This window comes from Labeo rohita, unplaced genomic scaffold (genome assembly GCF_022985175.1).
Source record: "Labeo rohita strain BAU-BD-2019 unplaced genomic scaffold, IGBB_LRoh.1.0 scaffold_30, whole genome shotgun sequence".
Lineage (NCBI taxonomy): Eukaryota > Metazoa > Chordata > Actinopteri > Cypriniformes > Cyprinidae > Labeo > Labeo rohita.
This window is the reverse complement of record NW_026129217.1, coordinates 2,744,654-2,857,679: the sequence shown is the minus strand read 5'-3', so window position 1 is coordinate 2,857,679 and position 113,026 is coordinate 2,744,654. Positions and strand designations below refer to the sequence as shown.

The following is a 113,026-nucleotide window of genomic DNA, read 5'->3' as shown; positions in this document are numbered from 1 at the left end:
TAGGTAATGTTGAACTATTCATTTACAAAACATAACTATGTGTTCAGAAATGATTAAGTGATATGTTCATATTTTTATCTATGTTTTGTAGATTAAGTTATAAATCATTTACAAGTGATTGGATAATGATTAAAGGGGTCATCGGATGCCCATTTTCCACAAGTTGATATGATTTTTTTAGGGTCTTAATGAAAAGTGTATAACATGCTTTGGTTAAAATTTCTTAATGGTAGTGTAAATAACACCTTTTTTACCTTACCAAAATCAGCTCTGCAAAAATCATCCTGTTCTGGTCGAGGTTGCTTTAAATGTTAATGAGCTCTGCTTGCCGGCCCCCTCTTCTCTTTGTGAAGTGAAGAGGGGGCGGTTTATAGAGCCTGTTTACTTTAGCCGCATTTAGCAACGTTTAGCCACTAAACTTGCTAACTAGCAGGTAGGAATGTAGGAAAGACGATCACAAAGGTTGATTAAAAAAACCCTTATACTCCCTTCTGCTGTGAGTGAAGCTGGATCATGAATGATTTGACTCCTTTAACTAATCATTTACAAAACATTGCATTGCTATGGACTGCTTTTGGGCCAGGTTTGGCAAAGATCATCATTCCACATGTGCCAGAAGTGGGCCAGATCTGGGCTTACACTATGTTGCTATCTGGGTTGTCACTTAACATACTGATCTAATATAAACATGAGATTTCTTTCCCAGCTGTTTAACTTCACAGACATACCTGACTGTTTATGTAAATTGTGTCTTAGACAGCCTTGTGTGTATTTGACAGTATGCACGATTTGTAGATTATATTTAATAGATTAGACTTTGAATAAACATTTGCAGATAGTGAAGGTAATGTTTCAGTACATGTTTGGCCTACATATTCATTGCATTTACAGTCTGACCAGCATGCATCTCCATTAGTGTGTGTGTGTGTGTGTGTATGTTGTGCAGATGCATGTATTATATTCTGCTTCAGTGTCTCATATGAGAAATGTATTTTTTATGTAAATAATAAAACCAGGGTTATAATTTAATAGATGAGTTTGCATCTCAGGCTAATATATTTTCTGTAATGACATGAATGAATGAATACTGACAGGGCTTTTCTGCAGCTGATCACAGCTGGTATCAGTCTTCCTCTTCCCTCAGCTGATGTGTTGAATTTCATAAGATCAAGCTCATCCAGCACCTCCTCTGATATCTGAAGCATGTAGGCGATTGTTGAGCAGTGAGACAGAGAGAGTTTCTCATTTGAGTGTTTGTCTGATTTCACAAAATCTTGAATCTCTCTGGACAGAGTCTGATCTTTCACTTCCAGCAGACAGAGGAACAGATTAATGGAGCTATCAGCTGAGAGTTTCATGGTATAGTCACCTCTCTTAATCTTGTCTTTAATATACAGTGTGATTGTCTTGATGCTCCTTGAGCTGTTCTCTATGTGTGTCAGTAGATCCTGTAAGAGTCTCTGATTGGACTCCAATGAGATGCCCAACAGGAACCGGAGGAACAGATCCAGCTGCCCATTTTCACTCTGGAGTGCTTTATCTACTGCTGATTTTAGCAGCTCATACAGGGAGTTTTCCTCAGATCTATACCTGTAACTCTCATGTTTATCACCCAGAAACAACTCCACTGGCTCCATGTTCTTTATTAAATAGCAGTAAAACTCATAGAAAGCAGCAAGAAACTCCTGAAAGGTCAGATGAATGAAGCTGTAGACTTTCCTCTGATGAATCACAGATTCCTCTTGAAAGATCTCAGTGCAAATCCCAGAGTACACTGAGGCATCAGTGACATCTATGCCACTCTCAATCAGGTCCTCCTCATAGAACATCACATTGCCCTCCATCAGCTGTTTGAAAGCCACTTCAGCAAGTTTCACAATCACTTCTTTGTTTAACTGCAGGAGTTTCTTTGGATCTCTCTCTTCATACTTCTGATTCCTTATGTTGATCTGAATCAGCAGAAAGTGGATGTACATTTCAGTCAGAGTTTGAGGGATTTCTGCTCTCAGATCATCCTTCAGGAGCTTCTGAAGCACAGTGGATGAGATCCAGCAGAAGACAGGGATGTGGCACATGATGTGAAGGCTTCTTGCTCTTCTGATGTGTGAGATGATTCTGCTGGCTTGATGCTGGTCACTGATTCTCTTTCTGAAATATTCCTCCTTCTGAGTCTCATTGAATCCCTGAATTTCTGTCACACGGTTGATGTATTCAGAGGGGATCTGATTGGCTGCTGCTGGTCTGGAGGTGATCCAGATGAGAGCAGAGGGAAGCAGCTCTCCTTTCATGAGGTTTGACATCAACACACCCACTGATGAAGTCTCAGTCACATCACAAACTTTCTGATCATCTGAAAACATCAGTGTGATTCTGCTTTCATCCAGACCATCAAAGATGAACACAACTTTACACTCCTCATAAATCTTTGAGTCCAGATCCTGAAGTTCAGGATGAAAGTCCACCAGAAGTCTATGAAGACTGTACCGATGATCTCGAATCAAGTTCAGCTCTCGAAATGGAAGCACAAACATGAAATCTACATCCTGATTGGCTTTTCCCTCGACCCAGTCCAGTATGAACTTCTGCACTGAAACAGTTTTTCCAATTCCAGCAATGCCTTTAGTAAGAACAGTCTTGATTTGGTCTTTCTTCTCACATCCTGGTTCAGGTGAAGCTTTAAAGATGTCATTGCAGTTGATTGGAGTGTCTTGTGAATGTTTTGTTCTGGCTGTTTTCTCCATCTGTAAAACCTCATGTTCTTTATTTATTCCTTTCTCTCCCTCTATGATGTAAAGCTGTGTGTATAGCCTGTTCAGGAGGGTTTGAGACTTGTGTAGGTTGATTCCCTCAAATAATCTCTCATACTTGTTCTTCATGCTGGTTTTGTGCTGGTCTTTAACTCTCTGTAGTTGATCATCTGGTTGGTGGGAATCCTGCTGCAGGTCTTCAATCTGATCACATCTATCCACCCAGCAGAAACAAGAACACCACAATCAATGAATGAGTTGAAACTAAAAGATTTTCTATTTTTACTTTATAATATCTGATAATAATCAGCACAAGCTTAGTTCTTCACATGACATTTAATAAAAATTCTCTCCATGTTTGTTCATCTGTCAAACATTGCATTTATAAATGAGGCTCCACAAATGAGCCCCAGATCTCAAATCTCTCCTCAATGAACAATAAGTCACAACTTCATCACTAATGTTTAAATGCTCTCTCTTGTCTCCAGTATTAGTTATTGTTTAACCTGGGGTTAAAGGTCACTGATCCAGTGCTGAAGTTAGGTGGTTCTGGCATGGATCTGTCACTCCTCATAGACACACTGCTGGCCTCTGGTGATGCTGCTCTCTTGTTCTCAGTGTCACTAGAGAAACACATTGACATTCAAATTATTTCTCTGTCTCACCAATGTTTATACTCTTATGAACCTGTCTCTTTTCCAGCACTTGGCTATCTTCTCACCTAGGGTTAAAGTCCACTGATCCAGTGCTGAAGTTAGGGGGTTCTGGCATGGATCTGTCACTCCTCATAGACACACTGCTGGCCTCTGGTGATGCTGCTCTCTTGTTCTCAGTGTCACTAGAGAAACACATTAGCATTCAAATTACTTCTCTGTCTCACTGATGTTTATATTCTTATGAAGCTGTCTCGTCTCCAGCACTTGGCTATCTCACCTGGGGTTAAAGTCCACTGATCCAGTGCTGAAGTTAAGGGGTTCTGGCATGGATCTGTCACTTCTCATAGACACACTGCTGGGCTCTGGAGATGCTACTCTCTTGTTTTGATAGTGAACGTCCTCCTTTCTCCCTTCATAGAGATTCATTTTAGAGCCAGTGATCTTCTGTCTCCTCAAATATGTTCAGTTCTGCTGATGACACACAACTCATCTGCCATCTTTAGATAAACTGAAAAATAATACATTTCCTTCAGGGATGGGCGATATGGGATTAAACATTTATCATGACAATTTCTGGTTTTATTGAGATGATAATATTATCGCATCCTGTTTCTTTAGAGAAAAATATTATCTTTCCTATTTTTACCCAAAATAGGGTAGTATTACTCAGTACACAGGCAATGTAATGACTGCTTAATTCACTGGAATGTAAATTAAATTGTTTGTACTTTTTTGTACTGGAAGCTTCTAACACCAAGACAAATTCCTTGCGTTCCTGTGTTCTTCAAGCAATCTTGGGTATTTTTATAAAGATAATATTTTTATAATACAATACTAATCAACATAACTTTTATAATATAATAAAATGGTATGCTTTCTGCCTCATTCTGTAATATGAAACCACGTCTGATCACAAAAGGTTATTTCAAACACTTGACTATGTTATGAAGTTAATTTGAAGAAAAAGTATGTCAATAAATGATAACTTTGTTGGACAACAGGTTCGTAAAAAGGCTCATACACATGCAAAACTGTATCACACACGTGCTACTGTACATTTATTCAAGGCTCAAACCATTTTTTTGTCGCACTGTAACAGTCCTGACCAAACAAGTTCCAGACTGTACAGGCAGCTCCTCGTTTAGCGATATACTACTCCTCAATTTCATGTCTGCCTTCAGCCATGTCACCATGTCAACAACTAGACTTTATCGTTATTATCGCAGGAAGACTAATTCTTATTGTGGGGAAAATTTTTACCGCTATATCACAAACGATAAGATATCGCTCATTTCTAATTTCCTTCACTGTAAAGAAAACATACAGAAGTACAGCAGTATACTTTTGCCCGTTTGGTGATCAAATAAAGTATTTGTAGACCACCACTTGAATTGAACGCAACCAGTGTGTGACTAACATATTTAGATATTTGTATTAGATAATCACACGTGTTCCAGAATAGAAGCAGTTAAACTGTGAAAGTACACAATATCCATATGTATGTAATTTCAATACTGTGGCCTTTGTGTAGATATCTAGATGGCCATATTTAGCTTTGCTGTTAATGTAATGTAACGAATTACACTACCTCTCAACAAATAGAAAAAGAAAAATAGAAATCTTATCCAATAATAGAAGTCTTTACTATCATTTTCAGTTTAACACATACTTGTTGGATAAAAAAAACCACCCACACACACACCCACACACACACACAAAAACCAATAACAAAAAAATAACTTTTTTTTTTTTATCGACGAAAGAATCCTGAAAAAGTATCACAGGTTCCAAAAAAAATAAAAATATAACAAATTAAGCAGCACAACTGTTTCTATTCTAAAATTGATAATAAATCAACATATTACAATAATTTCTAAAGGATCATGTAACACTGGAGTAATGAAAAGGCTAGAGTAATGATGCTGAAAATTCAGAAATAAATTACATTTTAAAGTACAGTGGGTACGGAAAGTATTCAGACCCCCTTAAATTTTTTTACTCTTTGTTATATTGCAGCCATTTGCTAAAATCATTTAAGTTCATTTTTTTTCCTCATTAATATACACACAGCACCCCATATTGACAGAAAAACACAGAATTGTTGACATTTTTGCAGATTTATTAAAAAAGAAAAACTGAAATATCACATGGTCCTAAGTATTCAGACCCTTTGCTGTGACACTCATATATTTAACTCAGGTGCTGTCCATTTCTTCTGATCATCCTTGAGATGGTTCTACACCTTCATTTGAGTCCAGCTGTGTTTGATTATACCGATTGGACTTGATTAGGAAAGCCACACACCTCTCTATAAAAGACCTTACAGCTCACAGTGCATGTTAGAGCAAATGAGAATCATGAGGTCAAAGGAACTGCCTGAAGAGCTCAGGGACAGAATTGTGGCAAGGCACAGATCTGGCCAAGGTTACAAAAAATTTCTGCTGCATTTAAGGTTCCTAAGAGCACAGTGGCCTCCATAATCCTTAAATGGAAGATGTTTGGGATGACCAGAACCCTTCCTAGAGCTGGCCGTCCGGGCAAACTGAGCTATCGAGGGAGAAGAGCCTTGGTGAGAGAGGTAAAGAAGAACCCAAAGATCATTGTGGCTGAGCTCCAGAGATGCAGTCGGGAGATGGGAGAAAGTTGTAGAAAATCAACCATCACTGCAGCCCTCCACCAGTCGGGGCTTTATGGCAGAGTGACCTGACAGAAGCCTCTCCTCAGTGCAAGACACATGAAAGCCTGCATGGAGTTTGCTAAAAAACACCTGAAGGACTCCAAGATGGTGAGAAATAAGATTCTCTGGTCTGATGAGACCAAGATAGAACTTTTTGGCCTTAATTCTAACTGGTGTGTGTGGAGAAAACCAGGCACTGCTCATCACCTGTCCAATACAGTCCCAACAGTGAAGCATGGTGGTGGCAGCATCATGCTGTGGGGGTGTTTTTCAGCTGCAGGGACAGGACGACTGGTTGCAATGGATGGAAAGATGAATGCGGCCAAGTACAGGGATATCCTGGACGAAAACCTTCTCCAGAGTGCTCAGGATCTCAGACTGGGCCGAAGGTTTACCTTCCAACAAGACAATGACCCCTAAGCACACCGTTAAAATAACAAAGGAGTGGCTTCACAATAACTCTATGACTGTTCTTGAATGGCCCAGCCAGAGCCCTGACTTAACCCTCTGGGGTCTGAGGTGATTTTGGGGCCCTTTAGATGTTTTGACATGCCCTGACATTTGTGCTTATTTCAGCTACTTATAACATACTACCGGCCAACATATAACTTTTTTGTATTCAGCACAAACGATGCTACAATAATATGTGAGCAGGATGGATGTACATGTTTGCATTTTTTATAAAAGATTATGCGTGGTTAGTAAGTTTTGGGAAAATAAATGTAGCTGAAATAAGGCCATAAAACTCATACTGAATAGTCCTGAGCAAGGCTTTTGAGTAATCACTCTTGTAGGCTAGAATATTTACTTCAAAATGATGTGAAAATGATCGTGCTTACTCTTTCACAGAAAACAATATATTGATGTAAATTTTCTAAGACATGTTTTGTGATAGTAAGCCGTATGCGAGGGAGGGATAACGGCCATGAATATGTAGTGATTCACACCTGAGAGACAAAAGGCCGTCCCCTAATGGCCCATCACTGTGACTGTCACTATGAGGCAGGTAACAAAGAATGAGAGGAGAGTAAGATAATGGGGGGTTTTGGTCATTTGTATTTTATTTACAACACAATATAATCAAAACATACATAATGAAGGTCAAAGATTATTACTGTACTCACTGACCTAACCACAGAAATGTGAACAGACCTTCTCTCATTCCTGTTCAGCAAGTCAAACTAGTAAACCATACCTGATATTTAGGTGTTTGCTGCTTCTTTCCATGGATTCAAGATTAAAAAAAAATAAATAAATAAACAGTCACAGAGCTTATTTTACCATAGAAAATCAGTGAAAAATAACGTCTGATGTTGGTACAGCGCACTCAGAAGGAAACTGTTTGAAGGGACTCCAGTAAAAATCAGCAAGATTCATCTGTGGTGCAGGTATCAAATCACTAAAAAACAAAAACAAAAAACATCTCTGAGCATGTTAATATCAGAAGAATCTGTATATAACGATCTTGTAGTCACAGATTCACTCATACTTTGTACTATGTAAAAAGAACGTTATATCTGAGAAACAAATTATCGTTTAGCACATTATAAAACTCTGGGAACAGAGTATTAATAATAAACATGATCTAGACATACTTCGACTCGTAGCTTTCGTTGTGTTACAGTGTACACTCATATTACTTTTATATCGTATTTTGTTTTATATTATATAGAACATGAAAACTTGGTCGCGTCATAAGAAATTTTGATACAATGAACTACATATCATTTTCAAAATGTAAATGTGCTAGTAAATGTGTTCAAGCGTATGTTAAAATAACACGTTTATTAAAGAAACATCACTTACTCGTCAGACTGATCTCTTCCTCTGGATCAGCCGTGCGTCGCGTTGTTCTTCATCTGAGGTGAACTCGGTGTTATTTCTCTCAGCGCGTTTTCTTTTTTCTGAAGGTAAACTCTGTTATTCCTCTCAGCGTGTCTTTTTCCAGAAACGAACAGTAGCCGAGATAAACTTGATGAAATGTCAAGCTTTGTTTACGATGATGTGGGCGCTAACACGCGGCGCCGCGCACGTGGCTATTTATCATATCAAAAGCAAAAGCAGCTCGTGGGCGTGATCACATTAAAAATAATTAGCTCTGAGGGAAAAACGAGGCATCACGTTGATTTCATATGGATAGAGATAGAGTAGAGATATCAAGCTTTCTATAGATATATCTCTCCTGTCTGTGTGCCGACTATTCACTGAGTTTAGGTTCATTTTATTGACGCATTTCTAAAAGCCGTTCGCGGAGACAGTGAAGACTGAGAAAGCACCCTGTTTATTTTCTTTAACTTAAAGAAGCACACAGTTCAGTTTTTATTGTGAGTGTGCACAAATAAAAGTATACACTTAATGGTTTCTAATGATGTATAACACTTATTTGTGTGACCAAAATCGACAGAGTATTTTTAGTGTCTTTCGCACTGATCTTAAAAAACGTGAGCTGATCACGCCGGTGTGATCGTCGACCCCAGGGAGTTAAACCCAGTTGAGCATCTCTGGAGAGACCTAAAAACGGCTGTCCACCAACGTTTACCATCCAACCTGACAGAACTGGAGAGGATCTGCAAGGAGGAATGGCAGAGGATCCCCAAATCCAGGTGTGAAAAACTTGTTGCATCCTTCCCAAAAAGACTCATGGCTGTATTAGATCAAAAGGGTGCTTCTACTAAATACTGAGCAAAGGGTCTGAATACTTAGGACCATGTGTTATTTCAGTTTTTCCCTTTTTAATAAATCTGCAAAAATGTCAACAATTCTGTGTTTTTCTGTCAATATGGGGTGCTGTGTGTACATTAATGAGGAAAAAAATGAACTTAAATGATTTTAGCAAATGGCTACAATATAACGAGTGAAAAATTTAAGGGGGTCTGAATACTTTCAGTACCCACTGTATATTAACCTCCTGTGGTCGGCTCCTGTGCTTTTTTCAGTATCTTAAAAACATATTCATGGATGAAGTCTGGTTACACTGTAATCAGCACAAACTGGGCCACAATAATATGTAAGCAACATGAATGTACATGTTTGTGCTTTTGAGAAAACAACATTTATGCGTGGTTAGTGAAAATATAATTTTTTTAAGTCACTGAAATAAGACCAAGAAACACATTCAGAACATTCATGCACAAGACTTTTGAGAACTGGATGTGGTAGGCTAGAGTTTTTTCTACAAAATGATGTGAAAATCATTGTTCAGTCGTTCACAAAAAACAATATACTTATTTAAATTTTCTAAGACATGTTTGGTGATCGAAAGGCAATATGCGAGGGAGTGACAATGGCCATTGAATATTTAGTGATTCACACCTGAGAGACAAAAGGCCCTCCTCTAATGGCCCATCAGTGAGACTGTGACTGTCAGGTAAGAAACAATGTGAGAAGATTCAGAAATTGGGGTTTTAGATTATCTGTATTTTATTTACAACACAGTATAATATAAACATACATTATGAAGGTCAAAGACACATTATTAAGCACACTGACCTAACCACAGAGATGTGAACAGATGGTGTGTAATTCCTGAAAACTGTTTTCTGAATTCTGTTCAACAAGTAACACAAGTAAATCATACCTGATATTTAAGTGCTTGCAAAACTCATCATCAGTAGTCAAGGAACTTGTTTTACCAATAGAAAATGAGTGCAGTTGAAGATCTGATGTTGGTACAGTGCTGTCAGAGGAAAAGTTTGCAGGATTCATCTGTTGTGCAGGTATCAGATCACAAACAACTAAAGCAAAACAAAAAATCATATGTGAGCATGTTAATATCAGGAGCAATTTAAAGCATCCTTGCTAAATAAAAGCATTAGTTCTATAATTTCTATCCCAAAAAATATTCATATAGGTATCTAGTCACTAACATAAATAAATGAATAAATCAATGTGCATGTTGATAGGCCTGGAGCAATATTGTTACATTAGCAATCACTAATATTGCCCATGTGATTTTTATAGCTATCATATGCACACATGCTTTGTATTTATTATTATACAGTATAAAAACAACATCTGAGAAACTAAATTATTATTAAGCACATTATGTACACGTTTGAGCAGATATTTTCAGACAGAGTATTCAACAGTAAAGACTGGTCTAAGCATTCTTATACATTACTTTTATATCGTCTAAACATTAGCCCTACTTTAATGTCAATTTGTTTATGAAACATAAAACATTTCTGACGCCTTACAGATACATTGAAAAGTTGCCTATTATATTTCAAAATGTTGCACTCGATTTCACATATTTTAGTCAGGAAATATAGTTTTGGAAAATGACCAACTAGTAAATGCGTTCAAGTTTTTGTCTCAACAACACATAATGCCAATAAGAAACATTACTTACACTGTATAAGATCCTCTCGTCAGCTGCTGTAGTCGCGCTCGTGTTCTGTTTGTGAGATAAACAAGCTCAGTCTGTTCCTCTCAGCGCGTCCTCATCTGGAGTAAATACAAGGCTTTTTCCTCTCAGCGCTTCCTTCCAAAAACGAAAGTATCCGACACAAACACGTTGCTGCTTTGTTTACGAGTTGATGTGGGCGGTCATTTTGCGCGTCTTTGACGTGGATGTTTGTAATAACAATAGCGCCAAACAGCGTGTGGGTGTGAACTAATTAACGGTAATGAGGTCAGATGGGAAAAACAGGACATGTTATTGGTTTCATACGGATTACTTACACACAGAATATGTGTTTTCGATTAAACTTACTTCATTTAAAAGTAGACATTCCAAGCTTTCTATAGACATATCTCTGGTGTTTGTGTGTCATGTATTCACTGAGTTTTAGTTCATTTTAGTGACGCATTTCAACTGGATATTCACAGAGACTGAGAAGACTGAAAGGACACCCTGTATATTTTCTTTATTTACAAAAACCACGAACATTTGTTGATATGTTGAGCGTACACAAATAAAAGTAAACTTTCTACAGATTCAGGTGATGTATTACTTTTATGTGTCCAATTAAAATTGAGGGAGCAATTCAAGTTCTTTTTGCTGACATCTGGAAAATATGCGAGTGCTCCCGCCTGCGGGTTAGCGGACCCCAGGACGTTAATGAGAAAATTCACAAGATCCACCAGCACCTAAGCTCTTATTTTTTGCCTTTCTCTCCCTCCGATTATTCCACACACTGTCAGTTATTCTCTAGTTTCCAACTTCCTGATGCCTCAGTAATCTCAGACCTCATTCATAAATCCAAGCCCTCTACACGTCAGCTTGACCCTCAACCTACAGCCCTGGATAAATCCTGCCTCCCTTTTCTGCTCCTTCTCATAACTGCCATCATTCACTCTTCTCCTACCACCTGAATTGTACCTTCACTCTTTAAAACTACTGCTGTTACCCCCATACTAAAAAAAATCTAGTTTAGATCCCAACAGCTATAATAGTCTTTGCCCTATTTCTAACTTCCCCTTTATTTCTCAAATACCTGAAAAAAAGTTGCTGCTCAACTACATTCCCATTTAACACAGAATAATCTCCACAAACAATTCCAGTCTGGCCACCTGCTGCCATCAGAGCAAGTGTAACGATAGTTGCTCCATTCACGCACTTCTTGGATGGTCTCATTTCCCAACAATTTGTGCTTTTAATTCGAAATGTAAAAATGGACAGTAACTACAAAGATGTCTTGGATTTGTATCATCAAAGCTTTCTGACGTTCATGTGAGTGTTCTCATTAAGAAAATATTTTTTCTGATTATTCTGACACCCCATGAATGCAGTATTTAAATTTAACTAGTGATCATCCATGTTGATGAATCAATGATTCTTACATCCGTAGCAATCGACAGTTCAGGCATTTAAGTGGCACCGAAATGAGGCACCGAAATTCATGTTCTGATTCAGCCAGGTACATACCGATCATACGGGTACCGGTGCCGTATTGGCACCGGGTTTCGGTACCCACCCCTAGTTACTACTGGTGTTCCCCAGGGTTCTGTCCTGCGGCCCCTTCTTTTCATCATCTACCTCTTCCCCCTTGGTTATATTTTAAAATATTACATCCATTTTCACTGCTTTGCCAATAACACCCAGCTCTATCTTTCTAGCAAACCTCCTCCTCTTCACTTCCATCCTCCTCCCTCACCAGCTGCCTAAATGAATAAAGTCTTGGTTTACCTTTAACTTTCTTAAGTTGAAAACTTAAGTTGGCAATAAATCTTTACTATCCAAAGTCTACAGCTTTACCCTCACAATTGATGGTTCCTCAGTTTCTCCCCTCAGGTTAAGAGTCTGGCTGTCATCCTTGATAGCTTATTATCATTTCAATCTCACATCAATAATATTACCTGATCTGGTTATTTTCATCTGCGCAATATTAATCGTCTTTGTCCCTCCCTCTCCACTCACTCCGCTTCATTCTTGTTCACAGCTTGGTTTCCTCCCTTATCGACTACTGTAATTCTATCCTCTTTGGTCTCCTTGAGGAATCCTTTTATTTAATATATAATGCAGTATATGTAAGGTAAAAATGTGCATATTAGTTTTGATTAAAAGACATAAATAAAACTAAATGTAATATATAGTATAACCACTAGATGACTGTCTAGGCCTAGACAAATAATGACACTTGAAATTGGGAATTGTATTTGGCAGTATATTTAGACATTATCAGATTACTTTTGATCAGTTTATTTCAGAGTTTTTTCAATGTTTAATCTTCTACCTCAACTAACCAGTGTAGTCTGCAACTGAGCAGCTGATCTCATTCTACCTGTGTGTGTATGTGTGTGTGTGTGTGTGTGTGAGAGAGAGAGAGAAACAGAGTCTCTCTATCGTCTGATTTGGTTTGAATGCAGATTTTCGGATAAAGACTTTGAATTAATGCCAACTAGGAGAACCATGCAATGCACACCAGGCTTTGACAACATAATGCAATGATACTGAAGATGCTAAATTGCAAACAGATTTTAGATATCATAAATGCTGTTGTCATGGTAATTTATTAGTTACAATAAAAAAGATAACAATTTTCTTATATCTTTAAAGTGCATTATCCAAACTCTTCAAAACATTTTAAAATACATTTAAAAATACTAAGGTACATACACTGTTAAAAACTGCTGTAAAAAGGCCAAATTTTGACAGTAACATGTTTTCTATTAAAACAGTGCATTCTGGGTAAGGTTTGTCATTTTCTAGAATGTAGACTGCTGCAATATATAGTGAATTAACAGCTTTCAAAGTCGACATTCAGACGCATGTTTCAAATCACACCCTACACCCTCATTCGCCATTCCCTACATGAGTTTACTAATATAGTTGATACAATATATTGGTCTATTAAAACACACTACTCCTGACATCTTGAAGATCTTATGACAGAATACACTGCTCCTGATATCTAAAAGACATTACAGAACATCTGAACATGCTATACATACAGTGTAAATGCAAGGAGTAATGGTGTAAAATAAAGTGAGTTTGCTCTTTTTTTCAGAGTAAAACATCTCATACCTGTCAACACCCTACCTTGGTTCCCACTACTGAACTTTTCTCTTTATGCCATAATCACAACTTCTCTAGTTTTGACTTTATTGTCCCCACAGTGGTCGATGAGATAATCAGGCTGTCTAATTCCTCTACTAGTCTTCTTGATCCTGCACCAACCTCTTTACTAAAGAATTGCCTGCCCGCTTTGTCACTACCCATCACTCACTTCATTAAAACGTCAATATCAACTGGAACTCTACACGCTAATCTTAAGATTGCTGCTGTCACCCCAGTTCTTAAAAAGCATGGTCTTGATCCTTCTTCTCTAAGTAGCTATAGGCCTATTTCAAACTTATCTTTTCTTTCTAAGATATTAGAAAAAGTTGTTGCCTCCCAGTTACAGACCTACTTAAAAACACACAAACTTTATGAGCCTTTCCAGTCTGGCTTTCATCCATTACACAGTACTGAAACTGCCTTGGTTAAGGTCCTTAACGATCTTCTCCTAGCTTCTGATTCTTGTGCTTTCTGCACTCTCCTTCTATTAGACCTCAGCTCAGCTCACTGTTTGTCATGAGATAACTTCTCTCATGGCTATCAGCTATTGGAATTACTGACACTACCCTTGAATGGTTCTCCTCCTATTTGACTGGGAGGCAATTTGTTATATACCACAAACACAAATAATCTGTTCTGGTTGTACCTCAAGGTTCTGTTCTGGGCCGTCTTGTTTTCACTATTTATATGCAACCAATTGGACAAATAATCAAACGTCCTGGGTTTAACTTCCACTGTTGTGTTACCTGGGAAGCTGTCCTGTTCTTTACTCCCACTCTCAATCCTCAGTGCACTCACCGGTTACCTTGCTAGTTTCTATTCTGAGTGCTGCTGAGTCTTCCTTTGAGCCTAACGAACTGACTTTGCTTTTCTATACATCTTGTTCTAATAGTTTAGATTATATTGCACCTTTTAAGTTGAAATTGCCCAAACAGAAATCCTATTATTGGCTGGACAATAACGCTCGCTCTCTTAGGCAGTCTTGTCATAAAGCTGAAAGGAAATGGAAACATAGTTCCTTAACAGTGTCAATTTCATGTGTAACCCTCAGCTGAACTTTGTGAAAAAATATTTATGTTTTTTTTTCTCATAAAGTGTTAGCTATTCACTCCTCTTTTACTTTGCAGCTATCAGATCTGTCACTGTTTTCTCTGGCTAGTCCAGCTTCATTTTCTTGTTTTCAAAATGTTTCATTAAAGGAGCTCTGTAAATTGTTCAATAAGATGAAGACAACTGCCTTTTTTCTTGATGTCATTCCTGCATAGATTATTAAGGGTTCTTTTTCTGAAATTGGTACTGCCATTCAGTCATTGATTAATTCATCCCTAGCTCCTGGGGTAGGCCCAAAATGTTTCAAACATGCTGTTGTTCAGCCTATGCTTAAGAAACAGGGTTTGGATGAAGTTTGCCTTAATAATTATCTGCCTGTCTTAGCTTTATTTTTTATCAAAACTTTTCATGACTTAGAAAAGGTCATTCATGCTTTTATTACTTCCCGCCTTAATTATTGTATGCTTAAAGATGGTACAAAATGCTGCTGCAAGGCTGCTGACCACCAATTTTGGCCTCTCTTCATTGGCTCCCTGTCCATTTTAAAATTGAATTTAAAATGTTGTTGTTTGTTTGTTTTTAAAGCTCTTAATGGTCTCTGTCTTATTTCACAGATCTTCTTATTCCTCTTTCATCTTCCAGATCTTTAAGATCATCTGACAGTTTTTTTTTTTTTTTTTAGTTATCCCTCATTCACGTTTAAAAACAAAGGGTGATAGGGCTTTTTCAGTTGCTGTCCCCGTCTTTGGAATCAACTGCCACTGGACGTCAGCCTTCTATTATAACTTTTAAAACAATGTTGAAAAAATAATGAAAATATATTATTAGTGGTTGTATTTATGATTTTTCAGCCATTTTAATGTATATCATCCTAAAATGGCTTTAATTACTCATTGCTTTAGTCAGTCTGTTGCTCCTTTGTATGCTTAACTCCTCATTCTGCCTTTTTGTGCTTGGCCCCACAATTGTGGCTTGCAGCTATATTTTATTTTATGTTTGATTGTTTTATTATTCTGTGGTGTGTCTTGCTTGTTTTATGTTTTAACCCTGATTCTGTTTAGCACTTTGGACAGCTTTGCTGAGATAAATGTGCTATATAAATAAACCTTATTAGGTTATTCTGAGGTTATTTCTGGCTCTAAAGCTGTTGTATCAAAGCTTTCTGGTCAACTGGTGGATCTGGATGGTGATCTGATTATGCCCTCCACAACAGTTCATAATGTTGGTGTTCTCATTGACTCCACTCTCTCTAAAGTAGTTAAGACAGCTTTTTTCTACCTACGTAATATCTCTCGTATTCGATCCCCTCTCAGTAAACAGGATGTGGAAACTGATATTCATGCCTTTGTCACATCTCAACTAGATTACTGTAATTACTGTATCAAAAGACTACAATATATTCAAAATTCTGCAGCTCACTTGATTACCCACACAAGAAAGAATGATCACATTACCCCAATCCTCTATTACCTTCACTGGCTTCTAGTTTCCTTGCGCAGTAACTTAATATTAATTCTCACCTATAAAGCTCTCCGTAACCCTGGTCCTACATATTTATCTAACTTACTTCTCCCCTATGTTCCTGCCCACTCTTTACGATCTTCTAGTGAAGGATTGTTAGTCACCCCTAAGTTGGTGACTCTGGGAGCTAAGGCTTTTAGTGTTGTGGCTCGCAGATTGTGGAATGCTCTTCCCCTGAACATCCGTCAAGCATCCTCCCTTCTCTCCTTCAAGTATTATTCTTCAGTTCTCAGTCTGTAAATAGTACCCTGTCATGGACATTTATCTTCATTCTCTCTGTACCACTTAATCTAACTTTGTAAGTAGTCTCTGTGTGTTACTTTCAGCTTATGGTTTGTGTTCTGTTCTCTGGTATTGATATTTGTTTCTGTTTCTTAAACTTGACTTGTAACGCGACCTTGGCTATGGAAAAGCCCTATATAAATTAAAATAACAATTATTATTATTCTTATGGTGATGATGACGATAGTTAAAACATGAGGTAAATATGAATGTGCCATAATATAAATAGTTTTTTTTAAATAATTTTTTTTATAATTGCTGGTTCACTTAAAATATCAAAATATGCTCCCCATACACTTGTAATACACTTATGCCTGTTTTCAGTGAAACAAGAAACAAATTACGATGTCATATTGTGAGATTAACACCATTTTAGGATACACACGCATTTAGACACATAGCATGAATTGACTTTCTTCAAGACCGTTTTGCGCTACGGTAGCATTTTTGACAAGGCAACACAAATCAAAATAAACTTAAATTGAATTGAAATCTTTAGAACACCGGAATTGGTCAGCAAGTAAACAGGCATCCGGCCCGAGTGAGTCTCCGTCAGGTCAGAATCTAACCGGACCTGGCCCGAGTTTATTTTGCTATTTGGTCACAGAGATGGCAAAAGTACACACATCCTTCACTCAAGTAGAAGTACAAATACTCATGCTTAAAATACTATGGTAAAAGTAGAAGTACTGACTACACTTTTTTACTTAAGTTAAAGTAAAGATGTGTGGACTCAGACATGTACTTGCAACTGGACCTCACATCATATTGACACATTGATACAAAACTAGATGAGTAAAGTTTGAGAACAAACTTTAACTTTAAGCCTAGCCTAAAAGTTTAAAGCAGTTGTAAAAGTATGAAAGATAATGTTGCTGCCATGATTTAGGACATCGCTTACATAATTTAACATGTTGTTAGCATGTTTTAGCATGATTAGCATTTTACTAGCATGTTGTTAGCATGATTCACAAGTTACTAACATGGTTCTAACATGAATAACAATCTAATAGCATATTGTTAGCAAGATTAGCAAGTTACTAATGTTTTCTAGTATGAATAACATGTTACTAGCATGTTGCTAGCACGTTTCTAACATGACCAGCATGTTAATAACATTTAGTTTGCATGATTAGCAAGTTACTAACATGTTGCCAGCATGATTAACAAGTTACTAGTATGTTGTTAGCATGACTAGCAAGTTACTAGCATGGTAACATTATAACTATGTTATTAGCATGTTTCTAGCATGATTAGCAAGTTACTAACATGCTTTTAGCATGATAAGCATGTTACTAGTGTAGTGCACATTCCAGGGCCCAGTTTATGGCAAGGGGGCCCCTCCCTGACCACCACAGTGGACAGCGGTTTGCTACATTTTGATTGAATCTTGGTGAGCTAACATAAGCAAACTGTCCAACGCCATCAGATAAAGATGCCAGGACAACAGATAAAGATGCCTTCACCCACCTTGAGACTGATTCCTAAGGGTCTGGCCTGTGACTGACCATAAAAATTCCTTAGGACCTCCAGATGCAGCAACATTGGGTGAAACAAAGAGAGATCATGGAGATCTATCCAAATCCATTCATAACTATGTTTTCAAACTTTAAAACTGATGCACACTACAACACACACATCTTATACTTATTCAGAGAAATAAGTATTCCTTGTGACAGCAATGTGTAGTGCAACATCTTACACAAACTCAGCTGTTAATGGACAAATGAATGCATGCATGACAGTTCAATCCTTTCCCATCATGTTTGGACTTAAAGCGTTCATAACATTGCCAAATGCATTCTGGTTATGGTTTGAGAAGTGAGAAATGCACCGGTAAAACTTTAGTGACACTTTTCTAACACTGTGTTTGGACTATGCGAATAAATTTCACAGGAGGAAAGAAGGGTGGGCCACCACGTGTCCCCCCACTCTGATGGAACCAGCCAATCACAGCACGGAAATGGAGATGCGTCAAATTGCGATCTCCTCCTCATTGGAAAGGGATAAAGGTACCCTTCCAAAAGACACTCCTTGTTCTGAGTCTGCGGCCTGTCAAGGAAACACACATTCTGAGTCTGCCACCCGTTAGGAAAGGATTGTAACAGAACAACAATTTTCTGAGTCTTCAGCCTGTTACAGGGAAGGCAGCAACAGAAACACCCATTCTGAGTCTGAGCCCTGCGAGGGTGAGACAATAGCAGAAACACCAGTTCTGAATCTGCGACCCACAAGGGTGAGACAACAACAAATACCAAGTCAGAGTCTCCAGCTTTTGAGGCAGCAACAGACATGTTCTCACATGCTGAGCCTCCAGCCTGTGAGGAAAGAGATAATCTATATTCAGAGTCTTCGTCCAGTGAGACAACAGCAGATGCAGCATCCTGAGTCTCCATCCTAGGGAGACAAAGCGGATTGACCAAGTTCTGAGTCTCTAGCCCAGAGAGGCAGAAGACACACAGACATTTGCAACAAGGTTAAGCTCCAACAAGCAAACCTTCACTTCAGGTACTTTTGCTTGCGTGTTCCAAGCTAAGGACCTTCAGCACCTACTCCAGGGCCACATCTGCGTGTTCCAGATCTTAGGACCCTTGGTGCTCCAGGAGATCAGCATCCTACAGCACTTCATCTTCAAGGCTGTTCGAAACAGATTCCTGCTCCTTTCCCCACTGTACTGCCACCAGCGCAACCAGTGGAAGAAGTCGCCGCCACCGGACTGCTCACTCAACCACAGCGAACGTAAATATCACTTCCAAACCTCTTCCAGAGACCTTGGCATTGTTGTATATTATCAGTATATGATTTTCTAATTTACATTAGATATTGTATAGCTGATTGCAGTTGATAACAATTCTTACACATATTTGTCTAATGCACAGTAAGTTTATTCACCGTATTTGTTTTAGAGTATGCACTTTATTCCTCTCTCATTCATGGTGTTCATTTAGTAGTTGTTGATTGCTCTTGTCTGTCTTTTGTTAATAAAATTAATTTTATTACAACTTGTCTTCCTTGTGTTGATAATACAGTAAGAGGTTCTACAAGTTAGAGATCCCACCAATCTTTATGTGATGTACTCATAACCACACATTAATTGACACGTGATCCAAGAATCATAACATCAGCTGTGACGTGAGTACCCATCACTACCCTATTTCACCTCCCTAGGTTGGCGAAAGCGAAATTCACTACGATAACATGTTGTTAACATCATTAGGAAGTTACTAGCATTTTGTTATCATGATTAACATGTTACTAACCAGTTGCTAACATGATTAGCATGTTACTAGCATGTTGTTAGCATGATCAACATGTTACTATCATGTTTCTAGCATGATTATCAAGTTACTAGCATAAGGGCTAGCATGATTAGCATACTGCTAGCATAATTTAAGTAGATTAGAAATATTAGAAATTTTAGATGTATTGGATGACTTTGAATGACTCTAAATGGATTAGAAATAATACATAGGCTGCATCCGAAAGCTCTAAAATGCTGCCTTCTTACTTGCACTCTCTGCTACCTGTGACGTTACTTGCAATCCACACAAATGGTGTGTGTTGCCAATGAAGACAAGACGCTGTGGTGGTTAAACGATTAAAACTAATTTAGCATAACGTACTGGATCCTGCAAGCCACCTGTAGGAGATAAAGACAAGACCCGCAAATCCATGGCCACAGAACAGCAGAATATGAACGAGAGAATATGAAGTCTCTCGTTAAGCTTTTTCCTCCCGTAGGAAACCATTAACACTTTATATAGCTTAATGTATTAAGATGAAATTAAAAGTGAAATCAAATTCGATAAAGTTTATTAATATAATGTATACGTAGGCTATATAGTGTTTTCCTTCGCAAAACGTGGCATAATGTGGCATAACGGTTTAAGATGATAAAGACTAAACTCAATATGCTCCTATTCATTAATAAAACAACTACACACAAGCAGGTGAGCCCAGAATAAGGTTTAAGGTTTGCGTTAAATTTATCAGAGATAGTGAAAGAAAGAATTCAGTAAATAAAAAAGAGGTGGATTTTGCTAGGGATGTGATGGTGACAGTTGCATGTTACTTTGGATTTTAGTGGCAATTTGACGTCAAGCAGTTGTTAGTTTTTAGCTCGTTTAAGTTTTCCCTCTTTTCCTCACTGTCCTTTGCTTTTAAATAGGTCTAGCTCATAAATGCACCGTGCGCATTTTACTTTCACTTTTAAATTAGCGGCAATTTGGCGTCAGTTGCTTAAATACAATTCAAGGAACAAGTTAATACAAGTTACACTAACTTAGCCTAGAAATAATCATAGAACTTTTATTAACAAAACGAATAAGAAAGAAATTACACAAAGTTTAAATAAAGTAAAAATCAGCAAACACTGTAGAACCAAATAAATAGGAAAGAAATGTTAAAAAAACTTCCAGAATCACCACAGATAAACGGTTTTTCAAAATGAAAAGCATCGCCAAACATGAGCTTTTGCGTTTCGTTTCTAAACTAAATCTTTCACCATCCTCTTGTCTGTTTCACCTGACCACACTCTTTTTACAGCAGTCATTGTAAATTCTAAATGCATTTTAATGTAGAATATATGTTATATAAATATATGAAATATACATCATTTGGGCTAAAAAACAGTGCTGCTAGTCTGCCAGTGGGTGCCCCCCGTCATGCCACACTGTCTTCCTTAGCTCGCAAATATGTGGCCACCCCTGCAACCACCGTACCATGCGAAAGACTTTTCCCACTGGCTGGCACTGTTGTGCAGAATAAAGGGGCATCTTTAAACTCAGAAAATATGAACAAGTTAGTCTGTCTTAGCAACTGGTTAAAAGAGAAATAAGAATTTAGACTATAAGGGACAGACTTATGTTCAATAACAATAATGTCATGTCCATTGCAATTTAGTTGATAGGCTTGTGTTCAGTAATAAACAAAATTGTCATGGTCGTTGTTACCTTAGACACTGGTTTATGTTAAGTAATAATTAAAACTGTCATTTGTAACCAATTGTGACATTGTAACCAATGTCATTGGAGTGTGTTCAATAAGTTACAATTGTCATACACTGTAACCTAACTCATAGGTTTGTGTTCAGTGAGTGATAAAAATGTCATGACCATTGTAGCCTAAGTTATAGGCTTGTATTCAATAATAAATGGTAAAAAAAACTGCTGCTTGTAATGTCTGTATGGATGTTCGATTAAATGCGATTAATTAGATTAATTAATCGCCACACCATGTAATTAATTAGATCAAAAATTTTAATCGCTTGACAGCACTACACATAATGCCTTTCTTATGGCGCGTTCATATCTGCTGGTATATCGTTTGACAACAGTAAGGTTTATATTGAATTTGGTCTTTATCATCTTAGTCCACTTTGCCACATTAAGCATTTGCTGGGCAAGTATAAAAGTGAAAGTTTGCGCATTGTGTTCATGGCCATATGCTTGCCTTAAAGTACATTAAACTGTATTACAAATTTGATCGTTTAATGGCACTTAATGTATCTTAAGCCATGTCAAGTGTTAATGGTTTTCTACGGGAGGAAAACGCTTAATGAGAGACTTTGCACAGTTTACAGATGACTTGCAGGACCCTGTACGTTATGCTATTAAATTAGTTTTAATTGTTTAACGACCACAGTGTCTTGTCTCTATTGGCAACACGCACCATTTGTGTGGATTGCAAGTGATGTCGCGGGTAGCAGAGAGTGCAAGTGTCGATTGCGAGTGACATTTTTAGTTTCTTTTTTCTTGTCTTCACCACCTGGCTCAATAAAATATTGAGAGATTCAATTGTAAAAAAATAATAAATAAACAAAATAAGGTAATAATAAAATAGACTGCAAGTGACGTCACTTCCGGAAGTGAAGTTGTCTGAGAGTGCAGGTGCATGTCTGCAGTCAGACCCTTCTCACAAATTCTGAAACCATGGACAACCCTATGTTTTGTATGGCCAGCACATTTAAATCAATGTTTAAAACTTTAGAAAAAGGCTCTCTTTTTCCTTTTCAATCTCTTCATTTTCCATGATATCTCTGTGCATTTTACTTTGTGTGTCTTTTTTGCTAATTTTCTTGTACCTGTCACTTTTCCCATCAGTCATTTACTGTTATGAGCAGAACTGTCTCCAACTTGTCAGCCACCTCATTATATAACATATTTGCAGTAACAAGTTTATTACTTAAATACTACAGATTTAACAAAACTGTATATTCTAAATGGCCTAAATGTCAAAATTAGTACAATAATGATTACATCATGACAATATCTTTACAGATCCTAATACTGAACATGTTATTGCATTATCATGAGTCATCTTTTTCATGTTTTTACGGATTGATTACGATCTGTTTAAACTACAACCATAGTTTTACTACACATCTCATGGTTATACTATGGTTAGTGTAGCAAAACCATGCTTCATTTGTGGTTCCCATGGTTTAACTATAGTAACCATGAATTTTGGTTTTAATTTTCATAAGGGTTGTGTTGTTATCTCCCTAAACGTATTACAAAACGATGTTTTATAACATTTGTTTGCTAAATTACTACTGTAACTTTACAGTAGATAATAATGATGAGTATTTTGAGTGATGATAGTAATTTAGTTTCGTTTCGTTTATAGTACTACTGCTGTAGTTTTGTCTTTGTTTACCTAGTTAAGCATTAAACTGCTAGCAACTCTTAGCGGCCTGTTTACAGATCAAACTGACCTGCACGTGAAGACCTGAACAGGTAAATAGTTTTGCCTCTGATCCACCCGGGCGCTTCCACTCCATTCTCGAGTCACTCGCATTGATTGCTCTTAGGGGCCGTTCAGATGTCGGGTCTTTGGCGCGCTCAAGTTCGTTATTTCAAATGTAGACGTGCGGTGCAACGCGCTCGGTTTTTCAGGCGCGTCCACACCGCGTCGAGATTTTCAGAATGCCGCAAGCGCACCGCAGGTCACGTGACAAGATTCAACCAATTAGCTTCATCTTTTCCAGTAACAACACTGAAAGCTCAGCCAAGATTGAGAAACAGCTGATCATAGCTGTACATTTTTAAATAAATTTAGTAGCAGAGCTACAGCAAGTGATTTTTAGTGCTGGAAATCCGTTTGTCCATCCGTTTGGATGAAACTTACGCGTCTTCATTGAGAGTGCGGCTCATGGTTGCTTAGCAACGGCAGACGCCACGGGAGCGCACGCTACAGAGCGCTTGGAAACGAGGAGAAATCGGCGCACCTCGCGTTTTCCCACACGTTTTTAGGCGCGATATGTGGACGGCCTCTTATAGAAACCGTTTGGCGGAGACGCGGAGCGCGCGCGAGCAGAATCGCGTTGCCAGTCAAGACAAATCAGAGTTTTCGCATTTAGAAGTAAAGTACTGATACCAGAAAAATCTACTTAAGTACAGTAACAAAGTATTTGTACTTAGTTACATCCCATCTCTGTCTGGGCAGCTTTCTGTCATTGAGTTACAGACACACTTTATCATCTGTTTGATCACGACATAAAGAGCTATAAATAAAGTCATCAAAATGACTTCAGCGCAGCATTAAAGTCTCAGAAGCACAAAGTGACCAATGAGACAAACATACATGAAAACAACAAGAGAAAGATGAAACACTCACCTCAGATTATATTTGAGACACTGCAACTTCCTGAACTGCTGTGTTGAGTGTGTGATGTTGGGATGAGTTGTTTGAAGTATAGTGTTTCTATTTTGTATAGTTTTTTTTCCCTTGTACTATTTTTCTGCCGTTGCCCCGTTTCATTTTCATTTTCTCAGCTCATGCTGACTCCTACATACCGCTGTCAATCATCATAAAGGGCTGACAATAATGAAAAAAAAAAACCTCAGAAATTCAGTCCACAGCAAACCCACACACTAAACATTAAAATAATAAACACAAGATTATGATGTTTAAATAAATAAATAGCTGGAATAGAGGAGCGTTTTTGCTATTTCTGATATACTCTATTTACTCTTCTTCTTGTGCATTCACAGTGTTTATTAAATTGCAGAAATTAGACTAATCAAAACAGGCTTTAACTTATAATTTTAAACCAGGGTTATGGATAGAGTGATAACAGATCATAAATTTGTGGGTTTGATTCATTTTCATTTGATCTGCATGCGTGCTCGTGGAATTTAAAAATTAAAGGTCTGCAACATTGTAACTAACTTTGTACTTAATGCATTTTAATTGTGTGGCAGTAGTGCTGCAGTTCAATTTGATTATGCTAAAGTGGAACTATTGCAAGTATACTTCAGGTACACTTTAAATATTTCGCATTTGAAGACCGATACTATTTTTCACTAGTGACATTATAACACATTCTAGGCTTAATATTAAGAAATGTACGTTGTGCACCAGTAGTGCTCCAAATAAAGTTTCATTATCACTTTTATATCAGTCCGGAGTGATATGTCAGTTAAATATGTTAATAGATTTGAACTTTACTTAGTATGAAATAAATGTGTTTTAAATAGATTACCTTTTTCCCTAGGGACCATATGACATATGATCTGTGTTGCTTAATTCATATGTGGAGTAAATCCAAATGAATCCAAGACAAAACTCAGCAACCAAAGGACGTTCCAGGCAGCAAACATGAAAACAGGGAGATAAAAAGCTTATCTTTAATCCCATGAGCACCGCGTCATGTGGAGACCCTCCAAATTTATAGTATCCAAGTGAAACTTTATTGAAGATTATATGGAAAAAGCAATTGCCCATCTTATTCTCACCACCACGAATACCTTTTTTTATTGTCCTTTCTTTAGAACAAAGTTAAGAAATTAGATTTCTGAAATTCTGAATCTTTTTTTTTCAAAAAGAGTCCTGGCCAAGATGATCAGCCACAGAGGTTGCCACAGTATTACAATAAAACAACAACAACATAATACTAATACTAATGTTACAGAGTGACAGAAGTGTGGCAGGCAGATCCAAATGCGAGCTTTTATTAGACAACATAGACAAAGACATGGTCGTATACAGGCTTGGAGTCAAACAATGGCACACAGGTACAGCATAGGCAAGACATAAGTGTAATCTGTGAAACAGGCGAGGGTTGATCGGCGGCGTACGTAATCCACGGAAGGAGGCAAAAGGGTATCCACTAGACAGCCCTGGTGAAAAAAACAGCATATGCTGGTCGGCATGTTTTGAAATATCTGCCACCTTACACTTAGCCTATTGCTAAAGAAAATACTGCTAGTTTAGTGTAAACACAATTTATCATTATCATTATATCACTTTCTTTACTTACACCTTTTTTTACACTTTCATGCAGATGAGGAGGGTGATGTTTTCATCACAGCTTATGAGAACTTTCCAGAGACGTACATGAGAATAGTTACAGTACACTACAGCATATGTATCTAGATTATCTAGTCTCATGCTTCTTTTAGAGCACACACTTCTTTCTGCATCAGCATGTAGTAAGTCCAATAACTACTACTTAGATGCTAAGAAACCACAGTGCAGTTTGTGAGGGAAGCACAGAAGAAAGAGAGGAGTTGTGTGCAAGTAAAGAAAAAATATACCCAAATGCCAGAATCACCAATTCTGGCAGTAATTCCTACTGTGTATACTTGTCTACTGCCTTATACATAGTGGCTTTGAGTAACTTGTTAGATCTTATTAGTCTCCACTGTCCTGATTCAACCAGTGGTGTTCCAGAAACTTCATGAAATGTCCAGTGTATTTGCTCATCCTGCCAATATTTCTATGCTAATGAAATTCCCACCCATTGTGTTTTGTGTGATGGCACCCTTGGGGACACTGAAAACTTGACCAAATCTGGATCTGTCTTTATCAAGCTATCTATTTCAGATTAATTATGAAGTACATTTCAGGATGGAGATTTGTTTTTACAGTTTGCTTTGCATGTGTGATCCCATTTATATTAGTTCCTGTCTTTTCTATTGTTCCTGGTCTGGTCTACCTTGATACTTGCATTGTACATGTGTTGGATTATGCACCTGTGTTGAATTTTCCTGAGTTTTCTTTATTAAAAACTGTTAAAGTGAAGTTTGTGACTCCTGCCTTCTTCTCTCTAATGCTGCTGACATTTTTTAACATGGTTGTTGGGTTTGAATACTTGGACTACAATAATTGGATTACATGCATGGCATATTTATGGCTGAAGAAAGAAAGACATGAACATCTTGGATGACAAGGGGGTGAGCACATTACATGTGAATCTTTATTGTGGAAGTGGACTTATCCTTTAATGGGAATATTTCCGTTTCTATCAACACAACACACAATGATAACTATCTATTCAAATAATATGGAATATCATGCTGAAACTTTTCAAATAGATAGGCTATACAAAGTAACAATTAAGAACTTTATTCCCCCTCAAAAAAAAACTTGTCTGCGCTTATACAGATCTAGAAAAAATGCTGACAGATAACAAAAGCAGTTCCAATTCAGCCTAAATGCCAGCTATGTTATATGCTTAACTTGGCCTTTTCCTTTGTACTGTGCAAAAACAGAATAGCATCTACTGTGCCAGGATTCAGACAATTCCGCCTTGCCTCTAAAAACACAGTCTGCTGCACTAAATGAGCGTTCACTTACACCGCTTGTTGCAGGAATGCAGAAGATTCTCAATCTAGTTTCTCCCAGAACGAAAGCAAATTTTCCTCTGAGAACTCATCTAACTGAAAGTTTGAAGAACAGTACTCTTCCACTTCATCCATCATTCTGGGTGTCTCATCATCCCATTCTGCAAAGTCCATCCTCTGCTTTAGAACAGAATACAGTAGTCAACATTTTAAGTGGATCAAAAAAAGTTAATCAAAGTTGGCCTAAGACAAGAAAGGGTATTGTTTTGGTTTTAGGACAACTTTTATGAAAGGTTTTGAACCACTTTAAATGTTGACTGCTGTATACCTTTATAATAAATAAATAAATAAAAGTCAGAATCCTTTTCTGAAGTCCAGGGGAACATATATTTAAAACACAAGCCACAAATAGTTACATTAGATAACTCTTGAGTGTTCAGTAAATAAAATAATAATAAAGAAATTATTAATATAACGAAAGCATAGCCAGAATTGTCAACTTTGTGTCTTTTACTGCAAAGACACAATAAACGCTAAACTGGAGTGGCAGTCTTTTTAGCTAAACATGTTCAGCATCCAAAACGCAAATTAGAACCAGCTGAAATGTTATGAAATCACTTGTATCCTACCTGATAGGATAATAACAAACAACAATATCAATTTAATACAGTATCCTGTGATGCAAGGTTTAGCAGTTATGTGATGAATTAGTACATGCCCAGGAGAAAATAACAAACCAACAGTGCAGCAAAAACCAAATAGATAAAAATAAAAGCATGTCCCATTAATATACATATGTATATTTGATATCTTATTTAATATGATCAAAAATATTGACATATTCATAAAAAAACAGCAATATATTATTAGAAACACTGTAATATGAATACTGTGTGTGTGTGTGTGTGTGTGTGTGTGTGTGCGTGTGTGTGTGTGTATGAGATTCATTTATAAAGTCAAATTTACTAATAATAACTGATTACCTGGTTATTGTTGCATTTGTTTATTTTTGTTTTTGAATAATCTGTGGCCCAAGCAAAGATTTAGTTTTATTGACAAAGCTGATATGGTTAACCGTTTTGCCTTTTAGAGAGAATAGTAGATGTGTTACAAATCTTTCATTAGCAGTTATTTTAAGCGCACAACTAGATATTAAACATGTATTTCAAAAATAGTAAAACTCTGAATACATGTTTCATTGTTTAAATTGTTTACTTTTGTTTTATGTAAGTTTTCCAGCACTTCTGACATTTGTGTTTGAACAGGACTTTTATTTTGGTGTGGTGTGTGATGTCATAAAGCTGCGCTGGTGCATCTGTTGTGATTCAGCTGAGGAAAGGTTTGTTTAACTATCAAACATTTGAGTCAACACCAATGATGTAAAATGGTTTAATTGTTGTTTAATGTAAGTCTGTAATGCCTTAAATAATGTTAATGCATGTGAGAGTAAAACGTATCAGCAAATGAGTGAAAGAAAAGCTGTCTTATTTCTCTCATTGTATTGTAAACTCTGTGAAAGAAACATAAGAGCGTTTTCATCTGAATATGAATAACAGTTGCTCTGGCTTATTTAATAAGCCAGGCTTATTTCAGTTAATCTGACTCATTGTCAAATGATTTGTTTCCATAAAGCAAATTTCACACAAATCAAGCTCAGTCACTCTGGCAACTAGCAGTTTCTAGCCATGCAGTTTTTCTCTCTGGTTTTATGACAGCTGTACCTTTATGGTTATTAGTAGGCCATTAAAACATTACAATCTAAAATTGCTCTTTAAAGCACTAAATCACAAGTTAAAATCATTAAATTAAAAAGAAAACAGATTACATTTCAACTGGTAAGAGGAACAGACATTAACTCATTTGAGCTAGAAATTAGGGCTGTATTCGCATTACATATCACTTATGTGTACATATCACATTTAATGTCCAACTACAAATATTTTAGCAAAATGTGTATATTTTTTTACTCAGATTTATTGCACTATTGTTCTATTGCATTCAGCCTGTGTAGCGCACAGCAGCACACTGTTCACTCTCATAAGCCTCGCCCACTTCTCACAGAAAAATGGATATATTTGCAAGACTTTCTAACATTTACAGATGAAGAATATAACTGTGGGTTATGCCCTGGGAAAAAAACACTACATCTCAAATGCTTTAAACGGCACAAATTTATTCACGTTTGCTGTGGTGGATTGATTTGATCCATGATTGACATTAAGGGCTTCTTAAGAATAAGTGTCCACATCAAGTTATCTTAATGCACTGAACATGGATCAAATTAGTGAGATTGTGTAAACTTAAATTGTCTTTAATAAGACCGCTTTAACCCTGAATGATTTGTTAGGTCATTTCAAGTCAGGTTTGGAGCTTTAATGCCTGCTTTTCTTAGCATCTTTAAGAAAACAACTTTAAAACATCTACCTGAAGCTTTAACTTAGCTTTGGCTACCTGAAACTAGAGATCTTATAACAATTGGTAAATCTGATAAAAGACAGATAAATTCATCCAAATGAAGAAAATAGTTCTATATATTTAAAAACACACAAATGTATTACCTCTGCTGCTAAAGCTGTGTAAATGCAACAAGAACAACAAACAGCTTTTACAAACCAAATCTATAGTAATAAAATCAATAAAGTGCAATCTAAAAAATGTAATCTATTGGTCATTCAGTACCTAAACAAATGCATAAAAAGTGTCTGTTTTTGTTTTAATATGTAGTGCTTTTTTGGATTTTTTGGAACTCTTACTCTGACTGAGCTGATCTGAATTGAGTTTTTTTTTTTTTTTTCTGTTTATTCACACTTTTATAAAGATGGCACTTATTAAAGAGGAAAGTGAAGACATGAAAATTGAAGCTATGAAGGTTGAAGAGGTGAGTGAAGACATGAAGATTGCAGAAGTATACAGTCTGAAACGAGAAGATACTGAGGAACAAACAGGTTAGTTTTCATTCTCATTTGATCCTTATTAAAATGTCAGTCTCTACAGAAATGAATAATATTTATGAAGAATGTCATGTGAGTGTCATAATATAAGTGCTTTTGTTTGACATGTTGAGATCACATGACCAGACAAATACTAATGCTGCCTTTAAGTACAGCTGAGAACATCCTACTTCCATATGTTATGCATTAAATAAAAATAAGTAACTTACTAACTTAAATGATGGTACATAGGAGCCTCACTGTTAACTGCCCAATATCAACCTCTAAACTGAAGACAACCATTCATTTTTAAAAATATCCTTAGTGTTCGCTGTATAGATTAATAATCGATTAATCTTTGTTATACCTGTTGTTTGATTAATGTTAAGAACACAGACAGCAGCAGGTTTTTATAGGCTGCTTTTATAGGCTTCCTATAGGCTGCTGTTTCACCCCTACAAGTGAGTGAAAAATGCTAACCAAGGAAGGGATTTTATTTTATTATTCAAGATGGTGATGCGTTTTGGTAGGACGACTGGAAAACACAATAGTCACGGCATGTTGGGCTAAAGTAAATGTCTGAAATTAGGACATAAACATGCCTGGAATAAGATATTAAGCAGCAGAATTTGTTGAAATATCAAAATTATAAATAATAAACAAACAACAAATGTTACTGTTTGATACAGAGGTAGAATCCACAAGAACAGGAAAACTCACGGTTCAAAGTTGTTCATACGAATATGTTTCTTATTCATTTTTCCAAAATTTAGAATTGGAATCCAAAAATGTCAGCATGGCCACATGCTTTGGGTTGAGACTGGCTCTTTTTTTTTTGTTTGCAAACTGCAGCAGAGAAAAGATGCTCAGATGGTGCTGAGGTACCTTGGATACACAAGTAGGATTTAGCTAATTTGGCAATGGTGGGGTATTTATCATTATTATCTCTCCACCAATCCAAAGGATTTTCTTCCTTGGCTAGGGGCCTCTCAACAAAGTAAGCCAGGACTTAATTTCTAATTTGAGTGCTGAAGATCCTCCTCAGCTTTCTCCTCTCTGCTCTCTTCCTTACTGTTGCCTCCAGTGCAGCGTATACTGGTACACCCATGTTTCTCCAGTAATTTTGCAGCAATCACAATGTTCGCACCACTGTCATGTCAAATAACAGAAATTTTCTCAAAAGGGATTTCAAATTTGACTGCTACTTCTTCATTCCACTCTGCAATGTAGGTTGAGGTATGTCTGTCTTTGAGTGTCATGGTGGTAAGACAGACAGACATCATCTTCCAGTCATTCCCAATGTAATACAATGTAATGCCAAGTAATGCTTCAGTGGCAACACTTGTCTATATATCAGCGGTTAAAGCTATTCTGTCTTTGGTGGTGTTTATAGAAACTTAACTTTTTCAAATGTGTCCTCATTTTCAGTTACCAACATACTCAGGATAGCATCTGTTATAGTGGCTGCTTGTTGAGGAGTGCATGGAGGATTTCTCCTTTGAAAAATTCACTCGTTCTGAAAAAAAAAAAAGAAAAAACAGCATTTGAGTATGCAAGGTGAAGAAAGTTGTGTAAATCAGCATTTGTACTGTTTTTAATAGTAATTGCAGATGGCAAGTTGACAACATGCTTAAAAAAACAATATAACATATAATACATTTTGACAATTTGTTTAAAAAAATTATAGACATTTTGTCTATAAACCACAACAGTGACTTTAATCTTTTACCGCTGCTGTTATTTGCTGCTTTTAGATTTAGTTTGACTGTTCACACCATTTTAAATTAAAGCTATTCTATGGTAACACCATTTAATCCATCACTACAGTGGGGGAAACATATTTGATCCCCTGCTGATTTTGTACGTTTGCCCACTGACAAAATAATGATCAGTATAAAATTTTAATGATAGTTTTATTTGAACAGTGAGAGACAGAATAACAAAAAAAAAAAAAAAAAAAAACAGAAAAGAGCATTTAAAAAAAAATGAATGAATTGAATTGCATTTTAATGAGTGAAATAAGCATTTGATCCCTTCACAAAACATGACTTAGTAATTGGTGGCAAAACCCTTACTGGCAATCACAGAAGTCAGACGATGCTTATAGTTGGCCATCCACGACCCATTTTTACTCACCCAAGATTTGACAGTACATGGCCCTGTTCATTGTCTCTTTGATGCAGTGCAGTTGTCCTGTCCCTTTAGCAGTAAAACACCCCCAAAGCATAATGTTTCCACCTCCATGTTTGACATTGAGGATGGTGTTTTTGGGGTCATAGGCAGCATTTCTCCTCCTCCAAACACTGTGAGTTGAGTTGATGCCGAAGAGCTTGGTTTTGGTCTCATCTGACCACAACACTTTCACCCAGTTCTCTGAATCATTCAGATGTTCATTGGCAGACTTCAGACGGTCATATACATGTGCTTTCTTGAGCAGGTGGACCTTGCAGGCGCTGCAGGATTTCAGTCCTTTCAGTCCAGCGTATTATGTTACCAACTGTTTTCTTTAAACCAATTATTTTCTTTTAAACTTAAAAAAAGAATGTTGTGGTGGAATTGATGCTGGAAAAAAAAACAGCTCTCATTTGGCAAAGCATTTGATAATTGCCAGATTGAAAGTTTGAAAGCAAAGAGTTTCTGAGATTACAGAATATGCATGTTTTCAATAGATTTTGATGCCATATCTTGGTTTTGATGTCTGTTTGTTTCTGCTATTAAACTGCTTTTGTATTTATTTTTTTACTTTAGACCTGATTGAGAAGAGCCAAGAGCTGAAGGATATGGAAGATAAAGAGCAGAATGAGAAAGATCTTGATTTCAAAATTGGAGAAAAATCCGCACAGACTGAAAAGTGCTCCTCACGAAAAAGAGACCAGAAGATTGAATCTAAGAGTTTTTTTACCTGCCATCAGTGTGGAAAAGGTTTCAGTCGAAAAGGAAACCTTGAGGTCCACATGAGGATCCACACTGGAGAAAAACCTTACACCTGCCAACAGTGTGGAAAGAGTTTCACTGTCAAAGAAACCCTAAAATTTCACATGAGAGTTCACACTGGAGAGAAGCCTTACACCTGTCAACAGTGTGGAAAGACTTTCATTCAAAAACGAAACCTTAAGGTCCACATGAGGATTCACACTGGAGAGAAACCTTACACCTGCCAACAGTGTGGAGTAAGTTTCACTCTCAAAGAAAACCTTAAAATTCACATGAGAGTTCACACTGGAGAGCAGCCTTACACTTGCCAACAGTGTGGAAAGAGTTTCACTCAAAAACAAAACCTTGAAGTCCACATGAAGATTCACACTGGAGAGAGACATTTTATATGTAATCAGTGTGGAAAGAGTTTCATTCGAAAAGACGTCCTTAAAGTCCACATGAGACTTCACTCTGGAGAGAAGCCTTACACTTGCACTCAGTGTGGGAAGAGTTTTACCCATAAAAACCGCTTTAATTATCACATGAGACGTTACACGGGATGGAAGCTGTTAACGTGATTAATGTGGAAAGAGCTTCATGACAGAACTAAGCCGTAGATACCACATGATCATTCACACCGGAGAGAAAGAGTTCATATGTGGTCAGTGTGTTAGGAGTTTCACATGTAAAGTAAGCCTTAATTACCACACGAGGACTCATTCAGGAGGGAACTGTTTTAAATGTCAACAATGTGGAAAGAGTTTTAGTCATAAATGTAACCTAGTCATAATGTGAATTTCACATGAGAGTTCACACTAGATAGAATTCCTTCACCTGCATATCTGAGTGAATGTTCACACTGCTGCTGAATGTGGGCCAAATCTGATTAAAATGCAAATCTGAAATGCCACACTGTGTAACTTAATGGCAATATTAAAAAAATTCCATATAAATAAAATGACAAGCTCCATGAAATAAAGAACATTGCATTTTCTGATTCATCTTAGTGAGAGAATGTACTGGTAATGTTTTTAAATCATGGTTTAAACATAAGTACTGTTAAGGCTCATCTGATGACGTCTGGAAGCTGCTTTCAGCTGTGGTTGTCTGACCACAAACGTATGTTAAAACTGTGAACCAGCAAGTGTTTTCCATGACAAAGATGGTATCAGTCACTCAATACTTAGTTTTAACAATGTTATAAAGGTTTAATATTTGTTAATTAGGTTATAAACTGGTCCATTTCATCATTTTTCGTCTTCTCTAAGTTCCCTCTTCACTAAGTTTTGTCAATTGTTTTGTTTATTGGTCTAATTCTTGTTTCAGGTTTCTCTTTCTAATTAACCTTACATTGGGTTAGTCACTCAATTAATTTTCTTGTGCTTTGTTCCCACCGTTCTGAATTATGTTGTATTGATGAGGAATTATCACAAACTAAAATTGTTTTGTTGTGTTATCTTACAATCAATATATATCATAAATGTAAGTTAAAGTGTTGCCTATGTAACCAGTTAAAACTTGAAGTGGCGATGAGGTCTTAAAATGTATGGAAATGGTAAAATAAACACACCAATCCAGTAACACAGACCCTGTTTTTCTCCACTCTCTTCTCTCTGGATCACTACCAACTCCTCCTGAGGACCGTCCACTTTGCTGACAATGCTACAACAAACCTCAGAGATCCTCTGAATAAAATTATAAGTGTTTTCACCTCTCTGATGGCTGCTTTTGGGCAGATGTTTGTTCCTCACAGGGATTTGTACATTGATGAGTCACTGCTGCTATGGAAAGGCCGGCTTGGATTTTGGCAGTACATTTCTTCACATCAGCTCCTGCCATGGCCACGGCACCCCTGCGTGACCCACCTAAGGTAGGATCCGGGCCACCCCAGGAAGGGCTAACCTTCTGACCCGGGGATAAACGATGGTTACAGAAAAGCAAAAGAAAAAAATTTTGGGCCCTCTGGATCCCAGGACAGCCTCGTTAGTGAACCCATGGCAGGAGCTGACAGGCCAAACCAGCTGTCTAACCTAACGGTGTGCAATGATTGTGGCAGATCCTTCCGCAAGAAGAAGTCATGCATCGCAATCACCAACATCAGGAGAATGTGAACAAGGAAAGGATTGTACTCCTTCAGGAAAAATTACGGAACTGGAATGCTCTGGAAGACGAGCTGCTGCTTGAGACTTTAAAGTATTACATCAATCCTTGCCCCAGAGTCACACTTCTTGCCCTGTTAAACGAAAACCAAGAGAGCTGGTCAAAAGGAGAAGATGAAATCCCTCTACAGGAATCGGATCTGGGGCCCCGAGATTCTTAACCAAGATACTTTGTGATCGGGTAAGTGGCCGTACAGCAGCAGCTGCAGAAACTTAGATGGACTTGATCTGCGACTAACACATCCAGGTTCTGCCTCAAGCCCAGCCACTGCATACACCCGACAACAGTACCACATGAACCCCTGACCCAAACTGGCATACCCAGCTCACAACTCAAGGCCAACTGAGACAACATGTTTGATGATAACATCACGCAAACTCCTGACCCAGATCTGCAAACCCAAAAGCATGGAGGCTGTAAGTTCAAACTGTTCTTGACTATGAGGCAGCATGGAGGGCAGAGATGTTAAATCTCTCAATACCAATGCTGGAGGATCAAAGACTGGGAAGTGTGGAGCTGAAGAGGATAGAAATGCTTCACAGAAATAAGAGGAATATATATCACATAAGAGGAAGGAGCAGCACTCCTGCAATCTCACGTTGAACAAGTTATACCACACGAATTTGTTTAATCTTGGCAATTAAGTTATTTAAATGTATTATGTGTGGGTGACCCCTCTGTCAATGGTTAATGGTATGGTCCCTGTAATATAAGGGCTGGGTTTTTTATTCAAAGAGTCTTTTGGGAAAGAGGATCGCGATAACATCTGTGCCCAGAACTCCATAGTTTTCCTCTTTATTTGTGCAGTTTCTTTTGTTTTCTTTATGTATGGCCATGTGCATGTTTTAAACAAAGAAAAGAGAAAATGATAAAGAACTGAGATTACGCAAACTATGCCTCCTGTGTTTATTGGACAAATCCCGACAAGGAAAAAGAGGCCACATATGTGGACAATTGGTACACCAGGCCTTCTCTTTTCCATCACCTGCTGAGAGCCAAACCTGGGGCTTGTGGAACCAAAAGGGGCCAAAAGGAAGGCCATGCCACGCTTCTGTGTCCAGTGGGGAGGCAGACTTGCAAAAGACAAAAGTTGCAAATAAATGCTGGTAGTGAAGTGGCATGACAAACATGATGTGCACATGCTGACAACGGAGCAGTCACCAGAGATCGCCCTCTGGAAAGACTGACCACAACACTGGAGATGAGAAAATGAAATACATTAACTACAAGAAGAAAATGGGTGCTGTGGACAAGATCTAATTGTGCGCAGAGTGTGACACGTTTATGATAATTTGGCATGAAAACAAAACAACATGAAATGTTTATTATGATTTGAACATTTACAGAGAACTTAAAATTAAAAAATAAATAAATAAATAAAATATGTCCTCCTGGCCAGGCAGCATCTTGATGTGTCATCATGGAAACTGAAACGTGATACACTGCAACATTCTATGGCCATTAAAAAAAACTCACTCCAGGTAGACAGTTTAGTATTCTAGTATTCTGTATTCTAAACTTACCAGTGAAAAGGTTAATCAACACTCGGATACTGGGGCCAATTACAGGAAAGGCTACTTTTATAATCTTAACCAGTTACAATGTTAACCAGATCACACAGTTCCATCAAAGAAACATGCTGAACATGATGAAAGAAAAAAACAGACTAGCCAGCAAATTGAAAGACAGATCTGAGAGCTGTGGAGTGAAAGAAGAACGAATGGCTATCACTTCAATGGCTATCAAAAACTAAACAGTTCTCACAAATTTTAGCCGAGGGCTTCCCATAAAATTGGCAACTCTGATTAATTATTCAATTCATCGTGGATAATAAAATCCTAAGTCTATGGCAGTGTCTAGTAATAAGATCAAAAGCTTAGCTGACATTGCAGCACTCTGAAACTTAACCAGACACTCTTTAAAGATCTCAAAAGACACAGTAAAACGATCATGCTTTCATTTCCTCTCCACATTATGATAAGCTTGTGTAACCCAGATCATTAATGTAGATCACTAATATTTATTTGCAGTTTTTTTTTTAATTATTATTGCTGTAATATTGAAAAAAACATCTGTGAGCATGTTAATATCAGGAGCAATTTAAAGCATCCTTGCTAAATAAAAGGATTAGTTCTATAATTTCTATCCCAAAAATATTCATATAGGTATCTGGTCACTAAAATAAATAAATAAATGAACACATCAGTAAGCATGTTGACAGGCCTGGAGCAACTATATTGTTACATTAGCAATCACTAATATTGCCCATGTGATTTTATAGCTATCATATGCACACATGCTTTGCATTTATCTGAGAAACTAAATTATTAACCCTCTGGGGTCGAAAAACGTGCCGGCGCGGTTTGTGGCCGTTTTTCTGATAACGCCAAAAAGAACTTCAATTTCTCTGTCATTTTTGATCGTTCACTTTTATTTGTGTACACTCATAATAACAACAACACTCTGTGGTTTTGTGAAATAAAGCAAACAAACAGGGTATGCAGTCTGCTGCGTTGTTCTCTGTGATCGTCATTAAGAAATGCGTCACTAAAATGAAGTAAAACTCAGCGAATACTCCACACAGAGACATGAGATATATATATATATATATAGAAAGCCTGATATGTCTACTTTTAAATGAAGTAATTCTTATCGAAAACAAATATCATGTGTTAAAGTAATCTGTATGAAATCAACCCCATGTCCAGTCTTTCTCGTCAGACCTAATTATTTTTAATTTGTTCACACCCACGAGCTACTTTCGGTTTGTTATTATAATCAGCCACGTGGAGGCGCGCGCGGCAGACCACCTACAGCACCACCTACCTGTTCATCATCGCCTGAGTTCTAATCACATGCACCTGATCTCCATTAGCCACACCCTATATAAAGAGACTCTCAGGCATTCTACTCTTGTCGGGTCTACTGTTCGCACCCGTGGACTACAGCTCCTGACCTTTTGCAATTCTCTCCGTTGTTCTCTCCTGTGCTCTTTGGATTTTCTACGTGGCTATACTGGACAATCACCTGCACATGCTATAAGGACCGTCAGCTAAGCTATTCTATTTACCATTTATCTCAAACCCTATGTGTTCTACATTCTGTTCAATAAACGTTGGTTTGGATTGTCACTCACCTCTCGTCTCCTCTGTGTGTGTGTTAGACAGAAGACCCGACCAACACAAAAATGAGCACCGAGACACCAGCTGCAGTCGATCCTCTCATTGAGTTGGTGAATGTCTTCAAGGCGGCACTAATTCCAACACCTCCGCCGCCATCTGCCTCAGGATGTCCCATGGCCATGCCCGCCACATTTGCGGGCGAGGCAGCTGAGTGTAGCAGTTTTCTTCTACAAGTCAACCTGTACATCCAGATGCAATCACAACAGTTTCCTTCGGAGTCGCTTTCCTCATATCTCTACTAACTGGTAAGGCCCTCCAATGGGCTAAGGCAATCTGGAATTCCAACAACCCCATTATTAACTCATATGAACAGTTTACCAGTCATTTCTCTGAAGTTTTTAGCACAGCGACCAGCACTCGGTACTTCTTCGGTCAATGAATACACGCTCCACTTCCGCACGCTGGCGACGGCTAGCAGCTGGAATGAATTCGCGCTGCTGGGAGCATACCGGCAAGGGCTCAACCCAGAAATTTGTGCCGCCATGGCTTTGTATGATGACAGCATTGGATTGGAATCATTCCTTCAACTTGCTACTAGAGTTTCTCAGTGGCTAGCCACCTGCCAGCCACTGGTAACCGCTCCTCAGTCTGCCTCGGTGACTGCTAGCTTCCCAGTACCAGAACCCATGCAAGTTGATTCCACTCGGCTCTCACGCACAGAACAAAATCGTCGCAACACTCTTGGTCTATGCTTATACTGTGGACAACAGGGACATCATCTCCGCACCTGCCCCATCAGACCCCCACGCCTGGTGGTGAGTACTATTCTATCCGAAGTTGAAAACGCCAGCCTTACTTTATTACCCGTTACTTTGCATACTCCTGATTGCTCTCTTTTTGTATCCGCTCTGGTTGACTCAGGCTCTACCGGCAACTTCATCTCCCAGGAATGTTTGAACCAACTGCAACTCCCACGTCATCGCCATCATCAGGTTTTTGCTGTTACAACTATTCAAGGAAAACCACTTGGGCGTGGGAAAGTACGTCTCTCTTCACCTTACATCACTCTGCAAGTCGGATTATTTCATCAAGAGGAGATAAAGTTTCTGGTACTGGAGGAGTCAACCGTAAGCATCATCCTGGGACGCCCCTGGCTTCGTCTACATCGTCCGGAACTCTGCTGGGACCCATGTGACATCACACGTTGGAGTCAAATGTGTCATACCCAATGTCTGTCCAAGTTACCTCATCCTTACACCGTTCCAGCTCTAGTTGCATCTACGCGGGTAGAGAGCCCTGAACCCGCCTTCACACCCGAGATCCCAGTGGAGTACATGGCGTTCCAGGATGTGTTTAGTAAGCAAGCAGCCACCCATCTACCATCTCATCGGCCATGGGACTGCGCTATTGACTTGCTGCCTGGAGCTCAACTACCCAAGGGAAGGGTTTATCCTCTGTCCATCCCGGAGCGCCAGGCGATGGAGGAATACATCGCAGAGGCTCTTAATCAGGGATTCATCCAACCATCAACCTCACTGGCCGCTTCGAGCTTTTTCTTCGTGGGTAAGAAGGATGGAGGTCTCCGTCCATGCATTGATTACCGGCAACTCAACTCCACAGATCCTTCAACAGCCTTATCCACTCCCCTTGGTTCCTGCCGCCCTCGAAGAGCTTCGTGGAGCCCAGGTATTCACGAAGCTGGACCTGCGGAGTGTGTACAACCTCGTTCGTATTCGTGCGGGAGACGAATGGAAGACCGCCTTTGTAACACCTACGGGGCACTACGAATACCAGGTCATGCTATACGGCTTATCCATCAGTCCTTCTGTCTTCCAAACGTTTATGAACGAGGTGTTCCGGGAGTTCCTCCATCGGTTTGTCGTGGTCTGTATTGATGATATCCTGATCTACTCCCGGAACATGGCCGAATATCGCCAGCACGTCCAGCAGGTCCTTCACAAACTACGCCAGCATCATCTATATCTCAAACTGGAGAAGTGTGAATTCCATAAACCATCAGTACAGTTCCTAAGATATAACATCAGTGCCGAGGGCGTGCTCATGGACCAGGGGAAAGTCGACGCAATCCAGAAGTGGCCACAACCCAACAGCATCAAAGAACTCAGTTTCCTAGGATTCACCAACTTCTACTGCCACTTCATAAAAGGGTACAGTTCCATCACAGCTCCATTGACCTTCCTCCTGCGGGGTAAACCCAAGCACCTCACCTGGAACCCCGCTGCCCACGAAGCCTTTCAACATCTCAAGCACATCTTCAGCACTGCACCCTTATTACACCATCCAGATCCCGAACTCCCGTTTACGGTTGAAGTCGACGCCTACACCACTGGAGTGGGTGCAGTGCTTTCTCAAGCGGTCGGTGAGCCTGCTATCCTCCATCCCTGTGCTTTCCATTCACATAAGCTGTCTCTGGCAGAGCAAAACTACGATGTGGTTAACCGAGAACTGCTTGCCATCAAACTGGCCCTGGAAGAGTGGCGTCATTGGTTAGAAGGGGCAATTCATCCATTCACCATCATCACAGATCACAAAAATCTTCAATACCTTCGAGAGGCCAAACGACTCAACCCCAGACAAGCATGTTGGGCACTTTTCTTCACAAGCTTTAGTTTCAAGATCACTTACCGCCCTGATTCCAAGAACATCCCTGCTGATGCCCTCTCTCGTCAATCATCTTCTGAACATCCCACGGACCCCGAACCCATCATCCCTCCTAACCTCATCGTCAGTCCGATAATCTGAAACCAAGACCAAGACATACAGCATGCCACTCTCCAGGAGCCTGCTCCGCCGGAATGCCCAGAGGGGAAGATCTACGTTCCCTGCTCCCAAAGTCAACACCTTCTGGGCACAGCTCACCAGTCTCCGGGCTCTGGACACCCAGGCAGCAAGCGGACCCTCTCGCTTCTTCAAACTCGTTACTGGTGGCCCAGTATGCGCCGTGATACCATCACGTATGTCCAGAGCTGCTCTGTCTGTGCCATGTCTAACTCTCCCCGCATGTTACCTACAGGAAAACTGGTTCCACTACCCATCCCGGAGAGGCCCTGGTCCCATCTAGGCGTTGATTTTTGTGACTGACCTTCCCAGCTCAGAAGGTAACACATGTGTACTGGTGATTGTCGATCGTTTCTCAAAATCACGCAAGTTTGTACCACAAAGGGGGTTGCCAACTGCTATGGAGACCGCAGAACATCTTTTCCATCAGGTGTTCCATCACTTTGGCATCCCGGAGGAAATAGTGTCGGACCGGGGCCCTCAATTCATTTCACATGTCTGGAAAGCTTTCTTCAAGCTGCTTGGTGTGACTGTTAACCTTTCTTCTGGATATCATCCACAGACTAATGGCCAGACAGAGAGAAAGATCCAGGAGCTCGGACGTTACCTCCGGGCATACTGTAGTGAGGACAAACACAGCAGGAGCAGGAGCAGGGTCCCCGCACAGAATTCCCTCCGCCAAGATACCACCGGCTTAACACCTTTCCAGTGTGTACTCGGATACCAGCCTCCGCTGTTCCCCTGGACGGAGGAACCCTCTAATGTTCCAGCTGTAGACCACTGGTTTCGAGAAAGCGAAAGAGTGTGGGACTCAGCTTATCACCATCTCCAGCGAGCAGTACGCCGTAACAAGCACTTCGCCGACACCAGACGTAGGATCGCTTCCCGGTACCAACCTGGCGATCTAGTCTGGCTGTCCACCCACGACCTTCGTCTACGGCTACCATGCCGCAAGCTGAGTCCCCACTATATTGGTCCCTTTAAGATCCTGAGGCAGATCAATGATGTCACTTTCCAGCTTCAGCTCCCTCCCAGGTACCATATTCATCCCACATTCCACGTCTCTCTCCTAAAACCCTTCTTTCCCTCTGCCATAGAAACCCCAGGAGCTGAAGCGGAACCCCCTCCTCCAGAAGTCCTGGACCAACCATCCATCTACACGGTTCATGAAATCTTGGACTCACGGCGTCTGGGCGGCCACCTGGAATACCTTATTGACTGGGAGGGGTACGGACCTGAAGAGCAATCCTGGGTCCCCAGAGACGATGTGCTGGATCCTACTCTACTAGCTAACTTCCATCGGAACCACCCGGATCGTCCTGCCCCTCGCAGTCGTGGTCATCCTCGACGTTGTGTTAGGGCGTCGGGAGCCGCCCCTGGAGGAGGGGTAGTGTCAGGCATTCACCACAGCCACCTTCACCTGCCACGTCACCCGGAGCATCACCTACCCGTTCATCATCGCCTGAGTTCTAATCACGTGCACCTGATCTCCATTAGCCACACCCTATATAAAGAGACTCTCAGGCATTCTACTCTTGTCGGGTCTACCGTTCGCACCCGTGGACTACAGCTCCTGACCTTTTGCAATTCTCTCCGTTGTTCTCTCCTGTGCTCTTTGGATTTTCTACGTGGCTATACTGGACAATCACCTGCACATGCTATAAGGACCGTCAGCTAAGCTATTCTATTTACCATTTGTCTCAAACCCTATGTGTTCTACATTCTGTTCAATAAACGTTGGTTTGGATTGTCACTCACCTCTCGTCACCTCCTGTGTGTGTGTGTGACAAAAAGTCTGTTTTGTTTTAATTTGTTTCATTAATAATTTTAATGAATAATTTAGTAATATTCATTATTTATTAATACTTTTAATTTTAATAAAATGCGTGTGTGAAAACATACCGCTTATTGTTGTCTTATTAATTACACAATTATTTTTGTTTTAGATAGAACAAGTATTTTACATTAAGCAACAAATAGCCTCCAGCAGTATGACTGACTTTTCATTTGTGTAATTCCAGTTGGAGGGGGTTGGGGTTTGGGACAGTTCAGCTCCATCGTGGGGGCTCAAAGCTGTGAATCACTGTCTTTCACATATGGAAAGTGTCTGATGGCCTATGTGTGTTTCAAACTGAGGGCAGGTTTAGGCAAAGTGTTACGTGGCAATGCAGCTATTTTGGCAATACAAATGTAAAAACATAACGCAACAATAAAAAAACTGCATTGTTAATTTTACCTCAAATTGCACAGGGAATACACTATAAAAAAACAATGGGTAAAAAACACATTGTTAATGGGTTAATATAGGACAGAACACATTTCAGCATCTGATTAATCTTGATCACCAACAACTCGCGAGGCAACCGCACGGCCTCTTGCGTTTTTTCCTGATAATGAAGTTTTAAACTGATTTTATGTGAACTCACAATAACAACAAAATGTTGTGCTTTTGTAAAATAATGAAAACCATTAGAATTGGCTTTCTGCCGTCTCTGTAATCTGGATTGCATCTCAAAAAAGATCCAAAACTCAGTGTGTGGCTGTCTCACATTCAAGAAAAATATACCTACAGAAATCTTGAAATGTCTACTTTTAAACCAGCCAACTTAAAAAGAAATCAAACACTCCATGATTATGTAATCTGAATGAAGGTTGCATTTCTCTCTAAAGGCGCGCCCAGTAGGCTACTGTGGAGATGAGAGTCAGCACAGTGAATTTTGTCTTGCAGCCGACAAGACGTTAGTTTATTAATAAATAATTATGAATGTAAAGAAAAGAGAGACATTTTAATTATTAAGCTACTTTTACCAGTGCTTTGTGACAAACTTTATGCATGTGCTTAAACATGGAATATACTAAAGCTCATTATGGATTAGTCATTGCAAGCCAGTTTCACGGCAGATCGTGACATAGTCGCAAAATTTTAAAGGGGTCATCAGATGCCCATTTTCCACAAGTTGATATGATTCTTTAGGGTCTTAATGAAAAGTCTCTAATATACTTTAATTAAAAATTCTCAATGGTTTTGTAAAACAACACCTTTTTTACCTTGTCAAAATGAGCTCTGCAAAAATCATCTCATTCTAAGGGGTTGTTCCTTTTAATGCAAATGAAAAGGCCCCACCCCTCTCTTCTCTCTGTGGAATGACGAGCTTGTTTATGTTAGCCGCATTTAGCCACGTTTAGCCACTAAACTTCCTAACTACCACGTTATAAGGAAAGGCGATTGCAAAGATTCATAAAAAACGCTTATACTAACTTCTGCTGTAAGTGAAGCTGGATCACAAATGATGCGCGCGAACATAGACGGATATATGTAGATCGGGAGGCGCATTCCCTTCACAAACAAACATTCAGCAACACAACACCTCAATCACTCAATCAGAGATATTCTTGTCTAATTTACATCCCTGCTTTGGCATCGAAACAAGGAAAATTACTGGACTGTGACAGCTGGTCTAAGGTAAGAGCTCATGTCAATCAACTATCATGGGAGCGGCCTCTGTTGGTGTGAAAAAGGGGATATTATTTTTACAGATTAATTAAAAGCCACTGCATGGATTTTTATCATTATAGGGTAGATTTGTACATACACTGCCAACACACATTAATGTTCAAACAACATGAAAAAGTGAAGTTTGCATCCGATGACCCCTTTAATCTATTAATTCATGTTCACAGACATGTATTTGATATTTGGGTTTTGTAATTATCCAACCCTTCTCCATTCGACAGATAGGCTATTGTTTCTTCTGGTTTGTGCATTTAAATAACAGAAAGTCTACAAAATATGTTGTCTCCCAAAAACCTGTCTTTTTTTGTCATTTTGTCCGTTAACGCATGTGTATTTTCCTCATCTAAAACATAGAACAGGTTCATATACTGATACTTTTCTGATGTCTGAACTCTACTTTTATTAATTTGTCCAGTATTTATACAGTCATGCCCATATATATTTGGACACTGATACATTTTTTATTATTTTAGCTGTTGACCAAAACATATTCAAGTTACAGTTATATAATGAAAATGGGCTTAAAATGCACACTCTGAGCTTTATTTTAAGGGGTATCAGGAACATTAGGAGTGGCCAAATCAGCAGTTTGGTACATTCTGAGAAAAAAAGAACACTGCAACATAAAAAGGCCTGGATGTTCACAGAGGACAACGGTAGTGGATGATCCTCTTCATGGTAAAGAAAAAACATTTTACAATATCCAGCCAAGTGAAGAACACTTATCAGGAGGTAGCAGTGTCACTGTCAAAGTCTACAATCAAGAGAAGACTTCATGAGAGAAAATACAGAGGTATTATTTCACCACAAGGTGCAAACAAAGAACAAAGAAGTCCAAAAAAACATCTAAAAAAGCCAGACCACTTCTGGAAAAAGCATTCTTTGAATGACTGAAATTAAGATCAACCTGTACCAAAATGATGGGAATAAAAAAGTAAGGAGAAGCCTTGGAACAGCTCATACAAATCATACAACATCATCTGTGAAACATGGTGGAGCAGTGTAATGGCATGAGCATGTATAGCTTCCAGGGTCACTGAGTTACTAGTGTTTATTGATGACGTGACAGAAGACAAAAACAGCTGGATGAATTCTGAAGTGTAAAAGGATTCAGTCAAATAGAGCAAAGTTGATTGGGTGTTGTTTATTTTAATGTTTATTTTATTGGATTTACACATTCATAGACGCACACTCTCGTAGGTGAACATTCTTCTTTATTACTCTCTCCATACACATACATATTCCTCTTCCTTTCCTCTAGCTCCCTATAATGGTCACTATCCTAAAGTAGTACAAATAGACGATGACCCAAAACTGCTTCTAATTTCAACTAGACTGAGCATGCATTTCACTTGCTAAAGACTAAAGGCAGAAAGACCCACAAACAAACAACAACTGAAGTCAGCTGCAGTAAAGGCCTGGCAAAGCATTACAAAGGAGGAAACCCAGTAGGCAGTCATTGCCTGCAAAAGAATCTCAACAAAATATTAAAAATATACCATTTTCTTATCAAAGTAAGCTTTTTTTAAGCAATTTTTGATCAACAGGTAAGCATATTGAACCAAAAGTTTTAAAGTTTATTAGACATGCAATGTTCAAAAAATACTATTTACTTTATACTTTATACTTTAAAATAAATTACCTGTGTAAATCCAGTGGTCAAAATGTAAATATAGATACCTGGCATGTGCCTGGGTCTGTTTATGCAGTTCTTATAATAATAATAATTATTATTATTATTATTATAGAGAATCAATAAGTTATGAATACTGCAATTCTGTGAATAATATGTAATCAAGTTATTAATTAGAAATAGGGCTGCACAATTAATTGTATGCAACTGTCATGCACATTTTTTTCAGTCAGTAAAGCTGGTTCTGTAATCAGTAGTGAACATCCATCACGTGCTTTCAGATAGAGCAGCATTTACTACACAGAGCCGTAGTTCACTGACAAGCTATGCAAAACTGCAATAATAATCGCATGATATAATCGCATGATTATGAAATGATTATGAAATTGTTCTGCGATAATGAAAGTTGTTTGCGTAGCTTCTCAGTGAACTACGGCTCTGCTCCTTCTGAAAGCACAGGAAAATACCACATATAATAACATTTTTACTATATGTTTTTAATTAATTCTGTGAGATAACGTGGCTTCTTACACAGAATAAGACATGCAACATTTCATAGTATTCTAAGCAGTGATAAAGGCTATGTCGATTAGTATTGCATTATTACATATTTATATACTTTATGAAAATTATAATAATAATTATAGAAACCCAAAAAATCATATATTGTCATAGTTCTGTGTTTATTAGTCACGTTGAATCAGTGAAGGCAGTTAAATGTTATGTTTCTTCAGTTACTGCTACAGGGATTTCCTGGATTTCTTCTCTGTATTTGGAGTTTCCACGTGAGCGCGCCCTCTGGCCTTCGGATGGAGATTTACTACTGATCAAAGAACTGTGCTTCACTGACAAGATAGGCTTGACTATCATATTATTATATCGCATTTGCCTAATCGCGATTTCATTGTGATTTATCGTGCAGCTCTAATTAGAAAGTAATTGTAGTCTAACTATTTTAAAGGCCAATATAATCAAATTACTCAAACTCCTTATTTTTGGAATGTGATTATGTGATCTAGATTACATATAATTAATAACTACTCAGCAGGTTGTTTAATTTGACACAGAGTCAGTGAGGAATCAAACACCCCAAACCCAGCATAGAGGGGTTCGGTGAATGTGGTGTTGAATGTGTGTAAATGTGTGAGTGTGTGTGTGTCAGAGACACTGTAGAAGGACAGAGTGCCGGCTGACCAGTCCAGATACACTCCTACTCTAGTAGAGTATGAACAGCGAGGAATGTCAGTTCGGTTTTTTTTGTGCCAGACAGTGAATCCATTTTTAGAGCAGTTTAGACTCCAGGAATGGTCACTGTGTCCAAAAAAAGAGTTATTTCCTTCTTTCCTGCTGATTCCCTTATATGTCACTGATACATATGACCATCCACTCCATTCAGCCTCCCAGTAACAGCGTCCAGTCAGACTCTCTCTACACAGAATCTGACAGAACTCAACAAATCTCTCTGGATGATCAGGATACGGCTGATAGTCTTCTACACGTGTCACCTTTCTGTTTTCCTCAGACAGGATGAGTTGAGCGTTTACTGTGTTCAGATCCAGAGTGAGATCATAGGCATCTAAATACAAGAAGAAAGATTAGAAGTACTTGTAGGACAGTTTTAGAGCTGTACTTGTTTAGCTATACTTGTAAGGGCCAAACGTCCTCACTTATATAATGAAATATCATGATACTGTAAATGACTGGTGAAGACATTTTATGTATCCCCTTTAGTTAACCTGTTAACCAGCTAAATATGACATACCCAAAATCAAACAACTACAGCTCTTGAATCCTTTGGTCTACAGGCATAATCCTGGTCTTGTTTGAAAGCAGAAATGTTTATAAGTAATAAAAAAAATTAAAATAAATTAACACTATATAAGGTGTGAAACTTATTTGAAAGCTAAGTGTTTTAACAAGCCATTTGCATAACATCCCAGATCATTATATTAAACTTTTCATTTTAATAGTAGATAATGTATGTAATACAAATAAAATGCAAACAATTAACTGAAAAATTAAGAAAATGAATGACTTTTGTCACTATCATCTGAGATATAATTGGCTGGGTTTCCGGGTTTTCTCTGGATTTTGAACTGACTGTATAAATGCATTTTAATTTTATTAAAATCCAGTGTTTTGCACATTTCTGTGATGGTTATGTTTAGGGGTAAGAGTTGGGTTAGGCATTAGAAAATATTAACCTGATATAAAACCAATGAGTGTGTGTTTGTGTTGATAAGAGAGAAAATACCTACATTTTCTCAAACCTGGTGTGATTCTGAAATGTTCTCCATGATCCAAACTAAAAAAATAAATAAATAAATAAACAAATAAATATCAGTCAATCAAAAAAAGTAACATACATACAATTTATAGAGCACAATTAAGATGTTTACAACACAAATGCAGATATAGAGTCTTGGTCAACATATTGCAAGCATGCCTCTTCTCATAGCATCTCAGAGGCAGCTTATGAAACAATGACTGCCATTAAAAGTCTTATTTGAATGAACTACTGTTTATTTAATGCTAATTTATATACAGTAATAGCTGTAATTATGAAAACAAGTCAAAATGCAGGAAATATTAGATTTAGTTTTCCAAACATTCCTTTTCACTCCACTCTAAGATGATATTGTCCATAGAGAGATCTGATCTGAATAATAATAAGTCCATCTGGGAATACATGAAGAGAAAAGGAAGGGACCCACTAACAGTGGTGGCAACTTCAGTCTGAAGCTCCCCGACCTGGTGTCGATAAACCATTTGTTTAAGTTATAGTCTCGGCACTTTAAGTTATAGTCTAAACACTAGCTTCTCTTCTTTTTGTATTCTATCTATTTGTTTTTTCCTCTTTATTTATTACACAATTAACAAAAAGCAAAAAAAAAAAAAAAAAAAAAATGTATTATATAAATTTAAAAAAACATTTCTACGTGTACTGTGTTAGGCTAACTGAGACTTGTAATAGCACTTGCATGTTATTGCTCTTTGGTTGATTTTAATTGCTTCCATTGTCCTCTTTTGTAAGTCACTTTGGATAAAAGCGTCTGATAAATGTAAATGTAAGAAGGGCAAAGATCCCTTAGAATGTTCCAGTTATTTGCCTATTAGTTCACTATCTACAGATGTGAAACTCTTCACCAAAACTGTAGCCCATAGACTGAACAAATGTATAGATAAGTCATAAACTATGATCAGTCCGGTTTTCTCAAAGATCGATTTGCCTCTGATAACATCAGGCGACTTCTACAAATTATTCGTAGGTCCAGTTCTTATCTGGCCTCCTCCACGGTCATTTCATTGGACGTTGAGAAGACCTTTGATAGGATTAAGTGGAGTTGTCTTTGGGTGGTTCTTGATCATGTAGGGGCTGGACGGGGATTTATCAAAATAGTTTACAGTTGCTCCTCAGCACAGGTTCTTACTGGCTCTTTAGCATCTTACTATTTTGCTCTTGGCTGGGATGCCAGTTATAGCTCTTGCTCTTTACTTTATCAGTGGAACCATACTATACAACCTATTATCTGCATAAATACCTCACATAAACTCTCTCTATGCTGTTGATATTTTCCAATATTGTTTCCAATATTTCTGTGTCCTTTCCTGAGGTCTTAAATATTTTCAACACATTTAGCAGTCTTTCAGGTTACAAAATTAACTAAAATAAATCTGCTTTAATGCTTCTGAATGAGGTAGCTAAACGGGAATCCAACAGTTTACCTCCCCTGATCCCAGGGTCACATATTTGTGTATTAATATATATTTCCCTCAATCCATCTTTGTACTAACTGTAATTATAAAACTCACCTGAATAAGATCGAGGAGGGCTTAGACAGGTGGTCCCCTTCCTGCCGGATGCCCTTCCTGCCGCAATAACTAACTCGTGCAACCCCAGTGCTGGGACACACTCATTCACACACACACACACACACACACACACACACACACACACACACACACTCATTCACTATGGCCAGTTTACTTTGTCCAATTCACCTACTGCATGTCTTTGGATTGTGCGGGAAACAATCCATGTTCTCCCCATATAGATTGTTTAGTGTGGTTCCACTGATGAAGTAAAGAGCAAGAGCTATAATGGGCATCAAGAGCTATAACTGTAGCCCCCGGAGGAAACCCACAGAGACACGGAGAGAACATGCAAACTCCACGCAGAAAGGGACCCCGGCTCAGCCTTCTTGCTGTGAGGCAACAGTGGCCACCCACTGAGCCACAGTGCCACCTGCTTTTTAGAATCAACTAAACGCTGGATATTCAAATGTAAAGTTTAATATACTACTGTGACTGAGCACAGAGTTTTCTTTACCTGGATTTTCTTACTTTATAACTTTATATTTAAGACTGAGGTCAGCCTTAAAGGCCTACATCATTTCTTTGGGCCACCAATGTGTTCCCAAATTCTCTGTGGAATTGGTTAGAAACTAAACCACTAAAAGGAGTATTGGTGTCCAAGATTTATCATTCAAAAATACTATTTTGAAGTTATGGATAGCCATCCACTCCTGCAGCCTTTATTTGGCTGTCATATTTCAGAGACATCGTCTTGCTGGAAGGCGCACCACTGCCAGGCTCAACGGCGCAAAGGACAACCCTATTTAGAGTTGGACAAATATTTGCTGTGATGTTGCTACATAGGCTGAAAAGTTAACATAGTATGTTAACATACTATGCTTATCTGACTTTTATCTGACTTTATTTCTTCTATCCCTCCCTCCTCCGTCCTCCTTTTTACAAGTGGACATCTTCGTGGCATCTGTTTTATATAGTTCATTTGTGACCCTGGACCGCAAAAACAGTCCTAAGTGTCAATTTTGAAATTAAGATTACATCATCTGAAATCTGAATAAAAAGCTTTTCATTGATGTATGATTTGCTAGAACAATATTTGGCCGAGATAGAACTATTTAAAAATCTGGAATTTGAGGGTGCAAAAAAATCAAAATATTGAGAAAATCACCTTTAAAGTTGTTCAAATGAAGTTATTAACAATGCACATTACTAATCAAAAAATAAGTTTAGATATATTTACAGTAGGAATTTTACAAAATATCTTCATGGAACATGATCTTTACTTAACTTCCTAATGATTTTTGGCATAAAAGAAAAATCAATAATTTTGACCCATACAATGTATTTTTGGCTATTGCTACAAATATACCCCAGCGACTTAAGGCTGGTTTTGTGGTCCAGGGTCACATTTGAACTGTGATATATACAGCTGTGCTCAAAATTATTCATATTCATTATTCATTATTCAATATTCATATTCATAACAAATGAATATTACAGTTTTGAATGAAAGATCAAATGGATAAACAATGCAGACTTATTTTCACAGCCTCCTTTGATCATATTTAACAAGGGTATGAATAATATTGAGCACAACTGTGTGTGTGTGTGTATATATATATATATATCTCTAATTACACTTAAATCTTGGGGATGAGGAAGCACAGGTATGGGACAAAGCACAGGGAGATGCTGACCAGCTATCTCTCCACTGAAGCTGCATCACCCCTCAAGGCCCCGGTAGTGCCAACCAAACTTCACAGAATGACATCATCTTTGGCGGGCAAAACTTATTTGGCAGCTGGTCAGGCTGGTGTGTGCCTGCATACCATGGGGGTATCCTTCAGGTGTACCAGGCAGATCTTCGGATGAGTGTAGGGCATTGGGAAACAAGCCAGTCTTTCTGGGCCACCTAGAAGATGGCCTGTGCCATCGGCCACTCCATGGCAGCAATGGTGTAAGAGGAAATAAAGAAAAAAGACAAATCCTTCCATTTGGATGCCTGCTGTTTCCTCCTGGCAGTCAGGACAGTCATTCAGAAGGTCTCTGGAGGCTAAAGGCCAGGACTCTTGTCAGGCCCCCAGGCATTGTCTGTCAGGCTCATCTGTTTGGTGTGTTCTCGTCGGGCTCACGTCCGCCCAATTCAACGTTGAATCAGCGTCGGGGAAAGTGAGAACTCTGATTGGGTGCTGTTGGGAACTCAGAAGCTTAGACCAGGAGACTCTTGGGTATCTTCAGCAGAGTTCTTTATTGAGAATGCGCTGCATGGTGCTGCAGTCATCAAAAGTCTAACTAAGGCAGTGATACAATGTATTTTATAGGCATTAGTAGGTGGGCCTTAGTGATGTTGACAGAGTACTCAGAGGTGACAACCTTTTGATCAAGAACAGAGGATGTAGGAAGTTACTCTTCCCCCAACTGTAACATCTCAGCAGACCTATCCAAATAATCATAATGACATCACCAAATGGTTTGAGCACCATAGTTGCGGGAACTAAGACTCTATCAACATCACAAAGATGTCACAAGAACTAAAACTATGTAAACAAATGCCATTATGTTTACATTAAATGCCCAATACAATGTAGATCACCTTAGGTTTTCATATGATGTTACATCAAGATGTAGGATCTGTAGATCAAAGACAGATTCTTAAATTTGTTATCCCACAGTGCCTAGTTTAGGAGAAGGTGGTATCAAATCGAACCAAGCCATTACTGTGAAACCGTTTCAAAAACTCTTGGGACTCATGCCAAACTGATTTCTTTTGGCCTTCTATACATGAGACCTTTACAGTGGTGGCTCAAGGCCAAGGGGTTTTCTCCAAGAGGCAACCTGTTAAACATGATCAAGGTTACGCTCAGATGTTTTCCTCCATTGGTGATGTGGAATAAACCTTGGTTTCTGTTCAAGGATCTGTGCTGGGGACCTATTGTTGTTGCAAGATGCTTACGACAGATGCCTCCCTCAAAAGGCTGAAGTGTAGTCCTGGATGTCCACTTGAATCAGGGTTGTGGAGTGGTCACAATCTCTCATGGCACATAAATCTCATGCCTGCAGATTATGGCTGTATTTCTAGCACTGAGGTACTTCCACAAAGATCTCAGACAACACTTTGATAGTTTTATGCATGAATCATCAGGGGGGCTGAGGTGGTGGAATCCATTTAGAAGATTTGGGCGGGCAGAAGTAGATCTGTTTGCATCTTAAGAAATGACACACTGTCCACTCTGATTTTCCCTCATGCATCCAGCTCCATTGGGGTTGGATGACATGGTGCAGATGCGGCCATGATGCATTTCCCCCAATGTTTTTTTACTCCTGAGAGTTCTAGAGTTCACTTTGGAACGTCACTGCCCATCACTGCCCGTTTGGACGTCACTTCCCATTTGTTTCGGTCGCACGTTTAGAGTTTGAGCTCCGTCAAGTTAATTTCTTATTGTCTGTTTTTCAATCTAAAATCAATTTTATACACCATCATTTTGTTTCTTATAACGTGTGAATATACAGTACCCCCTGTTGTATTTTACAACTAAAACAACCGGATAGCTTTGTTATCACTAGTTTTGTTTTGATTTCCCAAGTCGGCTAGCTTATAGCCCGTTAGCAGCACCAGCGTGGTTGGCTCTAATCTTGCTTGCATTGTTTACACACTATTTACACACATTACCATTGTTTACTCACTGTTACTTGCTTTAATGGCGAATTTGTGTCCACCTTTGAGTGCAGGTGAGGACACGTTCGAGCTGGAGGCCATGGAGAAGCAGATTCAGGAGCTGTTGGAGAGGCAGACCGAGCTGAGAGAGAGGAATAAGGCCCCGGCCGAGGACCTCGCTCCCTCCGCCGCCTCCGGTCTTTGAGATCTCCACCCAGAACCGCTTTTCTCCTCTCCGCGAGACGGAACGCAACGCTGTGATCGTTGGAGACTCCATTGTCCGGTACATCCGTGCTACCTTAGCTAAAGGCAAAGTCCACACCCACTGTTTTCCTGGTGCTCGTGTTCTCGATGTTTCTGCGCAGATACCCGCAATCCTGAAGGACGGCGAGCCCGTCAGCGCGATCGTCCTGCACGCGGGGTGAACGACACCAAGCTGCGGCAGACGGAGGTTCTGAAGAGGGACTTCAGCAGCCTGATCAAGACGGTTCACAGCACGTTGCCCGCGACGAGGATCATCGTGTCAGGGCCGCTTCCCACGTATCGACATGGGCACGAAAGGTTCAGTAGACTTCTTGCTCTAAATGAATGGTTATTGACATGGTGACATGGGGATGGAGTCTCCATTCTCCAGGGAGAGTGAGCTGCCGTGAAAGAGCATCCGCTGCATGGATCAGTTCACCCGTAATATGGATGGCACGTAGCGACTTGAGCCACGTCTGACTCCAAAGGAGGAGATGGCGGGCGAGTTGCGACATGCGACGGGAGCGTATGCCACCTTGATGATTGATGTAAGCAACTGTTGTCATGTTGTCTGTTCGGACCAGCACACGTTTCCCCCGCAAGGTCGACCGGAACCAACGAAGCGCAAGAAACACTTCCAGCAACTCGAGGCAATTGATGTGCCATTGCAGTCGAGGTCCTGTGCAGGAGCCTGAAGCTGCTTGCCCATTGCATACAGCACCGTAGCCCATGCTGGAGGCATCCGTGTTGACAATCACGTGCCTCGAGACCTGGCCTAAGGGCACGTTGAGAAAGCGGACTTTGTCAGCGTCGGCCATCTGCGCCAGGTTCAGCCAGAGATGGTGCTCCTGGACTACCACGGTAGACATCACCTGACCAAGGGACCGCGCCGTGACCTTAGTCGCCCGGAGGGCGAAGTTGGTTGCCGTACGCAGCTCCTGCATTAACCCTCTGTCAGGCCTACCCTTGTGCAGCTGTTTTAACACCTGGGCCTGGTGGACCTGCAGGACGGCCATGGCGTGCAGCACGGAGGCAGCGTGGCCCGCAGCGGCATAAGCCTACACGGCGAGAGCCGACAAAAGCTTACACGCCTTGGACAGAAGACGCGGACGATTCCTCCAGGTGGCGGCATTTTGTGGGCATAAATGCACCACAACTGCATGCTCCACCTGAGGAATGTCCACGTACCCCTTGGCTGCCCCATCGTCAAGGGTAGTGAAAAGGGAAGAACCCGGACATGTACGGGCGCTATAAGGCGCTTTCCACGTTTTGGTGAGTTCTTCATGAACCTCCAGGAAAAAAGGAACTGGGGCCGGACGCAGCTGTGAGTCGCGTCGGGACCCCAGGAATCAATCATCGAGCCGAGAGGGCTCGGGGGATGGTGCTTTGCGCACCTCCAACCCAATACTCTCAGCCGCCCAGAAGAGCATGGCTGCTAGTTCAGCATCGGCCTCCGACTGAGCAGCCGCCGCCGGGGGGAGCTGCTCCGCAGAGTCCTCTGCCTCATCTGGCACAAGCCCCTCCTCTGATGCCGCGATAGACATCCGATCCTCCTCGGGAGGCCGTAGGAGACGCTGGGTCCGCCGCGGGACAAACCGGTGCCTTCCCTCGGCATCTTGACGGGACCCTGGGACGGATCGGACTTCCACAGCTGAAGAGCAGCGTAAGCAGTCTTTTCTTCTTTTTTCTTTCTTGCGTTCAGGAACAGTGATAGGCTCCGAAGCAAAAATCTGAATGAGTGGTTGCATGCCGCCATCTTATAAAACTGTATGTACGGGAGTGTGGCATGGCATGCAAATTCCACTCGCCAAATTTCATTGGCTTTTTCTTCTAAAGATTGGAGGTGATTGGACTCCCAAGGGAGATCCCAAATACGTCAGTACTGACGTAATGTCATAGAGAACGACTGAAGGGGAACCTCTACTGACTGTGTCTTAGAGGCATAATCAACCAAATCTCATTGACAATGTTGATGGTTCCAGGGTTGATGACGAAACTGTCAGGATAAGTAGCTGAATTCAGTCCCAATAAAATAATTTGACATCATAATGTGAATCTGTGAAAATATCTTGGAACTCTTCAGTTAATCCCACAAACTCTGATCGCTGTCATTAGTTTGATCTGACAGTTCTCGAACAATGATTCACTGGAGCTCCACAAGGACCGCCTCCCTTCCTTTTACTACATTTTACTTCCTTTTACTACTTTTACTATTTTCCTATTACTACATTTATTAGATTTTTTAATTGTTTATTTATTTCATAATTTCTGCAGGTTTGGTCCTCGATAGCTGACAGCTGTGTTCAGCTTATTTATTTGTTATTGAGTAAAATCCCCTAGCTGCCCCACATACTTGAGTTTGTCCAGTCTGTAGTTTGGATTCTTGAGTTTTTTAGAGAGCTTCACTCCTGATTTTCCTGGGTGATTGTAGCTCAGATCCAGCTCTCTCAGGTGTGAGGGGTTTGAACTCAGAGCCGAAGACACATAACCACAGCCAACCTCCGTCACCATACAGCCAGACAACCTACATACACACAGAAACACAGAAAAAGTCTTATAAATAAGGAACACTTATTTTTATCAGTTATTATTAGCTATTATTGATGTTTATTAATTAACCATGTGTCAAAGAGTCCTCTTAGGTAATTGCTGTGGCAACAGTGTATGCTTCTTTACACGGAAGTTTATCTATGGACTTATTTTATTATGTGACTTTTAATATGACTTATTTATTATTAAAATCAGAGTTTATGTAAGATTTTGTAATGTGTGCTACCAATAAAAGATCAAAATGATCTGTACTTTATTTGTAAATTATTTAAGATCTCACTTGTAAGACTATGTGTAGACCAACACAGACAAATATGTATATACCATTTTTTTAAAGCAGAAATGCAACTCTGAGCTGCTGAATTTGCCACTGAATGTTTAGATTTTCCTCAATAAGTGTATTAAAATTCAACACTTCTTTGCTCGGACCCCATACAAATCACTATCAGCACTAAACCTTGAATTACAATGTACTGAACACAGATATGGGCACAAATACATCAAAAAGTATTTAGTTACAAATTACAAATACAAGCTCATCAAATGTATTTAATTAAAATACAAAAATACTGGTTTAAGAAATGTATTTAATTAAAATGCAAGTCATTTGTAATTTAAAAATACAAAAATACAAACAATATTTACAAGCAATCATTTGAAATGCAAGAGATCATGCCTTTGCATTTAGTAATACTGGAGTTAGATTCACACGTGAGAGAGCAATAGGTGCTTTCCCCTCCTTTTACAACTTATAACCAACATATTATTTAAACCTAAAAGCTAGACAATATATCCTATATATAGATCCATATTTCTTCTAATTTCTCATGTTAACTTCAGACACAACCGAATGTGTTTACTTGAATACTATCAAGCATGTCTACGCTAAATTTTCTTTCTTTATCGTCCTTAATCAGCATGTCAGAAATCAAGCAGCTCTGAAAAACTGAATTATCAGACCGCCTAGTCCTACTCACGAGGATGGCTAAAGAGCAATTCCACTGTTATGGACGTGACATTTGCAGTCAAAACCTGAAATATAAATTCTTCAAAATTATATTTATTACCAGTATATTGAACCATCTCTTTATATTTTTCTAAACCCCTTAAAATAGAGTCCAAACATCAGAAAAGGACCAGTCTATAAACCTGTTTTATATTTTAAATGAGGGAAAAACCCATGCCTTACTGACGTGACAAAAAAAAGACGAGTTTCTGGGAGTCAAAATATTTTGTAGATTTTCTGCAGATTGCAATGCACAAACTAGAAGCAACAATATCTACCGAATGGAGAAGGTTTGGCTATTTACAAAATATGAAATGTTAATTTTATTTAAATTTTCGTTTTTGTGTTCTACAGGAAAAATCAATGTTACGGACGTGACCGATCTGAAAAGCGGAATTCATCCAACTATAAAAACGTCTATAAAAATACTTTCAAAACTATAACAGAGCTGTTTAGTGGGTATTTAATAGGGGTGCCCCACGCTAAAGATTTTTCTAGTTAAGTAGTTGTTCGTTTAAGCCATTAGGCTATTCAACTAATCGCGCATTTATATTAAGTCAATAGGCCATAATGAGCTTCAATATATTTTGCACGTATAAAGTTTGCCTCTGTCACAAAGGAGGCTTCCGTACCGCCTCCTCCGCACCACCAGAGGGAACTCTCGCCGGAATATTAATTCGTTCTTATTCGGACTTCATTTCCCACAATCCTTCATACCTGGCACTGATGCACACCACGCACACACCTGCACCTCGTTACTCTCACAGTATAAAACACACACACACAACTCCTCTCTGCGAAGTCTTGATTTGCCCCGGCTATCATTTCTGAGCGTTTGTTTATTCCTGCACTGATTTCTCGTTGCCGACTTTTGGACTGTTACCCCTTTTGTGAACCTTCTCTGTGAGTTTTTTTGGAATTGGACTGTTCTTTGACATTGCTGTAACGCCGCCTGCCCCTGAACCTCGCCTGCCTCTCCGTTTACGAGTTTGTATGCTCTCTGTGGACTGTGTTTGCTGTTGTTTGACCCTGCCTGTCCCCGACTACGAAATAAAGCTGCATATGGATCCAAACTCTTCTGACGATCTGTTACAGAAGACTTCGCCAAACAATGATCCAGCAGCTGTGGCTCGATTATCATCTGAACTCTCTGCTCAGGCCACTCAGCTCGTGTTGCACCATCACCAATTAGCCCGTTTGACAACCTTGACCGAAGAGCTAGTGAAAACTCTGCAGGGCCTTCAACTCATGCCATCCACAGCAGCTCCCGTGCCCAGCACACCGCCTCCCACTCTGGCCACCTCGCCTGTCGTGAGCTCGCCGGCCGCCATCAGCCCACGTCTTGCCTTCCCCGAAAAATTCAACGGAGATCCGACCAAATGTAAGGGCTTTCCATTACAATGCTCGCTATTTGTAAACCAACAACCCGCTTTATATCCCACGGATTCAAGCAGTATAGCATTTGTTTGCGCGCTGTTAACCGGAAGAGCTTTAGACTGGGCGACTGCTATATGGAGGGCCGACGCTCCCACTTATACCACTTTCGAAGAATTGTTACGACATTTTCGCGAGGTTTTTGAACATCCTGCTGGAGGGAGAAGCGCTGGGGAGGAGTTGCTAAATCTATTGCAGGGAAGGAGGACGGCAGCAGATTATGCGTTATCCTTTCGTACCCTGGCTGCTCAAACTACGTGGGTTGAAGACACATTAAAATTACTTTTTCGTCGTGGACTTAACCAGGAGCTCCAGTCGGAGTTGGCATGCCGTGACGAGGATCGCTCACTCAGCAGCTACATCGAGTTGGCCATTCAGGTGGATAATCTCATTCGCACGCGACGCTCACCACGAACCATAACTCATCCTCAAGCCGAGGCACCCCTTCTTCCAGAACCTATGCAGATCGGTACCACTCATCTTACTTCAGAGGAAAGAGAGACGTGTGCACAATCATCTTTGCCTCTACTGCGGTCAAGCTGGTCATGTCAAGTCCACCTGCCCCATTCGTCCAGCACGTGCGGTGAGTGTAAACAGCTCTCTGATCATTCAACTACCTGTAATCCTGCGTGTCACGAATCAGACTATTCAGACCACTGCTTTAATTGATTCCGGCGCTGCAGGAAATTTTATTTCTACTGAGTTTGCTCGGCAGCATAACATCACTCTCACCCCGTCTTCCTCTTCCTTAGCAGTGGAGGCGCTAGACGGCAGACCCCTTGGAGAGGGGAAGGTACAGAACATCACAGAGGTTATCCAGATGCATGTCGGGGCTCTCCATAAGGAATCCATTCAATTCTACACCATTCAATCAGCTCATCATAGTCTCATCCTGGGACTTTCTTGGCTGCGTAAGCACGATCCTCGTATTGCATGGAGAGAAGGGAAATTACTTCAATGGAGTGCCTTTTGCCAGAACAACTGTATATCTCCCATCCAGCCCAGTTCAAACGACCCACCATCGCTTCCTGATGCCAATCTCGATACCGCCAAACTTCCTACTGAGTATCAAGACCTACAACTGGCTTTTAGCAAGGAAAAGGCTACACAACTACCACCTCATCGCTCTGTCGACTGTGCCATTGAGTTACTGCCAGGTCAGTCACCTCCTAAAGGTCGTATTTTCCCTCTCTCCCAACCTGAATCAGAAGCTATGAGTAATTATATAAAGGAAGAATTAGCCAAAGGTTTCATTCATCCATCTACTTCACCAGCGTCAGCAGGATTCTTCTTTGTGAAAAAGAAGGATGGAGGCCTCCGCCCATGCATCGACTACCGCGGCCTTAACGAGGTGACTGTTAAATTTCGTTACCCATTACCACTAGTCCCCGCAGCCCTAGAGCAGCTCCGTCAAGCCAAGTATTATACCAAGCTGGACCTACGTAACGCTTACAATCTAATCCATATCAGAGAAGGTGATGAATGGAAAACTGCCTTTTCAACCACTAGTGGGCACTATGAGTACCGGGTTATGCCCTACGGGATGTCCAACAGTCCATCTGTCTTTCAGGCCTTCATGAACGACATCTTCCGTGATATGCTGGACAGATGGGTAATCGTGTACATAGACGATATTCTGATCTACTCCCACTCCATGCCAGAACACATCCAGCACGTCAGAGCTGTACTCAAACGTCTCATTCAGTATCAGCTCTATGCCAAACTAGAAAAATGCGAGTTCCATCAGACATCCATTTCTTCCTGGGATATATCATCAGTCAGGAGGGAGTAGCCATGGACGAGAGGAAGGTAGAGGCGGTTCTAAGATGGCCTCAGCCCCAGACCCTCAAGGAGTTACAGTGCTTCTTGGGGTTTGCTAATTTCTACAGACGTTTCATTCGAAATTTCAGCTCTGTAGCAGCACCTCTGACAGCCATGACTAAGCGTCAAAGATCACGCCTAAACTGGTCACCTGAAGCACAGCGAGCCTTCAATGAGTTACGAGAACGGTTCACTTCAGCACCCATTCTCCGCCACCCAGACCCTAAACAACCCTTCATTGTAGAGGTGGACGCATCTAACACGGGAGTTGGAGCGGTACTTTCCCAACGACACGGTAATCCAGCCAAAATGTATCCTTGAGCCTTCTTCTCCCGCAAGTTAACACCAGCAGAATGTAACTACGATGTGGGCAATCGGGAGCTGTTGGCTATGAAATTGGCTTTGGAAGAATGGCGGCACTGGCTGGAGGGAGCAAAGCACCCTTTCACCATACTCACTGATCATAAAAACCTGGAATATCTCAGAACAGCCAAAAGACTCAACCCCCGGCAGGCCAGATGGGCTGTATTCTTAAACCAGATTCCAATTTACCGTCACCTATCGACCAGGCACGAAGAACACGAAGGTGGACGCTCTTTCTCGTCAAACTGAAACCACCACCCAGCCTGAACACCAGGAAACAATTCTCCCTTCTACTCTGTTGTTGGCGCCCGTCCAGTGGGATATAATCACGGAAATCGAGAACGCAAACCAGCAAGCACCTCCTCCTCCAGAGTGTCCACCTGGAAAATTGTTTGTACCGGAAGCCCTTAGAGAACGAGTACTCACTCAGGTCCACAGTGTCCCCAGTTCCGGTCATCCCGGCATCGATGCCACCATCCATCTGCTCCGGAATCGGTTTTGGTGGCCCACTCTGGCTACAGAGACCATCCATTTTGTTAACAACTGCTCCACCTGTGAGTCCTCCAAACCCTCTACCCACCTTCCAGCAGGATTATTACAGCCATTGCCTCTACCCCAACGACCATGGTCTCACATTGCAATAGACTTCATTACCGACCTACCGAACTCTCAGGGTAACACAGTAATCTTCACCATCGTCGACAGGTTCTCCAAGGCTTGCCGCCTCATTCCCATCTCGAAACTCCCATCCGCTTTTGAAGCAGCTGAACTTCTCTGCAACCAGGTCTTCCGATTCTATGGTCTACCTGAGGACATTGTGTCAGACCGCAGACCTCAGTTCACTTCCAGACTCTGGTCATCCTTCTTCAAATTGTTTAACGTCAATATTAGTCTAACCTCTGGATACCACCCACAATCGAACGGTCAGACTGAACGCCTGAACCAAGAGATCATACGATTCTTCAGAAGCTACTGTTACAATAACCAATCCAACTGGAGCCGTTACCTCATGTGGGCAGAATACGCACAAAACTCTCTGGTTAAGCCCTCCACTGGCATTACCCCATTTCAGTGCATCCTCAGCTTTCAGCCACCCATGTTCCCCTGGTCAGGCGAACCATCCGAACTACCTTCAGTTACCGACTGGTTGCATCGCAGTGAGGACACTTGGAATCAGGCACACACTCACCTATCACACGCGGTCAGAAGACAGGCCCGGACCGCTAACTTGCACCGCCGCCCAGGTCCTCGCTATGCTCCTGGCCAATGGGTCTGGCTGTCCACACGTGACTTACGACTGAAACTCCCATGCAGAAAACTCAGCCCCAGGTATGTTGGCCCATTTCAAATTATTAAACAAATAACTCCAGTATCCTGCCGTCTTGATCTACCTGCTAATTATCGTATTTCTCCCACTTTTCATATGTCGTTGCTGAAACCTGCTGGGGGTCCGGGGGAGGCGTTGGAGGAGGAAGCCGGTTTACAGACCTCCCCCATCTTGGTCGACGGCGAGGAGGCCTATCAGGTACATGAGCTCCTGGACTCGAGGCGCCGGGGAGGCACACTTCAATACCTGGTCGATTGGGAGGGGTTCGGTCCGGAGGAGCGCTCCTGGGTCAACGCGGGAGATATTCTCGATCCCTCTCTCACTGATGAGTTTCATCGGAGGTTCCCGGAGAAACCGGCCCCTCGACCCTGAGGTAGTGCACCTCCTCGCGTCAGGAGCCGCTCACAGGGGGAGGGCTCTGTCACAAAGGAGGCTTCCGTACCGCCTCCTCCGCACCACCAGAGGGAACTCTCGCCGGAATATTAATTCGTTCTTATTCGGACTTCATTTCCCACAATCCTTCATACCTGGGACTGACGCACACCACGCACACACCTGCACCTCATTACAGTATAAAAACACACACACACACAACTCCTCTCTGCGAAGTCTTAATTTGCCCCGGCTATCATTTCTGAGCATTTGTTTATTCCTACACTGATTTCTCGTTGCCGACTTTTAGACTGTTACCCCTTTTGTGAACCTTCTCTGTGAGTTTTTTGGAATTGGACTGTTCTTTGACATTGCTGTAACGCCGCCTGCCCCTGAACCTCGCCTGCCTCTCCGTTTACGAGTTTGTATGCTCTCTGTGGACTGTGTTCGCTGTTGTTTGACCCTGTCTGTCCCCGACTACGAAATAAAGCTGCATATGGATCCAAACTCTTCTGACGATCTGTTACAGCCTCAAAGCACAGGCAAAAGCCTAATGATTATTAATGTATAGAAAAGGAGATATTTTCTTTTTTATTAATAAACTAACATTTTCTTGTCGGCTGCAAGATGAAACTCGCAGTGCTGACTCTCATCTCCACAGTCTCGATGCGTCTTTAGAGAGAAATGCAACCTTCAGACATAATCAGGGAGTATTTAATTTTGTTTTGTTTGGTTGTTTGTTTGTTTGTTTAAAAGTAGACATTTCAAGCTTTCTGTAGATATATTTTTCTATGCAAGACATACATGCTGAGTTTTGGTTGTTTTTGGAGACGCGCTCCAGTTCAGAGACGGCAGAAAGCACATTCTGTTTGTTTTCATTATTTTACAAAAGCAGAACGTTTATTATGAATTTACATAAAGTCAGTTTCGAATTGATTTTATGTTGTTTCATTATCAGGAAAAAAATGCAAGTGATCGCGCAGGCGCCCTCTTTCATGTATACGCACTGAAATTCCGCACAAACACAGGCCAAAAATATAGCACATGTATAGCCTAAAGGTTAACGCTAAAGTTTGGAATACACATTAAAATAAATCCTCACCAGTCTACATCCCAGACAGGTGCAGTTATAACCTATAAATTGAAGGCTATTTGACGTTGATCTAACTGACCAACGCTGCTCAAATTAATTGATCATAGTTGTTAATCAAGATTAAACGGATGCCGCTGAAAAAAATGTTTTAATGACTTGCTTAAGCATTAAGTAACTAAGATACAAACAAGTTAAGTAAAATATTCAAAATATATAACTGGCCTAGAGGAGCGTGAGACACAACCTAACACTTCCTGAATTTCTCGTTTGTGTAAATCCACGTGGGGTTCAGAGTATAATTTTTATCCACGTCGGGCAGGGGCTCGATTTCGAACAACTTTCATTTTTGTGTTTCAGAAGAAATATCAATAAAGCAAAATTTATACGCTTATACAGGATTTTGACAACGGTAGCTGGTTTCCATGTACTTTTGATTCTCATATATACTCTCTGTCCCCTCCTAAGGGCTGGAAGCGGAGCTGCTGTTCTATCGTACCAACTCTTCTGCTGTGACTGACGTTGCTGCAGTGCTAATTGAATGTGCTTAGGAGTGGAAGGTCGCAGAACAGCTTTGCTTGTCGGTAAGGTGGAACGTAGGACTCTACCCATCAGGATCTGGGCTGGAGAGTACTTGAGACCAGTGACAGGAGTGTTACGCAGAGTCAATAAGGCTAGGTGAGGGTCGGTGCCAGACTGAGCAGCTGCTTTCAACATAGTTTTGACAGTTTTTATGGCTCGCTCAGCCATGCTGTTGGACTGAGTGTAGTTCGGGCTGGAATGGGTGATGTTGAAACCCCAATCATGAGCGAATCGAGCCATTTCAGCACTGGCAAAAGGTACATGATCTGCAATCAGGATCTCAGGCACACCGTGTCTTGCAAACACTGCCTTGAATTGTGCTATGAGTGAGCCTGATGTTTTGCCTGACAGCTGTAGGACTTCCGGATATTTTGAAAAATAGTCCACTATCAGAAGAAATGCTCGTCCTTGAAAGTCAAAAATGTCAGCAGCTATTTTCTGCCATGGTTCCTGTGGAACCAGATGGGAGATAAGTGGCTCCTTCTGATGTTCAGGAAGACTCGTTGGCAGGAACTGCAGGCCTCCACCATGCGATGTATGGCTTCAGTGAGTTCAGTAAGGTATGAGTGTCTCAACTTTTCTTATGAGGTCCAACTGCACGCATGCCTGTCTCCCCAGCAGGGCTGCCATTGCTGTGACTTGTGCTCTTGTAGTCTTTAGCTCTGCATGTCAATGGCTTTTGAAAGCTTCAGACAGCAGTCATTCACGAAGCCCAGAGTCAGTTATGCTGAAAACTATTTTGTCTCGTATCATGAGATCTTCAGCTTCTCCGAATTCACATGTGCGTGCTTTGTTTCATAACTCTGTGATGAATTTATCTATGCCTGCTTGCTCAGAGAATGTGTGGGCCCAGAACTGATGTCGTTCAAAGACAGTATTCTTTCGTGGGGCACAGTATTTCCAAAAAGCTGCCTCTGATAATGTTGTGGATCCTCGTATTCAATCACAAGTGAGTTAGAAATGTCTAGTGCCTCTTCTCCTATGCAATGCAGCAGCACAGCGAACTGTCTCGACTCAGATTTATCCACTAGTGCTGAGGCAGCAAGGTACAAATTAAATCTTTGTTCCCACTTACGCCAATTTTCGGCCACATTCCCCGTTAGACATAACGGCGGAGGCGGATAAAGCATTTCCATTTTGACCGTCGCGTTAGTGCCCGTTCATTTGGATAATCTGGCGGAGAGGCTTTGGGACCATTCACTCGCGCAGCAGTGATCTTCAGTCACTATTTGAGGAGCACAGTGTTAATAAATGGGTACCTCCGTTTCTGACACCATGTTGTATCTTTTGTTCAACTCGCTGTTAACAGTGATACACGGACAACAGTTAAGTTAACGCATGGACTTCTTTTACTTCTTGGCCAACTCCACTCAGGTACAGGGCACATGACCAGTACATTTGCGGGCGTGCCCACTACACAAACTGTATAGGGGTGGCCTAGGTTAAACCATTCACTGCATATACTACACACATAAAAGGTTTAAAGACGATATGATGACATGAACATTATGACATTTGAAAAAGTTTTGGCAATTTGTCCTTCAGTCCGTCTGTGCATTTCTGACCCGCACAGCAGATGCAGTCTTAACTAAACCTCCTCGATGTTCTCGCTGAGAATGCAATTTGTAAAATGTTAGAATTAATTAATTTCTAAAATGTTATGATACATAAAGCCTAAAACAGATCACAGCAGTCTAGACCTACACAGTAGGCTATCAGTCATCAGTAACTTCGTAAACATGCGTGCCGGTATGAGATTTAATATGAAGCGTCCGTAACGCATTATATGGTTGATAAGAGCAAAGAATAGAGATGAGTTGTTGGTCATAATTAGCATGGCCATAAGTTGGCTTTGTACAGAAAGTTTCAAGCTAATTGCATTAATAATTACTATATGATACAAACTTAACCTTTAAAAATGTTACGGACGTGTCACAGCGCTGAAAAGCGTCCAGACATCATAAATCAAGTCCTTATAAATCCAAAAATCATCGCTGTTTAGACAAAGTGAGTTTATTTACTTTTCAGGCCTCTTTCATCTTTCTACAAAATACTAACTGTTGATATCAGTTAAATAATGGGCAGTATTTGATCTCTCATTTGAAAACATGAAATACAGTCGAATAAAAATGTAATTTTACTTTAGGCACACCCCTTATATATGGTGGATAAACATAGCGATTTCCTTCAAATTTCTATTAAAGCACGTCAGTCCAGTAAAACACAGACCTAAATACACAAGTTAAGCAGGGTTTTATTCTTTTGGTAAAAACTTTATTTTTTGATGGTAAGGTTGACTTTTGCATGGAATTGCCCATAGGTAGATGCATCATTCGACCTCTCCAAGCATGTAGACGTGTCTGCCATCTAAATAATAGGGCATCTACCTATACATATCTATGGTTATACCTGCATGAATTTTTCATGTGACGTGTTTTCGCTTGTGTAGTGTAGACGGAGATCGTTTCTGAAACGCAGTGAAAACGCTAGTGTAGACGAGGATCGTTTTCATTTTAAAATGCCATTTTAAAACGAAAACGCACTAGTGTAAACAGGGGCTAAGTCTCTTCTGTTCATCAAAGCTGAATTTACCCCTTTAACTCACCGTCCACTCTGTGTAGTTTACTTCACCATTTTACAAATAAATCCTAATCTAATCATGACAAACTATACATCATTGGGAAGGACTCCTAAATAGATAATTTACCACTCTTTTGTGTTACAAATTATGTAGGAAAAGTAATAGATTAATTTATGACAGGAGTGCACTTCAAAAATCTATATCATAACATGAATTCTGACCTTTGTCACAAAAAGACTTTCTTTGATGCCTTTTTACCTATCACGCAATAGAATTCTTAAGAAATTATATATCACCTGAAAACTTAAAATCTCAAAATTCATCCTTTGAAAACCATTTTAAAATCAGACATTGCATTACCATGGAAATTGTACATCAAAATCATATTACAAACTGTTTTCATTCATAAATTATAAAAATTTAACTTTGAATAGTGCATTTTCATGTCTATGTTCAAGATAGGGAGTGAAAGTTAAAGGGTTAATTGATCAAAAATACAGAAAATTAATTGAAAAAAAAAAAGAAAAAAGAAACATTAAGGTTGTGAAATATTATTGCAATTTAAAATATTGTTTTTTTTTTGGTCTATTTTAATATACTTTAAAATGTAATTTATTTCTGAATTTTCAGCATCATTACTCTAGTGTTCTCATTACTCCAGTGTCACATGATCCTTTAGAAATCATTGTAATATGCTGATTCAGTTTTACAATAGAAACAGCTGTGCTGCTTAATTTTTTTTTTTTTTAATGGAACCTGTGATACTTTTTTTTCAGGATTCTTTCATGGATAGTTTTGTTGTTGTTGTTTTTTTAACTTTTATCCAGCAAGTATGTTAAACTGAATAGTAAAGATTTCTATTGTTAGATAAGATTTCTATTTTCTATTTGTTGAGAGGTAATCTAATTGTAATCTCAGCATGCACTGCATGTAACCATTTGGCATGCCCTTGACTTTTCTGGTCAACTAGTAATAATTTATTTTAAGAGATTAGTCGACTAATTGCATATTAATAAACTATATAATTCATAATAATGAACCTTTAATTGTCTACAGCCCATCAGCGCTCAAGCACACACAAAGCTTGCCACAGAACACTTGATTACGAAGTAGACAGATACATGGTCAGGCAGGCAGGGTCAAAACAGGAGCGAGCATTATCCATAGGGCGATCCGAGAGAATGATTACGAATATGTCAGGAAAGAAACAGCAAAGAACACGGGGACTAGGAAATTAGGAAACTAGGAAACATAAACAAGACTGCCTTAACATTATAATTTATTTATTGATAAGTATTTTCTGTATTTTCAGCTGCAGTGATAAAGTCAAAAACACTTGTCATCTCCACAGTGGATGTGCACGTTTCAGATGGATTACACAATCTGAAAATATTTGTTTTCCATTTTAACTGGCTTTTTTAAAAGTAGACATTTCACTTTCTATAGATACATTTTTCATGTCTGTGAAGCAAGCATGGAGTTTCTTTTTTTGTTTTGTTTTGTTTTGACCTAGGGCCAGAATTACATTATAGACTTCACCATTTCCTGTGGATTTTGTTTCTATGATTAAGCGTCTAATGACATTTTGATCGACTAAATGGTTAATCGATGATCAGAACTCAGGAGGCATCCCTTGTAACCATAGTCAATTTTGTTAAAAACAGCTAAAAACTGTTCATGCTAAGATATTCTTATTCATATTCATCCATGTATACTCATTTATCAATAAAATAGCTACATTAATTAAACACCTACAGAAATATATACATATTTATATGCACTTCCATTTTGATATATATCAATTTTATCTTTATTTTAGCAATAAATGGAACAACTATCATGTTTCTAAATTATTGTAGGCTATGTTTGGAAAATAATGAAAATGTGCAACAAAGACATGACACTATAGTTTGCTTTTTAAAGTAGTTTCACTTGTTGAAAATTCACACATTAATAATCTAAATTATTTCTTTTTTAAGTCTGTTTCAGTGACAGGTGGAAACAAAAGGAGCCTGAAAAAATAGAGAGAGAAGAGGGAGAAACAAGTGGGGCATTACATATCCCAAAAAATACAAGATATAATAAAAAAAAGAAAAGAAAAATGAAAATGCATAATATATTTAGAATTCTGTTATTGTTGTTCTTCACTGTTAATTGTTAATATAGTTTTAGAGTTGTAATCATTCCAGTTATTCTGTAAATATTTAGTAAATATGTGTTAGAATATACATTTTTTAAAGGGGCTGTAAGATCAAATAAAAATTGTTTTAATGGTTCCTTGTGGTCCTGCAGATTATTAAAAGGAACTTGGAATTATTTATATTATTTGTCACAACACCCCTTGACAGGAAAATTGGGGCAGACACTATGTAATCAATCAATCAATCAATCAATCAATCAAACAAACATTTTGACCAGCTAAGACCAGCCTGATCAGCCAGGCTGACCAGCTGAAACCAGCTTGACCAGTTACAAAAAAGTGGTCAAAACCCCTCTAAAACCAGCTTGATAAACCAGCTATGACCAGGCTGGGAGACCAGCTTAAACCAGCTTGACCAGCTTAGACTGGTTTAAGCTGTTTTTTCAGCAGAGCTGTCCTCCTCTTTTCCCTCTCCAACCCTTTTCTTATCTCTGGATGTTAATGCAGCAACTGACGCCTTATGCTCTACTTTAACTTCTTGCTTAGATGATATATGTCCTCTCTCTTCCAGGCCAGCACGAGCCACCCGTTCTAACCCCTGGTTATCCAATGTTCTTTGTGAGCATCACTCCAAACTTAGGGCAGCAGAGAGAAAATAGCGCAAATCTACAGATCCTTCTGACATGAGTATGTATCAGTCTTCACGTTCATCTTTCTCTGCTCAAGTCCATACTGCCAAATCCTCATATTTCCACAACAAGATCAACAGCACTCCAGACACGCGTAACCTCTTCAAAACATTCAATTCTCTTCTCTGCCCCCCACGACCTCCCACCACTTAACAGCTGATGATTTTGCCACATTCTTTACAGACAAAACTACAACTATCAGTGGTCAGTACTCAGCTCCACACATTCAGGAAATAAAACCGACAACATCCATGGCTAAAACTCCCCTCTTCTCCTTCTGCCCCCTCTCTGAGGCAGAAGTATCCAAACGTCTCCTCTCCAGCCATCCTACAACATGCCCACTACATCCTATCCCCTCTCACCTTCTCCAAGCAATCTCTCCTACACTCTTACCAGCACTCACACACATCATCAACACATCTCTCCTCACAGGCACTTTCCCCACTGCATTTAGGCAGGCTCGGGTAACCCCACTGCTCAAAAAACCTACATTAAAGGGGTCATCGGATGCCCATTTTCCACAAGTTGATATGATTCTTTGGGGTCTTAATGAAAAGTCTATAACATGCTTTGGTTAAAATTTCTCAATGATAGTGTAAAAAACACATTTTTTACCTTGCCAAAATCAGCTCTGCAAAAATCAGCCTGTTTTGGTCGATGTTGTTTTAAATGTTAATGAGCTCCCCTCTCTTCTGTCTGTGGAGTGACGAGCCTGTTTACTTTAGCTGCATTTAGCTGCTTTTGGCCGTGCTTAGCCATGAAACTTGCTAACTAGTGTGTTATTAGGAAAGGCGATTGCAAAGATTCATAAAAAAAACCCTTATACTTACTTCTGCTGTAAGTGAAGCTGGATCACGAATGATTTGTGTAAACATAGATGCATTTGTTTTTTTTGTTTTTTTATCAGGAGGCGCATTCCCTTCACAAACAAGTGTAATCCACTGCATCTTCAGCGGCTCAGATGTCGGGAGTAAATGATGACTGCTATGTTCATTATTACATCTAACAACAGAACACCTCAATCGCTTAGGAGCATATTTTTTTCTACGTCCCTGTTCCGACATCGAAACAATGATGATCGGACTGTTACTGCTCATTCATTGCGGGTCTAAGGTAAGATGGCCTTGTTAATCAACTGTCATGGGAATGGCCCTTTGACGGTGTGTCGTCACACAGACAAGATGCTGAGAATGGCTAGATTTGAAAAAGGGGAAATTATTTTTACAGATTAAATAAAAACCACTGGGTGGATTTTTATCATTATAGGGTGGTTGGGTACACACACACTGCCAACACACATTTATGCCCAAACAATATGTAAAATTGTTTGCATCTGATGACCCCTTCAAGCACTTGTTTCTCTCCTTCCATTCACAGCAAAAACACTTAAATGAGTTTTTTTTTTTTTTTTACCAGGTACCATTATTTCTCTCACAGAACAACAAATTGGATGCTGACCAGTCAGGTTTCAGGAGTGGACATTCAACTGACACCGCGCTACTCACTGAAGCCTTGTGGATTGCAAAAGTTGATTCCAGATCATCAATACTTATTTTTTGCTGGATCTATCTGCCACTTTTGACACTGTGAAACATCAGATCCTCCTGTCCACCCTCTCATCACTAGGCATCACAGGGATTTCTCTTCACTGATTTAAGTGTTTTCTCACTGGTAGGTCTTTCAGGGTGGCCTGGGGAGGGGAGGTATCCAAAGCACATCATTTGGTCACTGGGGTTCCTCAGGGATCAGTTCTTGGACCCCTCCTCTTCTCCATATACACTACATCACTGGGACCCATCATACAGGCACATGACTTCTCCTACTATTGCTATGCTGATGACACAAAGCTCTATCTTTCATTTCAACTGAATGATCCAACGGTAGCTGCACAGATCTCAGGCTGCCTGGCGGACATCTCGGACTGGATGAAAGAACATCACCTACAGCTCAACCTGGCAAAGACTGAGGTCCTTGTCTTTCCTGCCACTCCGACTCTACAGCACAACTTTACCATCCAGTTAGGTTCATCAACAATTACCCCATCAAGTTCAGCCAGAAATCTTGGAGTAATCTTTGACGACCATTTGACTTTCAAAGACCACACAGCTAAAACTGCTTGATCTTGCAGGTTTGCATTGCACAACATCAGAAAGATCAGGCCCTTTCTAACGGAGCAGGCTGCACAACTTCTTGTCCAGGCCCCGGTCATTTCTAGGCTGGATTACTGCAATGCTCTTTTAGCCAGGTCTTCCTTCATGCACAATCAAACCTCTACAAATGATTCAGAATGCAGCAGCAGTCTTCAACGAGCCCAAAAGGGCCCATGTCACACCTCTCTTTATCTCCCTGCACTGGCTGCTGGTCGCGGCTCACATCAAGTTCAAGACACTGATGCTTGCATATAGAACATCCACAGGCTCAGCACCCGCTTACCTCCACTCACTACTTTTCCAGAACATTCTCTTTCAGAAGTCTGGGATCCACTAGTGAGTGATCTTCCCACCCCTATCTGGAGGCGCAAAAGACTCCATAACATTTTCTTTCAATGTTTCTGGCTGTTGAAATCTCATCTCTTTCGACACTATTTGTTAAAAACCATTTGTTCTTTTTCTATTCTTCCCTTTTTAGCTTATACTTATCTGAACAATGCCTGATATATGGTATTATAAGCACTTCCTATGTCGATTTGCCTTTTTAGGATGAATCACTTGATGTATTCCCCACTTGTAAGTTGCTTTGGATAAAAGCGTCTGCTAAATGAATAAATGTAAGTGTAAATTTAATTACAGTATTTGCATTTATTAAAAGATTGGTGTGTGCATTTCCCCTTGTGCTTTTATAAATATTTATTTATAAAATTTATTTGTGAAAATGAGCATCTGTTGCATAAATTGTCTGTCTGGTGTCTATAAGCAGTACATACAGTGTGTGTTTTTTTATATTGTTTGCGTTTATTAAACAAATCTTTAAATTACTCATAACTATATTATAACTATATAACTATTTTTGCAGCCCATGTTTTCATCTTATTTGACAAAGACAACTATATGTAAATGTAAAATAGCCTATTAAAATGTGTTGTGAAAATGTTAGAACATCTTGGCTATGTATGGTAACTGTCGTTCCCTGATGTAGTGAACAGAGACGTTGTGTCGAATGTATGACACTAGGGGTCACTCTTGGGAGCCCAAACACCTCTGACATCACTGAGAAAAGGCCAATAAAATTGGGTGTGTAGAATTTGCATAGCAGGCCATGCCCCGGACATTCGGGTATAAATAGGCCAGCGTGGCATCTGCTCACTCGTTCTGTTCTGAGGAGTCGAGAAGCATCTCAACCCACTCAGAGGCAGTCCGGAGTTGTGGCATAAAGGACACAACATCTCTGTTCCCCACATCAGGAAACAAGGGTTACCATTTGTAACCAAGATGTTCCCTTTCTGTTGTTCACAACGTTGTGTTGAATATACGACATTAGGGGTCCCTATACTAAACGCCACAACTGTTGGACTGCATCACAAGTGTACGGGGGCGCAGATATTAACAAACCAACAAGTTAAAAATAAATGCACCTTACATCTTCATGACCTTCCAATGCCCAAGAACTTGACCTGCACTCTCACCGGAGAGCCGTCATAAGGCAGGGGTCCTTTAGCTGGAGCCTTTCCTCATAGTAAAGAAACAGTAGGAAAAAAACCTCTGAGAATCTTGGCAAGAATGTTGGGACAGTGGCTGTTCCCCCTGGGGGGGAGAGCCACTATAGAGTTCACATCCTACCCGAAAGGGGAGGTAACGTGAATAACCACCTAAGGACTCACAAAGGGAGTGCTACATATGGAGGATTCTGAGGTGGGCTCCATGTAAGGAGAGACTACCGGAACTCAGAACCTACAGACAGAGCCTGTCTCAGGGGAAACAGAGGGGGCACAGAGATCAACTGACTGAAGGGGCTCAACAGATCTTACTGTAGGCCTGAAGGACAACAGACAGATCCCAAGGGGGGGATGAGGTGCAGCCTGGGAGGGTTCAAAGATGGCACAGATTCGATGCTACATCTCCATGTGCTCTTTCCTTGGGAAGAACACCATTTCATAAAAGTGTGCCATTTCAGTACATACAACTGCCTAGTGTAGAGGGCTCTGATCTGCATAGGGGTACTTTACCACTGTGGGTGGAAAGGCTCTGGAGTCCTCTTGGTCGCCTTCAGGGACCATAGATGGAGGTTCCAGAGATCTGGGCATGGGTGACAGTTTGTGCCCTTCACCTGAGGGAGGAGGTCCCTCTTCAAAGGAATGCGCCAGGGAGGAATCGATGACAGGAGCGTGAGTTCTGAGAACCAAGTCCTGTTGGGCCAGTATGGGGCCACTAGCAGGAGCTGTTCCATGTCCTCCCTGGGTTTGCACAGAGTATGTGCAAAGAGGCTCGCTGGGGGAGAGGCATACTTGTGTGGACCCCTGGGCCAGCATGTGTGCGCCAGTGCATCTGCACCAAGGAAAGCCTTGGTCAGGCCGTACCATAACTGGCAGTGAGTGGATTCCGGTGAGGCAACAGAACTATCTATGCCTGGCCGAATAGACTCCAATGAGCTGGACCGTCTGAGGGTGGAGCCTCCACTCACCCTGGAGCAAAAGTTGTTGCCCGGAATATGAGTAGCATGCAGAGACTTGAGTCTGTGCTGGCTACAGAGTAGGAGATGGCGGGCCAGTTGCGACATGCGAAAGGAGCTTGTGATTGATGTGCGCTACAGTCACTGCGTTGTCTGTTCGGACCGACACATGCTTACCCTGAATCAATGGTCGGAACCTCTTCAAGGTTCTAGGCAATATTCCTAAAGCCGCAAGGGAACAGGGACAGCCCAATGTCTGCCCTTCAAATGTGTCTTGGAAGAATTAACTCCCTGGGGTCGACAGTCACGCCGGCGTGACCAGCTCACGTTTTTTAAGATCAGTGCGAAAGACACGAAAAATACTCTGTTGATTCTGGTCACACAAATAAGTGTTATACATCATTAGAAACCATTAAGTGTGTACTTTTATTTGTGCACACTCACAATAAAAACTGAACTGTGTGCTTCTTTAAATTAAAGAAAATAAACAGGGTGCTTTCTCAGTCTTCACTGTCTCCGCGAACTGCTTTTAGAAGTGCGGCAATAAAATGAACCTAAACTCAGTGAATACACGGCACACGGACAGGAGATATATATCTATAGAAAGCTTGATATATCTACTTTTAAATAAAGCAAGTATTATCAAAAACAAATATTCTGTGGTAAAATAATCCGTATGAAACCAACGTGATGCACAGTTTTGCCCTCAGAGCTAATTATTTTTTATGTGATCACGCCCACAAGCTGCTTTTGCTTTTGATATGATAAATAGCCACGTGCAAGGCTCAAACAATATCGTAAACAAAGCTTGACGATTCATCAAGTTTATCTCGGCTACTGTTCATTTCTGGAAGAAGACGCGTTGAGAGGACTAACAGAATTTACCTTCAGAAAAAAGAAAACGCGCTGCGAGAAATAGCAGAATTTACCTTCAGAAAAAGAAGACTCGCTGAGAGGAATAACACAGAATTCACCTCAGATGAAGAACACAACGCGACGCGCGGCTGATCCAGAGGAAGAGATCAGTCTGATGAGTAAGTGATGTTTCTTTTTTGCATTAGTTAATGTGTTATTTTAACATAAGCTTGAACACATTTACTAGCTTGTTTTTTCCCAAACTATGATTCCTGGCTAAAATATTTGAAATCAAGTGAAGCATTTTGAAAATGATAGGTAGTTCATTGTATCTAAATTTCTTACGATGCGATAAAGTTTTCATGTTCCATATAATATAAAACAAAATACTAATATGAGTGTACACTCTATGATTCCTGGCTAAAATGTTTGAAATCAAGTGAAACATTTTGAAAATGATAGGTAGTTAATTGTATCTAAATTTCTTACAACGCGATGAAGTTTTCATGTTCTATATAATATAAAACAAAATACTAATATGAGTGAATGCTGTAACATGAGGAATGCTATGAGTCTAAGTATGTCTAGATCATGTTCATTATTAATACTGTTCCCAAATAGAGTTTTATAACGTGCTAAACGATAATTTATTTTTTAAGATATAAAATGTCCTTTTTGGATAGTACAAAGTATGCGTGAATCTGTGACTACAAGATCGTTATATACAGATTCTTCTGATATTAACATGCTCAGAGATGTTTTTTGTTTTTGTTTTTTAGTGATCTAATACCTGCACCGCAGATGAATATTGTTGATTTTTTTATTTGCTGAACAGGAATGACACAAGGTCTGTTCACATCTCTGTGGGACTGGGGAGGCTTCCCAGGACTCCGCTAGCAGTCTCAGAAGAATTACATCCCACGTACCTGGAGTGGGAATGTCGTGGCTGAATGAAGCTAAAGGCACCATGCCTGGAGATGAGAAGCCCCAAGGAACACGGAGTGCCTTGCCAACATGTGGATACACCAGATAAGTGCCCAACACATCCTGGTCTGCAGTCTCAGCATCTGGCTGCCTCATGGAGGGCCATAGCACTGTAAGATAGCCGAGAAAAGGAGGGAATTGTTCTTTACTGATCATGTGGTGGCTGGAGGCTGTCTGCCGGAGGACAGATGGGCGGAATGGGGCCAGATCCACCTCTCATCCCCCTGTCGAGAGTGGATCCGGGTAGGTTAGTTGGCCCGTCTTCCCCGCTTTGTTCACTTCAGGAACACTTCGAAACCTATCGAGGGTTCTTGGTAGACTGCTGACGAGCTAGCGTTGCCACCTTTCTGCAAAAACTTGACCGTTGGGTGGGTCTGGTTGTCAGAGGTGCAGGACTGGAGCCTAACCTGCGGATGAGGCAAAATATTAGAGCCCTGCATGGGCCTAAAATATAGGCCCTAGCCCGGCCCTGGCCTGAGATGTTCAGGCCCTGGCCTGAGATGCTCAGGCCCTAGCCTGGCCCTTGTCCGACAGCTTATCAGAATTCTCGGCCCGAGAATTCTCGGAGCCTGTCTTTTTTTCCCCTCTTCTCCCAAAATAGCTTATACTACTGTTTCAGCTATTAAAGTAGTTTAGTTTTGTATGTAATGGCAACGTGATTATATTTCGTTTAGTTTTTTATTAAGTTAATTTAGAAAAACGTTTTCTAAACAAAGCATTTTTTTGTTCGTTAAATGTAAGTTTTGTTTTTTAAAGTAACGACTAATCAGCAGGAGAGTGATCATAGTCTGTTAGATAAATCATCACCTTCTCAAATCATCATGACTTGCCTAAAATAAAATGAATCGGTATAAAACAGTACAAAACGATGTCATAAACGTTAAACCTAGATAAAAGTGTGCTATTAGGCACATTTCGAATCATTAATCATTAAGCAACAGGTGGCACTCCTGGACCACCATAGTGGACATCACCCTTCTCAGAGCCTGCACCGCAACCTCCATTGCTCGGGGAGCGTAGTTGGTCGCTGAACACAGTTTCTGCAGCAACTCTGGGTCGGGACCACCCTTGTGTAGATCTTGTAATCACCTTGGCCTGGTACACCCGCAGAATGGCCATGGTATGCAGGGTGGATGCAGCTTTGTAAGCCCTTGCCCAAAGAGAACTTACAGGCTCTGAATGGGAGCCTGGGGTGATCCCGTCAAGCGGCTGCGTTTTGTGGGCAAAGTGCACCATAGTTGCCCTTTCCGCATGGGGAACCTCCATATGCTCCCTTGCTGGACCCCCATCGAGGGTGGTGAAGGAGAAGGAGTTGGTATATCACGTTCTGGCCTAAAACAGAGCCTTCTGTGATTACGTCAACTTCTCATGCACTTCTGGGAAAACAGGCATTGGGAACAAGCCTAATGGTTGTTACCTTGATGCCAATTGTCCAGCCATGAAGACTCGGGACTAGGTAGGAAACCCCACTCCAGTCCAATCTCCTTGGCAGTCCGTTAAGCACGGCCACCATTTCAGCATCCGCCTCCAACTTAGAATCGCTGCGGCCTTGTACCCTGAAGTAGAAGGGCCTGAGCAGGAAGCAATCGAGGTGAGCAGAGCGTGCCCATGGTCATGTTCTCGCAAGCAGCACATTAACCATCAACGAACACTGCTTCAGTGTGAGCATGGCCCAACACTGAACACAACAATCCTTCGGGGAGAGGTAAACCAGAAGAGCATGAAAGGAAAGGCATGTTTATCAACACACAATTCCAACCATGCCAGTTCTTTTAGAGAAATTGCTCTTTTAGGAGGAAGATTTGCTCTTCAAGACCGCAGCTGAATCACCCAGGGGAACTCTCACAGCACTTATCTGTGTTTGAAAAGGGAGAGACCACTGCCTGTGTCATAGATCCAATAATGAAGAGGTGAATGGTGCAGCTTCTCACAGACAGATGCTGCATTCGGCTCCAAATTTTAGAACAAGTGAGCAGATGCCACGCTGGCCTATTTATACCCGAATGCCCAGGGCATGGCCAGCTATGCAAATTCTGCACGCCCAATTTTATTGCCCTTTTCTCAATGATGTTAGTGGTGTTTGGGCTCCAGAAAGTGACCCCTAGTGTCGTACATTCGACACAATGTCGAAGTGAATGACAGAAAGGGAACAAATGATCATGTATGTGCAAAATTGAGAAACGGATATTTATGAAAATTTGTCTCACAAAGTAAATGTATTTCAGTTAAAAAAAGTTAATGTAATAGAAACATTTTTGATAAGTCATTTGTACATATACGTAATTGGTAACAGAAAAAAACACTGTGTATGTGTACACACTATGAGTACGGATGAACAGTATAGATTACTGTATTTCCCTCATTCACCGGACCCAAGCATATGTAAGTTTCAAATGCCACTGGCTCAACATATACTCAACATAAGCAGTATAGTAATGTAGACCTTAGTTGCGATTTGGAGGCCAGGTCAACACCTAAATCTCATTGTTGTGCTCCTCAAACCATTCCTGAACCATTTTTGCTTTGTGGCAGGTCACATTATCCTGCAAGAGACCACAGCCACCAGGGAATAACGTTTCCATTAAAAGGGTGTACAACTTTTTGAGCAATTTGAGCTACAGTAGCTCGTCTGTTAAATCAGACCACACGGGCCAGCCTTTGCTCCCCACGTGCATTAGTGAGCCATGATCCTGTCGCCGGCTCAGCACTGTTCCTTCTTTGGACCACACCATCTAGCCATCACAATGTGGCCCTTTTCAAACTCTCTCAAATCCTTACGCTTGCCCATTTTTCCTGCTTCTATAACACATCAACTTTGAGGACAAAATGTTCACTTGCTGCCTAATATATCCCACCCACTAACAGGTGCCGTGATGAAGAGATAATCAGTGTTACTCACTTTACCTGTCATAATGTTATGCCTGATTGGTGTATGTTTATGTTATTAACCTTAAAAAATGACTTTCTTAAATACCTCAGGATCTCCAGCTGACAGTCTGGACTCTTCAGTCCATCAGAAAGCAGTTTCACTCCTGAATCCTGCAGGTCATTGTTGCTCAGGTCCAGCTCTCTCAGAACAGAGTTTGATGATTGTAGAGCTGATGACAAACTCTGACAGCACAGAGCATTGATATTACAGCCAGCAAGACTGAAAGAGAGCATTAGGAATTAAAATTAAAACCTCATTCAACAACTGATATTTCAATAATATCAAGTTTTTGTCTTGTAAAAAAAAGTTAACACATTATACAAATGGTACCAGAATAGTCGTTTGCCACCAAAAGTAATTTGCCACCGCAAATATCACTGCCATTTCTGTGCCAAATGCATTTGCTGCCCCTGACGGCCAAGTTAAGCTTTATTTAGTGAAGTCCACCATAACCAGCTGTAACTTAAACTCTATTAATCCATTACTGTTTTTTAAATCTTTCCACTGCCATTACTATTCATGCCCCCCTTAAAAGTACATTTGTACCATGTACACATAGGTCTCCCTGGTTTACTTCTGCACTCTTTGACTTGAAAACTGCTGGTCATTGCCTTGAATGTTTTTAAAGGAAAACCGATTTGACTGTGCGCCTTACTGCTCACAAAGACCATATTCAGTTAAACAAATACTGCACACTCTAGCTACTACTCTACTCTTATTAGTAATGCATCCTCTTGACCCAAAACACTATCTTCTGTAGTCAGTGTACTCACCTCCCACACTTGACATAAATCACTCGGTAGAGCTCTGTGAGTCATTCTTACACTTCTTCCAACATAAAATAAATATCATATATAATCTCTACCCTCCTATGCCCTCTTCTTTCATCTCACAGGACCCCTCCACTCTCACACCTGGCACTTTCATAGGCTTTGAGCCTCCAAACCCAGTTTATTTCTCTAAGCAAATCAAAAAGTCAAACTCGTCTTCCTGTCATCTTGATCCTGCCCCTGCTTACTTAAAAACTGTGCTTCAGTGATTTGCTGATTGCAAATCGCAACTACTTATTACTAGTGCTGTCCTTTACAGCTCTCACCCCTGTCCTATAGAAGATTCAAGATTCAAGATTCAAGATACTTTATTTGTCACATACATAGTCATACAGGTACAACACGCAGTGAAATGTATCCTAAACCGCTCCTTTGACTGCAAAAATTATAACCAAATAATTTATAAATAAGAATCTAGAATTTCCTGAAACATAAAATAAAAAAATAAATACAAATAAAGTAAATCTAAATCTAAATATAGTACAATTTTAAATTATAAACACAATCTAAAATTTCTAAACAAGTACAATTTCAATTTTAAACATAATCTAAATTTCCTAAACACAATCTTAAATAATAACGTAAACAAAAACACCACAAATTATATTAAAAATATAACTAAAAAATTTAAAACTAAGGTTTTTAATATGTATTGATATAGTGTAACAGCCGTGTATACAATATGCAAATCAAATGTAAAAATGGTATGTTTAAAGTGCATTTTGCCATATTAGCACCGCAATGTAAACACAGAGCAGTGCAGGCAAAGTATATGAACAAAGTAGTGTAAACATATAACCAAAGTAATAAGCAATAATAAATACAATAATTCAGATATAATATAAAATATGACAGTTCTTAGATATAAATAAATAAAGGGAGAACAGACCTGCAGCAGCATTCTGCCGCCCGGATCACTCTCTGAAGAGCTTTTCGGTCCTGAACACAACTATTCCCATAGCATGATGTGATATTCTGTGTAAGGATGCTCTCCACAGCGCCTGAATAGAAAGTCCTAAGGATCACTGGAGAAACCCTGAACTTCCTCAGTTGTCAAAGATGGTACAGGCGCTGCCTAGCCTTTTTAGACTGGACCTGGATGTGAACAGTCCATGTCAGATCAGAGGAGATGTGGACACCGAGATACTTAAAAGACGACACCTTTTCCACTGGAGCTCCGTTGATGATGAGGGGCTCATGACTTCGCTGCTGTCTCCTTCTAAAGTCCACCACCAGCTCCTTAGTCTTGCGGACGTTCAGCTGGAGGTGGTTGTCCTGACACCATGATGCCAGGTTCTTCACCTCGTCCATGTACGCTGACTCATCATTGTTGGTGATGAAGCCCAACACCACTGTGTCATCAGCAAACTTCACAATGTTATTTGAGCTATGAGTAGCCACACAGTCAGAAGTGTAGAGGGAGTACAGCAGTGGAGAGAGTACGCATCCCTGTGGTGCTCCAATATTGGTGGTGATGCTGTCCGAGACACACCTACCCACCCTCACCACCTGAGATCTACAAGTGAGGAAGTCCAGCACCCATGCACACACACCGCTGTTTAGTCCTAGGTCCCTCAGTTTAGTGTACAATCTGCCTGGCACTATTGTATTGAACGCTGAACTATAATCTACGAACAGCAATCTAACATAGTTACCTTGTTTCATGTCCACATGACAGAGTGGTGTGCAAAACGTGGGAAATGGCATCCTCTGTGGATCTATTAGGTCGATATGCGAACTGAAGCGGATCTGTAGTGTTTGGAATAAAAGAGGTGATGATGTTCTTCATCAGTCTCTCAAACACCTTCATAACCTCCGAAGTCAGGGCGACTGGCCGGTAGTCGTTCAGGCACGAGGGCTTATTGTTCTTGGTGATGGGGACGATGATGGATCTTTTGAAACACTTAGGAACCACTGACTTAGCCAGGGACTTGTTGAAGATGTAAGTCAACACACCTGCTACCTGGTCAGCACAGCAGCGCAGCAGACGGCCAGTGATTCCGTCTGGTCCCGCCGCTTTCCTGGTGTTCACTCTCTTCAGCGCCGCTCGAACGTCTTTCTCCGCTATGCTGAACATGCGTTCCTCGCTAATGACATCACTGTCTTCCGTTATCAGACTGTAATTAGCGCTAGCCTCCTGGCTAACCTCGAAACGGGTGAAGAACTCGTTCAGCTCGTTGGCAAATGTAGAGTCGGCATTGATCATTTCAGTGTCCTTGGTTTTGTAGTCCGTAATGGTGCGCAAACCCTGCCACATACTCTGTGTGTCCCCCTGATGGAAGTGAGACTCCAGACGCTCCCGATACCGGCGTTTGGTGTCTCTCACTGCACGCCGGACGCCGTATGACACCGCTTTATAGGCGCTCATATTGCCGGTTGCGAGACCCGAGTTGTATGTTTACTGCAGCGCAGATCGATCTATCCACCCACGGCTTCTGATTTGGGAACGTCCTGATTCTCACTGTAGGGATGATCTCCTCCGCTAGCATACTAACAAAGCTAACTGCTACATCCGTAAACTCGTTGACGTCATTCGCACTTGCCCGAAACATATCCCAATCTACGTCTTCGAGTGCATCCTGCAGCATAGCTTCTGATTGAGCAGACCAGCGTTTCACCTCTCTCGTGGCCACCTCTTCCCTGCGTATGTGCTGTTTATACTGGGGAATAAGAAAAATAGCACTGTGGTCCGATTTGCCAAAAGCTGGCTTTGAAACAGCTTTGTAACCCTGCTTGTATGGTGTGTAACAATGATCCAAAGTTCTAGCTCCCCTCGTCAGACACGTAACATGTTGGTAAAAGTTCGGCATAACTTGTCTGAGATTTGCTTTATTAAAATCTCCTACCACAATGAGCGCTGTGTTTGGGTCTTTATTTTGAAACACACTCAGCACATCATGTAGTTCATAGCCAGTGAAGTGAAACCTGACTGTCTGCATTACATCTGTTACATACTGCTCTAAGACACAAAAGGTTGAGGATCCAGATGCAGCCTTTTATTGAAGGTTAATCCAAAATTATAATCCATAAAACAGATAATTGGCCAAAACACCATAATCCAGACAGTAAAACACCAGGGCAGAAAAGACAGGTAAACAGGGAAACCCAAGACAACAGGCAGAAGATCAAAACCAAGACATGAGAAACCTATATACAAGAGCTCAGAAATGCAGTGTAACATTAAACATAAAAAACTTTTTAATGACTAACAGAATACACCACACTTTACAACAATTTTACCACACTTTACATGCATAAAAAATAACTCAAAGGGATATTTCATTAATTTACTAAAAGAATTGTTACCTGTGGCAGAAGAACCGCTTCTCAATATTATCAACTCATCGTTATCTTTAGGTCACGTCCCTAAACCATTCAAGCTGGCGGTTATTAAGCCTCTTATTAAGAAACCACAACTAGACCCTAGTGAACTGGCAAATTATAGACCCATTTCTAATCTTCCATTTATGTCTAAAATTTTAGAGAAAGTTATATCTGCTCAACTATGCTCATTCTTGCAAAAAAATGATATCTATGAAGAATTTCAGTCAGGCTTCAGGCCCCATCACAGCACAGAAACTGCACTTGTTAAAATCACTAATGACTTGCTTCTTGCGTCAGACCAAGGCTGCATCTCACTGCTAGTTTTACTTGATCTTAGTGCTGCGTTTGACACTATAGATCATGACATACTAATAGATCGACTACAAAATTATGCAGGTATCCAAGGGCAGGCTTTAAAATGGTTTAGATCCTACCTGTCTGATCGCTACCACTTTGTTTATTTAAATGGGGAGTCATCTCAGTTATCACCAGTAAAGTATGGAGTGCCACAAGGATCTGTTCTAGGTCCTCTACTGTTTTCAATATACATGCTGCCCCTTGGTAATATTATTAGAAAACACGGGATTAGTTTCCATTGTTATGCTGATGATACTCAACTATATATATCTCAACACGACCAGATGAAACTTCTGAATTATCAAAGTTAACAGAGTGCGTTAAAAATGTAAAAGATTGGATGACCAACAATTTTCTGCTATTAAATTCAGATAAGACAGAGATATTACTTATTGGACCTAAAAACAATACACAGAATCTTTTGACTTACAATTTACAACTAGACGGATGTACTGTTACTTCCACTACAGTCAAAAGCCTGGGTGTTATATTAGACAGCAACTTGTCTTTTGAAAATCATATTTCTCATGTTACAAAAACAGCATTCTTCCATCTTAGAAACATTGCCAAGCTGCGAAACATGTTACCCGTTTCTGATGCAGAAAAGCTAGTTCACACATTCATGACCTCTAGACTGGACTATTGTAATGCACTATTAGGTGGTTGTCCTGCATCTTCAATAAACAAGCTACAGATAGTCCAAAATGCAGCTGCTAGAGTCCTTACCAGGTCAAGAAAATATGATCATATTACCCCAATTTTAAAGTCTCTGCACTGGCTACCTATTAGGTTCCGCATCAGCTACAAAATAGCACTTCTTACCTATAAGGCACTTAACGGTTTAGCTCCTGCGTACCTAACTAGTCTTCTACCACGCTACAATCCATCACGCTCCCTAAGGTCACAAAACTCTGGACTGTTGGTAGTACCTAGGATAGCAAAGTCCACTAAAGGAGGTAGAGCTTTTTCACATTTGGCTCCCAAACTCTGGAACAGCCTTCCTGATAACGTTCGGGGTTCGGACACACTCTCTCTGTTTAAATCTAGATTAAAGACTCATCTTTTTAGCCAAGCATTCAAATAATGCATCTCATAAACTTTTTCTGCAGCTGTATCTGATCAAATGTTCATTATTAATCTTTTAGCTCTGGTTTTACAAACCTTCCTTTTCTTAGTTTGAACAGCAGCTACGCTAATTATGTTCCTATTTGTTCTCTGTTTTTGCCATGGGATTGACGTCCCATGGTAACTAGGAATTCACAAGCTCCAGTGTGGATCCAGAACACTTAAGAAAAAATGATGCCAACCCCTCAGAGGACTTCAGATGATGCCAACCCTGATGCCAACCCTGAAAACATACAGCACTACCGAATTCTGCTACTAATTTATAGTGTCCTTTGTCTGTTTGATTACGTCATTAATCGATCTTTACCACACATCTCTACCATATGTACATCAAGCTACTACTACATATATTGTAAAAATGTCAATTTGCTGCTTTGCAACGATATGTATCGTGAAAAGCGCTATACAAATAAATTTGAATTGAATTGAATTGAATTAATTTGTTCAGTTGTTTTGGTTGAAACATATCGATGTATTTATTAAATTATCCCTAAATTAGTCATTTGTAGTCATTTTAGTTCTTTTGTTTCATTAAATCATGGCTACTTATTTGTTTTCTCATTAGGGGCCAAGCATCATTGGCATTCTTATTATTCTTTTTCTTCTGTTTCTTCTTGTGAGTCTATGGCAGCCCATAGAAACGCTTGCAGGAAATTTGGCAGTGATCATTAACCATAGCAAGTGGAGTGTCTAACTCAAACTTTCTAGTGCCACCACTTGTCCAAAGTTTCACTCATGTTTATACTTAAAATCTTTAAACTATACATTTTCCTCTGAATTCTTGGCTCATGTACAGACAAATAGATATTAAAATTTAAAAATCATCAGGTCAAGTTTTTTCATTATTTTTACAATTAAAAAAAAAAACTACATTTTCTAACTCATCCTAGATGAGTAGAATGATTTTCACCAAATTTGGCTCAGATCATTATCAGACCATGCCGGCAAACCATACCCAATTTTCCATGTCAGCCATTTTGGACATTGGCCATTTTTGATTTTGAAATAAAATGCTATATTTTATGAATGCATCAATATATCATTACAAAACTTGGTATGTGTCTTTGGCACCATGCTCTGACAGTACTCAAAAAGTTTCAGGGCAGTGCCAACTTGTAGTCAAAAGTTATAATGAAATTTCAAAAAATGGTAATTACGGTAATAAAAGCTGGCTGAATCTTTTAAAAGCTTAAATGCTGGCTGAAAGGTTTTTTTTATGTGTTGGTCAGAGGTTTACTGATTCTGAATGTATCCATATAGTAGGAACAGTCAGGTCCAGTGAGGACTTGAGCTTATTTGTATTGGAAAAGTTTATTTAATTATCAATTGATTGATTGTGGCACTATACATACATTGTGAATTAGGACTTAATTTTTTTAAGTCCAGGACTTAAATCTCAAAAAGTCAAATTCAATTACTTTGATCTTTAAGCAACTTGTACAAACCCTTTTATTTGTCTGATTTTCACAAAATTCGAGTCAAATCATCTTCAGACTATGTTGAGAAAAGTTTTTGGATTTTGTGTTCATAGACAAAACCAGTTTTGTATAACGCTGCAACACATGTGAGCCATGATGCTAAAAAGACTCTGAGGCTGTTTCTCTGCAAAGCTTTGACATACTGACACCAAACTTTGTGTTTGTCATTGTTACCTCATACAGAACACAACACATCAGTTTGATAACAGCGCCACCTATCAAAAGTGATAACCCATGTAATCATAATAGTGATTTAACACTTACAGTGCTTTTGTGCAGTTGATCACAGCTGGCACCAGTCTTCTTCTACCCTCATCTGATGTGTTGTATTTCTTGAGGTCCAGCTCATCCAGCACCCCCTCTGACATTTGAAGCATGTAGGCGATTGTTGAGCAGTGAGCAGGAGAGAGTTTCTTCTTTGTGTATTTACCTGATTTCACAAACTCCTGAATCTCTCTGGACAGAGTCTGATCTTTCACTTCCAGGAGACAGAGGAATAGATTGATGGACCTTTCAGTGGTGAGTCCATGCCCACCTTTGATCTTCTCTTTAATGAACTCTGTGGTACTCCTTATGCTCTCTGAGCTGTTCTTTGTCTGTGACAGTAGATCTTGTAAGAGTCTCTGATTGGAGTCCAGTGAGATGCCCAACAGGAACCGCAAGAACAGATCCAGCTGTCCATTTTTGTTCATTACAGCCTTATCAGTCACTCTTTTATGGAGATATCCCAGTGAATCAAAACAAGCTTCTGTAGTTCTGTATATGTGGTAGTAAAACACATAGAAAGCAGCGAGAAACTCCTGAACACTCAGATGGATGAAGCTGTAGACTTTCCTCTGATGAATCACAGATTCCTCCTTAAAGATCTCAGTGCAAATCCCAGAATACACTAAGGCGTCAGTGACGTCTATGCCACTTTCAGTCAGGTCCTCCTCATAGAACATCACATTGCCCTTCATCAGTTGTTTGAAAGCCACTTCAGCAAGTTTCACAATCACTTCTCTGTTGGACTGCAGGAGTTTCTCTGGATCTCTCTCTTCATACTTCTGATTCCTTATGTTGATATGAATCAGCAGGAAGTGGATGTACATTTCAGTCAGAGTTTGAGGGATTTCTACACTCAGATCTTCTTTCAGGAGTTTCTGAAGCACACTGGATGAGATCCAGCAAAAGACGGGGATGTGGCACATGATGTGGAGGCTTCTTGCTCTTCTGATGTGTGAGATGATTCTGCTGGCTTGATGTTGGTCACTGGCTCTCTTCCGGAAATATTCCTCTTTCTGAGGCTCACTGAATCCCTGAATTTCTGTCTTACGGTTGATGTATTTTGAGGGGATCTGATTTGCTGCTGCTGGTCTGGAGGTGATCCAGATGAGAGCAGAGGGAAGCAACTCTCCTTTCATGAGGTTTGATATCAACACCCCCACTGATGAAGACTTGTTCACATCACAAAATTTCTGAGTGTCTGAAAACATCAGTGTAATTCTGTTTTCATCCAGACCATCAAAGATGAACAGAACTTTACACTCCTCATAAATCTTTGAGTCCCAATCTTGAAGTTCAGGATGAAAGTCCAGCAGAAGTCTGTGAAGACTGTACTGATGATCTCGGATCAAGTTCAGCTCTCGAAATGGAAGTACAAACATGAAATCTACATCCTGATTGGCTTTTCCATCAGCCCAGTCCAGAATGAACTTCTGCACAGAGACGGTTTTTCCAATTCCAGCGATGCCTTTAGTAAGGACAGTCTTGATTTGGTCTTTCTCCTCACATCCTGGTTCAGGTGAGGCTTTGAAGATGTCATTGCAGTGGATTGGAGTGTTTTGGGAGTGTTGTGTTCTGGCTGTTTTCTCCATCTGTAAAACCTCATGTTCTTCATTCACTCCTTCACTCTCTCCCTCAGTGATGTAGAGCTGTGTATAGATCCTGTTCAGGAGGGTTTCATTCTCTTGGAGTTTGTTTCCCTCAAACAATCTCTCATATTTGATTATTATGCTGGTTTTATGCTGGTCTTTGACTCTCTGCAGGTCTGCAGTCTTCAGTGTTTGTGTCCGCAAGACTGCTTCAGTTTTTTCTTGCCTAATGTGGGTCTGATAGTGGGATGTAGAGGGCACAGATCTGTTCAGCTCACACATCTTCCTCCTGCTAAAATTAAAAAGAAAGGAGCAGCAAATGACTGATTATAATGACTGCTGAAGACCAGCAGATAGATATTGATTAGTATTGATTAGATGCTATTTTTCCACCCTGTGCAGTAAATGTGCTATAAAATATGCAGGACAGGTAGTATTATTCCATATAATTTCTTATATAAATTATTATTCATCTGAGATGCACTACAGTAAATTCGGAAGTAAATGCTTATGCTAACGGTTGGTCAGATGTCACTGCATCATTGAATTCATCACTGTTTCTCTAGCACTGAATTTACTAAACGCTGACATTACTGAATAGCTTGAATGTGGTGTGAATTTCACTAATATGAAAAACAAAGTAAAAAAAAAAAAACAAAGGTTATTTTTATTAAAAAATTATAGGGTGCTCAAGTGTTCAGGTTGGGTTGGGAATTTCATTTAATAGAGAGGACCTGTGAAAGTCAACAAATTTTTGTGTGTGTTTGTGTAGGTTGCTGGAATGCACAATAAGCCATTTTTATTAAACAATCTAATAAATGCCAAAATTTTCTAATGTTTTACCTGGGATCAGAGGTCACTGTTGCCTCACTGAGTGCAGGGGGACCCATCATAGATGCATTACTCTTCACTGACACACCACTGGGTTCTGGAGAATCTGATCTCAGTCTCTTCCACCTGTTGATAGTGACAATGGACAAAACAGCATATTATCTCATATTATCTGCTGTTTGCTATCAATCTCTTATCAATCACTTCTCAACCACTGACTCTGTACTGACTACTGCATAGCTTTTCTACACTATACTTTTACATTTATTTAGAAGACACATTTATCCAGACCACATAACGTTTGAAGATTCTGGCAGTGAAGGTTTAGGGAAGTGATTATTGTGTCACGACCGGGACTTGAACCCAGAATGTGTTGTTACAAGGTCAGAGCATTAACCCCTACGCTATGGAACAGTGTGGACCCAAATTTGCAGAGAGTCACTATAGGCAGGATTTGAGGAAAACAAATAGTCTTTACTTAATGTTCTTTCTTGGATATACACAACAAATCCAACATCAAGAGCTGGACTGAGGAAGGTACAAATCCCAAAATACTTGCAGGCAATATCCAGTAACAAAGAATAGTTCTCAAACATGCAGGTCAAAATCTGGGATAAAAGTCCTTCTAAATAATCCAAGCATGGATTCCAAGAGAACATGCAATAATCCAAATGTGTCAAACAGGAGAACTTCAAGACTGAGCAAAGTTACAAACTTGATACAGGTCTTAAATACACTCACACACACACACCCTAACAAGCCAAGCACAGGTGAAATCACTGAGCTAATTATAAACAGGAAATCAGGAGAATGTTGTGGAAGGCCTTGTGCTCTTGGTTTCCCTCCGCTGGACAGACAGTGGTGTGACATAATGTGCCTCTCTGTAATGCCACTAAATGAGGTACTGTATACCTACCTACTACAGACTTCTGGAATTCATTGTAAGTACATTTAAATAAAAGAATTTGGAAAGCGTAAAAATGGCAAGTGTTTTACCTGGGATCAGAGGTCACTGTTGCCTCACTGAGTGCAGGGGGACCCATCATAGATGCATTACTCTTCATTGACACACCACTGGGTTCTGGAGACTCTGATCTCAGTCTCTTCCACCTGTTGATAGTGACAATGGACAAAACAGTATATTATCTCATATTATCTGCTGTTTGCTATCAATCTCTTCTCAATTGTGCTATCAATCTCTTATCAATCACTTCTCAACCACTGACTCTGTACTGACTACTGCATAGCTTTTCTACACTATACTTTTACATTTATTTAGAAGACACATTTATCCAGACCACATAATGTTTGAAGATTCTGGCAGTGAAGGTTTAGGGAAGTGATTATTGTGCCTCTCTGTAATGCCACTAAATGAGGTACTGTTCACCTACCAACTACAAACTTCTGGAATTCATTGTAAGTACATTTAAATAAAAGAATTTGTAAAGTGTAAAAACGGCAAGTGTTTTACCTGGGTTCAGAGGTCACTGTTGCCTCACTGAGTGCAGGGGGACCCATCATAGATGCATTACTCTTCACTGACACACCACTGGGTTCTGGAGACTCTGATCTCAGTCTCTTCCACCTGTTGATAGTGGCAATGGACAAAACAGTATCAGGAATTTGCCAGTAATGCGCGAACACACAAAGGAATTTGTTGTCGTTTCCATGAGCTCTGGGGTAATACATACATACATATATAAAACATATATAAAATATACTGCCATACACAAACATAAAATAAAATGATCCTAAAAGTATTTTATTTGTGTGCTGTAATCCAAATCTTTTGTATCTGTGATACTTTCCCAGACAGCAAAATGCTCTCATACCACTTCTAGTTAATTTCTACAACCCCTGGCAAAAAGTATGGAATCACCCCTCTCAGAAGATGTTCATTCAAATGTTTAATTGTGTAGAAAAAAAAACAAGCACATATATGCCACAAAACAATTTTCACTCAACAATCCAAACTTCTGGCTGTATAAAACACTTTTTTAAAAAACAAAGAAAGATAACTATAGTCAATTACAAGGAAAATTATATGGAATCACCAAATAAAAACACTACTAGTACTTTGTTGCACCACCTCTGGCTTTTATAACAGCTTGAATTCTCTGAGGCATGGATTTAAGTAATGACAAACAGTATACTTCATCAATCTGTCTCCAGCTTTGTCTTATTGCAGTTGCCAGATCAGACTTGCAGGTTGGAGCCTTGTCGTGGACCATTTTCTTTAATTCCACCACAGATTTTCAATTGGATTGAGGTCCGGACTATTTGCAGGCTATGCCATTGACATTATATGTCTTTCCTGTAGGAATGTTTTCACAGATTTTGCCCTATGGCACGATGCATTATCATCCTGAAAAATGATGCTACCATCACCAAACATCCTTTCAATTGATGGAATAAGAAAAGTGTCCAAAATCTCAACATAAACTTGTGCATTTATAGAAGATGTAATGACTGTCATCTCTCCCATACCTTTACCTGACATACAACCCCATATCATTAATGATTGTGGAAATTTGCATGTTTTCTTCAGGCAGTTGTCTTTATAAATTTCATTGGAACGGCACCAAACAAAAGTTCCAGCATCATCACCCTGCCCAATGCAGATTCGTGATTTATCACTGAATATAACTCTCATCCAGTCATCCACAGTCCAAGACTGTCTTTCTTTAGCCCACTGAAACCTTGTTTTTTTCTGTTTAGATGTTAATGATGGTTTTCGTTTGGCTTTTCTGTATGTAAATCCCATTTCTTTTAGGCGATTTCTTACAGTCTGGTCACAGACATTGACTCCACTTTCTGCCCATTTGTTCCTCATTTGTTTTGCTGTGCATTTTCTGTTTTCAAGGCATATTGCTTTAAGTTTTCTGTCTTGGCGCTTTGATGTCTTTCTTGGTCTACCAGTACGCTTCCCTTTTACAACCTGACTGGGAACAAGCTGACTGGGAACAACCAACATCTTTTGCAACATTCCGTTAAGATTTACCTTCTTCGAGAAATTTGATAATCCTCTCCTTTGTTTCAACTGACATCTCTCGTGTTGGAGCCATGAGTTATGTCAATCATCTTGGTTCAACACATCACTAATGTGTGCAAGCACTCTTTTTTAACTGCAGACTAATTAGCAGTTGTAATCAGATACAGGTGTTTGTTTTAGAAATGCAAAGTGCATGGTGATTCCATATAATTTTCCTCTGTGTGATCTGTAAAAACAGTTGTAATTGACTATACTTATCTTTCTTTGTTTTTTAAAAAAAGTGTTTTATACAGCCAGAAGTTTGGATTGTTGATGATTTAAGACTTTTGGTTTTTCAAACTTTTTGAACCAGGGATCCCTTACAGGGGAGAGGATTTTCCAAGGACCCCCTCATAATTATAACAGTGTTTAACGCCATTTAATGTGGATGGAAATATTGAACATAATATAATTATTTTATTGGGGCAAATGGTCGCATATTGAGGAAATGTCCTGCATTTTCATCAGTCTGTTGGTTTCTAATTGTCATATTAGGAAAACGTCCATGCATTATTTTGCCTTTTTAAAAAAGCTTTTTATTTATTCTTTTTGCTGTTTCTGCACAAAGAATTTGTGGACATCATTAAGTGATCTAGCACCATCGACAGAAATGGTCGAACACACACGGAAAAACACAATATTCTCCATTCATTTTAACCAATTTAAAAAAATTTATGCAGCTTTCAGATGCAAGTTTCTTCTTATTTTAATAGTTTGCTTGAGATTAGGTTTCTATAGCGTTATACACGTCTATAGCGCATTATTGTAATGCGAGAGCGCATCAAAATGCACAAGCACAAATCTCTTCTCTCGCAGGTGGATTCTCTTAACTGTCATATAAAAATGATACGCTTTCTCTCGCTTGCATGTGTGCACTCTTAAACATAAATCAGTGCATACGCCAACGGATGTAATCAGTATTTACATAGCATAACAGTAGTAAATGTCCCGCAACAGATCTATTGCCAGGTGGTCACTCTATTTCATTGTCCGAAACCAGCTCCAGCATAATACTAAAAGTAGCCTAACATTAACATTATCAAAGAACATCATCACTGATTAGGATTTTGAGGCAAAATGTAAATCATTTACACATCCTCAAACACTAAAAACATGTAAGATTAGACAACTGATAACTCACAAGAGTACATATGTGATTCAGTTTCAGTTTTCACTACATGAATTCAGTTTTGTTATTTCAGTAAAAAATATTATAGTGCATCACTACTTTGAAATGAGTATCTGGCAAATGCATTAATGACTAGTATCTTACCTGGGGTCAGTCACTATTGCATCAGTAAATGCAAAAGGGGAGTTCTTCATGGGTTGTTCACAGCTTGATTCAGAAGATGGAGAACTCATTTTAGAGCCAGTGTCTTTCTCTCTCTCCTCACGAAAACTCATTTTGGAGGTGAACTGAACTGCAGTGGCTAGCAGCGGCTAGCAGCTCTGCTGTTTATCAGACATGTATCACAGTTAAAAGTGGCAGTTATTTTAGTAAGGGCACAACAGTACAACTAAGTTATCTCACTTTATAAAGCAGAATCAACAATCATTAATACTGTTCATCAGTATTGTTTCTGATTACAGTGTTTAACAGTGTTTAATGTTCGTTAGCTGGAAAAAAATCTTTCTGAAAGTGATAGTATCATTCCTCTGTTCTTCAGCAACAACAAAACAAATAGCAGCTCATTTTTATGATTACATGGTGACATGTAGAATATGTTCTGAACTTACCAAAAATATACAGCTTCTTAAATATCCAGTTTTGAAATGGCATCACTTATTCTTTCACTTTCAAAGGAATGACGTTTTTTCGTCAGCTACTTTCAACTCTACTCAGTATCAAATACGTTTGACAGTTTCACTTTCACAGGTTTGTTTGATTTCCAGATCCTGTTTCAGCACAGTAATCAAAGCCTCCAGCTCCCCCTGCAGGAAAACTGAGAAGATTATTTGTTTCTTATAAACCTGTGTCATGAGAATGAGAACAGAACACATGAACAGCCTCCAAAAACACACTGAAAAGTGATGTCATACTCTATACATACATGTATACATGTGTCATACTTCTCAGTGACAAGGGGCCGTATTACAGAGAGATCTTAACTTTAAAACTCTTAACTTTAGGATAACCCCACTAGTGTCCTAACTTCAAAATTTCTTGAAATCCACCTGTAACAAACACATTAGCACTTTTCAAGAATAGCGTTAACATTTATTACTATTACACAAGATAAAGAAAAGCTATGTTTTATGGTGGAGACTTAATAACCACACTTTTACTGAAAGTAACAATAAAATTGGACAGAAAATATATGCATATTTATATAGTACTTTTATTCAGTTATATGCAACAGACAGATATAACTGCTTTGTTTGTTTGTTTTGTTTTTTGACTAACCCAAATAATATGTAGTTGTGTAACGTGTAACTTCCGTTTGGGTACTCTCCTGTTCCAGTCTCCAAAGAAATCCGTGTTAAAATGGGGTAAAAAAAAAAAAAAAAAAGATCTACTCAATTAATTAAACTGCAACTTTTCAACATAACTAAATATAAAAATGTGCACAGAATTAAGCTGTGCTGTTGTTGGCTGCCACAGTAATAAACTTAAGGAATTCCTGTAAAGTGCTTGTTTTGTGTACCAGCAAATCTGTCCATCTCGGCGCTGTATGCCTTGCATAAACAATGACAAAACAAAACTAGCTTGGCTTTAACCACTTAAGTTAAAATACTGTGTGTGAAATAATAAAACAACCTGTTGAAATAATGTGTACTCCTATCATTTCGTGGACAAAATCCTGTGAACTTTGCCCCAGTCGGGAGCTGTGCTGAAAAGCAAACTGTTGTGTTAATGTTAATGATCTGTTAGTGTTTAAAATTCTATTAATTTGAGATGTAAAAGGGTTTCTGGTAAGTTTGTGTGGTTACCATTGTGCAGAAGAGTAGAGCCTGTATTTAGGATGACGATTGGCCAAATACCATTAATGTATTTAAAAACAACTAGCTGCTGATCCAATGGTGTTACGGGGTTTAGTGAGAAGGTCTTTTGAATTGGTTAAGTATCTGTAAAACCCTCAAACAGACATTAGGAAGACCAATAGCACTGATTTAAAATAATAATAATAATGACATATATTAGAGATATGAAGTTTGGATAATTTTTTTATGTCACACCTGACTGGGTTAGTGTATGGCGACTGCCATACTCTGCAATACAGAAACGCTGCCCCTGTTCATAAAGTACCGATGAGTCAGTATTCATCTTAGTCTTTTTCGTTTAATAAGATGCCAGTGAGGTGTACATGATGAATTAAAAGTAAAACTATAAAAAAGAGCAAACAATCAATACTCAGAATAATTATACAGCAACTACAGAATATGCATGTAAGTAGCTCTGAGACGTATATCTCAAAAAGGGCTAAAATATTGTGATGTAATATATTTCCTTAAATGAGAATATCAGATAACCAAAAATCTGAACAAATAGAGATATTGACTCGTATAGACAAGTTGTCTTATCAAAGAAGAATGAAATCAACACATTGAGTGCCATATTAAATAAAGGCTAGGCTAACAGCTAGAGGCTACTACTTAAATAACATCAAAGCAAAGCTTCAAAACAACTTATCACACATATGTGCACATATATGTTTGTAATCAAGCAGTATGTAACAAAGAATTATCTTACAGATGATGCTTATACAAACACAAAACAAAGGATGGCATCCAAAGATCGAGGAGAAACTGACTGCATGAAAAATGTGCTCCACTCTGAACGCACCTCACATAGAACTGCCACTAGGTGGCGCCAAACCTATACAAGTAACAAACTTGGAGCAGAACATTATTGTGTGTATAATGACAATAAAAGGCATTCAGTCATTCGGTCATTCATTCAGTATGTGAAAGCAACAATATGTATACACTATAATTACACAATATATTATTCTGTACATTTTGTAATATTGACACACCACTGGGTTCTGGAGACTCTGATCTCAGTCTCTTCCACCTGTTGATAGTGACAATGGACAAAACAGCATATTATCTCATATTATCTGCTGTTTGCTATCAATCTCTTCTCAATTGTGCTATCAATCTCTTATCAATCACTTCTCAACCACTGACTCTGTACTGACTACTGCATAGCTTTCCTACACTATACTTTTACATTTATTTAGAAGACACATTTTTTGACCAGCAGGTGTCACCAGCGCTTCCCTTTATTTAGAGATAATTTTAAGTTGACAAGTACGAAATAAAAAATGTGTGTATATATACTATGTACACACATTCTCTATATAGATATTATGTAAATTTACAATACCTGTTATAATGTATTCTACATTAGTTGATGAATTACTGTATTAACACATACACAATTATAATGTATTTGCTGAAATAAGATATTACAATTAAATATTTATGTTTATAAAAAACGAGGATAAGAGAGAGGGGGAGGAAAGAGAGAAAATATTACTCTGTTAAAGACTAATAAATCCGGGTTTAAATCGGAATTTATTAATGATCCTATTTATGTTTAACATATGTGGTAGCATTAAGATCATAGCAGCACTAAACATTTGTGTTTATGGTAGGGAGGTGATAAACACATCAGACTTAATGGTTGTTTTCTGTGGGTCCTGTAAACCACAAACAGAATGCAGATGGTGTTCATAGACGTCAGGGCTCCAGACTGCGACCATTTTTTCTGCCGGTGCGACAAAATTTTGTGAGCACTGGTTGATCAACTCATAAACATTTCTGTTTCATGTGAGAAACATCAAACGGCAAACAAAACGAAACGAAACGAAAGCGAAACAAAAACCCGCTGCTCGTTTGAGATGCGCAGCATGGACGGTTTATCAGCTCAGACCGCAACGCAAACGAACTTGTCCGAACTCAGAAAAGCTTTAACAGACACCGTTACTGCACACACTGTAAAAAACAACCTATAGAATCTACTCAATAAAATGAGGTAAACTGAGGTAACTTTTTACACTCCCCAGCAGGCACACAACGTCATATGACGTTAATATTAGGTTAGATTTAGGTTGTGACGTCAGGTGACCAAAATTCAACGTCTAGCCAGCATCTAAGGACAACGTTATTTGACGTCCAATAACGACGTCAAATGATGTTGATATTTGGTTGATTTTAGGTTGTGTTGAAAAGTGACCAAAATCCAATGTTGAGCCAACATCTTAAACCAACGTCATATTGATGTCAAATACTGACATTTATTCGTCAGGTATGGCAAACAAAATCCAACGTCTGATAGACGTCATAGTGGTAACGTCCACACAACATCAAGCTTGAACATCATTAGACGTTGATATTTGGTTGTTTTTAGGTTGCGTTGTAAAATCCAGGTTCGGTGAGTAAAAGTCCTCCCCAGTATTTAGTTCCAATCACCGGGATTTGCTAATTAGCACAGTTTTTTTAACCAGCAGGACAGAGATTTCTTTCTCAAGTCTCAAGGCAAATCCCAAGTCCTCAAAGAGTTAAAGTTAATGAGATAACTGAATGATGATTGTGCATTAGTGATGAACACCTGCTGTTATTACAGAGGATCATATGTTGACGTTTTACTGGTTAAAATGATGTCACCATCGTGGAGATCAGTATTTGCTTTAGTTGGGCTCTTGACCCTTGACTCCTGGGTTAGATCTTTCTCTGTTACAATGCATATGTTGTTGTAAAGCAGTGAGATCAGAGCTTTCATATGGTGAGATGATCATCAAGAGCTTATATGAACACATACAAAATAACTTTCTTTACTTATGTTAAGATTTTAAAAGTAAAATCAAAACTACCGCAGGTTAAGCACCTACACTGTAAAAAACAATCTATAGAATCTACTCAATAAAATGAGGTAAACTGCGGTAACTTTTTACACTCAGTTTGTTTGGGTAGATTCTATCCTATATGTCTGAGTAAAGAATACCTGAATTTATCAGCTAAGACAAACTAAAAAAAAGTAGGTAAAGTCTACACAGCAAAAAGCCCAGTGTTAAATGAACTCTCGCGGGAGTTTATTTGAGTGTTAACATGAACACTGAAGCCGTGTCAAAGTTAATGAGGTAATTAAGTGATTCATTGAGTGATGATTGAAAATTATTGAAGACACCTGAAGACATGTTTACGTCACCATTATAGTGGTCAGTGTTAGCATTAGTTGGGCTCTTGGCCCGTAGCTTTTTAACATTAGCTTTTGTTCAACTGTTTAATTAAACAAGCCAGACAAGGCAAAGAGCAAAAGTCATGCAATGGTGATAATTCTGTTTTAAAATAAACTTAATTTGAGCCATTGAAATCATTTAGAGTTCTATATCCTTTATTTATTACAACTGCCTTGTGGTTTCACAGCAACAAAAAAATAATAAAGCCTGAATTTTTTTTTTTTTACATTTTGAATGGACTTCTTGCAAGCTCCTCCGATCAAAAAAACTTTCAAAAGTTGTTCTTTTAGGCACACACAGACATCATGAATCAGCATATGAATCTCAAAAATGGTGACAAACAGCATATTCAGAAACAGATCAACTCTAAACATCACGGAAATCATCAGCTCATAATTTATTCATGCCACAATGCATGATGGGAGATATGGATGAGTTTTGATTGGCTACAACATACGTTTTTGTTGGTCACCATTGTTGTGATTCTCATGCTGATTGGTGATTGTCTGTGTGTCTAAATCTAAAAAATGTTTATATTTTTTCCGGTCAAATAAATTTCAGAAACACCTGTCTGATTAAACCAACATAAACAAAATACAACTCACTTATTCTGATCGCTACTTAATGACTTTGTCAAAGCATATTCAAAACCACAAAATCTCATTTCTTCTGGTTTGTTTGCCTGTTATAACTCAATTACAACACCCAAACAAACTCTAATATTAAGAAGTTACTGGTAAAGAGCTAAACTAATGCTAACACTCACCACTATAATGGTGATTTACAACATTAGATTTTCTCCTTTTGGTGATTCTGCTTATTAACATCAGGCATCTTTAATAATGGTCAATCATCACTCAATGAATCACTTAATTACCTCATTAACTCTAACACTGCTTCAGTGTTCATTTTAACACTCTTGAGTATGGACTCAAACTCCCGGGAGAGTTCATTTAACACTGGGCTTTTTGCTGTGTAGACTTTACCTACTTTTTTTTTAGTTTGTCTTAGCTGATAAATTCAGGTATTCTTTACTCAGACATATAGGATAGAATCTACCCAAACAAACTGAGTGTAAAAAGTTACCTCAGTTTACCTCATTTTATTGAGTAGATTCTATAGGTTGTTTTTTACAGTGTAGTTGGGCTCTTTACCCTTAACTTTTTATTATTAGATTTTGTTTGGATGTTGTAATCGAATTATAACAACCAGACAAACCAAAGGAAAGGTTATTATATGGTACTGAATATGCTTTGACATAATCATTATTTAGTGACCTGAATAAGTGAGTTAGGTTTTCTTTTGTTGATTATGTTGGTATAATCAGACAGATGTCATTAAAACTTATTTTGACCAAAAAAGTGTAAAAAAACAAAAACAAAAAAAAGTTTAAACACACAGACTTAAATGTTCATTTTAACACTCTTGAGTATGGACTCAAATAAACTCCCGGGAGACTGGGCTTTTTGCTGTGTAGGAGACGTTCTCGCAACGTTCCCTAAAAGTTCTCTAAAGGTGACGAATGTCCCTAACCTTTACAGAACATTGGAGACGTTCCTAAAACGTCCTCTTTTGGTTACGAAAGTGCTGGTACACAATGTTCGTTATACGACTTTTGGGGGACGTTCCATTTTGGTTATTTTTTGGTCACATAAGAACGTTACAAAGATGACATTTGGGACATTAACAGAACGTTCTCACATGGTCCTCTTTTAGTCATATAATAACGTTCACAATATGACTTTAGGGGGACGTTCTATATTGGTTATTCTGTGGTCACATAACAATGTTACAAAAAGGACATTTAGAACATTAACACACTGAAAAAATGTTTTCATTCATCCAGTTAAAAAAAATTAGATTGAAAAAATGTTTTCATTCATCCAATTAAAAAAAATTAGGGTAATGGTTCACATTTATATTTTATAATTTGAGCCAATGAAAAATAAATAAATTGCACTAAACAGAATTTCTATGAAAATTATTTTATAAAACCTGGCACGAAAGTATATTTTTCTTGTCAATTAATTTAAATTCTAGTTTTGATCTAAACAAAAAGATATAGATTTAATCAAAACAAAAATTCCCATTTAAGAAATAATTTATTAAAACAATTTATAATTACTACAACTGACTTCCAGTCACAGCCTTAGATAAAATCAACTGAAATAAAAGATTAAATCTCTCAAGATCTCAGCAGAGGAGGATTAAACAACTCCACAAACAGCATCAGCAGCTTCACTCATTACTAACCAGTTTGACTTCATTTCTGTCATATGTCTAAAAAAGTTTTTATTGAGAACAGAGGTTTAGATGTTGAATGGTTTGTTTGAAGTCACCATTAATGTGGTCAGTGTGTGCTTTAGTTGAGCTCTTGACCCTTGACTTTTTAATATTAGCTTTTCTCTGGCTGCTGTAACTCTGTGTTTGCAAAACACATTTGTTATGGTAAAAAAAAGCCAAAAGAAAACATGATCAGGTAGTGTTGGCTGGTTATTAACAATAATGTAATCATGTACTGGCCTGACACGCTGATCTCATCAAAAATCTGAGCCTATAAGCATTTCATTGTAAAAACAACTTTATATTGTTGATAAATGTAATGTTTTAATTTGATAATTTGAACATCTGTTCTGTTTAACCACACACAATCATCAAGAATCAGCATATGAAGCTCAGTGATGGTGACAATAAACAAAAAGCTTCATGCTGCAGTGCATTCTGGAAACTCCAATCAAAACTCAATAATGGCTCCCCGAATGCATTGCAACAAGAATAAATTATGCACCTGAAGTGTCTTAGTATTTTCTTTTATTTTTACTATTTGCTTTAATTTTTGTTATTTGCATTGCAACTTAGTAGCTTGTTTTGTGATGTTCAAAGATCTGTTTATCTGAATATTTTGTTGATTGTCACCATTGTTGAGATTCTTACGCCGATTCTTCATGACTATGTGTGCCACAAATCAATCTTCTTCGTGCACAAAACAAATATGTTCACATGGTCAAAAACACAGTCAGTACACCGATGAGCTACTGTAATAAACAATTTTCTTAGTTTGCTCTGCTAAATGTGCTTTCTCAACACAGAATTGCAGCAGTAAAAGAAAAAAAAATAACAATGGTATAATGTGAACAACCAAGTGACTAACTAAAGCAAACACTATTCACCAAAATGGTAACCTTCAAATGGAATTCACTAAAACTGTGAAGAAAAACCTCTGTTAATTCTCAGTAAGAACTTCTGCATGACAAATAAAGTCAAACTGTTTGTGGAGTTGTTTAATCCTCCTTTGCTGAGATCTTAAGAAATTTAATGTCTTTTATTTCAGTTGATTTCATCTGTGACTGGATGTCAGTTGCAGTAATTCTAAATAATTTATAATCTTACTTCTTAAATGGGAAATTTTGTTTTGATTAAATCTATACCTTTTTATTTAGATCAAAACTAGAATTTAAATTAATTAACTTTCTTTAACAAGAAAAATATACTTTCATGCCAGGTTTAATAAAACAGTTTTCATAGAAATATTGTTTAGTTTTAGTTTTTCATTGGCTCAAGTTATAAAATATAGATTCGAACCATTAACGTCCTGAATGTTCTGTGAATGTCCTCTAAATAACATCCCCTAACCCTTTAAAGAACTCCACATCATGACCGTCTCGGAATGTCCTGGGAACGTTAATAGATGACGTCCTTGACACCAGCGTGGACGTTCTAGGAACGTTTTGGGAACGTCACATTTCCAAATAAAATATGGTCCTCTAAACGTCCCAAGAACGTCCTGAATGTTCTGTGAAGGTCCTCCAAATAACGTCCCCCAAACCTTTAAAGAACTCCACATCATGACCGTCTCAGAACGTTATGGGGACGTCCTTGACACCAATGGGGACGTTCTGGGAACGTAAAATTTCTAGCGGGGGACTTCAGACAGAGGCAGCGGAATGTGACGCCGTTGCTAGGTTACCTAACGGTTAAGTTGTAGATTTTGTAGAAAAACGATCTTCAACAGTTATGTATAAATAGTTTAATAATACATAAAGACATCAGTGTCATTGTCATTGAAGGTCTGTGTGTCAGAAAAGACAGAAGACAATGCCATTTTTTGCTTAAAACAATAAAAGCACTGTTTCAAGTATTATTGCAGAACAGGTCATTGTTATTGGTGGCTGTTTCATTATTATTGGTAGTATATTGTAAATATTATTATTATTGACTACTCATTTGAACCCTTTTAACATTTTTCTAAAATACTATTATTACAAATGATATTATTTATTATGTTTTTAAACTATTACTATTCATAAAGTATATCATGGTCAAGATCTCATCAGTTATATAAAATAACAAGTTTAATTTCACCAGAATATCTTTATTTAATATAGCCTATATGACGCACACGCACAGGATTGTGGGAAATCGAAGGCAGCAAAGGATACATCTACGCTGCCTTCAAAATTCGATCAGAAGAAGGTACCTCTGGAGACAGGAAGTTAAGTAGAATTTGGATTCTGACGTGCCTTCATGCCTTGGAATGCTGCCTCCGAAGGCAGCATTTTAGAGCTTTCAGATGCAGCCACTGTCACACGAGACATGTTTTACCGCTCTATTTATTGCAATGATTTTATGTATAATAGAGTTTTAATTGGTTTACATGTTTTCTTATGTCCATTTTATTCCTCTTAACATTTTAGTGTGTATGTCTTTAATTCAATCTCTACAACCACAGGTTGGCTTCTCCAGGGGGGGAGAGTGTGGCGATGTGGATGAAATCCATACCAGCTTTTGCACTTTGCCGGCAAATTAGGGTGAAACAAAATGGCGGAAATGATATAAAAGCAAGGAAAAAATGGAAGTCGGTGTGTGCAGAAGGAAATAACGTGAACGATACCTGAAAGCAACTGTGGCCAAGTGTGTTGGATCTCTGTTTGCACAGACTGGGTGTAACCTTCAAATGGAATTCACTAAAACTGTGAAAATAAACCTCTGTTAATTCTCAGTAAGAAGTTCTGCATGACAAATAAAGTCAAACTGTTTGTGGAGTTGTTTAATCCTCCTTTGCTGAGATCTTAAGAAATTTAATGTTTTTTATTTCAGTTGATTTCATCTGTGACTGGATGTCAGTTGCAGTAATTCTAAATAATTTATAATCTTACTTCTTAAATGGGAAATTTTGTTTTGATTAAATCTATACCTTTTTATTTAGATCAAAACTAGAATTTAAATTAATTAACTTTCTTTAAACAAAATGGCGGAAATGATGTAAAAGCAAGGAAAAAATGGAAGTCGGTGTGTGCGGAAGGAAATAACGTGAACGATACCTGAAAGCAACTGTGGCCAAGCGTGTTGGATCTCTGTTTGCACAGACCGGGTGTGTACGACGCCAAAAAAAATTCGGAGAAATTGGTGGCGCATGATTGCCGGTTGCAATGTAAAATCCAGACTGGTTTGCCTGCCGCAGGTACCACAGTTTCTCTTCCTTTGTTAAACGCCGCCGAAACTCCAAAAATTCCTTTCCCGGTGTCTCTGAAGTATATTCCCGTCCATATTTACATGTTTTGGCACACCAGGGTGACTAGGAGCATTAAGTTGTCCAGGCATGACTTCCTGTTGCACAGGATTATAAATATGAGGAACACAAAAGCCAAACTCCCTCAATCGTCCATTACAAGCAGTAAAAACAAAGAATATAGTTCTGATCTGCGGCACAAGATTGCTGAGCTTCACAAAAAAGAAAGTGGCTGTAAGAAAACAGCTAAAGCATTGAAAATCCACTTTTCCACCATCAGGCCAATAATTAACCCTCTACTGCATAGCGTTGCCCTCAGGCAACAGAAGGTTTTCTTAAGCCCCATTTCCATTACATGTTTCTTTAAAAGATTTCAACCAATCAAAACGGTCAAATAATTGTTATGAAACAGTCCAAAAAGGGGTGTCAGTCTCTATCAAGCATTATTTGAAGGCGGGACCTCCTTTTCTGACACGTGGTCACAGGAGTGCATGCTGTGAGAAGAAGGTAAGATTATTTGCTTTAGTAATCTTATTTAACATGACATAAATTGCAAATAAAAAATATGTATGTGTGCATGAAGGAGTAGATAAGCATTTTGTCAGGTTTTATTCACTTTTTTTATTTAGCATGTTAATCAATTCAGTTTTTCTTTTTGTTGCCTCAGGGCAACGTTATGCAGTAAGGGGTACTTTTCAAGAAGGCCTTCATTGACAATGTTTTTTGATGTAATCACATATCATTACATGTATTTGTGCTCAATATAATAATAAAGAAATATATAATTTTTACTTTATTTTTGCAGGCTAGTTTTCAATGCAATAACATGCTAAAGACAGACATTTGACTTTTTTGAATGCCAATATCAGTGTTTTTGATTTTGCTTTGTTTTCTGCACTGATGTTTACAGGAAAATGGATGCAGGGACATTTTATGGTAGAAAGAACAGAGAGAAGCTATTTGTCCCACTACAACTTGAGCTAGCTCCAAGGGCTGTCCTGCTGTTGTAAGAGACTATAATCAGCACATGGGAGGGGTGGACCTCCTCGACTCACTTATAGCCCTCTACCGAACCAAAATCAGATCAAAAAAAGTGGTATCATCGTCTGTTTTTCTAGACATGATTGTGGTGACCTGCTGGTTGTTGTACAAACGGCATTGTAAATGCAATAACCCAGGGGTGCCCAACCCTGTTCCTGGAGATCTATCTTCCTGCAGAGTTTAGTTCCAACCCTAATCAAACACACCTGTCTGTAATTATCAAGCTCCTTCAGATCCTAATTAGTTGGTTCAGGTGTCTTTGTGTAGGGTTGGAGCTGAACTCTGCAGGAAGGTAGATCTCCAGGAACAGGGTTGAGCACCCCTGCAATAACCTGTCAGATGCTGAGGTCATGCGGCTGTATGCATTCAAATCCTACATTGCACAGGGTCTCTGCAAATCTGGGAAAAGTCTGGAAAAGAAAAGAGGACGGCCCAGTGGTGGAATTTCAAGTGATTATGAGACAAAGAAGAGGCAGGGACCCACTGCTCCAATCCCAATCCCAGGTGTGAGGTTGGATGCTACAGCCCACTAGATTATCATGAGTGACAAGAAGGGCAGGTGCAGGGTACCAGGCTGCAAAGGCACTCCAAAAGCTAAATGCAGGAAGTGTAATGCCCACCTCTGCTTCACAAGCACTACAAACTGCTTCTTGAAGTTTCACACAGAGTGAGAAAGTGAACTCTGCAAACATGTCTACAGCATGTTTTTAAAAGAAAATGGTCACTATTTGTTGAATTTGTATGGACTGACAACAAGTTTTGGTTAAATAAAATATTTGTTAAGACATATTTGAAGTGGACAAATGTCAATTAAATATTTGAAACAGCCTATTTGAAACAGCCTATATTGTCATAATGCACGCTTAGGAGGAGAGTTTAAGTGGCCAAAGACTCTTCAAAGATCACAGCTGAAGAACTGCAGAATCTAGGGGCCGGAAAGCCTAAAAAAAAGTGAAATAGCCCCTACATTACCACATGTTGTTTAGGAGGATTTCAAGAAAAATCCTGCTCACTCATCCAAAACCAAACTCCAGCATATTCAGTTGTCAGAACACGACTGGAACTTCAAATGGGACTGGCTTCTATGGTCAGATGAAACTTAAAAAAGAGCTTTTTAGCAGCTAACCCATGTTTGGTGCAAACATTGATAAAAGTACCCCATGCCCACGGTTAAATATACTGCTGAATCTTTAATGTTGTGGGCCTATTTTTCTGGTTCTGAGTTCCTGGACATCTTGTTCAGATACATGGCATCATGATTTCTATCAAATACCAACAGATAAAAAATCGAAACCTGACTGCCTCTGTTAAAAATCTTATAATGGGTCGTGGTTGGATCTTCAATTAGGACAATGATCATATTTACCAAGGGTGCCAATATTTGTGGAGGGCACTGTATGTGTAACAGCCCAAGCTAATTCTCTTTTCTAATAGAGTTTATAAAGGGTTAATTGTGTTAAGACAATTTTTCCCACCATACAAATAGTGACTAGCAATGTTGAACAGGGGTTGAGTAATTGTGACATAGCTGTGTTATTTCAAAAAAATCCTAGAACTCAAAAATATTACATTATATACTGGCATTATCACTTTCAATGTGGCAGTAATTTGTTGTAGATGCAATTTTTATAAAATCCTGGAAGCTTGAATTTGTACTGCAGTCTCTGGGGGTTGAATAATTTAGATTGCAACTGTACATACATTACTATATATATATATATATATATATATATTCTTATATATAGGAATTTGGTCAAAACTTTATTTAATTTGTTTGATGTAACGACACATACCACGTAAAAAGTGTGTTACATTGCAAACATTTATATATAGCGTTATATAGCGTGTTATTTGCGTATATAGGAATGCTTACGAGAGAAACAAATGCGATTAACTATTATTATTCTTTATGACATTCGTATGCAAGTTCAATGGGCAGAGTAGGCTATACAGTTTACTCAAGTCACGTAGTGAACTAATAAGAAATGACAACATCAAATACGACTTGGATGTTAATGCAGCAGAATAATCAATGCAATCTGAATTTAACACCTTTATTTTGGCAATTGGCAGCTTTATTCTTAACCCTGTGGAAGTCTCCACAGTTTACGGTTTGCATCCATTTTACACACGAATTAAATTTCTACTTATTACTTTAAATGTCAACAACGCTTTCACGTAGGCTCCTTGGTGCTTGATGTGTGGAACATCGAAAAATATTCTGTAAAAAACCGAAGAAAAGCCGGACGAAACGCGTCTCAAGTCGCTGCACTGCGTATTAATGTGAGAGGCGCGTGCACGCGAGGGGGTAAGATTTTCACGGGGGGTCGGATTTCGGTACAACACCTTGTTATTGGTTGGCCGGCCAGACGCTGCCTGCCTCACGCAGCCGAACCCCCACACATCCACACTGCACGAAAAACTCGGACGCACTCACTCACGTAACACACACGCTCAGTGAGTTTACTTCTGATGGAAATATTGTTTTTTGTTTGTTTTGTTTTTCGTTATTGTTGTGTATGAAAAGTTTGAGCTTTAAGACTGAAGACTGTTTTCACAAGATGAATTTAAAGGGAAACTGATTTTTGTTGTTGTTGTTGTTGTTGTTAGTTTTTGTGACAACAAGGACTTTTTAGTTTAATTTTTTTTTTCTTTTTTGGACTCGATCTTGTTAAAGGTTGAATTAGGCAAGTGAAACCACATGGATGTTTAACTAATGCTTGTGATTTTTCATTATTATATAAATGCTGTGAAAAAAAAGGAAAAACTTTGTAAGATTTAGTTTTCCTCCATTCATTTTTATTTTTTCTTTTTCTTATGCATGTGCTCTAATAACAACAGTTTGCACACTAAAACAGAAAATTTGTTGTGCATTGTGTTATTTCATTCATTTGTGTTTTTCTGTGTGTTAATGTGCATGTGCAGATGACAATTTGTGTATCGGTGGTTTAATTTTGAGCGGTTCCGGGAATTGATAAAAAAAAATAATAATAGTAATGACTGTTTTGACTTGGCAATTTATTTTTTGCCTTGTCTGGTGCCCGAACAATTTAATTACTTAATTATTTAATTACCTTAAAATTTAACTTTGGGTCTGCCACCGCTACATGTCTAAATATGGATTTTGGGGTTTTTTTCATGTGCAATAAATGCATTGACTGGAAAAGCATTTCTGCTGATGAGAGGGGTGACGTTTTCAGCACAGCTTATGAGAACTTTCCAGAGACATATGTGACAATAGTCAGAATACACTACAGCATATTTATTGAGATTATCAAAGATTTTAAAGCACACACTTTTTTATGTATCGGCATGTAGTAAGTCCAGTAACTACTTTTTTAGATGCTCAGAAACCACAGTGCAGTTTGTGAGGGAAGCACAGAAGAAAGAGGGGAGTTGTGTGCCAGTAAAGAAAAAATATATCCAAATGTCAAAATCACCAATGAATAATCCCTACTGTGTATACTTGCCTACAGCATTAGACATACAACATCCAAAGTGGCTTTGAGTGACTTGTTAAGATCTTATCAGTCTCCACTGTCCTGATTCAACCAATGGTGTTCCAGAAAGTTCCCTTCACTGTGACACTTTTGAAGTCCAGTGTATTTACCCATTCTGCCAATATTTCTTTGCTAATGAAATCCTCATCCATTGTGTTTCATGTGATGGCACTCTAGGGGACACTAAAAACTAAAAATCAAATCTGGTTCTGTCTTTATCAAGCTATCTATTTCAGATTAATTATGAGGTACGTTTCAGGTTGCAGATTTGTGTTTACAGTTTTGTTTTGCATGTGTGCTTTGCATGTGTGATCCCATGTATATTAGTTCCTGTCTTCACCTTTGTTCCTGGTCCGGACTTCCTTGTTACTTGCGTTGTACATATGTTGGTTTGTGGATCTGTGTTGGATTTTCCTGGGTTTTCGTTATTAAAGACTGTTAAAGTGAAGTTTGTGACTCCTGCATTCTCCCTGGCACAACGCACCGTGACAAAGCTAATATTTAGCTAAATAATTTCCATGGTTTTATATGTTGCATAATCACCTATATCCATTGTAACTATTTTTAGACCTGGATAAATTTGCTTTGATAAAACGACCATTACATTTGTTATGCTAAAATGTTCCTTTGACAAGCCAAAAACATTTTTTAAAGCAATTCAACCACCTGCAAGTATAACAAGACCACCCTGTTCGATTCCTTTGCGTAAATATTGGAGTCTCAGTGCATTTTTATACAAGACTCAGAATGCACACCTATGGAAACTTTTATAGCACACATACTGTACCAGAACAAATTGTTAATATGTTTAACATTTACCAGCATGTTCCACGACTCTTAGCTGCTGTATTCAAGGATGAACAAACACAACAAAGCAAAAGCTTTATTGAAAAAAATGTTGGGAGGCAGCAAGATTGCGACAAAGTGTATTGGTAGGTCTAGTGTGATGTTTCTTAGCTGCCCACATGGTACGGTCAGGTTTCAGTGCAAATAAAGCTTTCAGTTTCTATTGTAGGGCTGTGCTTGATGGCAAGTGAATTAATGCAAAAGGAATAAAATCTCTAACTAAAAGAATCAACTATGCAGTTCAAATCAAACATGGGTCTGTAGCATTAAGACAGTCATTTATAGATGTAGATAGTGGGCAAGGAGAGGGACATGCCTTCACTGACGTACAACAACACGTAACAACATCAGCAAAGACAAAGAATCAGCGATAACAGCGACAAACATTTTAAAAGAGAGAGGGATAGACTCAGTTGAGCTCATCAAATGCTCAGACATGCATTCAGCTTGTCTGTCTCAAGGACTTACCAAGTCTTGCAGATAGTTTTTTTTTCTTTTGCATTCAGCCAAACAGATGGGACTTGAATTACAAATAGACAACGTATAAAAATAAAAGGTAAAAGTTTACAGTTTACAGATTCATATCTATTGAATGTTGTAACTAATGTGTAGTTCCATGAAATACACAGTACTTGAATCTAAATAAAAATACAGTATAAAATTTCAACAACTATCCAAGTATCATTCTTCAGTCTTTATATATATATATATATATATACATATACATATATTGTGTAGAATCCAAAACCTGTAAATATTTAGGTATTCTTTTTCTTTCTTTCTTTCTTTCTTTCTTTCTTTCTTTCTTTCTTTCTTTCTTTCTTTCTTTCTTTCCTTCCAATTACAGGAAATAACTCCTGCAGGAAATTTACTTTCCTTTTTGGAATTGTATTATTATTATTATTATTATTATTATTATTAATAATAATAATAATTTTTGCATGAGGTGCACAGCAGTCCTGCAGGATTTTTCAGTTGCACAGCGAGTGTGCTGGATGTTCCTGCATGTTTCTGTTGTCTTCATAATGGCACCACACATGGCAGTGTGAGGTTTACAGAACCTCAGACACTTTGATCTTTGGAGACGGTTAATACACACACAGTATATTAACATACAGACATCTGTTTCAGGTGTTATTCACAGTCATGTTTGGTATCATTTGAATCATCTCTGTGTGTCTGGTACAAAGGTCTCATTCTTACAAGAAGTAAACTAAAAGGTAAACAGATCCTAAGAGTTTATAGATATTTTGCTCTCCCATCTCCCAGTGTCTTTCATACAAATTACCATCTGTCCCCAAAACGTGTAAACAATCTGTGTCTGGGACTTGATCAATGCAAATTCCATTTGTTAGTTCCTGTCTGCATTTCAGGGTTTATTGGTTTTGGTCTGGGTACTTAAGTAAATCTTGCAAGAGAATCGGGGGATTCTGTAGTCAGAAGCACGTACTGTAGAGTGTGTCCTCAGACTCTCTGCTATGTTTTTTTCTAAAGTCAGGTATGCATCTTTTACTCCTAGATTTATCTTTGAGAATCTGATGTCTTGTGTTGACTTGATTTATAAATTGTTAACTTGATTCTATTCTGATTTACTCAGAAATTGTTTCCTCAAGTAGATTAAGTGAAGGAGTATGTTACCGCAAATATGCATCCAGTACAGATGCGTGGATCAGCTGAAATGTCGCCCGAATCCGCGGCTTCAAACCAATTATCCACCCGCCACCTGCTCACACTATAATTTTCTCTAATATAGATATCCGCACTTGATCATCACTTTAATTATTATAATTCTTTATTTGAAACATGATGGTCAGCGTGGAACGTTTGTTTTTAACAGCAGACTCAGTGACTTTAGAGCTTATCTGCTCATCTCTGATAGTAAAATAATACGCTGATCGTAAGCTGCTTTGAATGAACATTTATTTATAAAACAAAAGTTTGTTCTTGGCCAGATTAACCAACATTTTCTTAAAGGAGAAGTCTACTTCCAGAACAACAATTTACAGATAATGTACTCATCCCCTTGTCATCTAAGGTGTTCATGTCGCAAAGAAATTGTGTTTTTGGAGGAAAACATTTCAGGATTTTTCTCCATATAATGGACTGATATGGTGCCCAGAGTTTGAACTTCCAAAATGCAGTTTAAATGCAGCTTCAAACGATCCCAAATGCGGTTTTAAACTATCCCAGCCATGGAAGAAGGGTCTTATCTAGCGTAACGATTGGTTATTTTCATTAAAAAAAATACAATTTAAATACTTTTTAATCTCAAACACTCGTCTTGCCTTTCTCTCCCTGGACTTTGTTTATTCTGGCTCAAGACAGTTAGGGTATGTCGAAAAACTCCAATCGAATTTTCTTCCTCAACTTCAAAAATCATTTCAAAATCATCCTACATTGCTGCAGAAGTACCGACCCAGTCTATGCAAAGTGAACATGCAAAGAAGATCAAACACCTTTAACAAAAAAGGTAAAACAGCGACACTGATTTTGAAGTTGAGGAAGAAAATACGGACAGAGTTTTTTGACATACCCTAACTGTCTTGAGCTAGAATACACAGAGTTCAGGGAGAGTAAGACAAGATGAGCGTTTGGCATTAAAAAGTATATAAATTGTATTATTTTTTATGAAAATAACCGATCGTTTCGCTAGATAAGACCCTTCTTCCTTGGCTGGGATCGTTCACAACCACATTTGGGATCGTTTAAAGCTGCATTTAAACTTCTTTTTGGAAGTTCAAACTCAGGGCACCATATCAGTCCATTATATGGAGAAAAATCCTAAAATGATTTCCTCAAAAAACATAATTTCTTTACGACTGAAGAGAGAAAGACATGAACATCTTGGATGACAAGGGGGGTGAGTACATTATCTGTAAATTGTTGTTCTGGAAGTGGACTTCTCCTTTAATAAAATAAACTCCATTCAGGCTTCAGTGGGAATATCTCTGTTTCTATTACCCCAACACACAATGATAACAGCAAATTTATTAGCCATCTATTCAAATAATATGGAATGTTATGCTGCAACTTTCCAAATAGATAGGCTGTACACAGTAACAATTAAGACCCTACCCCCCCAAAAAAAAAAAAAAAAACTTGTCTGCGCTTATACAGATCTAGAAAAAAGGCTGATAGATAACAAAAACTGTGCCAATTCAGCCTACACTCCAGCCTTTTCCTTTGTACTGTGCAAAAACAAAATAGCATCTACCATTTGGTGTGTTTTTTTTTTTTTTTTTTTTTTTTGTAGTTGTTGTTGGGTTTTTTTTGGATGTGAGTGTTTGTGAACGTTTTTTTGTGGTAAGTTTGTATATATGTGTAGTTGTCTTTGTTATATATACACCCTCTGAAGATAGATTTCCTCTTTGAGGACAAATAAATAAAATATAATGAAATGAAATGAAAATAACAAAAGCACAGCAGTGACACAATAAACGCTAAACTAGAGTGGCAGTCTTCTTAGCTAAACATGTTCACAGCATCCAAAATGCAAATTAGAACCAGCTGAAATGTTTTGAAATCACTTGTATCCTACCTGATTGAAAACATAACTAAAACGTAATAACAAACAACATCAATTCAATATAGTATCCTGTGATGCAAGGTTTAGCAGTTATGTGATGAGTTAGTACTTGCCCAGGAGAAAATAACATAAAACAACAGTGCAGCAAAAACAAAATAAATTAAAGCTGCAAGCAGCGATGAAAGGGCCCTCGCACCCAGGCTCACCGCCGATCGGTGGTGAATAGTGGGCACTATGCTTTTCACATAGTAAATTTAGGAGGAATATGTCAAAGTCATTTATATGTGCCGAACTTCCTGCTGCCAGTTGGTGGTGCTATGTCTATAACTGAATATTGGCATGTAGATGTGTTCAGGCAAGTACTCTTACCAATCATGTGAAGTTTGGGGCAGATCAGACATTGCATATTTAAGTTAGTGTAAAATAAGCCATTTCCTGTTGCCAACAGGTGGCGCTATGATAATAACTGAATATT

At 39.2% G+C, this 113,026-nt stretch overlaps 3 protein-coding genes across 9 annotated transcripts; 1 reads left to right on the top strand and 2 right to left on the bottom strand.

Annotated features, from left to right (window-relative positions):
• Positions 1–1,025: 1,025 nt before the first annotated feature.
• Positions 1,026–23,374, bottom strand: LOC127160169 (NLR family CARD domain-containing protein 3). The gene is made up of 5 exons (XM_051102818.1): positions 23,150–23,374; positions 3,681–3,911; positions 3,469–3,585; positions 3,254–3,370; positions 1,026–2,961 (listed from the first exon to the last, which is right to left on the bottom strand). The coding sequence occupies exons 2-5, from the start codon at positions 3,827–3,829 to the stop codon at positions 1,026–1,028; spliced, it is 2,319 nt and encodes a 772-aa protein (XP_050958775.1). The 5' UTR covers positions 3,830–3,911; positions 23,150–23,374.
• Positions 23,375–28,264: 4,890 nt separating this feature from the next.
• Positions 28,265–34,408, top strand: LOC127160180 (gastrula zinc finger protein XlCGF8.2DB-like). Its single transcript, XM_051102827.1, has 3 exons — positions 28,265–28,341; positions 29,821–29,947; positions 32,681–34,408. Exons 2-3 carry the CDS (start codon positions 29,821–29,823, stop codon positions 33,424–33,426), a joined length of 873 nt encoding a protein of 290 aa, XP_050958784.1. The 5' UTR covers positions 28,265–28,341; the 3' UTR covers positions 33,427–34,408.
• A 10,833-nt stretch (positions 34,409–45,241) lies between these two features.
• On the bottom strand, positions 45,242–103,879 carry LOC127160181 (protein NLRC3-like). 7 transcript variants are annotated; one of them, XM_051102829.1, is made up of 12 exons: positions 103,451–103,879; positions 103,021–103,099; positions 93,682–93,887; positions 93,218–93,396; positions 90,385–90,498; positions 89,910–90,023; positions 88,926–89,039; positions 86,494–88,374; positions 79,161–79,334; positions 56,141–56,311; positions 48,335–48,381; positions 45,243–47,652 (listed from the first exon to the last, which is right to left on the bottom strand). In XM_051102829.1, exons 4-12 carry the CDS (start codon positions 93,346–93,348, stop codon positions 47,114–47,116), a joined length of 3,285 nt encoding a protein of 1,094 aa, XP_050958786.1. In that variant the 5' UTR covers positions 93,349–93,396; positions 93,682–93,887; positions 103,021–103,099; positions 103,451–103,879; the 3' UTR covers positions 45,243–47,113. The 7 variants fall into 7 exon arrangements, with proteins under 7 accessions (XP_050958788.1, XP_050958786.1, XP_050958785.1 ...); XM_051102831.1 differs by lacking the exons at positions 103,021–103,099; positions 103,451–103,879 and adding an exon at positions 95,636–95,754 and having other exon boundaries at positions 45,242–47,652; positions 86,494–88,371; XM_051102828.1 differs by lacking the exons at positions 103,021–103,099; positions 103,451–103,879 and adding an exon at positions 95,636–95,753.
• Between the last annotated feature and the right edge of the window lie 9,147 nt (positions 103,880–113,026).

What these genes read in the sequence shown, in the direction of transcription:
- LOC127160169 (XM_051102818.1), bottom strand. Translation starts at nt 3,829, where the DNA reads ATGAATCTCTATGAAGGGAGAAAGGAGGACGTTCACTATCAAAACAAG. An exon ending in TCAGTGGACTTTAACCCCAG is followed by an intron (nt 3,586 to 3,680) that starts GTGAGATAGCCA and finishes GTGTTTCTCTAG; the next exon opens with TGACACTGAGAACAAGAGAG. An exon ending in TCAGTGACCTTTAACCCCAG is followed by an intron (nt 2,962 to 3,253) that starts GTTAAACAATAA and finishes CTGGGTGGATAG; the next exon opens with ATGTGATCAGATTGAAGACC.
- LOC127160180 (XM_051102827.1), top strand. Translation starts at nt 29,821, where the DNA reads ATGGCACTTATTAAAGAGGAAAGTGAAGACATGAAAATTGAAGCTATG. An exon ending in AGATACTGAGGAACAAACAG is followed by an intron (nt 29,948 to 32,680) that starts GTTAGTTTTCAT and finishes TTTTTACTTTAG; the next exon opens with ACCTGATTGAGAAGAGCCAA.
- LOC127160181 (XM_051102829.1), bottom strand. Translation starts at nt 93,348, where the DNA reads ATGAGTTTTCGTGAGGAGAGAGAGAAAGACACTGGCTCTAAAATGAGT. An exon ending in GCAATAGTGACTGACCCCAG is followed by an intron (nt 90,499 to 93,217) that starts GTAAGATACTAG and finishes CACTATCAACAG; the next exon opens with GTGGAAGAGACTGAGATCAG. An exon ending in TGTCAGCTGGAGATCCTGAG is followed by an intron (nt 56,312 to 79,160) that starts GTATTTAAGAAA and finishes GTGTGTATGTAG; the next exon opens with GTTGTCTGGCTGTATGGTGA.